Source organism: Podarcis vaucheri (assembly GCF_965113315.1).
Source record: "Podarcis vaucheri genome assembly, chromosome: 4".
NCBI classification, from domain to species: domain Eukaryota; kingdom Metazoa; phylum Chordata; class Lepidosauria; order Squamata; family Lacertidae; genus Podarcis; species Podarcis vaucheri.
In genome coordinates, this window is record NC_138762.1 from 112,905,600 (window position 1) to 113,049,778 (window position 144,179).

Sequence of the window (144,179 nt, forward strand, 5' to 3'; positions counted from 1 at the left end):
CTAAACATCAGGAAGAACTTTCTGAGGGCAAGAGCTGTTTGACAGTGGAATGGTCTCCCTCAGGACTTTGTGGACTCCTTTCTTGGAGGTTTTTAAGCAGAGGTGGGATGGTCATCTGTTGGATTCTTTAGCTGAGATTCCTGCATGGCAGAGGGTTAGACTAGATGACCCTTGGGGTCCCTCCCAACTCTATGGTTCTATAGTTCTCTGATTCTGTTTTTTCTCTGCCTCAAAGCATGATCTGGGGACCCATCCAGCTGTGTTCACTTCCTCTTTCTCCATTTGCTCTAGACCAAAGATGAGACAGTGCTGTTGAATTAATTGTTTGAGAGGCTTAAACCCATTTGGTTTTGGCTTATGGAGAAACCTGATATGAATAATGAGTCTCTATTTATGTATGTCTGCACAGTGTGTTTTTGTGTTTCATTTATCACCTTAAGCGTGTGCCATTTAATCCCACAACCTATTCCAGAAGCAGAGACACCAACTCCTTTCACCTACAGTGAATTGGAAAAAATGAATTTCTGTGCTATTGTGACCCTGAATGGTTTATTATGGTTGTGCCATAATTGAAACTAATGTTCACTTAGAGCAAGGTTTCACAGCAGAACAGTGATAACAGATCTCTAAAAGTCAGGAACAAGTTATTTGTCAAGTATGAATTTATAAAAGAAATAGCTTGCTCTGCTATGCAGAGGAGGACAAATATATAGCAGTTACTTTGTATAATAGTTGTGGCTTAATAATATCTTCATTTCAAATTAGGAATTTGAATCCACATTGCAACCACACTATGCAAAGGGTATATTGACATATAGAGGCACTGCAAAGTAAGACATATTGTAATAATTAGCAGAATTATTTCTGGCATGCCATGAGCAATTACAGGATTAATAACTACCCAAGCACCGCATCCTGCTATGTTGGAATAAATTGACCGACAAGGTTTTTCAGTTCGGAAATGAAGCTTAGATGGGTCATCAATAAAAAAGACTGTGGAGAGGAGATTTTTGAGCGCATATATTTTACATTTACAAAATATGGATGTGATAATTCTGCTTAATGACTGGAAGGATGTATTTTAAAATTCATTTAAAATATTTTGCCCTTTTTTAATTGCCTAGCTCAAGCTAGCATCTTAGATAGTCACACTAATGTACCATGTAACCTGTATTTAATTTTGTGTTCTGATCAAAAAGAATGCTCATAATGACTTCCTAATTAGCCGTCTGCACATGGCTAAAGCTTTCTCCTCTGTGTTCAACTTAACTATCTTAGATGTTACACTGATGTGCATGTATAGAGTGTAGTGGGCTGCTTAGCATGAAATTACGCAACAGCCTATGAAGTTGGACGTCGGTGATGGGAAGAATGGCTTCCCTCCCTCCACTGCCAGCTGGAAAGCGCAGTTAGGTGTCCCTGCCCTGGCAGTATGAGCCAGTGTGGTGTAGTGGTTAAGAGCGGTAGACTCGTAATCTGGTGAACCGGGTTCAATTCCCCGCTCCTCCACATGCAGCTGCTAGGTGACCTTGGGCTGGTCACACTTCTCTGAAGTCTCTCAGCCTCACTCACCTCATAGAGTGTTTGTTGTGGGGGAGGAAGGGAAAGGAGATTGTTAGCCGCTTTGAGACTCCTTAGGGTAGTGATAAAGCTTGATATCAAGTCCAAACTCTTCAACTCTCCTTCTGGCAGCTTTTCTGTGCCAGCAAGGATAGAAAAGAAGCAGCTTTCTCTGCAGTCAGCACAGAAACTGAATGAGCTGCTGGAGAAGGGATGGGATGGTCTGTTTCTCCTTAAGCCACTGCATGTTTGTGCTTGGGTGCATACGCTGGAAAAGGGATACAACGAGAAATGGGAAAACCAGAAAAAGTAGAGATTCAACCAGCCTGCTGCTGACAAAGAATCATAGAATGGTACAGTTGGAAGGGACCACAAGGGTAATCTAGCCCAACCCCTGGCAAAGCAGGAATCTCAACTAAATCATCCAAGACAGGTGGCCATCCAACCTCTGCTTTAAAAACATTCCCCAATGAACGAGAGTCCACCACCTTCTAAGGAGTTAGTTTCATTGTCAAACAACTCCTACCATCAGAAGGTTCTTCCTGGTGTTCAGTCAGAATCTCCTTTCCTTGCAACTTGAAACTACTGGTATAGATCCAGTAGTTTCAAGATTCAACATCTTTATCAACTACTTGATAAAGGACTTAATCAACTACTTGATAAAGGACTCATGGGCATCCTGATCAAATTTGGATATAGCCTACCTTGATTTCAGCAAGGCATTTGACAAGGTGCCCTATGATATTCTTGTAAAGAAGCTGGTAAAATGCGGTCTTGACTATGCTACCACTCAGTGGATTTGTAACTGGCTGACTGACCGAACCCAAAGGGTGCTCATCAATGGTTCCTCTTCATCCTGGAGAAGAGTGACTAGTGGGGTGCCACAGGGTTCTGTCTTGGGCCCGGTCTTATTCAACATCTTTATCAACGACTTGGATGATGGACTCAAGGGCATTCTGATCAAATTTGCAGATGACAAAAAACTGGGAGGGGTGGCTAACACCCCAGAGGACAGGATCACACTTCAAAACGACCTTGACAGATTAGAGAACTGGGCCAAAACAAACAAGATGAATTTTAACAGGGAGAAATGTAAAGTATTGCACTTGGGCAAAAAAAATGAGAGGCACAAATACAAGATGGGTGACACCTGGCTTGAGAGCAGTACATGTGAAAAGGATCTAGGAGTCTTGGTTGACCACAAACTTGACATGAGCCAACAGTGTGACGCGGCAGCTAAAAAAGCCAATGCAATTCTGGGCTGCATCAATAGGAGTATAGCAACTAGATCAAGGGAAGTAATAGTGCCACTGTTTTCTGCTCTGGTCAGACCTCACCTGGAGTACTGTGTCCAGTTCTGGGCACCACAGTTCAAGAAGGACACTGACAAACTGGAACGTGTCCAGAGGAGGGCAACCAAAATGGTCAAAGGCCTGGAAACGATGTCTTATGAGGAACGGCTAAGGGAGCTGGGCATGTTTAGCCTGGAGAAGAGGAGGTTAAGGGGTGATATGATAGCCATGTTCCAATATATAAAAGGATGTCACATAGAGGAGGGAGAAAGGTTGTTTTCTGCTGCTCTGGAGAAGCGGACACGGAGCAATGGATCCAAACTACAAGAAAGAAGATTCCACCTAAACATTAGGAAGAACTTCCTGACAGTAAGAGCTGTTCGACAGTGGAATTTGCTGCCAAGGCGTGTGGTGGAGTCTCCTTCTTTGGAGGTTTTTAAGCAGAGGCTTGACAACCATATGTCAGGAGTGCTCTGATGGTGTTTCCTGCTTGGCAGGGGGTTGGACTCGATGGTGCCTCCCGCCCTGACTGGGAAGAAGGGGTGAATGAAGATATACATCAGGAACAAGTGGAAGTAAATATTTGTATTGGTTTCTGCTGCCCCTGTGGATCCTGCTGCCTGAGGCAGCACTTGAGGCAATTGCCACACCTTGCCTCATGGATGTGCTGGCTGTGCTCTGGACTTAGTGATGGGCAGTTTTCTCTCTTTCTGTATATCTCAGTTCCTCACCTTTCCAGTTGGGTTCTTTGCATTCCACTTTGGTTTGGTTTGTTGCTGCATCTAAGGTCCTTGTGAAGATCTACCAGCATTTTAGTGCAAAATTATTCTAATACACATTTTCATGCAGCTTTGCCTTTAAATATATTTTTCGCTCATAGCTTTTAGAGGAACACATAGCTTTTAGAGGAGGAAAACAAGAAAAAAAATATTCTGAACAAAACAGTGGATGTATGATATTTGTGGTTCATGCTGTGACCACAGACATGTCATTTGATGGTGAGTTTGGGGTAGCTGAATGCAAAAATCCTGAGAATCCATGTGGATCAGTGCTTTGTAACCACGTTTTAAGTGGTGAGGGAAGGAAAAACACTGAAGGGACAAGGAGCATGCGTGGGGTGTGTGGAGAAGGAGCTTTTTGGGGAGGAGGGAGGGAGAGAGCACGGTTGCTTTAAAGGAGCCAACTGGACAGGAGCCGCTTACACCCATGTAAGCAGCTCCTCTCCTCTCCCCCTTTGCTCTTTTAAAGCGAGCCAGCTCTCCTTCTCTCCCTCCTCCCCGACTCAGCTCGCTGAAAAGCTTTGCTGCTTTGAGTGGGGAGGAGGGAGGAAAAGAGCACGCTCGCTTTAAAGCATCCAACCGGACAGGAGCCACTTACACCCATGTAAGCGACTGCTCTCCCACTTTGCTGCTTCAAAGCAAGCCGTGGAGGAGGAAAGGAAGGGGAACCATGGATCCTCTGCTCGTGACTGCAGCAGGATCCCCCGCTATCCATAGGCATTCACTCCATAAGACACACAGAAACCTCCCTTTACTTTTTAGGAGGAAAAAAGTGCGTCTTATGGAGAGAAAAATACGGTGCCACTTTTCACAAAGCATTTCCTCAAATATAATGCATTTTTATGCTATTTTCACAAATATATGCAACTTACCCTAGTATTTGCAGTTTTGTCCACAAAATGTGCTCAAACGGCATTGAAAAATTCAAAGAAGTGCAAATTTCAAAGCATGTTTTGTTTTTTGTAATGTGTGAATTACAAAGATCTGCCTTTAAATGTGATTTAAATTAAATTTGTCTCTCATCTGCATTCTAGACTAGTGCCAGATTTGATATAGCTTCAAAACACAGGTCCAGTCAATGTATTTAATTTATGATTATGAAGATCCCTTCAATGACTTTGACCCATAGGAGAAAAAACGGCAGCACTTCTGCTATTTGTACATCTCCACTTTTTTCTTTCTCTGTACCATTTTGTGAATTAGAAGATAATGCAGTTAGCTTCATATTTTGCGGTTTGCATTTCTTACAGATTAAGTAATTAAAAATCATGAAAAATTAATTGAAATTAGCTGATTGTTAATGAGCTTTGTGACAGTAATATTAATGCAATTATTTTACGAGTGAAGAGCTGCAATAGCTTATTAATATTAATATGTTGAAGGGAGCACAAAAAGATATTTGCCTTTAATAAAAGGAATATTCTGAGATAAGCTTTTTAAATGCAAAGTGTTGTATCAAGGGCAATTTTGGCTTATGAATGTCAACAGAAATAGCCCAAACAATGTCTGAGCCAAAATGGAGGCTATTTGCTGAAGTACTGTTCTGCTTTTCACATTCAGCAAATATTTAGTGGCGTTTCCCAGTGTTATTAGCACAGATTCAAGCCACACGCACACTCCCCTACTCATCCAGGCAGACCACACTCCTCACTCATTCCTGGCATTCAAGTGCTGGTTCCCCTGTGAAACCCTCTGCATCCCAGATTGGCTCCAGCTTCTGCAGCTTGTCTTCCTCAAATCCTCATTTGTCCTCCAACTAACAGTGATGTCACCATATAGTAGAGTTGACAGCATGGCGGACTTCAATGAGAGCAAATGAAGCTGATTCTGAGTTGAAGGCAATGCTTGCTCAAAAGGCACTCTACTCTGGCTTCATTTGCCCTTGGTGAGGTTGGCATGCAGAGCTTTCTAATTGGCTAAATGATGGGAAAGAAGGATGCTGATTTAAGCAAGGAAGCTAAAACTGATAGGTGCAATATCAGAACCACCAGCTTTGGGTGGTCTTTTTAGAAACTTTTCAGACCTTCTCCTGAAGTTTGTTTTACCACCAAAAATGTTCCCTGAAGAACATATGCCCCTCTCCCATTTGTGTGGTTGAAATACAATGTTCACTTGGAAACAAGTGACATGTGGAGTTACATGTGCAGTGAAATACTTCTTCAGGGAAATAAATTCTCAGATTAATCAAAAGCGAAATGAACAAAGGAGATTATTTGAAATGTCACAGCTTTCAATATTCACTAGAATTATAGCACTGCTATAATTGTGGCAGGCATAGCGTAGCCTTCCTGAACAAAAGAAGCCCAAACTATGAAATAGAAAACAGTACACAGATGTAAATCAGTGTAAGGAACCAACATTGACGCAAGAAAAGCATAGATTTGGCCATCATTAAGGGCTGTATCCAATGATACCTTTGCTTGTCAGAAAGTGCTTCTGCTCTCACAGGTCAGGAAGTTTTTTTGCCAGTCCTGCAGTCCCTTGAAAAGTTTGACTTTGCAGAACTAAAATAGATTGGGATTACTATAAATTATTACAAGAAATTATCCTATCTTGAAAAAATCATGAATAATATAATGGAAGGAAGGAAAACTCCAGATTCATGGAGGGGTGCATTAATAACAATAATTCCAAAACAAGGCGCAGATCTCAAAATGGCAAAAAAATATATATAAACCAATCTCATTATTGAATTCAGATTATAAAATCTTTGCCATAATATTAGCAAACAGATTGAAAAACTTCCTGAACAGAATAATAAATAGAGAGCAAGCAGGCTTCCTGCCGGGAAGGCAGATAAATAACACAAGAATAATAATCGATTTATTGGAATACATTGAAATGAAACCTAGCAAAAAAAAGCAGCAATCCTGCTAGTAGATGCTGAAAAAGCCTTTGATAGTGTTTCATGGGACTTCCTACTGAAAACTATCAAAGTGATGTGAATAGGGAACAAAATAATAAATGGAATTAAAGCTATTTATACTAGCTATTTATACTAGCCAAAAGGCAAGGTTAATTATAAATAATGAAATCACGGAAGAGTTTAATATTGAAAAGGGAACAAGAGAAGGGTGCCCACTGTCACCACTCCTATTTATCACAAAAAATTCACTGCATGCTATCAAATTATAGAAAATTGGATGAAAATGCCGTATAGGTGGTATCTAACTCCCACAAAATTGGCCAAAATCAATAAAAACCATAATAATAAATGCTGGAAATGTAAAATACAAGTGGGAACCTTCTTCCATATGTGGTGGTTGTGCCCAGAAATAAAATATTCTGGGACACAATCTATGAGGAAATGAAAAATTACTAAAAATTACATTCCACACAAAAACAGAATCATTCCTTCTTGGAATTCTAGCTGATAATATTCCAAAAGAAAGATTAAAATAATTTTTCTATGCAGTGATGGTGGCTAGAGTATTAATAGCCAAGTATTGGAAGGGAGACCATATACCAAATAAAGAAGAATGGCTACAAAAAGTGAGCAAGTACTTGGAACTCACTAAGTTGACTGAAGCCTTAAGGAACAAGTCAAATAAAATAGTCCAGAAGGAATGGGATTGTCTAAATACCTACCTATTGAGTCAAGGTTCAACAACCAATTTTTGGTTGTGTTTAGAATAAACCCATAAGTAGGAAAATGTCTCCTTATACCAAGATAAGGAATATATTGAAACACAGATAAAAGGTATTAGTTATAGGAAATGAACCACCGTGAGGTCGATGGAAGTCAAAATCAAAAACCAAAAACCAAAAGTATAATAGAAAGAGATTCACCTGAGAAGGGTCAGTATTCAGGTAAAGAAATGACATTCTGGGATGACTATCTGTCCTTCCAGTGAGCATTCAGGGCTGATTTCCTTAAGAATAGATAGGTTTGATCTTCTTGCAGTCCATGGGACTCTCAAGAGTCTCCTCCAGCACCATAATTCAAAAGCATCCATTCTTCGGAGATCAGCCTTCTTTATGGTCCAGCTCTCACTTCCATACATCACTACTGGGAAAACCATTGCTTTAACTATACGGACTTTTGTTGCCAAGGTGATGCCCCTGCTTTTTAAGATGCTGTCTAGGTTTTTCATTGCTTTTCTCCCAAGAAGCAGGTGTCTTTTAATTTTGTGACTGCTGTCACCATCTGCAGTGATCATGGAGCCCAAGAAAGTAAAATCTCTCACTGCCTCCATTTCTTCCCCTTCTATTTGCCAGGAGGTGATGGGACCAGTGGCCATGATCTTCGTTTTTTTGACGTTGAGCTGCAGACCATATTTTGCGCTCTCCTCTTTCACCCTCGTTAAAAGGTTATTTAATTCCTCCTCACTTTCTGCCATCAAGGTTGTGTCATCTGCATATCTGAGGTTGTTGATATTTATTCCAGCAATCTTAATTCTGGCTTGGGATTCATCCAGTCCAGCCTTTCGCATGATGAATTCTGCATATAAGTTAAATAAGCAGGGAGACAATATACAGCCTTGTCGTACTCCTTTCCCAATTCTGAACCAATCAGTTGTTCCATATCCAGTTCTAACTGTAGCTTCTTGTCTCACATAAGGATTTCTTTTTTTATATAAGATATTTATTAAAGGTTTAGACAATAAAACAAACTTCACATTCACAACCGAAAAAGAAAAACACCATCACAATCAATCAAAGAAGCCAAAAAAGACAAAAGAAACAAAAAAGACATAAAAAGGACATAAAAAATGATTCAATTTCTTAAATATTATTTCCATAACCCTCTTTCCAGACTCCCTCACATCTCCCTTTTCTGTGTTCCCTTTTACCAAATCTTATTCAGCAATAAGGACGCGGGTGGCGCTGTGGGCTAAAGCCTCAGCGCCTAGGGCTTGCCGATCGAAAGGTCGGCGGTTCGAATCCCCGCGGCGGGGTGCGCTCCCGCTGCTCGGTCCCAGCGCCTGCCCACCTAGCAGTTCGAAAGCACCCCCGGGGGCAAGTAGATAAATAGGTACCGCTTACCAGCGGGAAGGTAAACGGCGTTCCGTGTGCGGCTCTGGCTCGCCAGAGCAGCGTTGTCACGCTGGCCACGTGACCCGGAAGTGTCTCCAGACAGCGCTGGCCCCCGGCCAATAGATGTGAGATGGGCGCACAAACCCCAGAGTCTGTCAAGACTGGCCCGTTCGGGCAGGGGTACCTTTACCTTTACCTTTATTCAGCAATACTTCACCTTCTTTCAAATCTTATTTTATATTATACATTTCAACTATTATGTCTCCAGTTTTTCCCTTTGTTATCAGTTATTTAAGCTTGACGTAATATTATTCAAATTTCACCTTTGTTCTTATAAACCAGTTTTTGCATACTCCTTTCAACTATGTCACTAATGCCGTATTATCTTTATATCCTGCAACATTCTAACATTCATACAATTTACAATACTTTTGCAAATAATCCTTAAATTTCTTCCAGTCCTCTTCCACTATCTCTTCTCCCAGGTCTCGGATTCTGCCAATTCCATATAGTCTATCAGTTGCGTCTGCCATTCTTCCAAAGTGGGCAAATCTTGTGTCTTCCAATATTTTGCGATGAGTATTCTTGCTGCTGTTACTGCGTACATAAAGAAAGTTCTATCCTTTTTTAACACCATTTGGCCAACAATGCCCAAAAGGAAGGCCTCTGGTTTCTTAGGGAAGGTATATTTAAATACCTTTTTCAATTCATTATAGATCATTTCCCAGAAAGCCTTAACCTTTGGGCACGTCCACCAGAGGTGAAAGAATGTTCCCTCAGTTTCTTTACATTTCCAACACTTATTGTCTGGCAAATGGTATATTTTTGCAAGCTTGACTGGGGTCATGTACCACCTATATATCATTTTCATTATATTTTCTTTCAGGGCATTACATGCCGTGAATTTTACACCAGTGGTCCATAACCGTTCCCAGTCAGCAAACATAATATTGTAGCCAATGTCTTGCGCCCATTTTATCATAGCTGATTTAACCGTTTCATCCTGAGTGTTCCATTTTAACAGCAAGTTATACATTCTTGAAAGTACCTTAATTTTTGGTTCTAACAGTTCTGTTTCTAGTTTCGGTTTTTCCACCTGGAAGCCTGTTTTTTTATCCATATTAAAGGCCTCCCTAATCTGACAATAATGTAACCAATCTCGCACTTTATCCTTCAATTTCTCAAAACTCTGCAGTCTCCATGTGTCTCCATCTTTTTCTACTATCTACCAATATTTTGGCCAGTTAGCCTCCATATTGAGTCTTTTCTGTGCCTTAGCTTCCATTGGTGACAACCACCTTGGGGTCTTACTTTCTAATAAATCTTTGTATCTTGTCCAGACGTTAAACACTGCCTTCCTGACTATATGGTTCTTGAAAGCTTTATGAGCTTTAACCTTGTCGTACCACAAATATGCATGCCACCCAAACACATTATTGAACGCTTCCAAATCCAAAATATCAGTGTTCTCTAGAAGTAGCCAGTCTTTCAACCAGCAGAAAGCTGCTGATTCATAATACAGTTTCATGTCTGGCTGGGCAAACCCCCCTCTTTCTTTAGCATCAGTTAATATTTTAAATTTTATTCTGGGCTTTTTGCCCTGCCAGACAAACCTAGAGATAGCTCTCTGCCACCTCTTAAAACAATCCATCTTGTCCACAATCTGCAAAGTCTGAAACAAAAACAACATTTTTGGCAGTACATTCATCTTTATAACAGCAATTCGACCCAACAAGGAAAGCTTCAATTTTGACCAAGTTTCTAGATCCTTTTTTATTTCTGACCAACATTTTTCATAGTTGTCTTTGAATAAATTCAAGTTTTTAGCCATCATATTAACCCCTAGATATTTCACCTTTTTGACCACATTTAACTCTGTCTCCTTCTGAAACCTTTCTTTTTCCAAAGTTGTCAAGTTTTTTTCCAGCACCTTAGTTTTCTGCTTATTTAATTTAAATCCTGCCACCCGACCAAATTCTTGAATCAGTTCTAACACCCTTTTCGTACTAGATTCTGGCTCCTGTAATGTCAAAACCAGGTCATCTGCAAAAGCCTTAAGTTTATATTGTTTGGCTTCGACCTGAATTCCTTCAATTAACCGGTCCCCTCTGATCATGTTCAAGAGCATCTCCAGGACCGAAATAAATAACAATGGGGAAATAGGGCAACCCTGTCGTGTTCCTTTCTCAATTTTAAACTCTTCTGACACCACATTATTGACTATCAATTTTGCCTTTTGTTCTGAGTAAATTGTGTCTATGCCATTTTCAAACCCCCGTCCCACTCCCATCCCTTTAAGATTTTTCTTCATAAAATTCCATGAAATATTGTCAAAGGCCTTCTCCGCATCAATAAAGATCAGCACTGCTTTTGTATTAGTATTCATTTGCAATAATTCCAAAATGTCAATGATGTTCCTTGTATTATCAGACAAATGTCTACCTGGGAGAAAGCCTGCCTGGTCTTTATGAATCACTTCATTTAACACTTGTTTTAATCTATTAGCTAAAATATCTGCAAAAATTTTGTAATCCACATTTAAAAGGGAAATGGGACGGTAGTTCTTTAGTTGTGTCTTTTCAGTTTCAGATTTAGGTATGAGTGTGATGAAAGCTTCTTTCCACGATTCCGGTGCCTTCTTCCCCTCCATAATCTCATTACAAACCTCCTTCAATGGTTGAATCAGATAGTCTTTCAAAGTCTTATAGTACTTGGAGGTTAGCCCATCCGGCCCTGGAGATTTGCCCAATTGCATGTTCTGAATGGCACCTTCAATCTCTTGTTCTGTTACTTTATGGTTCAATATTATCTTATTTTCTTGAGATAGTTTTGGTAATCCGTTGTTTCTTAAAAATTGGTCTATCTCAGTCTCTTTTTGCGGCCCTTGGGTATAAAGTTCTTTAAAGTATCTCTGGAAACATTTTCTGATCTCCACAGGGTTCTGAATGATTCTCCCTTCAATCTCTAAGTTAGTAACCGTGTTCAATTTTTGTCTTTTTTTCAACTGCCATGCTAGCAGTTTTCCGCATTTATTTGCCAATTCAAAAGTCCTTTGTCTCATTTGTTTAATTTTCCATTCAACTTCCTGGTTTATCAATTTTGTGTTTGTTTTTTTGTTTGTTTTTTAAAATTTATTGGTTTTACAACATTTTTTAAACAATACAAACAAATAAAAAGACAAACAAACATGTATAATTTCATAACCTTTTTTTCATAACCCTCATTTCTCGGACTCCCCCATACCTCCCCTTTCTGCATCCCAATTTCCAAAATTATTTCAGCAGCTTCTAAATAATTTTATCAAATATGTGTCCTCTTAGTCTTTTCTTCAACCTAATCTTATGTCACTGTAATCCCTTTTTCTTTCTCAACACCTCGACATTTTAGCATTCATCAATTTTATAATAGTTCTTAAGATAAACTTTGAATTTCTTCCAATCCTCTTCTGCCATCTCTTTCCTCTGATCACGGATTCTGCCAGTCATCTCAGCTAGTGTCATATAGTCTATCACTTTCATCTGCCATTCTTCTAAGGTGGGTAGGTCTTGTGTCTTCCAATACTTTGCGAAAAGTATTCTTGCTGCTGTCGTAGCATACATAAAGAAAGTTCTATCCTTCTTTAGCACCAATTGGCTGACAATGCCCAAGAGAAAGGCCTCTGGTTTCTTAGGGAAAGTACATTTAAGTACTTTTTTCATTTCATTATATATCATCTCCCAGAAGGCCTTAATCTTTGGGCACGTCCACCAAAGGTGGTAGAAAGTACCTTCAGATTCTTTACATTTCCAGCACTTATTATCAGGCAAATGGTAAATCTTTGCTAGCTTGACTGGGGTCATGTACCACCTATAAATCATTTTCATAATATTTTCCTTTAAAGCATTACATGCCGTGAATTTTATCCCGGTGTTCCACAACCATTCCCAGTCAGCAAACATAATGTTATGACCAATGTCCTGTGCCCACTTAATCATAGCTGATTTAACTGTTTAGTCTTGTGTATTCCATTTCAGCAGCAAATTATACATTCTTGACAAGTTCTTAGTACTGGGTTCTAACAGTTCAGTTTCTAAATTTGATTTCTCCACCTGGAAGCCAATTTTCCTGTCCTGTTTGTAAACCTCCATTATTTGATAATAATGGAGCCAATCTCGTACTTTGGGTTTCAGTTTCTCATGACTCTGTAACTTCAATTTATCTCCGTCTTGTTCCAAAATTTCCCAATACTTTGGCCATCTGGCCTCCATATTGAGTTTTTTCAATGCTTTAGCCTCCAAGGGTGACAACCATCTAGGGGTTTTGTTTTCCAACAAGTCTTTGTATCTTATCCAAACATTATATAATGCTTTTCTAACAATATGGTTTTTGAAAGCCCTATGCACTTTAATTTTATCATACCATAAATATGCATGCCAACCAAATGTATTATTAAAGGTAAAGGTAAAGGTACCCCTGCCCGTACGGGCCAGTCTTGACAGACTCTGGGGTTGTGCGCCCATCTCACTCAAGAGGCTGGGGGCCAGCGCTGTCCGGAGACACTTCCGGGTCATGTGGCCAGCGTGACATCGCTGCTCTGGTGAGCCAGAGCCGCACACGGAAACGCCGTTTACCTTCCCGCTAGTAAGCGGTCCCTATTTATCTACTTGCACCCGAGGGTGCTTTCGAACTGCTAGGTTGGCAGGCGCTGGGACCGAACAACGGGAGCGCACCCCGCCGCGGGGATTCGAACCGCCGACCTTTCGATCGGCAAGCCCTAGGCGCTGAGGCTTTTACCCACAGCGCCACCCGCGTCCCTAAATGTATTATTAAAACCTTCTGTCAGGGTTACTTCCAGATCCTAGCTCACAGAGGATCACGCTAGCCAGCGATCGTTAAATAAAAGTCTTTATTGAGTTACAGTCTCCATTCTCGAGCTGCTGCGTGCAACCCTACGTCTTATGCTTAGATCGGCGAAGCTCCGTCTGAGTCTCCGCCCCTTGCGCACCAACTTAATATCCTAGCCCTGCTCCACCTTTTCCGCCTGACAGTTCTCCTCTGGGTCCCTCTGCCCCCCTGGGTCTCTTCCTTCCGGGATTCTTCTGACGCTGACCCCCCTGACTCTCCTGTCTCCTTGCGCCGGGCTTTAGGACCTGGCTCCCTTTCCGGGCTGCCTACTGCGCCACCTTCCTGTGCATTTGAACTTGGCGCGCGCGCCCAACCTTCCACTTTCCGTCTAACCGTCACTTCGCTCCCCGATGAAGGTGTGGCCACTCCTGACTCGTGCCCTCCCTCCTGTTGCGAGCTGCCAGCGCTTGATCCCTGGCGCTCTTCCTCTTTCCTACTCTCTGGCAGTGACGCTGGTCCCGATTTCCAACTGCTCCCCTCTGAGTCCCCTCTGGCTCTATCTTCCTGGGGTGTCCCCCTAGTCTCCCCCCTTGCCCTGGCCACTGGTGCTCCTTTTTGTGAATCTTCTGATTCACTGGAAAGACTCGGAGATCTCGGGTCGTCGTCATCACTCATCCTTTCTTCTGCCTCCTCCCCCTCACTCTCTGTTTCCTCCCTTGCCCTCGCCTCTGCTCCTGAACCCCTGACATCCATCCCCCCTCGAAGCCCCCTCTTCCCCCCTCCCCTCCTTCCGGTGCGGGAGCTGGGTGCTGCAGTGTCAAGGGGACGAATGTCGGGTACAGTTCGCTTCCCGTGGCGGGCCTCCATCCGAAGTCTTCCGGTTCTTCCTCCCTGCTCTCGTCGACGACGGTCACCTCTGCTTCCATCTCTGTGCCGCCGTGCTCGAAACCCTGGTCATCCCCGAAAACGTCCATGTCCGTCTCTCCCTCGCTTCCTTCTGGAGGCGTTGCTCGTCCTGGACCCTCCAGCCACTTTCTGCGCCACTGCTCCTCTGGTCGATCATCCCACCAATACGAGGGTTCTGAAGCAGATCCCGAGGGTGACCCCTCCGGGGAACGGGCGTCTCGTGTCGGTTCCTCATCCGAGTCGAACCCCCGGAACGTGCTGGCTGAAAGCGTGGGCGTGAAAAGGCAGTCGTCGAAAAAGTCCGCTGGCATTGGCCTATGGGGGAAGAGGGCATGAAACTCTTCCTTGAGCAGAGGTTCATCTAAAGCGTAGCCCGGCACCCAGCTGTTGGCACTGGCCGGGGTGCCCTCCTTGGCGAGAAGGTATTCTACCCCCTCTTCCCCCCATCTGGAGTCCAAAATCTCTGTGACTTCGTTGAGGCGCACCTCCTGTGCCACTCCCCGTTGCCTGGTTCCCTCTCGGAGCGGACTCGGCGCCGTTCCGGGTTCCTGAAACCTGTGCGGTGCCTTGTAGGGAGTGAGCACCGATCTGTGGAACACCGGATGCATTCTGGAACCCTCCGGAAGCGCCAACCTGAAAGCCACCGGGTTGACCTGCTCTTCGACTTGGTAGGGCCCCAGTTGCTTATGCCCTAGTTTCTTCTTGGCCAACGACCTGGCCGGCACTGCGTGGGCTGCTAACCAGACCCAGTCTCCCACATGGATCTCTTCGCCAACCCTTCTATGTTTGTCTGCCTGCACCTTGTATGCGTGTTTGGCCAGCTCCAGGTGCTGCCGCAGCTGATCGTGGACCTCCTGCAACTCCGACGCGAACGCATCTGCTGTCTGCGGCTCCCCCTCCACCAGTCTTTCCAGTCCCGGGAAGGTTCTGGGGTGCCTCCCGTTGTTGGCGAAGAACGGCGTGACCCCCGTGGACACGTGCTTCGTGTTGTTGTAGGCGAACTCGGCGAGCGGCAGGTAATCCACCCACGTCGCCGGCTGTTGATTCGCATAGCATCTCAGGTATTGCTGCATGATGGCATTGACCCGCTCCGCTTGCCCGTTGGTCTGCGGGTGTCTCGCCGACGCCATGTTGATCTTGACGTTTAGGAAGCCCATCAGCTTCTGCCAGAAATTCGAGATGAACTGCCGCCCGCGGTCGGACAGAATAGACCGTGGCAGACCGTGAACCTTGAACACGTGGTCTATGAACAGTTTGGCGGTTTGTTCCGCCGTGGCCACCTTCGCACACGGGATGAAATGTGCCATCTTGGAGAACAAGTCCACCACCACCAGCACGGCCGTCTTGCCCCTCGAGCTGGGCAGATCCGTGACAAAGTCCAGGGCGACTCTCTCCCATGGCTCGACCGGAGTTTGCAGCGGTTCCAACAGTCCGGCCGGCGGTCTGTGCACTGGTTTGGCCCTCTGGCAGGTGTCGCACCTCGCCACGTAGTCCGCGACCTCCCCTCTCATTCCGGGCCACCAGAAATCCCTGGCGACTAATTCCACCGTCTTCTCCTTGCCAAAGTGCCCGGCAGTGGGCGCGTCGTGCAGCTGATGCAGTACCTTGGCGCGAAGTTCGTCTCCCGGCACGTAGATGGCCCCTTTGCGGATGAGCAATCCATCTCTCAGCTGGAACCCGTCGGTCGCTGCCGTGCCCCTTTGCATCTCTGCCATCTTTGCTTGCGCGAAGGAGTCATCCTGCAACGCTCGTCGCACCGCCTCCAGGTCCACTGTCGCCGCAGCGCACGCCCACACTGTTGGTGCGAAGATGTGCATGGCGGCCGCTGGCGTGGCGTCCTCCAGATACTGTGGCTTACGGGAGAGCGCGTCCGCCATGATGTTGGTGTCCCCCGGGACATACTCTATTCGGAAGTCGAAGTTCGCAAAGAACTCAGCCCAACGTATCTGCCTCTGGTTCAGGAACTGTGCCGTGCGCCAGTGCTCCAGATTCTTGTGGTCCGTGCAGACCTGCACCGTGTGCTTGGCTCCAATCAGGAAGTGCCTCCATGCTTTGAACGCTGCATGAATAGCCAGCAACTCCCTGTCCCAGATGGTGTAGTTCTGTTCGGACTTGCTGAGCTTCCTGGAGTAAAACGCTCCCGGCCTCCAAACCCCCTGCGGGTCCTTCTGCAGCAGGACTGCTCCGACGGCCCTGTCCGAGGCGTCTGTTTCAACTCTCATCGGCCTGCTGGGGTCGACATGAAGCAGCTGTTCCTCCGACGCGAAAAGACGCTTGAGTGCCTGAAAGGACTGCTCCGCCTGCGCTGTCCAGATGAACTTCTTTTTCTTGAAACTGAGCGTGTCCATGATGGCCGCTGTCTGCATAGCGAAGCCTTTGATGAACTTGCGATAGAAGTTCGCGAAGCCGACAAACCGTTGGACCTCCTTCCGGTTGCGTGGGCTTTTCCAATCCAACACCGCTCGAACCTTGGCACTGTCCATGGCGAGCCCCTTGTCAGACAACCTGTATCCCAGGAAATCCACCTCCGTCACGTCGAATTGGCACTTCTCCAGCTTGGCGTAGAGCCTATGTTGCTGTAGCCTGCTCAGCACTTCCCTGACGTGTCTGTCATGCTCCTGCTGCGATTCCGAAAAGATCAGGATGTCATCCAAGAAACAGACGCACGTTTTGTAGAGGAGCCCCGCCAACACGTGATGCATGAAAGCTTGAAAAACGTGGGAGCCATTTTGCAATCCAAAAGGCATAACCCTATATTCGTATCCTTCCCGCATGCGAATGAGGTTGTACGCCCCTCGCAGGTCCAACTTGGTGAACATGCTGCCCTTGCGTACCTTTGCGAGGAGGTCGTCGATTCGGGGCATGGGGAAGTCCGATGGCTTGGTCACACTGTTCAAAATGCGGTAGTCCACTACGAGTCTTTTTTGGGGCGTGTCTCGCTTCTTCACAAAGAATACAGGACTGCCCCCCGCTGCCTGGGACTCTCAGATGAAACCGCGCTGCAAATTATGATCTATGAACTCTTTGACTTCCTGCAGTTCGTCTTCAGACATGGAATACAGCTTCCCTTTGGGCAGCGCCGCCCCCGGCAGCAGGTCAATTTTGCAGTCATATGGTCTGTGGGGGGGTAGCTTGTCTGCCTCCTTCTCGCAGAAAACCTCCAAAAATTCTGCGTACTTGTGGGGAATCGCTTGCAGCGTGCCTAGCAGCAGCTGTGACTCCTCTTGCTCCTCTTCCTGCTGGGGCATGATGCAGTGTTCAGCACAAAAGGAAGAGCCGAAGGTCAGCTGCCTCTGGTACCAAGCCAGCGTCGGGCTGTGCTTGTCCAGCCAACTCATGCCCAATACAATAGGCGTGTCCGACAGTTGAGTGACGTTGAAGCTGATGATTTCCCTGTGATTTCCAAGCCGCAGCACCATGGGTGGCGTCTGCTTCACCACTTGCCCCCCTAGCAGCTCCCTGCCATCCACCGTGACAACCTGCAGGGGCAACGTGGCAGGCAGCAACTGTATAGCGTGCCGGTCGACAAAGTCCTGCCCTATGAAGTCTGCATTGCTTCCCGAGTCGACGGTGATTGGCACGTCCATGGTGATTCCATTGGGTAGCTGGAGCGATGCAGTGAGCCTCACTACTGGCTTGGGCGGGAGGGGGTCCATGGGCGGTAAAATCTCTGGGGACTGCTTCACTGACACGTCTGGCTGGGCCCCAGTGCCTCTTCCTCCAGCCAGACATCGTCGTTTCCCTGCTGTGGTTCTCCGTGCTGCATTGCTGCAGTCACCATTGCTGAGGCTGCAGTGTGCTTGTGGAGCCTCCGGGGACACTCTTTCGCCATATGCCCTGGATCTTCGCAGATATAACACTTCCTGTTCCCTCTAGGAGGCTTCGCTTTCACTGCTGCCGGTGCTAGGGCTCTGGCTGCTGACTGAGCCCTTGCACTCCCAACCTCCATCGGTTCCACCCCTCCCCCTGTTGGAGGCATGGATTGCGCACGCGCTGCTTCTCTGGGAAGGAAGGAGGAGCCCCTGGCTGGTTCGCACCCGCTGCGCCCTTCGTCCCTGCTCCACGGACGTTCTTCCAGCCGCACCCCCACCGCCAGCGCCCTCTGAACGATCTCCTGCGTGGTCCGGGGTCTCTCCCCCCTCGCAATCTCATCTTTAACCGAGTTGTGCAAGCCCTCCCAAAAAAGGTCTCTGACAGGAGCCGAATCTCTGTCCCATTCCAGGGCACTGACCAAAGCGAAAAGGCAGGCATGATACTGCCTTACGCTGGCCCTCCCTTGCCTTAGTCCATGCACCTCCTTTCGGGCAATATCCACGTCAATGCTTGATAAAAAACAGCCATCCATCGCTTTAATAAAGGCGTCCGCATTTTGGAGCGCAGGATCCTTATCTCTCCACAAATTGCGCAGCCATGCTTTAGCGTCTCCATGCAAATGGGACATGACGAACCCCACTTTCTCTTGTTCATCTCTAAAGTCTTTGTGCAGCAGTTGCAGTGCACACATTACGTCTGCTCTAAAGTTGGGGTACTGTTGCAAATTCCCATCGAAGTGAGAGACCAGACCGCCTGCGCGTCTCCCCAACCCAATCCCCTCTGGTTTGGGTGTCTGTTGCCCTTGCTTCGTAAGCACGTCCAACCTGACCTGGAGATCCCTGTAGGCGGCAGCTGCTTCCTCCTCTCTCTTCCTGGACGCCAGCGCCTCGGCATTCAGTCGTGAAACTGCTTCTCTGAGTTCCGTTATTTGCTGTTCGGCCGTCATATTGTCTGCCGTTCGTGAGCTCTCTTGTAGGCACCCGCTTTCTCTCCTCTCCGCGAGGCCGTGGATGCCCACAATTTGATGAGACGGAGCTTACTGTCAGGGTTACTTCCAGATCCTAGCTCACAGAGGATCACGCTAGCCAGCGATCGTTAAATAAAAGTCTTTATTGAGTTACAGTCTCCATTCTCGAGCTGCTGCGTGCAACCCTACGTCTTATGCTTAGATCGGCAAAGCTCCGTCTGAGTCTCCGCCCCTTGCGCACCAACTTAATATCCTAGCCCTGCTCCACCTTTTCCGCCTGACAGTTCTCCTCTGGGTCCCTCTGCCCCCCTGGGTCTCTTCCTTCCGGGATTCTTCTGACGCTGACCCCCCTGACTCTCCTGTCTCCTTGCGCCGGGCTTTAGGACCTGGCTCCCTTTCCGGGCTGCCTACTGCGCCACCTTCCTGTGCATTTGAACTTGGCGCGCGCGCCCAACCTTCCACTTTCCGTCTAACCGTCACTTCGCTCCCCGATGAAGGTGTGGCCACTCCTGACTCGTGCCCTCCCTCCTGTTGCGAGCTGCCAGCGCTTGATCTCTGGCGCTCTTCCTCTTTCCTACTCTCTGGCGGTGACGCTGGTCCCGATTTCCAACTGCTCCCCTCTGAGTCCCCTCTGGCTCTATCTTCCTGGGGTGTCCCCCTAGTCTCCCCCCTTGCCCTGGCCACTGGTGCTCCTTTTTGTGAATCTTCTGATTCACTGGAAAGACTCGGAGATCTCGGGTCGTCGTCATCACTCATCCTTTCTTCTGCCTCCTCCCCCTCACTCTCTGTTTCCTCCCTTGCCCTCGCCTCTGCTCCTGAACCCCTGACACCTTCTAAATCCAAGATATCTGTATTCTCGAGGAGCATCCACTCTTTCAGCCAGCAGAACGCTGCTGCTTCATAGTACAATTTTAAGTCCGGCAGGGCAAATCCCCCTCTTTCTTTTACATCTGTCAATATTTTAAATTTTTATTCTGGGCTTTTTGCCCTGCCAGACAAATTTCGAAATGTCTTTCTGCCACCTCTTGAAACAGTCCATCTTGTCAAGAATCTGCAAAGTTTGAAACAAAAATAACATTCTAGGCAATACATTCAATCTTAATAACTGCAATTCGGCCTAACATTGACAATTTCAAATTTGACCATATTTCTAGATCTTTTTTGATTTCTGACCAACATTTTTCATAATTGTCTTTATACAAGTTCAAGTTTTTAGATGTCAGATGAACCCCTAGGTATTTCACCTTCTTAACCACTGTCAAACCCGTTTCATTCTGGAATTTCTCCCTCTCCATACCTGTCAATTTTTCCCCCCAAAACTTTAGTCTTTTGTTTATTCAATTTAAATCCGGCCACCTGACCAAATTCTTGAATTATCTCTAGCACCCTTTTTGTACTAGTATCTGGCTCTTGTAAAGTAAGTACCAAATCATCTGCAAAAGCTCTTAACTTGTAATGTTTTGCTCCGACCTGTACACCTTTAACCTGCTGGTCATCTCTAATCATATTTAGCAACACCTCCAGAACCGAGATAAAAAGTTTATCAATTTTGTATATTGTGCTTGATAAAGTTTAATTTCTCTCAGAATTTCCTGTGACTTTGGTTTCGATCTTAATTTTTTCTCTCCTTCTTTTATTTTCTCCAAGATCTTATCTTTTTTCTCATTCTGAACTCTTTTCTTTATCACATTCTGTTGTATCAGAAACCCCCTCATGACCGCTTTACTTGCGTCCCAGATTACTCTTTTTTCAACTGTAGTTTTCAAATTTATTTCAAAATAATCACTCAAGGTCTTTTGGGCCTTCTTAACAGTCTCCTGATCCCTTAGTAAGGTGTCATTCATCTTCCATCTGAAGGAACCAGTTGAGGTTAGTTTCATTTCCATCTTTACTGCATTATGGTCGGAGCAGGTTTTTGGGCAGATTTCCACCTTTCTAGTCTTAGGTGCCAGTCCTCTAGTTATCCATATTTGGTCGATTCTTGTCCATGTCATTTTAGCTTCAGAGAAGAATGTCCCCTCTCTTCCTAAGGGGTTCTTTGTCCTCCAGATGTCAACCAAGTCCATATTGTCAGTTAATTCAAAAAAAGTTTTTGGCAGTCTGCCCTCTTTTGTCATACTTTGACTTTGCGCTTTGTCCATATTCGTAGATACCACCCCATTCATATCGCCCATCATAATGATGTTTTTATGGTCCATATAGTCCAACATTGTCTCATGCAGCTTCTTGTAGAATTCCGATTTCCCCTCATTTGGTGCATAGATCCCCAAAATCAGGAATTTTCCCCCTTGTATTTGAATTTCAATTGCCAAGATTCTTCCTTGCTCATCTTTAAAAAGAAATTTTGGTGACAGGCTCTCTTTTGCATATATCACAACTCCTCTCTTCACTCTGTCAGATGAAATAAATTCTTGGCCTAATCTCTTATTAATTAGCACTTTCCTATGGAGCCTAATCACATGTGTTTCCTGTAAGCAAATGATATCTAATTGTTCCTTTTTTAATAAATGGAAGATCTTCCTCCTTTTCTCTGGAGAGTTAAAGCCATGAATATTCCAACTTAGTAATTGCAGAGACATCTTGGACAGTTCTATTCTCCCTTTGGTAGTGGTGGTATCTCTCTCTCCTGCTCTTTGGACCCCAGAGGTGTAGGTGTAGATCTTAATAGTCCAGATCCTGAGGCTCCTGGTTCTTCTACAATCCCTTTCTGGAGGTCTCCGTGATCACTCAAAAACTTTTCCTTGTCTTCAGCTGTTTTGATTTTCACTTTCTTCCCTCTAAAAGTGAAAGATAGTCCCTGGGGGAACTCCCACCTAAAGGCAATTCTGTTACTTCTCAGCAGTTTCACCAGATCTCCGTAGCAAGATCTAAGTTCCAGTAAGTGTTTCGGAATATCTTTGTAGATTTCCACTCTCAAATCCTGAATTTCAAGGGTCTTTTGAAAATGTGCACTCAGTATCTTGTCTCTTTCTTCCTTCATTCTCAGAGAGATCAGGCAGTCTCTAAACTTGCCCTTCCTCCCTCCTTTTCCAAGTCTGAATGCACTTACAATTTTAAAGTCTTTATCTTCTTCCAAAAGCCAAAATTCTGTAAATTCTTTTGTAAAATATTCAACTAAATCCCCCTTTTCAAGTTCTGGAACTGACCTCAATCTCAAGTTATTTTCCTTACTTCTTAATTCTATCATAGACAGGTATGCCTGGTGTTCGCCAATCTGCTTGCGCATACGTTTTACTTCCTCTTGCACAGCCTCTGCTTTCTGTTTGGCCTCCTCGGCTAGTTTACGATTTTCTGTAGTAACTTCCAGTAATTTCCCAATTGATTGTGCATTTAAAGCAACTTGTTGAGTCAATTTGTTAACACTAGCTGTATTTTGGTCAATTTTAGATGATTGTTCAGCCACTTGCTTACTCAGGCCTTCCAATTTTTCAAAAATTTTATCTAGTACTGAAGGAGAATCCCCTCCTATAGCCATTCCTTCTGGCCTAACTTGCTCTAATTCTTCCTCTTGTGCCACAGAGACAATAGGGACAGATGATCTGCACAGCTGTTAGATTATAGTAGTTGGTTGTGATTTAGCTTTGGCTGATCTTGTTCTCCCAGTCCCACTCATCCCACTTCTGTCTACGTATCAAGGTCAGTCAGTATGCAATTCCCATGGCAATCCACAAGTCCACAGATAATAATAATAATAATAATAATAATAATAATAATAATAATAATAAATTTTATTTATATCCCGCCCTCCCCAGCAGAGCCGGGCTCAGGGCGGCTAACAACAATCGAATAAACAATCAAATAATAAGAAGAGAAGAAGAAAAAACCCCAGTAGTTGTAATCCAAAGTTCCTCTAGAGGGAGTTTAAATATATCTTAAGGGAGGAAGCAAAGTTGTTGTTCATGCAGAATTTTTTCAAGTTACTCCAAATCCCTTAAACGTTAATAAAAATATCAAACAGCCTCAAAGTCCCAACAGTCCTCCAGGTCCTTTAACCTTCGCAGAGTTAGTCTTTAAGGTACTTACAATGTCTCTAGAGAGTGCCAGATTCAATGTAACAATGTATCAGTTCAAATCACAATTCAATGTAACAGTCCAATGTAACAGAGTCCACAGTCTGACAGTTGTAATAGTCTGGCAGCCCGGCTACCAGGGTTTCTTGGTAAATTTGTAAATCCACTGAGGAAGAGGTAAAAAGGCATCCACAAATAAGAAGATAAAATCCACTGGTATCAAGGCAAAATCAGTTCAATTGATGCACGGGTTAGTTCCTTTTAAGAATCACAGCTTCAAAGGCGTTAGAGAGTTTAAAGTCTTTGCTTTGAATCTTTAAACAGTACCGGGAGACGGACCTCCTGGTTGCGTCTCCCGCTTCAGCCAAATCTCAAATAAATTTAGTCCCAAATTCAATCGGTCTCCCTACTCACGGGATGTTGTTTTATAGCCGAATGTTCCCAGGAAGAGGGTCAGCGCTCACCGACAGCAGCTTTGCGGCTTCACTCCACAGAAAGAGCGATCGACTCACAGCACCGCGCCAGCCCTTTCGCGCTCCGGAGCCCCTTACGGGGTTCATTCAACGTTTCAGGGGGCGCTGATGGTGCCCGCCGAGTCCCACGGCCACAGGCTATCGCTGCCTGTGGTTTTCCAGCAAGGGTCTCCGCTTCGCCGTAGCGGACGACCCGTTTCTGCGGAGCTTCCCCTTTACAAGGCAAAGAGGACTGCCAATGCCAATCGTGCCGCCCCCAGAAGTCCTCACATAGGGAATTCCCAGGAGACAGATGAGGTGATCAGGCACTCCCATTTCTTTAAGAACTTGCCATAGTTTGCTGTGGTCGACACAGTCAAAGGCTTTTGCATAGTCAATGAAGAAGTAGATGCCTTTCTGGAACTTTCTAGTTTTCTCCATAATCCAGCGCATGTTTGCAATTTGGTCTCTGGTTCCTCTGCCCCTTCAAAATCCAGCTTGCACGTCTTGGAGTTCTCGGTCCACATACTGCTTGAGCATTCCTTGTAGAATTTTAAGCATAACCTTGCTAGCGTGTGAGATGAGTGCAATTGTGCGGTAGTTGGAGCATACTTTGGCACTGCCCTTCTTTGGGATTGGGGTGTAGACTGATCTTCTCCAATCCTCTGGCCACTGCTGAATTTTCCAAATTTGCTGGCATATTGAGTGTAGCACCTTAACAGCATCATCTTTGAAAATTTTAAATTGTTCAGCTGGAATACCATCACTTCCACTGGCCTTGTTATTAGCAGTGCTTTCTAAAGCCCATTTGACTTCACTCTCCAGGATGTCTGGCTCAAGGTCAGCAACCACACTACCTGAGGTATACGAGCAATCCATATCTTTCTGGTATAATTCCTCTGTGTATTCTTGCCACCTCTTCTTAATATCTTCTGCTTCTATTAGGTCCTTACCACTTTTGTCCCTTATTATGGTAATCTTTGTATGAAATGTTCCTTTCATATCTCCAATTTTCTTGAACAGATCTCTGGTTCTTCCCATTCTCTTGTTTTCCTCTATTTCTTTGCATTGCTCGTTTAAGAAGGCTTTCTTGTCTCTCCTTGCTATTTTTTGGAAAACTGCATTCAATTTCCTGTATCTTTCACTATCTCACATTTTGCTTGCCTTCTCTCTCCCCCCCCCCCGCTATTTGTAAGGCCTCATTGGACAGCTACTTTGCTTTCTTGCATTTCCTTTTCATTGGGATGGTTTTCGTTGCTGCCTCCTGTATAATGTTGCGAGCCGCCATCCACATACTTCTTCATACTGTTTGAGTTTGTTCTGTTCTGCTTAGTTTTTTGTTTTTTCTTTCTTTGTGTATTCAGTAGAAATGTTTGTATTCTTTGTTTCCTTTGTATTTGCATATTAATTCAATAAAAAAGATTTGTAAACACATTTTCCTTCATTCACTAATGATTTCCCTTAGATGGACCACTCACTTCTCTCTCCAGCAGTGCCCAGGTGTCCTTAAGGTTACAATCCTATGCACAGTTAGCTGGAACCTATTGAGACCACACAGGATTATGCTACAAAACCCCACAAATTGTAACTTCATACAAAAAGAGCATTGAACTAAGTAAAAGTGAAATCATGTTGTCAAATCTAGGATACGTGTTTCAGCAGTTTATTTTAGATGGTTTATCAGCCACCCACTAACATTTCATTTTTATTTTGTTTCTAGTATTTTCATTTTTAACTATTTTTATTTCTCCATTAATCTTCCAATGTTTGAATTTATATGCTATGTGATATCATAGAGTGAAGTCATTTTTTCCTGCAGGGAAAAACCCAACTCTGAAAAAACACCAGCGAGTTCTCTCTCCATTTCCTCTATGTTTTTAATACTAGAATCAATGAGGCACAGATCAATAAAGGTAGATGTTTGCTTTATTTATTTATTTATTTATTTATTTATTTGTCTGTCACATTTATATGCTGTGTTCACTGTCACTGTGTTGCAAATTTTTGGCAGTGGTACCCACTTATATGGAGGCAAGGATTGACAGACACAGCAATTGGAGAAAAAGAAGGTGAAGTTTTATTGCTGAGCAATAATGGACCCAGTTGGAATCCTTTCCAAAAGACTGGGACCCAAAGAATTCAAGTTCTGGAGTTATATACCTGAGTGCAGCATCACAGATTATGAGACAATCACAAACGCCAGCGAAAAATAACCAATAAGCGCGCATTCTGCCATGCTCCTGACCGTGCTCAGAGTACAACTCCCAACTTCTGCTTTCTTTGTCTGTACAGTCAAAGTACAGTCTGACCTTTTCCCCAGTTGATGGTAAAGGAGAATAGAAACTTCAGCTAGGAGGGGGAGAGATGTACCAGCATCTTAGAATCATAGAATCATAGAGTTGGAAGAGACCACAAGGGCCATCGAGTCTAACCCCCTGCCAAGCAGGAAACACCATCAGAGCACTCCTGACATATGGTTGTCAAGCCTCTGCTTAAAGACCTCCAAAGTAGGAGACTCCACCACACTCCTTGGCAGCAAATTCCACTGTCGAACAGCTCTTACTGTCAAGAAGTTCTTCTTGATGTTTAGGTGGAATCTTCTTTCTTGTAGTTTGGATCCATTGCTTCGTGTCCGCTTCTCTGGAGCAGCAGAAAACAACCTTTCTCCCTCCTCTATGTGACATCCTTTTATATATTTGAACATGGCTATCATATCACCCCTTAACCTCCTCTTCTCCAGGCTAAACATGCCCAGCTCCCTTAGCCGTTCCTCATAAGGCATCGTTTCCAGGCCTTTGACCATTTTGGTTGCCCTCCTCTGGACACGTTCCAGTTTGTCAGTGTCCTTCTTGAACTGTGGTGCCCAGAACTGGACACAGTACTCCAGGTGAGGTCTGACCAGAGCAGAATACAGTGGCACTATTACTTCCCTTGATCTAGATGCTATACTCCTATTGATGCAGCCCAGAATTGCATTGGCTTTTTTAGCTGCCGCATCACACTGTTGACTCATGTCAAGTTTGTGGTCAACCAAGACTCCTAGATCCTTTTCACATGTACTGCTCTCAAGCCAGGTGTCACCCATCTTGTATTTGTGCCTCTCATTTTTTTTGCCCAAGTGCAATACTTTACATTTCTCCCTGTTAAAATTCATCTTGTTTGTTTTGGCCCAGTTCTCTAATCTGTCAAGGTCGTTTTGAAGTGTGATCCTGTCCTCTGGGGTGTTAGCCACCCCTCCCAGTTTGGTGTCATCTGCAAATTTGATCAGGATGCCCTTGAGTCCATCATCCAAGTCGTTGATAAAGATGTTGAATAAGACCGGGCCCAAGACAGAACCCTGTGGCACCCCACTAGTCACTCTTCTCCAGGATGAAGAGGAACCATTGATGAGCACCCTTTGGTCTTCTGATTTATAGCTTCCCCTTTCTCTAGGGTGTAAGAAAGCACTGGGGGAAAGGTCGAGCAGCTTGCTGTTAGACTAGGCAAAAGCTTTTATGATTCAAATGGATTATAAAAATCACTGTAAAACTCTAGTTATATGTGAGCATATGTGAATATATTGATAAATGATAACTGATTATATGAATAGCATAAGGGTAAACCTCCTCCTCTTGTTTTACTGCAGCAGCAAAAGGTACTGGCAATCAAACATATAAGCAAAAGGAAACAATAATGAAAATCAGTGATTACATGTGTCAGCACATACTTGTTCTGCAAATTGTTCCACTTGCTTGTCATTTTTTGTAGAATAAAGCAAATCATCAACATAAGACAAACACAATTCTTGTTTATCACCCTTTCCCTTAGTGTATCCTTGCAGGTATTGCAGTCCAGAAAAACTGAACATTTTTTCATTTTAATTCCCTTACTTAATTCTGGCATTTTTGCAATACTGCAGAAATTGGCATGCCCCAAACAATGATGCCACAGATGCTGGCACTCATCATGCAAGGCTCTATTACAGGCTTTAACACATGCCCCAGACTCACTTATTTGCTGGTCTTTTAAAACAAATAAACCATTTTTAGTGATGCTGTAACCACTTTTCCAGCTTTCTCTATTTTACAACCTGAACCAGAGAAGGTTACCTTAAACCCCTGCTTAACAAGACTGAAAGCAAATTATTTTCTAAACTTGGTACATATAATGGCTTGGCTCTCCCACAGAAACGAGACACCAGCAGTAATTATCTCAGGTTTATTGCTCAAACACACAAATCACTCCGGAGCTCCTTCACTCCATGTCTGACTCCAAGTTTGCAGTTGCCGAGTCTAAACTCTGCCCCTTCCTCTTCTTCCAACGGGGAAAAAATCCTTTCACTTCCACTCTTTCCCCCTCCTCTCACTGACCTTTTCGCGCCTTCGAGTTTTTGGGCTAGCTATTCTTGGCCTCTCCCCTTCTGTTTCTGAGCTAAGATTGGTATTTTGTGGATCTTTGGTATCTGCTGCCTGCTCTCTGTTCTCTGAAGCTCTGCCACTCGGCTGCCCCTCCTCCTTCTTACATTCCAGCTCACATCCCAGTGTCTTTATCTCTCTTTGCCTGCTTTCATTCCCAGCCTCTGTCAGCTCCGGAACGAAGCTGACAGTACACATAGAACATTGGTAAATTTGGTGCTTAAACAGTTAATATTCGCACTACCCTTTCCAGCTGACTCATGCACTGTTCCATCAGCTGGTACTACATTTACAGATTTACAAGGTTGCTTTTCTACAAGGGCTTGTGCAGACTTAACAAAAATGTCGCTGCTGAGTCTAAAATCCAGTCCTGTCCAACATTGTGACTGGTGCCTCGAACTGCTGCAGAAACATACTGGATTAGACTCTTCCCGTCTCCTTGCTTCCCAGCAACCACAGGCCGCCCTTTTCTAACCCTCACAGACACAATGCACCGACGTGCTTTGTTTACCCACAACGATAGCCTCTTCTGAGTGTGAAAGCTGCTTCCTCTGCATAGTCAACAACCTCTTTAGGTTGCCGCTCCTCAGTTGCATATCTTTTCCTGGACCACCTCCCATTTCCAGAGTTATGGTGAGGGGTTTTCGCTTTCCTCTCATGGCGTCTTTCCTCCTCATCAAGCAAATGCCCAGTTAAGAAATGCATTGTTAATTGGCTATCTGGAATTGCCTTCAGCGTCATCAGGACATGAAGACAGCACAATAGAAACCTTTCTCTGCTCAGAAAAATGTTCCCCAAGTTCATTTAACTGTGAAAATAAATCACACATTCTTTGAAGGTGTTTTGAAACACATTCACCCTCACTTAGTCTAGCTCGGTACAGAGCTCTCATTAGAGTAATTTTGCTGCCAGCAGTATCTTTAATGTGTATCACTCTCAGTGCTTTCCAAATCTCACTTGCTGTTTCAAGATCTTGCACATGAGATAACTGAGACTTCTCTAAACTCAAAATTAAATTGGCATATGCTTTGTCCTCCAGTCTTTGGTCTGCTTCATCTACTTCTTCATCCTCATCTTTTACAGGAGGGTTAACAATAATAGTCCAACATTGTTCTTTCTTTAAAAATGCCTGCATCTGGAAACTCCATGACATATAATTGGATTCTCCCAGTTTCTCTACTGGAAAATATGAAGCTCCCCCTTGAGCTCCAGCTCCAAGTCCAGCCATGGCTCCACCCAGCTTTCAGCTTTCCACTCAGCCTTTACTCACAGGTGGCATGAATAAATTGTTTGGCTCCTGGTCTCAAACAGACACTCTCGGCTGACGCCTTCACACAGCCAGCTACTTGAGAAACGCTGAGTTGCTTCCAGTCTCTGGTTCTTTTCACACAATCTGTCTCTGCCCACTCAGGACTGGTGCCCATAACCTGTTAGAGGTGTTTTTTATTCTGGTGGCAGAGGACAGAAACTACGACACTGGTGTAAAAACAAATCAAATAAAGGTTTTATTACAAAACAACAAACAACAAAGCTTGTGGGTGTTTTCTCCCTGCAGGCAAATTCAAACTGCAACTTTTCCTTCTTTTGTAGTTATGATCAGCTGTATCTAATCTGCCCAGAGCTCACACCCAGAACTTACATAAACAGTTCTTAAAGTTACAAGCATCTTTACTGTTTCTTTGCAGGAAGACTCCCAACATTTTCACCTTCCCAGGTGTTCACCCTTGGCTGACCTATGCTGGTGCCCTGGGTCAGCGCTGCCTACAAGGATGCAGGGAGTTAATGGAACCAGAGCCTATGCAACCACTCACCTTCTATAATCAATAAAGTTGTGGCTTAAATTCTGCCAAAAACCAAAACTAAAATTTGAGTCATGTGTCAATTTCTTTAGGGGGGACGTCTCTGGGTCTGAACACACAAATGCTGTTTACCTTTCCACCTCAGCAGTAGCTATTTATCTTCTTACACTGGCATGTTTTCAAACTGCTAGGTGGGCAGGAGCTGGGACAAAGCAACAGGAGCTCACGCTGTCACACAGATTTGAACTGCTGACCTTCCGAAAATCAAGCCCAGGAGGCTCAGTGGTTTAGACCCCAGCACCACCCGAATCCCACATGTAGCATAACTGTGGCCTAGATTGTGTAAACTGGATCTGTGGGATGGTATTGGAGCAGGTGGTCTTCCCTTACAGCTAAGGGCTTTTGTCCTATAATCCTATGTTCTGATCCTCAAACCATTCAGATCCACTCACACAGGAGCCATTCACTTGTATGGAACTTCTACCATCATAGAACTAGATAAATTCAAAGCAGGACATGAGGCAGTGGAACAGACTCCCATGAGAGGTGGTGGACTCTCCTTCCTTGGAGGTTTTTAAGCAGAGGTTAGATGGGCTATCTGTCATGTATGATCCAGGGGAGATTCCTGCATTGCAGGGGGGTTGGACTAGATGACCCTTGTCGTCCCTTCTAACTCTGCAATTCTATGACTTTATGACTAGGAAGTAGAGCAAGCATTAGGCAATTGGAGGCTGGAAAATAGCTGGGCAGAGATTCCTGAAGAATTGGACAGAGTCCAACAAAGAACCTGTGACCTGGAACCATTTAAAGTCTGGCTGGGGGGTTGGGCAAGGTGAATCAATGAACTGGGGAACTGAAGCCATACAAAGACTTGGGGGCATAATGCTGCCCCATTTCCACTTTAGGCTGGTTTGCCACAGCCCCTAGTTTCTGACACTCCTTGTTTGCTAACATGGCAATTAGTGCAGATCTTAACACACAAGAATTTTAGTTTTTGCTTTTTTAAAGCACATTTTCAACCTTGAAACCTATATGAGTAAGCTTGAAGACATTGTGAAATACTTGAAGTTGACAATAACTTAAATGTTAAAGCTGAAAATCAATGGGATTTTAAATGCTACACTGTGGCTTGGTCAGACCTTTAGTCAGAATCATAGAATTGTAGTTGGAAGGGACCACAAGGGTAATCTAGTCCAACCTTTTGCAATGCAGGAATTTTTTTCCTGGATTTAATCACAGTGATCTGATTAAGTGGTCCATCCAAAAACACCAAGAATTGCTGTCAATGACAATTTACCTGATCTTGAAATATAAAAAGGCTGCAAAGCAGATTCTGCAAATAGTGCAACAAATTAAGCAGACCCCCAAATTATATGCTTGTTTTGAATGTTTATTTCAGCTTTGGAGATTCCTTCAGTATCAATTAATGGAATAAATCATCAGTTGTACATCATTCCTCTCTGTGGTTGTAAGTGGTGCCAGACTAGTTTATATTAGGTGGGGCTTATATCAAGTGCCAAACTTTTTCCAACAACAATAAAGAGATTGGGAGGGGGGCAGAAGCTGCACTCTTTCCATTATTTTTAGGTTTATTTATTTAATATATTATTGAGGTCGTCCCTTCTTTTTATAAAGCATGGTAAATTTCAAGGATTGACCTGGGTTTTTTTTTTAAAAAAAATCAGCTGTTCTCCATTAACTGAGTCACTTAATTTTAAGCCACAGAACATCAATAGACATTTAGAAGTATATTTGTCCTGGGTGTAAGCAAGTCCCTGTGGGCATTCTTAGCTGTTCCTGTCCACAAATTGCAGTTTCTGGCCTTTAACTCTACACAAAGCAATTGGAATCCTAACAGAAATCATTGCTTTAATTATCTCCTTTTCTCCTAAGCAGATAACATCAACTTGGGCAATATAAAATTTCTTGTTTGTTCTGACTGAAAAATAATACCCTGAACCAAAATCACCACAAGCCAATTTTTTCCTCTTAAAGTAAATCATCCTTATACTGTTCACACACATTCTCTAAATATAACATTGTGTGTTTCCAGCATTACTTTCATTAGCAAAAGTGAAAACAGTGTTGCTGCTACTGAACAACCACGGAGGGCCGCAGACTCCATGGGGCCCACTGCTGACAAACAAGATCAAATAAGGAGGCTGAAATGAACCTGAAGTTTATCATTTGTGGTTACCATTACTAAATTGAATGGTAATATCCCACGATCTGGTCTGAAAGCACATGAGGCCACCAGGTCTTGGTCTGTGCAGAGCCTTTGTGACAATTGCATCCACCTTGGGTTCCATGATGAAGTTAAATAAATGAAGTTTTGTATTTGACTAAGTCCAAATAGACCAACTGGAACCATTTGCCTTACATCTGCATCTCCTGTGAGCATGATATAGTTGCATGCCACCCTAACATATAAATGGAGTGCTGCATTTTTTTTACTTGCATACTTTTAGAATGTTCATTTTTAGATGGAGCAGGCAGACATTCCATTCTCAGATTGTCGGAATATTTTAGAACATTTCGAAGGTGTAGAAGTCACACTCTAAACTGATGTAGCAGGGGAAGAGAAGAGCCATGACACCTTCACAACCCACCATCCTGAAAGCACTGGGGTGAGCAAGGAGGCTTTGTGCACAACTCTCAGTCTCTACTCTGCATGCCCCCCCAGCTCTCCAGTCCTGCCAGAGGGCTATGATGATGCTCTACCACCACCCGCTGGCCATATCAGGGCCTCTCCTCACATGCCTGGGATCCTCTGATTTGATGAGAGGGCACATCTTGGATCCACATAGGAAATACTCCTGCCCTGATTTGGAACTCTGATTTCCAGTGGGATTTGGGGCAACTTTATTCTAATTCTTTGGAATGCCCTTGCAGTTCTTCATATGTTTTGCCTGCGAATAAATCCACAAAATTTGCTACAGATTTCATTTTCCATGAAGTTTTGATGGCCATTCACAGAAAAACAGGATGAGTGGGGAAAGTGCTTTTGTGTCTGAACAGAAATGTAAGGGGGGGGGGAGGACCCAGGTGTTTCTTACCATTTATTCTTAGCTAGCCAGGTCTGGTGGCATTTGCTTAGTGCTCTTCACATCCAGTTGAATATGTATTTTAATTTTAAGATGTTTTCATCAAATATTTTGTTTAAAAGCTGTTTTCTGCTATACCTTTCATCTTGTTCTTTCGCTCCTTTTTAATTAAATCAATGCTTTTTCATCAGTGACTCAATCAGCATGTACTTGAAAGTCTACTCTGTGTGTCACAGAGTGACTTGCACCTACTATGAACTATTTAGTACAAAGCTCAAGATGCTTATTTTTCTTTGATCTCCAGTTTTCATAAGAAACTAGCAAAGTGCCTTATTATAGCAAGCAGTAGTTCCAGTGTTGAGAATGGCTGCTTTAGAAAGGTGTTTCTTTTAGCATACCTTAGGGAATGCTCTATGTTCCCATGGGCTGCCTGTTTCTAGAAGGGTCACCCCTGCAATGTTTCCTCTTCTCACTACATTGTGGCTGTGGGGTGTGTGTGTGTGTGTTTCTAGTGATGAAGAAATGCAGGTGGTCAATATCAGTCAACTGCTCTTGTTGTCATTTGTTCTTGTTGGGTTTTTTTTTTTAAAAAAATCATTTAAACTTTAAGTATAGCACTGTATGAAGATTTTAAACCACAATATAAACATACACCAGACAATTTTAAAAGCCAAAAGCAACTAACAGAGCCAAAGACTCAGGAGTAAGCTTCATGGGGTGGGAGAAGATCAGGACCAACACTTGACCAAGGGGTGCTCAGCATGGTCCAGCCAGTGGGTCTACCACCACAGATCTTCCTCCTGCCGCACCTGGTCCATCTCCAGGTGGGGGGAAAAAAACCCTTCACTATTGCAATACCACTAATGCAAAGCCAAATGGTAGCTTCTCTAGCCCCTCTGTCAGTGCCTGGGCTCTGGGGATGGGCCTGGGTGGTCCTTCTCAGAGCCAAGCATTCTGGGCAAGGGGACCAAGAGAATTACTGTGCCACCGCAATGGTTTGCTACGAAGGTGGGGGGGAAGAGGAATTAAACTTATACATTTCTTAAAGTTTATCCAAGTCTATCTAAGTTTTCAAAGCCTTTTTAACCTCTTTGGCAAATCATGACTGTGGCACATGCAATGCTTGGCCAGCTTGGCATGGAGAAAATGGGTGGAAATAAGATCATTTCCCCTCTACCATAATGCTAGAATTCAGGGACATCCAATGCAGCTGTTTGTTGCGAAATTTAGAATAGACAAAAGGAAGTACTTCTTCGCACAGTGTGTTGCTAAACTCTGGAATTCTTCACCATGAAATGTAGCAATACAATAGCCACTCACTTGGATGGCTTTAAAGGGGGGTTAGATAAATTCATGGGGGGGGTAAAGTTATCAATGGCTACCAGCCATGATGGCTCTGTGCAATCTGCAGTATTGAAGGTGATAGACCTCTGTAGACCACTTGCTAGAAATCACAAGTGGGGAGGCTGCTGTTGTCAGGACTGGAACAGATTGATCTAGGGATTAAGTTATCAGACAGGAAGAAGAAGGTGGTCCTCAGAGGTATCCTCTCTCCCGGTTATTATTATTCTAACCCTAGAAATTCTCAATCGAGAGATAAGGGAGGAGAAAGAAAGAAAAGGCCATAAATCTTTTAAGTTGCGAGCATTCGCAAATGATGTAGTCTTAATGGTGAAAGACTCAGAAATGAGTGTTAAAAAAGTTCTAGAAAAAATGGAATGTTATGGAAGAGTTTCTGGTTTCAAACTCAATATGTCCAAAACATAATTAATGATGAAAAATATGAATGAACAACAGAAAAAGTATCTACAAGAAGAATCAGGTTTAGAAATTGTCAATAAAATAAGGTATCTAGGAATACAAACCACAATGAAGAATATCAATCTATTCGAAGATAATTATAATAAATTATGGAAACAGATTAAAAAGGATTTGGAAATTTGGCATAGATTAAAATTATCGTTCTGGGGGAAAATTTCAGCAATAAAAATGAACATCGTCCCAAAAATATTATTTTTGTTTCAAATGATTCCTGTAATTGCAGAGATGGAATGCTTTGAAAAATGGAGAAAAAAATTATTAAAATTTATATGGGAGGGTGTGTGTGTGTGTGTATTACAGTCATACCTTGGGTAAAAGACACTTCAGGTTGAGTGTTTCCAGGTTGCGTCCCACAGTGACCCAGAAGTACTGGAAAGGGTTACTTCCAGGTTTTGCCGCTCTTGCATGCGGCAACACTCAAAATGACATCACGTACATGTGCAGAAGTGGCGAATCGCGGGTTGCGGCGAATAGCGGGTTGCGTTTTGCTCAGGTTGCAAACAGGGCTCCGGAATGGATCCCGTTCACAACCAGAGGAACCACTGTACTGACAAATGAGAAAGGGGAGGATTTAGTCTCCCGAATTTAAAATTATATTATGAGGCCTGTTGTCTCTGTTGGACTAAATATTGGATACTATTAGAAAATACTGATTTATTGGATTTAGAGCAGAGGTAGGCAACCTAAGGCCCAGAGGCCAGATGCGGCCCAATCGCCTTCTCAATCCAGCCCGCAGACGGTCCGAGAATCAGCGTGTACATTAGTAGAATGTGTCCTTTTATTTAAAATGCATCTTCTGGGTTATTTGTGGAGCATAGGAATTCATTTTTTTTCCCCAAAATATAGTTCGGCCCGCCACATAGTCTGAGGGACGGGGGACCAGCCCACGGTTGAAAAAGGTTGCTGACCCCTGATTTAGAGGGACAGAATAATGGATATGGTTGGCATGCATAGCTCCTAGACAATAAGACAAAGGTCCATCAAGGATTCATGAACCATATAATAAGAAACTCTCTTATTAAAGTATGGAGGAAATATCATAGGTTACTAGAACCAAAGACCAGGGGGGCAGCCCCACTTGAAATGATATCAATAAAAAAGAAAAATATGGAAAAACTAGGGGTAACGTACAAACAACTATTAAAGGAAGAGCAAGGACAATTAAAACTGAAACCTTATGAAGATCTTAAATAGGTTTGTACCACTTGGCTACAACATCATCAATTATATGACAAATTTAACTCTGATAATAAAATTGGTTTCTGTTATTTACTGAAGTTCTCACCCTGGGCCAGCAGGGGGATACTGTAGATAGTTATGCAAATGAAGGATGGAAAGTGATGTTCAGTGATTGGATAGTTTGTATGCAAATGAAGGATCGAAAGTGACGTTCAGTGATTGGATAGTTTTAGAAAATTGCAACAGTTACATTTTTCTGGAGATCTATATAAGCAGGCTGACTGAGCTCCTCAGTTAGTTCTGTTCTAGCTTACAAATGAACAGCTGCTTTGGAAGAATCGCTGTGTCGTCTGCTATGTCTACCCACAACTTAACACTGGCGACAAAGGTGGGATCGATGGACATCAGAGCACAGCCAGATGCGGCCATCCTCTGAACTGAGCTGAATCACTGAGCTGAATCACTGAGCGAAATCACTGAGCGAAATCACTGAACAGAACCAAATCAGAGCTGACTGTTCTGGCTAGAGCACTGTGTTCCATCCATCGCCCTTCACGCCGGCATCGGAATCATGGCTTCACTTGTACCTCTACCGCCGTTTGCGCCAGCCTCTGAATCATGGGACTCCTACCTTGCTCAGTTCAACTGCTACCTCCAAGCCAACGAGCTGACAGAAGTATCACAGGAGCGTAAGCGGGGCCTATTCCTCAGCCTCTGTGGGCCTGAGGTGTTTGAGACGGCCTGAGCATTGGTTGCACCTGAAGCAGTCCAGGCAACACCATGGGACACGATCCAAGAGAAGCTCCGCAACCACTATGCGCCAAAGCCGTCCAAGATTGCTGCCCACCATGCGTTCTACCACCGGAACCAGGCAGAGGGGGAGTCAATCAACAACTACACCACCGCCCTGCGACAGGCTGCAATGCACTGTGAGTTCTGAGACTTAGACGATACCCTGATGGATCGAATCGTCTGCTGGGTCCGGGACATCCATCTGCAACGGCGTCTCCTCGCCAGGCCAGACCTCACGCTACAGAAAGCCATTGAGGAGGCTGTGGCCTCAGAAGCTGCTGAAGGAGATTCACAAGTCCAGCAGCCCGCGTCTTGCTAGGAAGCCAGTTCCAGTGCATCACGAAGACGATGACGTGCACCAGACAAAGCGGGAGCGCAGTAAGTTCCAACAGAAGTCCAAGGGCCAACCGGAATGTGCTGGCTGCGGAGACAACCATTCCCGTGCCAAGTGTTGATTCAGAGACGCCATCTGTCGGATGTGTTCCAGAAGGGGCCACATCGCTAAGGTCTGCCGATCGGCTCCATCTGATACCCCCCCTTCACCGACTCGCAAGTCCAAGTCTTCACTCCAGTCTGCCAAGGAAAGCTGTTTCTCTCTCACCCACTGCTGCTGCCCGTCTGGAACCACGATTGGCCAAATCGACTCACCTACGCGATGCAAGCTGAACGTCACGGTGCTCATTGAAGGAGCTCCATGTGACATGGAGATCGACACCGGGTCTGCCCTGTCCATCGTGTCTTGGAGCACCATCAAAAGACTGGTACCCAGAGTGTCCAAAATTCGACTCTCACCGTGTACACCTGAGAGACTACCAGGGAAACAACATTCCCGTGGTAGGCGTTGGCCGGTTCCGGATCGCCTTCAAGGATTTCAATGATTTTTCGGGCCTGCTCCGACTGGTGGTGGTCGAAGGTCAGCGGCCAAGCCTCCTAGGGCTAGACTGGTTTGATTCCCTCGGCCTGGAAGTCACCGGCATCAACTGCATCTCTAACGCAGAGACTGAGAGTCTGGTCAAAGACTTTGCCGAGGTTTTTGATGGCACTTTGGGGCAATATACAGGTACGCCCATCTCCTTTAGCCTTGATCCACAAGTCGCCCCCATCAAGCTAAAGCCACGCCGGGTTCCCTTTGCTCTCAAAGCTAAGGTGGACGAACAACTGGACAAGCTGATCACCCAAGGAGTTTTGGAGCCAGTTGACCACGCCAAGTGGGAAACCCCCATCGTCACGTCTGTCAAGCCAGATGGGTCGGTGAGAATCTGCACTGACTACAAGTGCACGATCAACAAGGCACTTCAGCAGCACGCTTATCTGGTTCCTGTTATCCAACACCTGCTGCATTCCCTGGGTGAGGGTAAGGTCTTCGCTAAGCTGGACCTTGCCCAAGCCTATCAACAACTGCCCGTCGATGATGCCACTGCGGAAGCCCAGATGATCGTCACCCACCGAGGGGCATTCTGTTGCCGCCGTTTGCAGTTCAGGGTGTGTGTGGCTCCTGGCATTTTCCAAAGCCTTGTGGAGCGTCTCCTGCAAGGGCTTCCAGATGTGGTATTGTATTTTGACGATGTCTTGGTGTCCGCAGACTCATACCAGCAGCTGTTTGAGCGCCTCCGTGCCGTGCTGACCAGGTTCCAGGAAACCGGACTCAAGATAAAGAGGGAGAAGTGCCAGATCGCCGTTCCACAGGTGGAGTTCCTGGGCTATCTTATCGACGCCTCCGGCCTTCACCCGACCACATCCAAGATCCGCGCTATTCAGCAGGCCCCCACCCCAAAGAACAAGATGGAGTTGCAGACGTTCCTGGGGCTGCTGAACTTTTATAACATGTTCCTGTCCCACAAAGCCACGGTGGCTGAGTCTCTTCACCAACTCCTCAGCACAAAGACGCCTTGGTCCTGGGGTCATCGGGAGACGGCGGCCTTCAACGAGGTCAAGGCTCTCCTTTCATCAGACAGCGTGCTGGTACAGTACAGTGAAGCCAGGCCGCTGGTCCTTGCCTGCGACGCCTCACCTTTTGGCATCGGCGCTGTCCTTAGTCACCATTTTCCAGACGGAAGAGAAGCACCGCTCGCCTACTTTTCCAGGACGCTATCTCTGACTGAACGGAATTACAGCCAGCTCGACAAGGAGGCACTGGCACTTGTGGCTGGAGTGAAGAGGTTCCATGAATACCTCTACGGCAGGACTTTTGACCTCATCACTGACCACAAGCCGCTCCTGGGCCTCCTCACCGGTGATCGTCCAACTCCACTGGTCCTCTCGCCACGCATGCTGCGATGGACTGTTTTCCTGGCTGCCTACCACTACCGGCTCATCCATCGCCCAGGGAAATCGATGGGCCATGCCGACGCCCTCAGCCGTTGCCCTCTTCCAGCGTTTTTGGAAGACCTGGCTCCTGCTTCATCGCTCCTCCTGATTGAGGATCTTCCAGCAGTGTCTGTATCGGCTGCCACTGTGGCCTCCGCATCTGCCAGGATCGCACCATCAGCCGTGTGCTCAACTGGGTGTGGAGGGGGTGGCCACAAGGGCCTTTTGCATTGGAATTCCAACTGTTCGCAACCAGACAACATGAACTCTCGGCTCATCGCGGCTGTCTGCTGTGGGGAGACCGTGTCGTGATTCCCGAAAGACTCCGTCAATGTGTCCTGGAGGCTCTGCACGTTGGCCACCTGGGAATCGTCAAAATGAAGGCGTTAGCTCGGTGTTACGTTTGGTGGCCTAACATGGACGATGCCATCACTGCCTGGGTGTCCGCCTGTCAAGCGTGCCAAGAATCAAGGCCTGCACCACTGGCAGCTAAGGAACACACCTGGGAGACGCCCAAGACACCCTGGTTGAGGTTGCACATCGATCTGGCCGGCCCCTTTCATGGCCGGACCTTTATGGTAGTGGTGGATGCCTATTCCAAATGGCTGGAGGTGCCCCTGATGCCCTCCACCACTACTGAGGCCATCATCCGGGTGCTGCGAGGCCTCTTTGCGACGCATGGGTGTCCTGATGTCCTTGTCTCCAACAATGGACCGCAGTTCACATCAGGCACTTTTGAGCGGTATCTTTTGGGACTGGGCATCCGCCATGCCCTAATGGCACCATTTCATCCATCCAGCAACGGGCAAGCGGAGAGAATGGTGTGCTTGGCAAAAGAGGCACTGGCGTGCCTGGACCGGGGAGATTGGCACGAGCGGGTCGCCGAATACTTGTTCGTGCAACACATCACCCCTCATGCAGCCACAGAGCGGAGTCCTGCTGAACTGCTTATGGGCCGGCGCCTCAGGTCCCCGCTCAACCGGCTGCACCCGGACTTTGCCGTGGCCGAACCCCCAGGCTGTGCCAATGCGCCACAGTCATTTGTTCCAGGAAACCAGGTCTTTGCCCGGAACTATGTGGGGGACATTCCTTGGGTGCCAGCCACAGTAGTGGGAGTCACTGGACCTTGCTCATACCAGTGGCACTTGAAGACGGACGTTTGTGGCGTTGGCACATAGACCAGCTTAGGCACAGGGTTGGGGACTTGGACACTACCATGGTGCCCTCAACTGCGCTCGTGGCTCTGGAAGAGACACTTACAGATGGTGAGGCTCCACCTCTCTCACAAACTGCCAGTGTTGAGCCGAACCAAGTCAGTTCAGAGGGTCTGCCAGACTTACCACAGGCCCAGACCACTCCACTTGCGGAGGCTCCACCCACAGCAGCGGATCCAGGGGACTTGGTTTCAACGCCACCTAGGGTCGCACCACAGCCTCAGCAAGAATTGTGTGGCCCCCCGGACTTGGCTACCAGTCCCCGGTGGTCTGGCAGAGTTTCCAAGCGCCCAACTTATTTAAAGGACTATGTTGTTGGACATGTATCACTGTTGGTCTAAGTATGTGAAATGTAATCGATATGCTTTTGTGCCTAATTGAACCATTACGTGTATTGCTGTATATAAGGAAACCATTACGATTGTAACTAACGCCTTATCTCGGTGTGGAGGGGTGTTAGTGGTGTAGTGGTTAAGAGCGGTAGTCTCGTAATCTGGGGAACCGGGTTTGAGTCTCTGCTCCTCCACATGCAGCTGCTGGGTGACCTTGGGCCAGTCATACTTCTTTGAAGTCTCTCAGCCCCACTCACCTCACAGAGTGTTTGTTGTGGGGGAGGAAGGGAAAGGAGAATGTTAGCCGCTTTGAGACTCCTTAAAGGGAGTGAAAGGCGGGATATCAAATCCAAACTCTTCTTCTTCTTCTTATGTACTGAAGTTCTCACCCTGGGCCAGCAGGGGGATACTGTAGATATTTATGAAATGAAGGATGGAAAGTGACATTCAGTGATTGGATAGTTTATATGCAAATGAAGGATCGAAAGTGACGTTCAGTGATTGGATAGTTTTAGAAAATGGCAACAGGTACATTGTTCTGGAGCTCTATATAAGCAGGCTGACTGAGCTCCTCAGTCAGTTCTGTTCCAGCTTCCAAATAAAGAGCTGCTTTGGAAGAATCGCTGTGTCGTCTGATATGTCTACCCACAACTTAACAGTTTCCAAAAAGAAGAATCAAAATTCCAGCTAGAACTCTTGAATAATTCCAAAAGGAATCTGTCAAAAATGTATAATTTATTACTCGAATGGGAACTCAAAGATGAACAAATTAAAGAAGTAATGATCGAGTGGGGACAGGACTTTGGATACGCGATTCCATTAGACCTATGGGAAAAACTATGGAAATCAGATACTAATTTCACTGCATGTAACTCTATCAAAGAAAATATTATGAAGATGTTTTATAGGTGGTATTTAACCCCTCTAAAACTAGCCAAAATTTATAAATTACCATCGAATTTATGTTGAAGGTGTAAGGTATCAGGGGGATCTTTGTATCACATCTGGTGGGGATGTGAGTAAATAAATAAATAAATAAATGGGAAAATATGCAGTGGTGCCCCGCAAGACGAATGCCTCGTAAGACGAAAAACTCGCTAGACGAAAGTTTTTAGTTTTTTGATGTGCTTCGCAAGACGAATTTCCCTATGGGCTTGCTTTGCAAGACGAAAACGTCTTGCAAGTTTGTTTCCTTTTTCGTAAAACCGTTAATACCCAGGGTTCATTGCTTGAAGAGGTGCACTTGCGACTTGACTTCGAGGAGCAACTCATAGCACGTGGTGTGGTAGCCTTTTTTGAGGTTTTTGAAGACTTTGGTGATTTTTGAAGCTTTTCCAAAACTTCTTTAGCAGCCATTTGGTAAGTTAAACTTTTAAAACTTTTTTTTGGGGGGTTGGATTTTGGGTTGGGTGTTTGGAATTCAAGGACTTGGTTCTGGGTTTGAATTTCTGTGTGGTGGGTGGCTGGTTGCTTTTGAATTTTTTGGATGTGAAGCACTGATTTTTTTAATATTTTTTTTTTGAGTTTGCAAAGGTAGGAGCTGTGCTGCCATGGGACCCAAGAAGACTGCTGCTGCAGAGGCCAGCGAGAGGAAGAAGGAGAAGGTGACGCTGGAAATGAAGAAGGAGATCATCCGGAAGCACGACGGTGGAATGCGTGTGACAGACCTCGCCAGGGAGTACGGGAGGAATCCATCGACCATCGGGACCATCCTGAAGATGAGGGAGAAGATCCTTGCGACGGATGCAGCCAAGGGAGTCACCAGGATCGTGAAGAACCGCCCAGCTGTTCTGGAGGAGGTCGAGAAGTTGCTGCTCATCTGGTTAGAAGAGAAGCAGCGTGCAGGGGACACAATGACTGAGGCCGTCATGTGTGAGAAGGCCAAGGCCTTGCACGCAGACCTTGTCCGGGAACAGCCAGGAACCTCAGGCGAGCCAGAAGTCTTCAAGGCAAGCAGAGGTTGGTTTGACCGGTTCAAGGCAAGATCTGGAATCCACAGCATGGTCAGGCATGGAGAGGCTGCCAGTTCTGATGTTCCTGCGGCTGAAGACTTTGCAGCGGATTTCCTGGAGGCTGTGAAGACGGAGGGCTACGTTCCACAGCAGGTCTTCAACTGCGACGAGACCGGGCTGTTTTGGAAGAGGATGCCCAAAAGGACTTTCATCACACAGGAGGAGGCCAAGTTGCCTGGCCACAAGCCCATGAAGGACTGTCTGACCCTGCTCTTCTGTGCCAATGCAAGCGGCGACCTGAAGATCAAGCCCCTGCTGGTGTACCACTCGGAGAACCCACGGGCCTTCAAGAAACACAAGGTCAACAAGGAGCGGCTGAGTGTCATGTGGTGATCCAACAGTAAGGCTTGGGTCACATTTGTGCTGTTTGTGGACTGGGTCAATCTTGCTTTTGGCCCTGCTGTCAAACAGTACCTGCTGGACAACGACCTGCCGCTGAAGGCTTTGCTTCTGATGGACAATGCTCCTGCTCATCCTAAAGGCCTTGAGGTGGACTTGTTGGAGGAGTTCAGCTTCATCAGAATCATGTTCCTGCCGCCTAACACCACGCCACTGCTCCAGCCGATGGATCAGCAGGTCATCGCCAATTTCAAAAAACTCTACACCAATGAGCTTTTCAGGCGATGCTTCAAGGTGACTGATTGCACCACCATCACCCTGCGGGAATTCTGGAAGGACCACTTCGACATCGTCACCTGCTTGAAGATGATCACCACAGCCTGGAACGGGATCAGCCAGAGAAATTTGAATTGCGCTTGGCGCAGCCTGTGGCCGGACTGTGTGGCACCAAGTGACTCTGATGCACCAGAGTCAACAGTGGTGCAGGACATTGTTGCCTTGGGGAGGACCATGGGCCTGGAGGTCACAGAGGAGGACGTCTGCGAGCTGGTGGAGGAGCACAACCACGAGCTGACCACCCAGGAGCTGGTCGAACTGCAGGCAGAGGCTGCGCAGGAGCAGGCCTCGCTGGAAGAGGAGGAAGCAACTGAGGAACGGCTGTCCTCCAAAGAACTGAGGGACATTTGCCAGAAGTGGAAAGATGTGCAGGCTTTTGCACAGCGGCACCACCCTGACAAGGACCTGACACGTGACCTTGCGAACACTTTTGATACAAGGGTCATGTCGTCTTTCAGGGAGGTGCTGAAAAGGCGGATGAAGCAGCAGACCATGGACAAGTTCTTCAGCAAGAAGCAAAGAGTGGAAGAGGAACCTTCTTCGAGTTGTCCCCCAGAGTCTTAGAAAATGTACAGTACACTTTGTTGATTTTTAAATGTTTTTCTGTCATGTTTAGAAACTTAATTTATTGTTCCTTCAATTTTTGAAATGCTCTTTACAGTATGTGTGACTTTAAAGAGCAGTTAATAAACTCTTGTTGTACCAAATTTGGCTTTGTTTGGACTTTTTTTGACCATAGGAACGCATTAATTGATTTTCAATGCATTCCTATGGGATTTTGTGCTTCGCAAGACGAAAAATTAACTAGATGAAAAAACTCGCAGAACGAATTAATTTCGTCTTGCGAGGCACCACTGTACATGAGGAATTGAGAAGAATGTTTAGAATAACAATTGGTAAAAAGCCAAACGCATTCCTTCTAGGAATCATATCAAATGACATCCCCAAAGACGTGAAGAGAATTTTTCTATCTGCAACAGCTGCCACTAGGTTACTGGTTGCCAAAAATTGGAAATCTGAAGAGTACCATCAGTGGCAGATTGGCAATGTATTTTTTTTTTTTTAAATTGATTGAATTAGCAAAATTGACGACAACAATTAGAATGCAATCTAACCAAAATCTCAAACAGGAATGGAAGTGTGTAGACGAATACATGGTTAAAAGATGCTCCAACAAAAAATTATTGATATGTATAGATTGATCTCACAGTTTATATAAACAGAAATACAAGAATGTATGTTTAAATTATTAAGATATAAGAGTACAATCACAATAATAAAGTTATAATATAAAAATTAGGAAGTCATGCACGGGTGGAGGGAAGACACAGGGTTATGATATAGGGGAAAGATAAAATGCAAGTAAGAAATGACTAAATGTTTATAAATAATGAAATGAAAAATGTGAATTTACAAGTATAATGTACATGTAATATGATGTAAACATTTTGTATATGTATTATTTGTAATTAAAAGACAACAACAACAACAAGAAGGTGGTCTTGTGCAGGATCTGGCCAGTCTGCAGGAAAGATGGACCAGGTTCAATCTGGTTCCAAATTTAAGTAAGCAACTCAGTGGCAAAGCAGGCCTTTGGAGTACTCGCCTCCTGGACCTTCACAGAGAGTTTAAAGGACAGTGAGGGACCTTGACTGGTTAGTAAAGGGGTTCCTCACTTTAAAAGTATTGCAGCCCTGTGCAAGTGAAGCCCCTGTACAGGGCCTGAAAAAAATGTGTTTATTTGACCCCAGTGAAAATCATAGGAAAAGGGGAATTGGTGGTTCTGAGGAGATGGTGAAAGTATGTGGGGCAATCTACTGAGGAGATGGAGGTGAGACAAGAGATTCAAAGAGTCAGCTTTGGAAGAGTTCATGAGGGAGGAAGAGGTGGTTGTTTATGGGATAAAGTTGAAAGAGGTCAAACCTGAATCTCATCCTGAATATTGTTGTTAATCCTCCCTCCCACTCAGTGCTTCCAAGAGTGACCTTTTACTGTATCTAACATAACTGAAGAGCTCCCATTTCCCCCCCCCCCCCCGAATGATGCAGACCTCAACCACCTTGTGACAGGCCAACCCCTCCCTGCGCCATCTCTGGCTTGGCTTCCAAGAGGGATCCCATAGAGGGAGTGCAATTTGCTTCTGTGTCCTATCTGTCACAATGATGGACATTTTTCTAATACAGATGGAAATGAATCTAGGAAGGCAAAATGACTGGGTGCAACAATATCATATGGCAATAACTGAATTAATGATATTACATGTTCAGCATAAAAGACTGAGTACAAACATCAAGAAATGCAGTGCACAGCAGATGTCACTAACCAAAGTATATATGCCTGGGATGTACAAGATAAGAGGCAACAGTGAGCTGGGGAAGGGCAGACTGTCTGTATCTTACAGAGACCTCTTTTGAGCAAGAGGACTTTCCAGCCTCATAGGTACCCTTCAGTGCTCTGATCCAGGGCCTGGCAATGCCTTTTAGCATGTCCATGACACACATTAATAAAGAAGAACATTATGTTTGCCTTCAGGGGTGACAAGCTGTGATGCTGTCAATCTCCTGTTCCTCTTGATATAGTCTCTGCTCTGTTTTTTTTAAATATGACATCCTGTTTCACATTGCCATAATATCAAGACAGGGAGCGTTGTATGATTTTATGAAGAAATTCAAAATGTGGTAGGAGCACAGAATAGATAAACTGGTTCCTGCTGAGTAAGAAATAGAAATGGAAGACTCAGTCATGCTGCATTTCAATAATAATAATAATAATAATAATAATAATAATAATAATAATAATAATAATAATAAATACCTCTGAATTTTTGTCAAGGGCTCTTTGCAGGAACAGAAATATAATTTCATAAGCAATAAAATTATTGCACAAAGTAGCTGTGAATCCATTCAGAATTACTGTATTTTTCACCCTATAGGACGCACCGGCCCATAGGACGCACCTAGATTTTTTTTGGGGGGGGAATAAAGGAAAAAAAATTTTCCCCAGGCGTGGGGCTGGGGAAGCTCGGGCGTTGGCAGCTTTGGCATCGCTCTGGGAGCTTGGGGGGCTGGAGGAGGGGAAAGCGGAGCTTCCCTCTCCCACAGCCCCCAGAACGGGACCCAGAGCCATGTGGAAGCTGTGTGCAGCTTTGGCATCGCTCTGGGAGCTTGCGGGGCTGGAGAAGGGGAAAGCCCTCCACCAGCCTTCTCCCGCTGTCCCCCGAGTTTGCGGGGCTGGCGACGGGGAGGAGCAGGCTTCTCCCCCCACCAGCCTTCTAGCCAAGTTGGGGGACAGCGGGAAAGGCGCGCTGCGCCTCTCCCGCTGTCCCCCGAGTTTGCGGGGCTGGTGACGGGGCTCTCCTGAAGCCTGGAGAGCAAGAGGGGTCGGTGCGGACCGACCTCTCTCGCTCTCCAGGCTTCAGTGAAAGCCTGCATTTGCCCCATAGGACGCACCCACATTTCCCCTTCATTTTTGGAGGGGAAAAAGTGCGTCCCATAGGGCGAAAAATACGGCATTAATAATGATAATAATCAACCCTTACTAAGTGGCAATGAAGGCAGTCAGAGGTGAGAATGATTTTGTAGTTACATGAGCAGCCAGTAGTAGCTTTGGGGTTATTGTGACTCGAGCTGCATCTACACAGGTTTAAAAAACACTCTGAAATGCTCTGAAAACCGTTTTAAAGCTCATAATGATTTCAGCTCTACAATGCCATCTGGTGTCACAGTGTTATACAGTGGTACCTTGGTTCTCAAACTTAATCTGTTCTGGAAGTTCTTTTCAAAACCAAAGCATTCCAAAACCAAGGCACACTTTCCCATAGAAAGTAATGCAAAATGGATTAATCCTTTCCAGACTTTTAAAAACAACCCCTAAAGCAGCGATTTAATATAAATTTTACTATCTAACAATACCATTGATCCATAAAATGAAAGCTATAAGGTATGTCCAACTTCAACTACCCATTGCCATTGGAGAGATGAAGAGCACGGGGGGGGGAGGGTTCGTGTGTGGAAGGAGGTGGCTAACTGGATGCGGGAGGGGAAGTTTACATGGCGGGGAAGGAAAGGGAGGCACTGCTGGGGCCGAGCCACTTGGCGTTGCTCTGGTGCCTGAAGCTGCAGTCACAGGCGTCACCCGGCACCAGAGGATGTGGCGGTGGCGGTGGCAGACCCAGTGACATCCCTTGCCTGCTTGCTTGCTGCCCAGCTTGGCTTTCCCTCACTCAGAAAAGGGAAGTGTAACACTCAGAATGGAGCAAGTTCGACTTCCGAAAAAAGTTCACAAACTGGAACACTGACTTCTGGGTTTGCAGTGTGTGGATTCCAAGTTGTTCGGGAACTAAGCTGTTCAAAAACTGAGGTACCACTGTAATGCATTGATAATGTTTTATTTCTACTAATGTAGCTGAGTCCTTGGAGGGATTAAATAATGTATTTCTAATCTTTGTTGGAAGCCGCCCAGAGTGGCTGGGGAAACCCACCCAGATGGGCAGGGTACAAATAATAAATGATTATGATTATGATTATGATTATGATTATGATTATGATTATGATTATGATTATCATCATTCAGGAGATAAGGAGGATCCACAGCATTTCTTCTCTGTACCCCTCTCTACTACATGGATCCACCTGCTGTACATGCAGTTCTTGGGATTTGGGTTTTTTTGTACTTTTACGAATGTGGACAATCAACCATCTAATCCAAAAATTGTCATATTTTTTTCACCTTTTTTCCTTAGAAAAATCGGCAAAAATTGTGAGTCATCTTATACATGGATAGCAGTGGTGGGATGGGCGATTGGTGGCAGCAGCCAGCAGGCAATTGATAGCAGTAATTAGGTGGGAGATTTACAGCAGTGGCAAGTCATGTGTGCAATTTGCTGTGTTTGCATCGAGTGGGCAAGTGGGCTTTTGGCAGTGAGTGTGCAGATGACTGGTGACCACAGCAATCTCCCCCCCCCCAAAAAAAAAAAACTCGCTCAACAACTCTGGGCAATCTCCCCAAATTTTTTTGCTGCAGGCCAAAAAAATAGGGGTCATCTTATACATGGGGGACGTGTTATACATGGAAAAATAGGGTAATTGTCAGGGGTTCAGGGACAGAGGCACAGGGGAGGCAGGAGATGGAGAGCGATTGGGAAGAATCCCAGGACAGCAAGGAGGAGGTGCGGAAGGGGAGGATCTTCACCAAGTTGGATCTGCGCTGCGCATACAATCTCATACGCATGCGGGAGGGCGATGAGTGGAAGACAGCCATGTTTACGCCGTTAGGCACCTATGAATACAAAGTTATGCCATTTGGTCTCCAAAATGGCTCCCACTGCTTCCAAGCGTTTATGCACCACGTGTTGGCGGGACTACTCTACAAGAAGTGCGTGTGCTTCCTCGACGACATCCTGATCTTCTCGGAACCGCAGGAGGCTCACGAGAGGGACGTAAAGGAGGTCCTGCAGAGACTCCGGGAGCACAGACTTTACGCCAAACTGGAGAAGTGCCAGTTCGACGTGACGGAGGTGGACTTTCTGGGCTACTGGCTGTCCGACAAGGGTCTCGCCATGGACAGTGCCAAGGTCCGAGCGGTGTTGGACTGGAAAAGCCCGCGCAATCGGAAGGAGGTCCAGAGGTTCGTCGGCTTCGCCAACTTTTACCGCAAGTTCATCAGGGGTTTCGCGAAGGAGACGGCGGCTATCACAGACACCCTCAGTTCCAAAAAGAAAAAGTTCTCCTGGACGGACCAGGCTGAACAGTCTTTTCGGAGACTCAAGACCCTCTTCGCGTCCGAAGAACAGCTGCTACACGTGAACCCCAGCAAACCAATGTGGGTTGAGACTGACGCCTCAGACAGAGCGGTGGGGGCGGTCCTGTTGCAGGAAGATCCGCAAGGGAACTGGAGGCCCTGCGCTTTCTACTCCAGGAAGCTCAGCAAGTCGGAACAGAACTACACCATCTGGGACAGGGAGTTGCTGGCCATTCATGCGGCTTTCAAGGCGTGGCGGCACTTCCTCATCGGAGCCAGACACACCGTGCAGGTGCACACAGACCACAAGAACCTGGAGTATTGGCGCACGGCGAAGCTCCTGAGCCAGAGGCACATACGCTGGGCAGAGTTCTTTGCGGATTTCGACTTCAGGATAGAATACATCCCGGGAGACAACAATGTCATTGCAGATGCGCTCTCCAGGAAGCCGCAGTACCTCGAGGAAGCGGCACCGGTGGCGGCCAAACACATTTTCGCACCGCAGGCGTGGGCATGCGCCTCAACCACCGTGGACCTGGACGCGGTGCGTCGCGCGCTGCAGGCGGATCCGTTCGCACAATCCAAGATGGAGGAGGTGCGAAAGGGCACAGCGAAGGGCGACGAGTTCCAGATACGCGACGGACTACTAACCTGCAAAGGTGCTCTCTACGTGCCGGGGGACGACCTGCGCGCGAAAGTCGTACAGCAGTTGCACGACGCGCCCAGCGCGGGTCACTTCTGCAAGGAAAAGACGGCGGAATTAGTAGCCAGAGACTTTTGGTGGCCCCAGATGCGAGGCGAAGTCGCGGATTACGTCGCTAGGCGTCACACTTGCCAGAGAGCCAAACCAGTGCACAGGAAGCCGGCGGGACTGCTGGAACCGCTGCAGATGCCCCTAGAGCCTGAGTTTGCAGGGCATCAGTTGAAGAAGGAGCAAAAAGGGTTTTCTTGTGTCTGTGTGTTTCTTTGTGGCTGATTAGCTGTTTTCCCTGTGTAAAGGTCAGAGGGGGCAGGGTTTCTGTTGAGGCAGGGGATTAGCTGTGGGAGGAGCTTATCAGAGTTTGCAGGGCATCAGTTGAAGAAGGAGCAAAAAGGGTTTTCTTGTGTCTGTGTGTTTCCTTGTGGCTGATTAGCTGTTTTCCCTGTGTAAAGGTCAGAGGGGGCAGGGTTTCTGTTGAGGCAGGGGATTAGCTGTGGGAGGAGCTTATCAGAGTTTGCAGGGCAGCGGCGCGCGCCTAGCGGCGTGCGCAGTTAGATCCATCTTTTAGATTTAGGGGAGCTAGTCTCAAACGTTTGTTGGGGGAGATCTAGGTTTTTTTTGTGTGGGGGAAGTTATTTGTCCTGTCTTCAAGCTTTTTATGATGGAGGACCTCTGTAGCCAACCCCAACGACACGATCTCAAGATGGAAGGGGAGGGAACAGCTGCAGTCGCCTGCGATTCCTGCGCAATGTTTGCCATCTTGCCAAAGGTTGCAGGCAGCTTTACCTGCAGCAATTGCATGTTGATTGCCCTCTTAAAAGACAAAGTCCAGCAACTGGAGGAACGTGTAGCTACGCTCCAAAGAATTAGAGAGCTGGAGCTCTTCTTGGAAGCAACAGAGCACACCGTCTCCACCAAGGAGGAGACAGGGGTCTCCCCTGAGAAGGAGTCTAGTTCACCAACACAGGAGCCAGATATATGGAGAAACGTGACTCAAAGAAGTAGGAGGCCCAGGGTTCACTCTGATTGCTTAGAAATACACAATCGCTTTGAGGTCCTCTCCCCTAGCATGGAAGACGAAGAGCAGACTCCATTTGAGGATCTCTCCCTCATTACAGTCGACCAGGTATATGAAGACGAGCAGCAAAGTCAGTCCTCAGGGAATGTGCAGGCGACCTTGGAACGGACAGCTCACGGAAGAACCCCGACCAAACCCAAGAGGAGGCGTGTAGTGGTGATAGGGGATTCCCTACTGAGGGGAACAGAAGCAGTGATCTGTGGGCCTGACAAGATGTCTCGGGAAGTGTGCTGTCTCCCCGGGGCTAAGATCCAAGATGTAACTGAACGACTGCAAGGAATCATAAAACCCACTGACAAATACCCCTTCCTCTTGGTTCATGTGGGAACCAATGACACTGCAAGCAATAGCCTCCAGCAGATCAAAAAAGACTACGAGGCTCTCTGCAGGAAATTGAAGCAACTAAATGCACAAATTGTCATCTCATCTGTCCTCCCAGTTGAACGACGTGGCCCAGGGAGAGAGGGGAAAATAGTGGAAGTGAACAGCTGGCTTCGCAAATGGTGTAAACAGGAACGGTTTGGATTCTTAGATCACGGACTGCAGTTTCTTGAAGATGGACTTCTGGCAAGTGATGGGCTGCACCTCACAACGGTTGGGAGAAATGTTTTTGCCAAAAATCTCAGAAACCTCATCAGGAGGGCTTTAAACTGACTAATGTGGGGGAGGGAGACAGTGCTCCTGAAGGTAGGAGTCTATCAATTAATGAAGATGATCATCCAAATGTCATAGACCAAATGGAGCAAACAGCACGCGGACCTAGTGGTGGGAGGAAAAAATCCTTAAATAAGAGACACGGGGGAATGATTAATGGACTTCAATGTCTGTACACTAATGCGCAAAGCATGGGAAATAAACAAGATGAGCTTGAGCTCTTGGTACAGCAAACTAAATATGACATAATAGGCATCACTGAAACCTGGTGGGATAAGTCCCACAATTGGAATGTAATAATGGGGGGATACAATCTATTTCAGAGAAACAGACCAGACAAGAAAGGAGGAGGAGTGGCGTTATATGTCAGGGATGTGTATACCTGTGAAGAGATCCAAGATTTAGATCCTCAAAGACAAAGTGAGAGCATTTGGGTCAAAATTAAGGGAGAGAAGAATAACAGAGACCTCATTGTGGGAGTTTACTATAGATCCCCAAGCCAAACGGAAGACATAGATGATGCCTTCCTGGAACAGATGGCCAAGCATGCAAAAGGAAGGGAGATAGTAGTAATGGGGGACTTCAATTACCCGGATATTTGTTGGACGTCAAACTCAGCCAAGAGCATAAGGTCAAACAGATTCCTCACTGGCCTTGCAGACAACTTCATTGTCCAGAAAGTGGGAGAAGCAACAAGAGGCACAGCCATTTTAGATCTGGTCCTAACCAATGTTGATGACCTGGTTAGTGGGGTAGAAGTGGAAGGATCATTAGGCGCGAGTGATCATGCTCTTCTGAAGTTTACTATACAGCGGAAAGGAGCAGCCAAGCATACTAGGACTCAATTTCTTGACTTTAAGAAAGCCGACTTCATAAAACTTAGAGAAGTGCTGGGTGAGATCCCATGGACAACAATACTAAAAGGAAAGGGAGTTCATGATGGCTGGGAGTTTGTTAAGAGGGAGATACTAAAAGCACAACGTCAGGCAATACCAATGAGACGGAAACATGGAAGGTGCCTAAAGAAGCCAGGGTGGCTATCTAAAGAACTTTTAACTGAATTAAGATTAAAAAAGGATGTGTACAAAAAATGGAAAAGGGGGGAAACCACCAAAGAGGAATTCAAACAAATAGCCAGCACGTGTAGACACAAAGTCAGAAAAGCTAAAGCACAGAATGAACTCAGGCTTGCTAGAGAGGTTAAAAGCAACAAAAAAGGCTTTTATGGGTATGTTCGTAGCAAAAGGAAGAACAAAGAAACAATGGGGTCACTCAGAGGAGAAGATGGTGAAATGCAAACAGGGGACACAGAAAGGGCTGAACTACTCAATGCCTTCTTTGCCTCAGTCTTCTCCGATAAAGAAAACAATGCCCGACCTGAAGAATTTGGAGCAAATGATTCAGCAAAGGAAACACAGCCCAGAATAACTAAGGAGATAGTACAAGAATATTTGGCTAGTTATATGTATTCAAGTCTCCAGCGCCAGATGAACTGCATCCAAGAGTATTAAAAGAACTGGCAGATGTGATCTCAGAACCACTGGCAGTCATCTTTGAGAATTCCTGGAGAACAGGCGAAGTCCCGGCAGACTGGAGGAGGGCAAATGTTGTCCCTATTTTCAAAAAGGGGAAAAGAGAGGACCCAAATAATTACCGCCCAGTCAGTCTGACATCAATAGCAGGGAATATTCTGGAGCAGATCATTAAGCAAACAGTCTGTGAGCACCTAGAAAGGAATGCTGTGATCACCAATAGTCAGCATGGATTTCTGAAAAATAAGTCATGTCAGACTAACCTGATCTCGTTTTTTGACAGAATTACAAGCCTGGTAGATGAAGGGAACGCAGTGGATATAGCCTACCTTGATTTCAGCAAGGCATTTGACAAGGTGCCCCATGATATTCTTGTAAAGAAGCTGGTAAAATGCGGTCTTGACTATGCTACCACTCAGTGGATTTGTAACTGGCTGACTGACCGAACCCAAAGGGTGCTCATCAATGGTTCCTCTTCATCCTGGAGAAGAGTGACTAGTGGGGTGCCACAGGGTTCTGTCTTGGGCCCGGTCTTATTCAACATCTTTATCAACGACTTGGATGATGGACTCAAGGGCATCCTGATCAAATTTGCAGATGACACCAAACTGGGAGGGGTGGCTAACACCCCAGAGGACAGGATCACACTTCAAAACGACCTTGACAGATTAGAGAACTGGGCCAAAATAAACAAGATGAATTTTAACAGGGAGAAATGTAAAGTATTGCACTTGGGCAAAAAAAATGAGAGGCACAAATACAAGATGGGTGACACCTGGCTTGAGAGCAGTACATGTGAAAAGGATCTAGGAGTCTTGGTTGACCACAAACTTGACATGAGCCAACAGTGTGACGCGGCAGCTAAAAAAGCCAATGCAATTCTGGGCTGCATCAATAGGAGTATAGCATCTAGATCAAGGGAAGTAATAGTGCCACTGTATTCTGCTCTGGTCAGACCACACCTGGAGTACTGTGTCCAGTTCTGGGCACCACAATTCAAGAAGGACACTGACAAACTGGAACGTGTCCAGAGGAGGGCAACCAAAATGGTCAAGGGCCTGGAAACGTTGCCTTATGAGGAACGGCTAAGGGAACTGGGCATGTTTAGCCTGGAGAAGAGGAGGTTAAGGGGTGATATGATAGCCATGTTCAAATATATAAAAGGATGTCACATAGAGGAGGGAGAAAGGTTGTTTTCTGCTGCTCCGGAGAAGCGGACACGGAGCAATGGATCCAAACTACAAGAAAGAAGATTCCACCTAAACATTAGGAAGAACTTCCTGACAGTAAGAGCTGTTCGACAGTGGAATTTGCTGCCAAGGAGTGTGGTGGAGTCTCCTACTTTGGAGGTCTTTAAGCAGAGGCTTGACAACCATATGTCAGGAGTGCTCTGATGGTGTTTCCTGCTTGGCAGGGGGTTGGACTCGATGGCCCTTGTGGTCTCTTCCAACTCTATGATTCTATGATTCTATGATTCTATGATTCTATGATTCTATGATTCTATGAGCCGTGGGAGAAGGTGGCGCTGGACTTTGTTACTGATCTACCCAGTTCGCGAGGCAAGACGGCGGTGCTAGTGGTTGTAGACCTGTTCACCAAGATGGCACACTTCATTCCTTGCACGAAGGTGGCCACAGCGGAGCAGACCGCCAAGTTGTTCATAGACCACGTGTTCAGGGTTCACGGTTTGCCACGGTCCATCCTGTCCGACCGGGGTCGCCAATTCATCTCCAGTTTCTGGCAGAAGCTGCTGGGTATCCTGAACGTCAAGATGAACTTAGCGTCGGCGAGACATCCGCAGACCAACGGACAAGCGGAGAGGGTCAACGCCATCATGCAGCAGTACCTGCAATGCTACGCGAATCAACAGCCTGCGACTTGGGTGGACTACCTACCGCTGGCCGAGTTTGCCTACAACAACACGAAGCACGCGTCCACGGGGGTGACACCGTTCTTCGCCAACAATGGGCGGCATCCCAGAACCTTCCCGGGGTTAGAGACGATGGGGGAGGGGGAGCCGCAGGGAGCAGCGCACTTAGCAGCAGAGTTACAGGAGGTTCACGAGCAACTCCGAAGGCACTTAGAACTAGCTAAACATGCCTACAAAGTGCAGGCAGACAGGCACAGGAGAGTAGGGGAAGACATCCAGGTGGGGGACTGGGTATGGTTAGCGGCCCAGGCGGTGCCGGCCAAGTCGTTAGCTAAGAAGAAGCTAGGGCACAAGCAGCTAGGGCCGTACCAAGTCGAAGCACAAATCAATCCAGTAGCCTTCCGGTTGACTCTCCCAGAAGGCTCCAGAATGCACCCGGTCTTTCATAGGTCGGTGCTCTCACACCCTACAAGGCACCACACAGGTTTCAGGAGCCGGGAACAGTAACAGAACCACGCAGAAAGTCATCAGAGGGGGGGGAGTCACCGAGGGCGGCGACACTCAACGAGGTCACGGAAATTTTGGACTCGAGATGGGGGGAGGAGGGAGTAGAATATCTCCTCGCCAGGGAAGGTACCCCGGCCAGCGCCAACAGTTGGGTGCCGGGCTATGCCGTGGATGAGCCTTTGCTCAAAGACGAGTTCCATGCACTCTTCCCGCACAGACCCATGCCAGCGAATTATTTCGACGACTGGCTTTTTACGCCCACACTGTCAGCCAGCACGTTCCAGGGGTTCTCCTCCGCGGAGGAGACGATGCCGGAATCGAGCCCGCCAAGGGGATCATGCTCGGGGGTGGACACAGACCACTCCTACTGGTGGGACGATCAACCAGAAGTGGGGTGGAGCAGAGGGTTGCTAAGGGGGCCTTGGCACGCAGCATCGCCCGAGGTTACGGGGGGAGAGACGGACATGGACGTGTTGGGGGAGGATCCTGGGTTCGAGCACGAATACACAGAGATGGAAGCAGAGGAGATCGACGTCGGCGAACTTGTTACGGACTGGCCGGATCCAGATGACAGGCGGCAGACCGGGGGGAACGAACTGTTTCCAGCGTCTACCCCCGCAACAATGGAGCACCCGGAACCTGCACCCGAGCAGCGGGAGGGGGGAAGGGGGGGCTTCGAGGGGGGATGGATGTCAGGGGTTCAGGGACAGAGGCACAGGGGAGGCAGGAGATGGAGAGCGATTGGGAAGAATCCCAGGACAGCAAGGAGGAGGATGGCAGTGGCCCGAGGGATTCCATGAGCCTCTCCAGCGAATCAGAGGATTCCCAGGAGGGGGCGCCTGTGGTCAGAAGAAAGGGGGGTCCCGGGGGGACGCATCAGGGACAAGGGGCCAGCAGGGAATCCCAAAGCGGCAGCTGGAAATCAGGGCCAGCTTCCCCACCAGAGCGTGGCGAGGGGGGGGGAGTTCCAGTGTGTCAGGGGAAGCAGCTCCGTCAGCAGGAGTGGAGGGAAGGTCAGAACAGGGCATCCTCCCGGAAGGGGAGGGGAGCAGTGAAGGGAGTAATGTAACGATCAGAAGAAAGGTTGGGAGTTGGGCGCGCGCGCCAAGTTCAAATGTACAGGCGCGCGGGAAAACAGGGAGCCCGGATGGGGAGCCAGGTCCTAAAGCCCGCAGGAGGGAGGGGGAGCAATCCGGGGATTCGGCGTCAGAGGAATCCAGGAGGAGCGAAACCTCAGCGGGCAGGAAGACCCTGCGGAAGAGGGAGGAGAGAAGGAGGTGGAGCAGAGCAAGGCTCTTAAACTGGTGCAGGGGAGGGTCTGACTCAGAGGGGACTTCAATGGTCTAGCGTTACAGACGTAGAGCTGCGCGCCGCGACTGTGAAACGGACAATGAACTTCAATACACATTCCTGTATATAAAGAGCAACCGGCGTTGGTCCTTTGTGAGCTGGGACCTGAGGCAGCTCTGACAGTAATATATTTCTAGTTGAATGTAAACAGTCACAATAGATTTTCAATATCAACACATCAACAACTGATGCACCTCAAATGCAGCATTGCACTTCACCAAAATAAAAGATTAGGGAATCCATGCACTAAATAAGAACTGCAATCTGGTTTACATTTTTGTATAACAGAAGGCAGAGGGGAAAGTACAAATTAGGAAGCTGATACCAACAACTCACAAATAAACACTCCTCCCCCCAAAAGAGCCCCCCCATCTATTTTCTTTATTTCTCATACCAGTTTGCTATTTGATTACTTCTTTCTCTTGCGATAGGCTTTTTTAAAAAAATAATCTTCGGTAAGAAATTAAAAGCAATCTAATTTTGAATTCTAAAGAGAACGATGCTTTAAAGCCAAATTATCTCTATTTTGTTTTTATTTTGAGATGACATTTTGCATGCAACTTCTGCATTTCTTTAAAAAAGGTATTCATTCTTTTTATTTATTTTTCTTTGATCTGTTGGCAACATCTACAAATTTTAATTATATGGAAATTAATAGAGCAAGGCATTTTCAATATTTGAAGGCTCCAGCTCATCCTCACCAGGAAAGCTTCACATTAGTTGACGATGAGGCCGGCAATTTCTAGTCCATGTTATTTAAAGAGGATTTAGCGGTTATTTTTTTTGCCATTTTCTGATGTGCTACAGACCATGCAAACAAAGTCTTTAAAGTTCAAACATCCAAATTTGGCAACAACTACAAATAACAAATGGATGACTCTTAGCAATGAAATGTTAATTGGTGTCTCAGCAGTTTCACTTACAGTACACAAGTTGCCAACGTTCAATCCTTGCCAAATAAAAAATTTAAACAGAGACTTACATGAAAAGAAGGAGGAGAATGGAATCACAGTGCCAGCAGTCATTTGGTGTACTCTTGAACAGACCTGTACGCTCCTGTCGCAGCCGAGGCATGACAGTTTACCAAAGTTACGAGACCAGATGTCAGTTCTGGCAGGAGCAGATTCAATCATATAGAGAATGCCCAACAGAACAGCTGTGGCACAAACCAAAGGGTCAAAACCAGGAATGTCCAGCCAAGCGGAAGGTCAGTGCCAAAGGGCTGAGGCAGAAGAGCAACACAATTTCAAGAAGGACAGCCATTGCCAGGGAAACCATCTGTGAGGGGATGTGGCAGGCTGATATGCTGGGAGATTTAGCACCAACGGGAATAGGAAGGGAAGAATCAAGGGTCACAGGACAGTTGCCACCAAATGTCATAGGTGCTTAGAAAGTTGAGGTAATTTTATCTGTTTTAGCATTTTAACTTTTCTATGTTTTAAAGCAGCGTTGTAAATTTTTTGTGATTTTGTTGTTTTATCTTTTTGTAAACCGCTTTGAGGCTTTTAAAAAAATAATTAAGCATAATAAATATTATGAGATAAACAAACAAATAAATAAATAAATAATGCCATTTTGAAAAAAAGACGTTTCAGCTCATACAAAATGCAGCAGCTAGGCTGATGAGCAAAGCCAGGTTTCAGGAGCAGGTTGTTCCACCGCTGAAACATCTGCACTGGCTTCCTATTTGTTTCTGAGAACAATTAAAGCGTTGTTTTGCACACTAGAGCAGCGTTGCATCTGGGTTCTGAAGTCAGTGCATAAGGCAAAAATCATGCATAGGCCAAATTACCTTAAATTGTCTATAAAGTATGCTCCCCTTCCCAATGGAAGGTGGCCCTTGTGGTCTCTTCCAACTCTATGATTCTAAGACTGGGCCCAAGACAGAACCCTGTGGCACCCCACTAGTCACTCTTCTCCAGGATGAAGAGGAACCATTGATGAGCACCCTTTGGGTTTGGTCAGTCAGCCAGTTACAAATCCACTGAGTGGTAGCATAGTCAAGACCGCATTTTACCAGCTTCTTTACAAGAATATCATGGGGCACCTTGTCGTATGCCTTGCTGAAATCAAGGTAGGCTACATCCACTGCGTTCCCTTCATCTACACGGGTTCAACTCTATCCATAATCTCGGCAAGGACCTTAAGGAAACTGTGCCTTAGTGGGGGTCCCAGACTCAGGCCAGCCTTCCTCCCCCATAAGGAAGGTAGCGGAGCCCCTACACAGACTCCTGGACAAGCGGGCCCCTTTGCTCATCTCAAACTCAGTCTTGGCACACTTCTTTTTTAAAAAAAAATAATATTTATTCAAAGTTTAAGAATTAAAAAAAAGCAGTAAAAAAGAAAGAGAAAAAATAAACAATACAAATCAATACATTACAATACATATAAAAAAGCAAAAGACACAATACATCAAAACAAAAACAAAAGCAAAAACAGTTAAAAACACATATCTTTATCTTTCATTAACTTGTTTCATCGACCTCCTCACACCTCCCTTTTTGTGTTCTAGTTATTAATTATTTCAGCAAATCCTTTCCATCTTTCACTGTTTTCTGTCATTTAATTGTCTTAATTTTTTTTAACCTTATCTTACCATTAAAACCCTAAAACTTATTTATACTTAACTCCTTATAACATTTCTACTAAAGCCATATACCGTATTTTTTGCTCTATAAGACTCACTTTTTCCCTCCTAAAAAGTAAGGGGAAATGTGTGTGCGTCTTATGGAGCGAATGCAGGCTGCGCAACTATCACAGAAGCCAGAATAGCAAGAGGGATTGCTGCTTTCATTGCACAGCGATCCCTCTTGTTGTTCTGGCTTCTGAGATTCAGAAAATTTTTTGTTTGTTTTCCTGCTCCAAAAACTAGGTGCGTCTTGTGGTCTGGTGCGTCTTATAGAGCGAAAAATACGGTAATTTCATTCCAACATTTTTCTTTTTTTAATAGATATTTATTGAGAATTTTCCATTTTAATACATTAAAAAACAAAAAGCAAAAAACAAAAAAGAAAACATATGTATTTTACAATCCTTATTTTTCTATAACATGTTTCCCTGACTTCCCCACACCTCCCCTTCTTATATTCCAATTCAAATTGTTAATTCAACAAGTTCTTATCCCCAATTTTTAACCTTTTTATATTTAGTTCAATTTAAAAAACCAGTTTTACAACATCAAAATTTATACATCAGTGCTCATTCTTAAATCCTTTTTCTAAAGTCGACCCAAATTCCCTTCCACGAATTCCCCACTTTTCATACTAATAACAAAACAGAATAAAAAGAAAAAGACGGATTATAATTATGCACCCTTTGGATCCCCAAACCCCACCCCGTCCCCTTTCCCGGTTTCAATCCCCAACAAATGTCTTAATCTGCTATCAGCCTGGAGATCTCACGTCCGAGGCTCTTCATTCTCTCTCAGTTCCTCTCTGCTGGTTTTTTTTGATAGTCCTTAGTATTAAACACCAGATCTCGGAGACGCTCTGGCCCGATAGGGACAATGTTTCTCCCAGCCAGACCTCCATACTTAAAAGTGGATCCCAAATCTTGTTTCTTACTCCTTTCAAGTCCAAATGTCCCCAAAGCTCCAACTTTCACCTTAATCAAATTTGTAATCCTTGGGTCTTCAGATCTCCACATGAGGAGATCTCTCCATTCTTCAATCTCCAGCTCGGACCAGATTTTCATCATCAAGTTCTTATTTTCCTTTATAACCAACATGTCAGGCCTCTGGCTCTCCTTTGTCATCTGCAACATTACATCTCCTTCCTTTCCCTCAGAAACAACATGTATCTCTTTCTCCACACTCTCAAAGTTATCAAATTTCTCCTCTTGTCCAGCTGCATGAACTTCCTGGATCGAGTCCTTATCAAATTCAATGTATTTGTTTACTGTTGCAACGTTGGTAGCCAAAACATCAATTTGGCCTTGTAACTTCCCCAAGAGGAAAAAAAACTCTGTCCAATTTAGCTTGAATTTTCCCTCCTTCAGCCATTCTTGTAATGTCCCAAAACCCCCTCTAGAGGGATTTTGGTTACTTAGTATTCCTTCCAGTTCAAATCCAAAAATCAAGTTAGTTTGTATCAGTTTTTCCTTGTTTTCAACAAAATATAGCCAAATTGTAACGAATATAACCAGCAGAGACAATAGAAAACAAAGTTCTCTTTTCCCGCCTTGACAGCTAATTTGACAGCTGTCAAACTCTTCAATATCTCTTCAACAGGCTCTCTCGCGGATCACTCCCGGGTCCGGGGGGGTGGCACTTCAGCTCCAAAATTAGCTCTTATCCTCCAGTAAGATTACTTAAACTGCCAAATTGTGATATTAATGTCTTTACCCAATAAAAAAGAAAAAATCCTCTCGACCTTAGTTAGCTGGTCCTTGCTTTAGATTATATACAAGATGGGGAGACGGACTTCCTGTTTGCGCCTTCCCCGATCGTGCCTAATTAAAAAAAAAATAATTCTTTACAAATCCAATTTCCGTACTACTCACGGGTTGCTACTTTAAAATCCAATTGTTCACAAGAAGAAGTCAGTGCTCTCCGACCATGGCATGCGGCTTCACTCTGCAGGAGAAGCAGACGACTCTCAGCACCGCGCCACTCACCCCGTCCCCCATTCCGAAGCCTTTAAAAAGGCTCCTTTGCGGGTCGGGGGGGGCGCAAATGGTGCCCGCCGAGTCACCAGGTTCACAGGCTGCACCGCCTGTGATTTTTAAGGGTCCCCGCATCGCCGCAGCGGCTAGACCCAAATCCTGCGCAGCCGATTCCCTCCGGAGCTCGGAGGGAATCCGCCATTAGCCGATGGCGCTAACCCGGAAGTCATTCCAACATTTTTCTAACACATTAATTTTGCAACATTTCTCTAAATATATATTTTTAAAAAAACTCCCCCCCCCCAATCTTCTTCCACCGTCTCTTCTCCCTGGTCTCAGATTCTGTCAGTCCTTTCTATCAATACCATATAGTCCATCAACCTGGTGACCTTCTGTCCGAGGCTCTTAACTCTCTTCCATGTCCCTTCTGCTGATCTTCTTCATATTTATACATGCACTTTACTTTATCTTCTGCTGATCTTGTTCTTAATTTCCTTCCTTTGGCATTGAGTAGAAGATCTCGGGGAAACTCCAACCTAACAATGTCTTTATTCCGTCTCGACAGGTCAGCCCATTCTCCATAGTCAGAACTAAAGTCCAAAAAATATTTCAGAGCGCCAATCTCCCCCTGACCCAAATCCAGATCCCAAAGGCCAGAGCATCCCTGCATAAGAGGATCTATCCAACTTTCCTTCTCCAATCCAAGCAGGGCTCCATCCCAGAAAATCTGGCTTTCTCTACATTCGATCATAAAGGGCAACAGCTTATGTTCATCAAATTGCCTCTGAGAGGCCGGGGCTCTCTCCACTTGAATTACTTGAGGTTCAACAACAACTTTCTCCTTCGACTTCTCCACAGCTTGCCATGTCAAAACAGATTCCTGAGTCAATTCCTGAGTAATTTCTGTATAGGTATTCACTTTTTGTCCCAAATCAGTCATTTTTTGTCCCAAATTGTCAATTTTAATAATCATCACATCCGTCTTCTCGTGAAGCTGTTCCAATAAAGCACTTGTCTTGCAAAATGCAATCACTGTCCAAGGTCAGTCTCTGATCTTTAATCTCTGCAGCTGGAAAATTCCCCAGCTCCACTCCTGCAGCAGTTTCAAAAGCTTCCTCTAGGGGAAACAATTTCTATTTGTATCCATCCTTTTGAACACAGATCCAGCAACAGAGTTAGTTTCGATTTTCAGTTACATTTTTGCTCCTTTTTAAGTGCAAAAGGAAACAATGGAAACAATATATTTCTCTTATTTAACTATCTGTCAACATACGTTTTATTCACAGTCAATGAACTTTCCCAAAACGTCAATCTTACTGGCAGCCCATTCCCAGGTTCGAAACGGTGGTGATTTATCTTTCTTCACTCTCTCTCCTGCAGGATTAAACTATCTAAAATTTCCCCCCTCTTCTCCTGCTTCCAAGGGGGGTTTAGTAGTTTTGGCCGATGGAGATTTAATCCTTTACAAAAGACTTACAAGGCTTTAGCTTGCAACGTCTTTGCTTCAATCTATTTACAAAAGAGGAAGGCGGACTTCCTGTTTGAAACCTTCCCGTTTCGATGCCAAATTAAGAAGTTTAGAAATCCAATTTTCCATTCTACTCACGGGTAGTTGTTTAGAGTCCAATTGTCCACAGGAAAAAGTCAGTGCTCTCCAGCAACAGCAATGTGGCTTCACTCCGTGAAAGAAGCAGTCGATTCAAAGCACCGTGCCGCTCACCCCACGTCGCTCTGGATCCCCGAAACCGGGTTTCCCCGTGAGTAGGGGAGGCGCAAAAGGTGCCAGCCGAATCCCACGTCCACAGGCTTCTCCCGCCTGTGGTTTTTAGTGGGTCTCCGCCTCGCCGTGGCGGTCCAGACCCTGATTTCCACGGAGCGGATTCCTCCCAATCAGAGGAAATCCGCCATTGCCGGAGGCGCTAACCCGGAAGTCCCTCAGTCTTGGCACACTTCAACGAGAGGCTGCCGGTGGTGCTAGCATGCGATGCCTCACCCTACGGAATCAGTACTGTCCTGGGACACCAACTCCCGGATGGAAGAGAGGTGCCGGTAGCATACTTTTCCCAGACACTCGCCACAGCCGAGCAGAACTACTCACAAATTGACAAGGAGGGTCTGGCAATCGTGAAGGGAGTAAGAAAAAATCCATGGTTTCTTGTACGGGTAGCCCTTTATCTTGGTGACTGACCACAACCGTTGCTTGGTTTGTTTGCCCCTGAAAAGCAGACGTCCCAAGTGCTGTCTCCTCACGTCCTCAGGTGGTCAATTTTCCTTGCCGGCTACCAGTATGCACGGATTCACCACCCTGGGAAGGCCACGTGGATGCCCTCAGTAGGCTAGCACTACCAGAAACAGGCCCTGACCCAGTGCCCACGCAAGAGGTTATGAGCCTGGAGCTGCTTCCCAACTGCCCCATTCAGGCTCAAGAAGTTACGCACCATTCCACGAAAGATAAGGTCATCTTCCGGGTCCTGGACTGGGTGTGGAGGGGATGGCCCAGCAGCAGCCCTGGACCAGAAATCGCAGGCTACCACAACCCGTAAACATGAACTGTCGGCCCACAAGGGGTGCCTGTTGTGGGAAAGCAGGGTCATCGTTCCACATCCCCTCCGCAAAAGGGTCCTCACAGCCCTACACGAGACACACCCAGGGGTAGTGAGAATGAAGGCCCTCTCCAGGAGTTATGTGTGGTGGCCGGGGATTGACAGAGATAGAGGCATGGGTCAAACACTGCCAGGCCTGCCAAGAATCCACCCAGATCCCCCAAGGGCACCAGGAGAAAACCAGGAGGAGGACAGGTCAGAGGAGTCCCAAGGGAACAGTGGGGCAGTGAGGCCCATAGAGCAGGAGGGGCCAGCAGGGGAGGCAGAATCAGTAAATACAGAGAGGACCCTCGAGGCTGAAAGGACACCGGAACCAGAGCCATGACTGAGAAAGCTGGTTGCGCCAGACCAAACAGCCCCATCGCAGCCAGCATCTTTGGAACCCAAGCCAGAACCCAAACCCCCGACCAGGGAACACCCCAGGCTGCAACGCACACGTAGGTGGCTGGCATACCTTGAGGACTATGAATGCAACCTCCCGGGCAGGACTGGAATTTAGAGGGGAGGGATGTTATGTACTGAGTTGAATAGGATCCAAAATGCAGCAGTCTGATTGGTCCACAGGAGCCACCCAATCCAGCTCCGGGTGGAAGTAAATCCGCAACCTGCTTGGCCTACAGGAGAATCCCGGAATTAACCAAACACATGGGGCCCATTGTGTAAATAATGTATATAAAGCGGACATTCTGGGGGAACTTCCATTCCTCCTCACCACTATGAGCTGAATAAAGAGCATTAAATCCACTCTCGATTCCGAGTATATTTCAAACATGAACTTCCCATTTGTCTTTTGAAAGAAAGCAGCAAAGAACTAAAGAGAGACATGAGCAGAACCAGAGATAGTGATGGATGGCTCAGATTTTTCCTGGTCTGTATCATCATTAAGAAGTCTGTTCAGTCCTGTTTCTGCTTTGAATGTTTGGTTTTGACTCAATCTGCACAAAATAGATATTTAAATACTTATTTTGAACGCTTTCCTACAAAGTATGCATTTTTAAATGTGTTGTAAAAACATAAATTTTGGCATGGTTTCTGAGAGGAGAAAACTACACCGCAAAATTTGGAGACATGTGACATTCAAAAGATAATTATGTTCAGATCCAGACATTAGACTAAGAGAAGTACATATGGTTCTGGTAGGTTCACATCAGAATTTCCTAAGATCACATTTCTCAAACATTCCTAGCCAGAGATAAGGAGATGGAGCACACATTAAGAGCCATACTAGACAAGATTATGGATTTAAAGGCAAGGGACATCAGCACAAGGGAAGAACATTCACACACACAAACCATTTTCCTAAAGAAAACCAGCTCCTCTAGTAGAGCTGTGTGCCCCATTAGCAAAAATCTATACATATACAACTTACCCTAGTTTGGCCCTCAAAACCCATGTAAACTAATTCACAACTAAGTACATTGGATGAAGAAGTGGATGAAACTAATGGGAACACTTTTATCATCAGTTTCATTTTTTCATTCCATGGAATAATTATTATTATTATTATTATTATTATTATTATTATTATTATTATTACCCCACCCATCTGGGCAGCTAATAGCATATATAAAAAATTGAAAGACATCAGACATCTTGACAACTGAAGGGAGAGTACTCCACATTCTGTATTAGTTGTAGCTTCCAAGTCACCTTCAAAGGTAGCCCCCTGTAGGGCGCATTGCAGTAGTCCAAGAGGAATTAATTTCTGTAGGAAAACTATACATTATCTCAAATGTGCTCCCTCATATTCTTGTCTCTTTTATTATTTACTGCTTCTCCATCATGTGGTTTGATTATTGTTGCATAAACATGTTGACCTGCAAGTCACACTAGACAAAGAACTTGGAAGTGCAAGAACATCTGCTTTCCTAGAGGCCTCTGTTCCACCCAAGGGCAGAAGTGCTTTGGGGATTCTGACAGGGCAACAAAGCACACCTGGTCTGTTATTTGATAAACAGCTTTTATTAACATGATGGAGTAACAAAGAGCAAAGCCAAGCAAAGGCAGACAGGTTATGTCCCTTTCTTGGGTGCTGGGGACCCCTCTGAACAACAATGGACATGACTCCTAGCACCTGGCTGGCTAACAGATGTTCTTGGGACTTCTGTATTATTACAGTTACATAAATCACACATCAGCGGTCTTGACAATGTTGATGTATCCTTGCAAGGTTGAAGGAGCAATTTGTATATGTGAAGCAGCCAGCACAGATAACTCTGAGACTAGTGGGTACTCCCAGCAGGTGTCAATAGAGGACCCTGCTAAGGCTTATCTGAAGATTAGAATTGCCATACATCCTCTCCCACATGCTCTGCTACAAAACTTCCGTCTGTCAGTTTTCCTCTCACAGCCTCGGCCAGAACAGAGCTCAACTGCACAACTTCCAATGACTCTTAGAAAACCAACATAAAGTCAGATTTGAATTCAAACACAGCACACAGATCTCCCCTTCCAGTCACCCTCACCCTGATTAAATCCCTAACCTTATGGCACTCTTCATTTCCTGAATCTTGTTTGAGAGCAAACTATGAAGTCCCTCCACATGAAACAGGAGTCTAAGAGGAGAGGTAGCTGTGATGGAGAGATTATCTTCCAAGATAAATGAGAAAGAAGAGAAGCAAAAGTGTTCGCCTTCATCACACTGTAAGACTCGGCCTTAAGATTCTGTGCTGCGTGAAGCGAAGGGATTTATTATTCTCCCCATTCTTCATTTGAAATAGGGCAATAATTATTGGGATCATTGAAGTCTTTTACATGCATTTGGTTGCTTATAATCATGTTCATTTGGCATGGAGAAAGAGGGGGCAGGAAGAGGTCAGCTGTCTCCCCAGATGGTGTTCCTGCTGTGTTAAGTGGATTTCTTTTGAGTTGAACTTGAGGCACCATTGGCTGCTCAACTGTGTCTACTAGATCCACAAGCGCATGACAAGTGTGCTTCCCATGGTGAACAGTGAGAAGAGGAGGTTCCCAGTTACTGTCTGCACCATTCTGCGGGGTAGGTATCTTTCCCTTTGCCCTGCTCAGATTTATGGCCATGCAGGTTAGAGTCCCTTTCCTAAGTGAGACCCTTATTCTGAGTATGATCTCATGCCTCGGTCCAGTATACCTGAAGGAGCGTCTCCACCCCCATCGTTCTGCCCGTACACTGAGGTCCAGCTCTGAGGGCCTTCTGGCAGTTCCCTCCCTGTGAGAAGCCAAGTTACAGGGAACCAGGCAGAGGGCCTTCTCAGTAGTGGCACCTGCCCTGTGGAACACCCTCCCACCAGATGTCAAAGAGAAGAACAACTACCAGACTTTTAGTGTAGCCTTATTGGAGTTCACTGATTGGGTCTGCGTTGCTCCGTGACAGGAGGAAGGAAGTCAAAATGACACCGAGTTGGTTCAAAGAAAGAGTTTATTCTGCTCTCTGGATAGCAGAAGGCACTTGTGTGATCAAGTCCACAGCAAGTCCAAAGAAATGACAGGTTTCATGCAGTTTATATATCCTCCAGGCACCCTCTCACTCCTCCCCTAGGAGCCCAACCACGTCGGCCTACGTACACAGGTTAACATCACATATGTTCCTGCTCTGGTACTCTCAACCATAAAAGGATCTTCCTTCCTGTACTACTGACCATAAAAGGATCTTCCTCTTCCTACTCTTATCTGGGAAGACGTCATAATCTCCGGGAACACGCTTTTGGCGTTTTCCCCGAACATTGGTCTTGCGCGTATTTTGTGGTCAGCACATAAGATAAAGTTCTGACGTGTTTTCGTGGTTCCCCTGGGGAGCCAAGGCCATCCCCTGCCTGTCCTGATAAAGGACAGAACTGTTTATGCAGTTGTGTCCTTCTTATGGTTTTGCTCAACAGTTCAAGTTTTACGCATTTAAAAGTGCTCTCTTTTGAAAGAACAAAAGGGGTGGTTGAATTAGTTTTTAAACTTACTACACAGAAACCCATTCCTTCATTAGAAGACTTCTGAAGGCAGCCTTGCTTAGGGAAGCTTTTAATGTTTAACAGACCACTGTATTTTAATACTTTGTTGGAAGCCACCCAGAGTAGCTGGGTAAACCCAGCCAGATGGGTGAGGTATAAATAAATTATTATTATTATTATTATTATTATTATTATTATTATTATTATTATTATTATGTCATACCAATTTACCATCCCAATTTATTTAACATGTTAAATCACACTTAATTGTGTGAATGTGTGTACTTTCCCCAGCAAGATACAAAGGATGATCAAGAAGTCCTCATTCCCTGAGGTGAGGGCTGCCAACCTTTCTGGGCCAGTGGGCACACTGGGAATTTGTGGAAGTGTCAGAGTGCCAGTCACAAAATGGCTTTGTGTGTGTGTGGCATAACACAAATAGCTGCCATGGAATGTGGCATAAAACAAAAGGACCGCCAGATCCAGTGGCGTAGCGTGGGGGGTGCAGGGGGGGCTGGCCGCACCGGGCGCAACATCTGGGGGTTAGGGTTAGGGGGCGCAAATCCACGGGTTAGGGGGCGCAAATTACTTGCCTTGCCCCGGGTACTGACAACCCACGCTACGCCAGTGGCCACATCTAAAGGAGCAGAAAAAGAGAGAGAAACACAAAATGGTGAGGACGTAGCTCCTTATCTTATATATTATGGATATTTGAGGAGACATTTTACTGGGACCTTTTGTGGGAACCATAGGAATTACCAGTGGGCACATTCAGCTAAGTTTTTGCACAGGACCTAGATTTTTAGGCCTTACAAATTTGTGGCATTTGGGATATATTTAAATTGCTTTATTAATAAATCCAGCTTTGCCTTTGCCCCTTACTAAGAGCTGGAGTGTGTATGACCAAAAAGATGAGGAATTTGAAGGGCACCCCATTGACATTTAATGTGGCAAGAGTGCTGTTTGATCCTAGGACAGTAAGAACTGTATACAGATGAAGGGGAAGGACAGTTTGGACCCCGTGTGAGAGGTGGTCAGGAGAGATCTCACAGGTGAGAGGCTGTGAGAAGAGAGGGGTGAGCCAGGGTGGGAGCCTTTCTCTGTAGGCGATGAAAGTTAAGATATAGTGGCAAGGGAAAAAGTTTAAAATAAGATCAGTGGAAGATAAAGAAAAATTTCTGAAAGAACACGGAGAAGACCTGCAAAAAGAAGCTGAAGAAGAGCCAAGAGCCTTAAAACCAGGAATACAAGACATAGTACCACTACCTTTGGGTTTGACAAGTTAGAGAAGGTGATACCACCGACAGAACAAGAACAATTACTTGGCGCAGTTGGAGGAAAAGCAAAATAAATACACCATGTCCCTGCAACTATTAAGTTGTAATATTCATGGATTTAACTCCCCGGAGAAAAGGAAAAAAGTATTTCATCTATTGAAAAAGGAACAATTGGACTTGATTTGCTTGCAGGAAACACATGTGATAAGGCTTCATAGGAAAGTATTGATTAATAAAAGATTGGGTCAAGAGTTTATTTCATCGGACAAGGTTAAAAAGAGAGGAGTAGTAATTTATGCGAAAGAGAGCCTATCACCGAAATTTATTTTTAAAGATGACCAAGGAAGATATGTGGCAATTGAAATCCAAACACAAGGAGAAAAATTTTTGATAGTAGGAGTATATGCACCAAATGAGGGGAAATCTGAATTTTTTAAGAAGTTGCATGAGACATTGTTAGACTATATGGATTACAACATTATCATGATGGGAGATATGAATGGAGTGGTATCTACAAACATGGACAAGTCGCAGAGACAGGTAGTTACTAAAAATGGCAGACTGCCAAAAACCTTTTTTGAGATGACTGACAATATGGACTTGATTGACATTTGGAGAATAAAGAATCCCTTGGGCAGAGAGGGAACCTTCTTCTCTGAAGCCAAAATGACATGGACAAGAATTGACCAAATCTGGATAACTAGAGGACTGGCACCTAAGACTCGAAAAGTGGAAATTTGCCCTAAAACTTGCTCTGACCATAATGCTGTGAAAATGGAGATGAAATTAACACCTACCAGTTCCTTCAGATGGAGGATGAATGATACCTTGTTTAGAGATCAAGAAGTTACCAAGAAGGCCCAAAAAACCTTGAGAGACTATTTTGAGATAAATATGAACACTACCATCGAAAAAAGAGTAATCTGGGACGCAAGCAAAGCAGTTATGAGGGGGTTTCTAATTCAGCAGAATGTAATAAAGAAGAGAACTCAAAATGAGAAAAAAGATAAAATTTTGGAAAAAATAAAAGAGGGTGAGAAGAAACTGAGAGCGAAACCAAAGTCACAAGAGAGTCTGAGAGAAATAAAGTTATACCAAGTTCAATATATGAAGATGATGAATCAGGAAATAGAATGGAAAATTAATCAGATGAGACAAAGGACATTTGAATCGGCCAATAAATGTGGAAAACTGTTAGCTTGGCAAATGAAAAAAAGACAAAAACTTAACACCATTACCAACTTGGAAGTGGAAGGAAAGAACATCCAGAATCCAGTGGAAATTAGAAAATGCTTCCAGAGGTACTTTAAACAGTTATATACACAAGGGCCACAGAAAGAGTTTGATTTAGACCAATTCTTAAAAACAAATGGACTTCAAAAAATCTCTCAGGAAAATAAGTTAATGTTGAACTACAAAATAACAGAACACGAGGTGGAAGGTGCCATCCAGAACATGCAGTTGGGCAAATCTCCAGGGCCAGATGGCTTAACCTCAAAATATTATAGATCCTTGAAGGACTGGATAATTCAACCACTAAAGGAGGTTTGGAATGAAATTTTGGAGGGGGGAAAAGCACGAGAGTCGTGGAAGGAAGCTTATATTACACTAATACCGAAAAATGAGTCTGAAAAGACACAACTTAAGAACTACCGCCCCATATCCCTGCTTAATGTGGATTATAAATTTTTTGCAGATATTTTGCCTAAAAGGTTAAAAAAAGTATTAGTGGAGGAGATACATAAAGACCAAGCTGGCTTTCTCCTGGGTAGACACTTGTCTGACAACACGAGGAATACATTTTGGAGATGTTGCAAGTGAATATTAATACTAAAGCTGTTTTAATTTTTGTAGATGCGGAGAAAGCCTTTGACAATATTTCTTGGAGTTTCATGAAGAAAAATCTTCAGGGGATGGGGGTTGGTCAAGGGTTTGAAAATGGTATAAGTGCAATTTATTCAGAACAAAAGGCTAAACTAATAGTTAACAATGTGGTGACAGAGGAATTTAAGATAGAGAAAGGGACACGACAAGGCTGCCCAATTTCCCCATTGCTTTTTATTTCGGTCCTGGAGGTTCTGCTAAATATGATCAGAAGGGACCCTCTGATCAAAGGTATACAGGTCAGAGCCAAACAGTACAAATTGAAAGCTTTTGCAGATGGTTTAGTATTGACGTTACAGGAGCCAGAATCTAGTACTAAAAGAGTATTAGAATTGATTCAGGAATTTGGTCATGTGGCAGGATTTAAGGTGAACAAATTAAAAACTAAGGTGCTTGAGAAAAATTTAACACCGATTGAGAAAGAGAGGTTTCAGAAGGAGACAGGTTTAACATTGGTTAAGAAAGTAAAATACCTGGGGGTTAATATGACCGCTAAGAACTTAAACCTATTTAAAGACAATTATGGTAAAATGCGGTCTTGACTATGCTACAACTCAGTGGATTTGTAACTGGCTGACTGACCGAACCGAAAGGGTGCTCATCAATGGTTCCTCTTCATCCTGGAGAAGAGTGACTAGTGGGGTGCCACAGGGTTCTGTCTTGGGCCCAGTCTTATTCAACATTTTTATCAACGACTTGGATGATGGACTCAAGGGCATCCTGATCAAATTTGCAGATGACACCAAACTGGGAGGGGTGGCTAACACCCCAAAGGACAGGATCACACTTCAAAACGACCTTGACAGATTAGAGAACTGGGTAAAAACAAACAAGACGAATTTTAACAGGGAGAAATGTAAAGTATTGCACTTGGGCATGTTTAGCCTGGAGAAGAGGAGGTTAAGGGGTGATATGATAGCCATGTTCAAATATATAAAAGGATGTCACATAGAGGACGGAGAAAGGTTGTTTTCTGCTGCTCCAGAGAAGCGGACACGGAGCAACGGATCCAAACTACAAGAAAGAAGATTCCACCTAAACATTAGGAAGAACTTCCTGACAGTAAGAGCTGTTATTATGAATCAGCAGCATTCTGCTGGCTGAAAGAATAGCTGCTTCTTGAGAACACAGACATTTTGGATTTAGAAGGTTTCAATAATGTTTTTGGGTGGCATGCATATTTGTGGTATGACAAGGTTAAAGCACATAAAGCATTTAAAAACCGTATTGTTAGGAAAGCATTGTTAAATGTCTAGATAAGATATAAGGACTTACTTGAAAATAAAACCCCAAGGTGGTTGTCACCGATGGAAGCAAAGGCTCAGAAAAAGCTCAATATGGAGGCCAAATGGCCGAAATATTGAGAAATTTGGGAACAAGAAGGAGACAAATTGAAACTGCAGAGTTTTGAGAAATTAAAAGATAAAGTGCGAGACTGGCGTCATTATTATCAGATAATGGAGGCATACAATTTGGACAAGAAAATTGGCTTCCAGGTGGAAAAATCAAAATTAGAAACAGAACTGTTAGAACCTAAAACTAAGATTTTGTCAAAGATGTATAACTTGCTCTTGAAATGGAATACTCAGGATGAAACGGTGAAATCTGCTATGATTAAATGGGCACAAGATGTTGGACATAACATTATGTTTGCTGACTGGGAACAGTTGTGGACTACAGGTATGAAATTTACGGCATGTAATGCCCTAAGAGAGAATAATAATAATAATAATAATAATAATAATAATATTTTTTTTTTATTTATACCCCGCTCTCCCCAGCCAAGGCCGGGCTCAGAGCGGCTTACAAGCAATAATAAAAACAAGATGAGTGATTACAACTTAAAAACAAAAATAAAATACAACATTAAAATAATGGAACATTAAAATATTAAAATGAAGCCTCATTGCAGGAGAAGGAAAGGAAAAAAGGGGGGGAGGGAATCAAATTGGCTCCAATCCAAAGGCCAGGCGGAACAACTCTGTCTTACAGGCCCTGCGGAAAGAAATCAGATTCTGCAGGGCCCTGGTCTCATGAGACAGAGCGTTCCACCAAGTTGGGGCCAGTGCTGAAAAGGCCCTGGCTCTGGTTGAAGCCAATCTAGCTTCCTTAGGGCCTGGGACCACTAGGGTGTTGTTATTTATGGACCTTGAGGCTCTCCGTGGGGCATACCAGGTGAGGCGGTCCCGTAGGTACGAGGGTCCTAGGCCGTGAAGGGCTTTAAAGGTCAAAAGCAGCACCTTAAATCTGACCCTGTACTCCACCGGGAGCCAGTGCAGCTTGAAAAGCACTGGATGAATATGTTCCCATGGCAGAGACCCCGTGAGGAGCCTCGCTGCAGCATTCTGTACCCGCTGGAGTTTCTGGGACAGTTTCAAGGGCAGCCCCGCGTAGAGCGAATTACAGTAGTCAAGCCTGGAGATGACTGTCGCATGGATCACTGTGGCCAGGTCGGGGCGGGAAAGGTAAGGGACCAACTGCTTGATGCGGCGAAGGTGGAAAAATGTCGCCTTGGCTGTTGCTGTGACTTGCGCCTCCATGGAAAGGGAGGCGTCAAGGATTACACCCAAACTCTTAACGGAAGGCAATGGCACTAATTGGGCCCCCGCAAGAGAAGGGAGTTGGTCCCTCATCCCCATGCTATCCCGACCTAGCCATAGGACCTCTGTCTTCGAAGGATTTAGTTTCAATCGGCTCCCACGAAACCATCCAGCCACAGCTTCCAAGCATCTGGTCAGTGTGTAAGGGGCCGAGTTGGTGTGGCCATCCATCAGCAGATAGAGCTGAGTGTCATCAGCATATTGATGACAGCCCAGCCCAAAGCTCCGGATAATCTGGGCAAGGGGGTGCATAAAGATGTTAAAAAGCATTGGGGAGAGAATTGCGCCCTGCGGCACTCCACACACCAAGGAGTGGCGTGACGACATTTCCCTCCCTAGTGCCACCCTCTGTCCCCGACCAGAGATAAAAGAGCACAACCAGTTACGGGCTATGCCCTGTATCCCCACGTCTGCAAGGCGATGGTCCAGAAGATCATGATCGACCATGTCAAAGGCTGCTGACAAATCTAAAAGGATCAGCAGTCCTGACCCGCCTCGATCCAGTTGTCTACGGATATCATCTGTTAGGGCAACCAGAGCCGTCTCCGTCCCAAAACCAGGACGGAAACCGGACTGAAATGGATCTAATGCCGATGTTTCCTCCAGAAACCTACCAAGCTGTTCAGCAACCGCTCTCTCAATTACCTTACCCAGGTATGGAAGATTTGAAACTGGGCGGTAATTGGATAGGTCTAAGGGATCTAATGAAGTTTTCTTTAAGAGTGGACGCACCACTGCTTCCTTCAGTTCCCCTGGGAATGTCCCCGTGTCAAGGGACAAATTGATAATTTCAACCAGGGGGGTCCGCGCAACATCTGGACACTCCCTAATCAGCCAAGACGGGCATGGATCAAGGAGGCAGGTGGTGGGCCTACCAACTTGGAGGAATCTATCCACATCAGTAGGGAGTATCTGATCGAAATGGTCCAACACTGGACCTGAAGTCAGTCGAGGGGCCTCCAGTTCAGTCACTGTATCTAAATTGGCAGGGAGGTCACGGCGGAGCAACAGGACTTTCTCCGCAAAAAAGCTCGTGAATGCCTCACAGCTGTGGGTCGAATTTGTGCTTAAATTTGGTTGTCCTCCTAAGGACGTTATTGACCTAATTATTCTAAAAAGTTGTGCCGGGCGAGAGCTAGCGGATGCAATGGAAGCTGCAAAGTAAGATTTCTTAGCAGCTTTCATAGCCATCTCATAGGCTTTCATAAGCGTCCTATAAGATGTTCTTGAGGCTCCGTCACGAGTCCGTCGCCATACTCGCTCTAGCCGTCTGAGATCCCGCTTCATTTTCCGGAGCTCCTCAGTAAACCAAGGGGCCCGGTTTCGACGGGGTCGCAGAGGGCGCTTAGGCGCGATCTCATCAATGGCTGCCAAGAGCCGGTTATTCCAGTCCTCAACAAGGTCATCTAATGAGTCGCCAGGAGGAGCAGGGTTCCGCAAGGCTTGTCGGAATCTATCAGGATCCATCAGTTTTCGCGGACGAGCCCAAATAGGTTCGCCACCCAAGCCGGGGAGTAGCGGGAAGTCAATCTTGGCTTTTAAAGCGTAGTGATCAGACCATGGCACTTTCACAGCGGGCAGCATGATCACATCTATGCCAGCCCCAAAGATCAGATCCAGCGTGTGGCCTGCTTGATGAGTGGGGCCCAAAACAAACTGGGAGAGCCCTAGTGTTGCCATGGAAGTCACTAGGTCCAGAGCCTGTGAGGAGGGAGCGGCATCGGCATGGACGTTGAAGTCTCCCAAAACCAGTAGGTTTGGGAACTCCAAGGCCCAGCCCGCCACCACCTCCAGCAGATCTGACAGGGTGGCTGCAGATGTGTTGGGTGGTCGGTACACCAGCCAGACAGCCAAGCTCTCCTTGGTGCCCCACACGAGACCAACACATTCAATGCCGGAGATCGCCGGTGATGGCAGAGCTCTGAAAGAGCAATCCTCCCGGAATAACAACGCTACTCCTCCCCCCCGACCCACAGTCCGCGATTGATGAAGGACAGAGAAACCTGGGGGTGTTATCTCATGTAGGGAGACTACTTCGCCTTCCCGTACCCAGGTCTCCGTCACGCAAGCCAGGTCAATCCCCTGCGAGACAAAAAAGTCACACATGGTGGCAGTTTTGTTGCCTATGGACCTGGCATTGCACAGCACCAATGATGGAGGTGTGTAATCCTTGCTCTCCCTACCTTCATCCCTTGGGATGGGGCGTAGATTGGAAGGGGTTCGAGGATCACTGCATCTCGAAACCCTTCGCCGATAGAGATATCTAGCCCTACCACCATTCCTCCCTAGCCCTTCAATTGTGGAAATCCCAGATCCCATACTAGCCTCCCCAATAGATGGGTAACATCTCCTCAATAACAAGTCATCCTTGGGCCAGGACTCCTGGGTCAAAATGGTATGGGAAAGAGGTGGAGGTCTGATAGGGTAAGTATCCCTAGAAGATAAAACCCAACCAACCGCACCCCAAGTGGGGGGGGGACAGTCCCATGGTGTTTCATTAATTGTCTATCCCCCTCTCCCTCCTGGGTTAATTGGAGGATTGTTGGTTCTATCTGTGGCTGTGGAAGTATTAATGAGGTATGTGTTATAAAATGTGGATCACTGGCCAACAAAGAGCCAGATTCGAATTCGGAAGATCTGTCCATCCTGTCTCGCAGTACAGTAGAGAAGGCTGATCATTCTGATAAGTTTTTGGAACATTAGGCAAAGGTCCAGATGTAGAGTTGGTGCTGGATATCTCCAGATTGTCAGCAACATAGAATTCTTTAGGTGTTGTTGCCATAGAAATGTCAGAGGTGCCAAATTCCTCATCTAATTTGGTGTCGTTTGAAAAGGGAACAGGGAGTTGCACTGATGTCTTTCTATGGGATAAAGAGCTATTGGACGTCTTTAAATATTGTGCTCTAGGCTCTACTGTCCTTATATTTTGGGTAGAAATCTCAGTCTTTATACTCATTAGCCTCTTCTTCAGGTCTTGTAATTCTAGGCTTACAGAGTTCTTTTCTTCCTTCGGGCAATTAGTATTTCTAGTGTTGAGCTTGGTTTCCTTTATCCGCAGAACAATCTGAGTGAGAGACTGCTGGTGTCCTTCTACCGAGGCTCCATAGAGAGCATTCTTACATACTGTATTTGTGCTTGGTTCTCCAGTTGTACAGCTAGGGAGAGGAAGGTGCTCCAGAAGGTCATAACCACAGCCCAAAGGATTATTGGTCATCCTCTCCCATCTTTGGAAGAACTGTACGGTTCCCGTTGTCTTAGGAAAGCAAATAACATCCTGCAGGATTCATCTCACCCGGGACACTGTCTGTTTGCACTACTGCCTTCTGGCAGAAGATATAGAAACATCAAGTCAAAGACAAATAGACTGAAAAACAGTTTCTATCCAAGAGCTGTGGCCCTTTTGAATGCTGTAACTCGTTAGTGTGACCTGGGAGTTTGATGGGTGTGGTGTGGGTGTGGCTGGAATGTGGTTTGTTTGGTTGTTGTTGTTGTCTTGCTTTTGTTGTTTTAAGGGATGGCATCCAATTTCGTTGCACTTTGTGCAATGTTGCACTTGTGTAATGACAATAAAGAATCTATCTATCTATCTATCTATCTATCTATCTATCTATCTATCATCTATCTATCTATATCTATCTATCTATCTATCTATCTATCTATCTATCTATCTATTAGCTTTGACTCTATGCAAGGGACCAATTGCCTCCTTGTTTCGTCTTTAAATACCCTCACTGGGCGGAGAGAGTGGAACCACCATAGAGTATCCTTTCTCTCCATGAGTCGAGATGGGAGGGTTGATGACCTAAAGGTCATAAATAGGTGCATGGTGTTTCTCAAGGTAGGCAGGAAGTGGAAATTTTCTAGATCTACATTTCGGTAATGGTAATTCAAGAGCTGAGACAAGGACATAGTAATTTGTCTGCGGTTCATCCACCTATGAGTGTATCGGTGAATCTCAAGCATTATCTGGTTCGTTTGCAAGACTTGACAGGACCTCACTTCATCCATAGTTTGAGTTGGTGAGTTGTTAACAGAGTCATTTCTTATCATCCCTTTAAGCCCTTGGGCATTTAAAGGGGAGGAACTAGTATCCAATTGTTTCTCAATGTTAACTATTCTGGTGAGGATTTCATCCAGTCTTTGGAGAACCAGAACCATAGTATCTGCAGACAACATGCAAATCTCTTGGTAGGGGTGCGTATCCCGAATTGGTTGAAAGCAGGCTCCTCTGCCTTCTAGAGGCATGGGTGGGTCAGCGTTAGGAGTGGGAGGAATCCCTCCTGCTCCTGCTCTTGCCCTCTTGGACGGATTAGCTTTCTCTGGGAGGAGGGGGGTCGGGTCATTGACATCCTCCTTAAGGGGGGGTGAGGTTCCCCCAACGTTGTTACTCACTGTTTGTTCTATTTGCTCCGATTTCTCGGTTTCCTCAACCCGCTCTGTTTCTGAGCCAGTATCGGCTCTCTGCCGATTCTTTGTTTTAGAGGAACTGTGAGTCTCAATAATGGTCTTCTGGCTCTTTGCACCTCGTTTTCTCCTTCCGGCAGGCATTCTCAATAAGGAAGTGAAAATGATATACAGGTGGTACATGACACCAGTCAAGCTTGCAAAAATCTATTATTTGCCCGATAATAAATGTTGGAAATTTAAGGAAAACGAAGGTACATTCTTTCACCTTTGGTGGACCTGCCCAAAGATTAAGGCTTTCTGGGAGATGATCTATAATGAAATGAAAAAGGTATTTAAATATACCTTTCTAAAGAAACCAGAAGCCTTCCTGCAGGGCATAGTCGGCCAATTGGTGCCAAAGAAGGATAGAACTTTCTTTATGTATGCCACAACAGCAGCAAGAATACTTATTGCAAAGCATTGGAAGACACAAGATCTACCCACCTTGGAAGAATGGCAGATGAAGGTGATGGACTATATGGAACTGGCAGAAATGACTGGCAGAATCCGAGACCAGGGAGAAGAGTCGGTGGAAGAAGATTGGAAAAAGTTTAAAGACTATTTACAGAAATATTGTAAAATTAATGAATGTTAGAATGATGTTGGATAGAAACTAAGTGGTTTCTAGCTGTAATGTTATAAGGGAATATGAAAGAATGAACTATTAATAGGTAAAAATCTAATGTTACAATACTTTAAGATTGAAGATTAGGATAAATAATGAGGGGAGGGATTTGCTGAATTAACAAACCGAATTGGAATACAGAAAAGGGAGGCATGAGGAGGTCCGGGAAATAAGCAAATGAAAGATAAGTGATTGAAAGACTGAATTGTTTTTAACTATTTTTATTTTGTATTTTTATTTTTTATTTTTTTCTTTTGTAATATTTAGAAAATCTTAATAAATATCTTTTTTTAAAAAAAGAAAGTTAAGATATAGTGGTGAGGGAGGATCTTGTCGTTTCTTCTTTTTTCTAAATTTTTATTAATTTTCTTTTCTGTCATTACAAATATGCTTATAACATACAGTTTATATAAACATCTCTCCCTCCCCCCTTTTGGACTTCCCTCAACTTCCATTTCTGATTTATTAACCTCATTCATATATTATGTTATTTTCTACAAATACATAATTTTCCTTTTATTACATTACCTATTCCCTATCCATAAAGTTGTGAATGTTTATTTAAATCCTACCATCAGATCAATATTCTGTCTTTCTTTCTGCAAATATAATATAAAAAGTTCCCACTCTTTTTCAAAATCCCTATTGTCCTTTTCTCGAAGTCTGTGTGTCAGCTTCGCCATCTCCACATAGCTCATCAGTTTTTTCTTGCCATTGTCCTTTTGTTGGAATTTCTCCAGTCTTCCAATTTTGTGCTAGCAGTATTCTCGCTGCCGTCTTCGCATACGTAAATAGTGTCCTTTTCTCTTTTGGCAGGTCTAGCCCTAAAATACCCAACAGGAAGGCTTCTGGTTGTTTAACAAATATTATTTTAAACATTTTTTTTAATTCATTGTAGATCATTTCCCAATATACCTTAACACTTTTACAATCCCACCACATATGATAAAAAGTTCCTTCAATCTCTTTACACCTCCAACATTCCTTCTGTTCATTTTATATATATATATATTGGCCAGTTTCAGCGGTGAGATATGCCATCTATACATCATCTTCATGTAATTTTCCTTTAGTAATATACAGTCCGTAAATTTCAGATTTACTTTCCAAAGTTTTATCCAAACTTGTATATCATGGCCTATGTCTTGTGCTCATTTATCATTACTGATTTCACTTCCTCATCTTTCATTTCTCATTCCGAAAGGATGTTGTACATTTTCTTTAATAATTTTAAGTTCTCTTCTATTCCTTTTGGAATTTTGAAACCATGTATGAAAAGCCTTTCTTAAACTCCATCTTCACTAAATTGTTCCTCTGGGTCCAAATCTTAATTTAAAGCAAGTCTATTATCAGTTGGCTATAAATACCTTGTTCGGAAAGTCTGCTGCTTCAGGTGGTGATCGTGGCTTCAGCTATCAGACTGCGATTTAGCCGTGAGCGAACTCCAGCCGCTCTCTCACACACACCCCACTCGCTGCCGATTCAACGGCAGGGTTCCAGGAGAGTTGCGAGTTTCATAGCGTTCAGCTGGTCCCCTCGAGACCCCACACGTCCATGGGGCTTTTTCAGGGGGGTGCTTAGCCCTAGCACACACCCCTAAGGTCCCGATAGCTTGGAAACAGTCGTCCCTTAAGTGGAAGATCCGTTCCGCGCCGCCATTTCCCTTTGCAGGCAAACCGGAAGCTTGTCGTTTCTTCTTCTGTTCCTTCTTTCTTTAGTTTATTTCCTTTCTTTCCTATAGGTGAGTGTACAGAAAGGTACAGAACTTTCTTGTATGTTTGAATGTTGAATGTGTAAGTGTATGTCTAGAGACAATGAATAAAATAAACACCACTAGATGTATTGCTGGATGCGTGTTTAATGGTTATTGTTATTGTTATTGTATTTGTATTTGTTTAAAAACCAATAAAAAATGTTAAAAAGAGAGAATAGGATTGGCAGTCATAGAATCCTAGAACTGTGGAGTTGCAAGGGACCACAAGGGTCAACTAGTCCAACCCCTTGCAATGCAAGAATCTTTTGCCCAACTTGGGATTCGAGCCCATGACCCTGAGATTAATAAGCATCTCATGCTCTAACAACTGAGCTATCCTGACTGTTGAAGCCTATGAATGTGTCACCCTGTATCTGACAGTGACTGCACACTGAGTCCCATATTGCAGGGATGTCCAACAGATCGGTTGGGATTGACTGGTCAGTTCCCAGGAGGAGCAGTCGATCGCTGTCAATCATGGACTCATTTTCCTTTGCTTTTGCCTAAGAGCACCCGGCCCCGGCCCCGGCCCCTCTCCCCTGCCTTGATTTTCTCCTGATATCTGTAACATAAGATGGAGTTTTTGCTATGAGGCAAAATGCTTTCACAGCACTGTTTTGGTGAGTGACTAATCCCATTCCCCCTTAAAAGTCCCCCCCCAAAAAAAAAACCCGGAACCCTAACAAAATGGGCATAATACGGGGTATTTCATACCTCTAAAAAAGGTCAGATTTTAATTCTGAAAGTAGATCGCAGTCCCTCAGGAGTTGGCCACCCCTGCCATATAGGAACAGGGATAGCTAAAGAAACTCATGGAGGATAAGACAAGTGGCTACTAATCCTGATGCCTACATTGCCTCCAGCATCGAGGCAGCTGCTCCTCCAGGCCTTGGATCTGATCTGACAGAGCTCTTCTTATTAAGCAGTATATAAATTGAAATAATAATAATAATAGAGTTGGAAGGGGCTGTAAAGCAGGAATGTGAAGAAGAAGAAGAAGAAGAAGAAGAAGAAGAAGAAGAAGAAGAAGAAGAATGTGAATAGTGCTGGGCTTCTGAGTGTGATAGAAGTTTACAATCATGTCCTGTGGCTTGACAACAAAGGAGGCCTCAGTCTGCAGCAAGAGGGACACCCACACACAATATTGCACCACCTTGTCTGCCTGTATATAGTCCAAATATAGTTTTGTTTATTTGATTTATATTTTTTTATATTGGTTTGTTTGGCAGGGTTTTTTTTAAAGGATTTTGTTTGGTCACAACAGAGTGGAACACAAGTGTGACAGACAGCTTTGGGCACCAGGCTATGCCTCTCTCCCAAACAGAAACTGAAACAGCTCTGCCTTACAACACTTTCTCTCTTGTCTCTAGCTCATTCTCCCACATGTCCCCGAGCAAGGATTAATGCTCAATAAATTTAGTAAGCTTATTCACTTTGATTGTTATTGATACAACTGCTACAATGAATGATGAACTGGGTTAGTCCTCTGGTGCTACAAACCATTTTCATGTGAATTCCATCAGCAATTCCTCCATGCAGAATAATTTCTGCCACATCAAGCACCTTTTCATTTATATAAATAAAGTCTCATCGTAGGTCATTGTTTTTCTGGGAATAAATGTTGGTTGGCAATGAAAAGATAGCCACAAAAAGAGAATTTCTGGATGCCAAGATCCAAGTTTGGGGCAAGTACTCTTTGGTGAAGGAACCCCAGCAGAGGTTTAAAATCACAAAATATGCAGCAAAGTAAGACATGGAAATATGGGACCTTCTGTATGTCTCTACTATTGAGCTATACCTCCTCCCCTATAACAATGCAGTTTGCTAACAATGTAAGCGAAACACACCATTATCCATTTTTATTGAATGGCATAAAACACCACTCAGGCTGTTACAAATTGAAACAATCGCTTCTCACATTTGCTTCGTGATCAAGGCCAATTATTTACTGTTATACGTTGAAGAGTTTCAGAGCCAAGAAACTTCCTTTGTGTTTTATTTTCAATAAGAGGGTGGAAAAGAAGATGAAATGTTAGTGGCTTCAAAACCATTCCCCACTTTTCTTTTCTCAAAGAATTGGTTTCCATGCACTGTAGTCTTCTCAGTGGTTTAATAAAATTATCTATGAGTGGTTGCAATTTTGGAAGACCCTGTAGCGTTAGACATTTATATAACAGAATGTATTGATTGTAAAATACTTCTAGCTATTAGGACTGGGGAGAATGGTAACCACCTTTTGTGTGAATTTTTGTCTGTCTATTGTTGCAATGTGAGACCAGACAGGAGAGTTAGGATGGGTATATTTTCTCCAGAAAATCAATGAATATGACAGGTTCACAGATGACACCTGGCTAGTGTCAAAGAGAAAGAGAGTTGCAATAGCAACCAAGGACGACAACTTATGTATCTTGTTATGAGTTAACAAGTGCCCTAAATTCTTGGTTCCAGTAGGTATTAGAATTTAATTAAGGCTTGGGTTGCTAAATTGTGCTAGAATCTGCAATTAAACCAGGCTAGTTTCCTTTGGAGCTGGGAGCCTGGATGATGGATCAAAAGGGAATCCATGTCAGATGGCAAAGTGATGGGGCCCCTTTCCCTCCACAGATAAAGCCAGAGCTTAGAGAGGTTAGAGTAAGGAGTTATTTGGCAGAAAAACAAAGCAGCAGGCAGAGCACAAGGTTGGATGTCTGTTTGGATCCAAGGCTGTGGCCAAGGCAGAAGCACTTCTTGGGGGTGTTAATGCTGTGAACCCCTCCATTGTAGGCTCAGGTAGTATACAGGTGTGAATAAATCATATATCATAAAGATACCACTGTCTCTGCTGTGCCTTATTCCTCAAAGGAAACACAATCCCTGGGGAAGTGCCTGGAACCCCTGGAATCTCTTACCACTGGGAGATTAGGGTGGCAAGCAGCAATATATTTCAAAATAGAAAGCAAATATTATTTCTTTTCCATAGGCCATTAGAATGACTTTAAAAACAACAACCCTGCCCTTTTATACTCCAAGACCAAACCTCTTCACAGCGGGGTGGACTTCAGTCTTTCAAATTTCCACAGCACCCTGTGCAAGCCCACCATCTCCCTGCCTTCCATCTGCTCAAATCACTACATCATAGTTGGGACACCCCATGCAGAGGAGCTGGTTGTGCTGCCCTAAATCTAAATCTGTTCACGGGAGCAGGTGCCAACTAAGCTAAGCCAAAGAGAAGTGGTACAGCACTCAGTGGGCCTAGCAGTCTAGTCCTACATTGGGCAAAGTGGGTGTCAACACATGGCATAGCAGCAGAATGAAATAGTTAGAATATTCAGGACACTCCCTTATGAGAAAGCAAACATCAGGTCTCAGTGAGCACATAGGCCTTCGGTGGTCAAGAGGTGGCCCTTCCATAGCCCACCCTGATTCTGCATGCCCTCCGCCCCTTTCTTCTCCAAGTCTCCAGTGGTGGTCATCATGATCATAGTGCCTGGCACGTGCTTTTTTTCTCCACAGTGCCCCAAGCTGAGGACAGAAAGCATGGTCATCACCCACATAGAACCCACATAGCATTATTGTGAAGTGAAACATGGCACAGACCAGCAATGGGCTTTCCAATTCAAATTACATGTCCCCATAGAATGCGCACAATTGTGTGGGTCTTGCACTTGAAATTGACATACATGCACACACAAGCTGGAAATCTGCCCATATGTTGTTCATGGGCAAGCAGCATTTGTATGGTTCTATCTCAAGGATTATAATACAGTGGTACCTGCGTTTAGGAATAGCCCTGTTTACGAACTATTTGTTTTACAAACTCTGCAAAACCAGAAGTTGTGTCTTAGTTTGCGAACCTTACCTCGGTCTAAGAACAGAATCTGAACAGTGGAAGGGCACCAGTGGTGGGAGGCCTCATTAGGAAAAAGCGCACCTCGGTTTAAGAACAGTTTCGGTTTAATAATGGACTTCCGGAACGGATTAAGTTTGCAAACCAAGGTACTACTGTAATGATAAGAGCTGGGCATGAAAAGACCAGATGTGCGCCCCCTCACCCAGCTTGTCCGGAGTTTTGGGCTGGGCTGCCATCAGTATGCTGATGACACCCAACTCTAACTGTTGATGGATGGCCATCCTGACTCGGCCCCAGACACACTGATCAGATGTTTGGAAGCTGTGGCTGGATGGTTACGTGGGAGCCGGTTGAAGTTAAATCCTTCGAAGAGAGGTCCTTTGGCTGGGAAGGGACGATGTGGGATTGGGGGGGGGCAACTCCCATCTCTTGTGGGGGTGCAATTAATGCCAGCACCGTCCATTAAGAGTTTGGGTGTAATCTTCCACACCTCCCTTTCCATGGAGGCGCAGATTGCAGCTACAACAAAGGCGGCATTTTTTCATCTCCGCCAAGCTAAGCAGTTGGCTCCTTACCTCTCTTGCCCTGACCTAGCTACTGTGATCCACACGACGGTCACCTCCAGACTGGATTATTGTAACTCGCTCTACGTGGGGCTGCCCTTGAGACTGACCCAGAAACGCCAGCGGGTGCAGAATGCCGCGGCGAGACTCCTTACATTCACCCGGTGCTATACCAGCTGCACTGGCTCCCGGTGGGTACAGGATCAGGTTTAAGGTGATGGTTTTAACCTTTAAAGCCCTATACGGCCTAGGACCCTCATACCTATGGGACCACCTCTCCTGGTATATGTCCCACAGAGGAACTTATGGTCTTCAAATATAAACATCCTGAAGGTCCCAGGCCACAGAGAGGTTAGGCTGGCCTCAACTAGAGCCAGGGCTTTTTCGGCTGGTTGCTCCAATCTGGTGGAACGCTCTGTCACAAGAGACCATGGCCCTGCGGGACTTGACATCTTTCCGCAGGGCCTGCAAGACAGAGCTGTTCTGCCAGGCCTTTGGTCGGGGTTCAGTCTGACTCCCTCTCCCCTTTCATAAGAACTTGCATGAAAGTGGCCTCCCAATTTTTCTCACAGGCCCATATAAGTTCATCACAAACAGTTGGGCCTGGTGAGCATTTAAGGTCCCCAACCCTAATCTGCGGGTTGCCATCCGATTGGATTTTATTCTGATCCTGATCTGATTTGAGGATGTATTTTAATTGATTAATTGATTGATTTTATGTTAATGTGTTATACATTTGATGTTAGCCGCTCTGAGCCCGGCTTCAACTGGGGAGGGCGGGATATAAATTATTATTATTGTTGTTGTTGTTGTTGTTGTTGTTGTTGTTGTTGTTGTTGTTGTTGTTGTTATATATGGTACAGTGAGCCTGTTTGGTCTCCACATCTCCAACAATTACTTTTTGCTCCTTTGTACATTTTGGCTAATTTCCATGCAGTTTAAATACCACTGGTGTTGCATTTTAAACAAGTTTTCCTTTATGGCATAGCACGTAGTAAATTTCCAGCTATTCTTCCACAGGTTCTCCCATTGGGACATTGTTATAACATACTCAAAGTTATAACATGACCACTTTATCATGGCTGATGTAACTTCCTTCTCCTCGACTTCCCAGTCGAGGAGGAGATGATAAGCGATAAGCATTAGAGAGGGTTTTACTTTTGGAATTGATTACATCAGAAATGCAGCGGCGGCAGTCTCAGCAGTCTGGAGCAGTTGGCTCTGGCTGGCTTCAGGAGCTGCTCGGAAGTGGTGGTGCAGGGGCTCTAAGATGCAGCTTCCGGGCTTCCCTGACCCCAGCAAGTAAGCCCTGAAGGGAGGCTTCACGCTGCCTATTGGAGCTTGCGTGCAAGAAGGAGGGGGCAGGGATCTCTCAGTTAGGCAAGGGGAAGCCTCCCTTCCCAGCTGAGGGATCCCCACCCCCTCCTGCTTGCATGCAAGTAGGAATGGGATTGGGGCTGCTCTGATGGGAAGGGAGGCATCATGCTGCCAGAGCCTCGCCACCGTCACTCTCGGCCCTCCTTCTCCACCTTCCATGCCTGACCCACCACCTCCACCGAAGAACCAACAACTCAGGGGCTGCCTAGGCTCATGGAGAAAGGAGATAGAAGCCTCAGAGGAAGGGGGAAGATGGCGGTTGAGGTCAAGGCAGTAGCCGCCCCTCTGCCACCGCCATCACTGCAGCATCAGTGTTCTGAACGTGTAGTAAAGGTAAAGGGACCCCTGACAATTAGGTCCAGTTGTGACCGACTCTGGGCTTGCGGCGCTCATCTCGCTTTATTGGCTGAGGGAGCCGGCGTACAGCTTCCGGGCTATGTGGCCAGCATGACTAAGCTACTTCTGGCGAACCAGAGCAGTGCATGGAAACACCATTTACCTTCCTGCCAGAGTCGTACCTATTTATTTACTTGCACTTTGACGTGCTTTCGAACTGCTAGGTGGGCAGGAGCTGGGTCTGAGCAATGGGAGCTCACCCCGCCATGGGTATTCGAACCGCCGACCTTCTGATCGGCAAGTCCTAGGCTCTGTGATTTAACCCACAGCACCACCCGTGTCCCGAATGTGTAGTATTTTTTTATTTAAAGTGTCCCCGGATACATTGTGGGAAAAGAAAGAAAGAAAGAAAGAAAGAAAGAAAGAAAGAAAGAAAGAAATCTGGTAACCTTACACTAAACCAGAATTCTGTCCTCCAAAGCCAAGGAAAAACAGCTAATAAAAGCCTTGCAAAATACCAAAGTTGGGAAAACACATAACACTGTGAATTTAAAACTCCCTAAACCTGGTTTAATCACAATTACAACTAATTTATTATCTCAGAAGAGACAGTTTGAAATGTGAAGTTAATGTGGGTTCAAAAATGTGAGAGATGACCCCTTGAATGTTGAAAAAGAAGAGAAAGAATCTTCAGCCCTGATGAAGCCCCTGTGTTTGGATATTGATGTTTCATTTTATATTACATGAGCAGTAGCAGCCAAAAAAAAAAAAAAAAAAAAAAACTGGTGAAAAGTATATTAGGTGGGCACCACAAAAGGAAATTTCTTTTTTTAAAAAAAAATCCTTAGAGTTCTTTGAGCAAGGAGGGATGAGTACGATAGGAAAAGGTACATTTAAAAATAAAGCTAGCTTTCTATCTAATGAGAAAGGACGACATACACAGAAATGTAAAGAAGACTCCTTATAAATTCTGGTAGACCTTGGCATATAAATCAAGCTCCAAGTGCATCTTTTATAATGCACAAATAGAAACCGAACAGGGAAAATTTTTTAAAACAAGTTCACCAGCAATAGATGCAACATGTAGGTGGGAGAATCTCTCTTACCTAGAATGTAAAATAGAAGTGTCATTTTATCTGCCATGCAAAACTATATGTTAGAAAATATTCCATCTGGGTTTTGTTGTTGTTGTTTTTTGGAGCAGGGCTGAGAAACACCTTATGAATAACCAAATAAAAGATACAATATTTGAACCATATATGCTGCAGAAATCTAGAGGTATGAATCGAGAACTGCCCTGCTTTATGATTTTTGCTAAAATTTATTTTATTAAGCTAAAACATTTGCTTACTGGAATGAAAGGATGGCCTTGCTGCATCATTTCAAGAGCTGCTGAATCCAGCACTCTCTTTCCGGCAGCATCCAGCCACAACCCTAACTAACCTTCCTTCCTTCCTTCCTTCCTTCCTTCCTTCCTTCCTTCCTTCCTTCCTTCCTTCCTTCTTCATAGCTTATTCAGCCAAAAAGACTTCCACAGTGATTTACTTGCAAAGATAGTTCCTGCCCAATATAAAAGATGTAACACATAAGGAAAGCAGGTCAGGGAAGGTAAGGGAAACGCAGGCACAAATTCCAAAATAATAGTTCTTATAATGACCAGCTGGAAATTGTTCAGGTGGTAAGAGATCCCTGATGCAGAACACACCTGTGGGGGTGGCCTTAACACCTCTAATTTTCCTGCATTTTGGAGTTTTAGTGGACAGAGAAAGCCCTTAACACAGCACATTAAACCAAATGATTCTTTACTTGGATAATAGTTGAGATTACAGAAATTGAATTTTGAATTATGTTTTTCCAACGTTTCTTTTTTCTGAGCTCAGTGTTTGTTTGTTTTTTTCTCACTTCTGGTGTGTGTCAAATGGGTAAGAATCTTCTGAGTCAATCTCCAGGAACAAAGACAAGTAATATAAACCTCCAATTTAAGTTATCAGCCCATCATTTGATCCGAAGTGCTGGGGAAGGATGCTGTGGACCAGAGGCCTTTTTGGCTTTGGGAAAGAGGTCTTTGGAAAGCTTGTTCAATGCCCTGAGGAATTTTTGATTGGCATTCTGTAATGTATGAGAAGAGTCTTCTAACGCAAAGCAGGAAATATAATATTTAAGAAACAGCTCAGGAGAGAGACAGCAATTGAAATTCATCCCAAGCAGCTAGTCTTTGTGCTTGAATAAAAAACCCTGAAAAGCTGGATGAACTACATAATAATAGCCAAAATGAGATCTACAGTCCTTGATAAGGATGGTTATAAAAAGCTAATGGAAAGGTCAGCCTTGCAGGTCTTATTCTAGATACCCTCAGATATTAAACATTTTCCCCCAACAGTGCAGTTTTTCTTATGAGAAAGAGCAGTGAACATAGGAGCAGCACCAGTAAATGAAAAATTCTCAGTAAATTATTTTTGTTATTTATTTATTACATTGCATGTTAAGATCCCAAGACCTCCCCCAATAAATAAAGACACAATTGACACATTGGCATAATTTTGGCCACAACTTTATTGATTACAGATTGTGAGTGGTTTGGTTAGGCATTGGTTCCCGACTAGCAGCACCTGAACTTGGCAGGGCAGCACTGACAACTGGACTCCAGCAGAGGTCAGTAAGGGAAAACATTGTGGGGGAGCATTGGACCTGGCTCAGACTCAAGCTCACCCCAAATGCTCCCAGGGACTCTAACGTGGCGCTAACCCCTGGAAGGGGATCAGACAAAAACAAAGGTAAGCTGCTGGATTCCTTTAACGGAATACCCTTCCACGCATTGGAGGGGCAGGTGTGACAACCTCCCCTCCCCTCCCCTCCACATTGAACCAATGCCTAACTGCCACACGAGCACCAGTGCTCGCCACCAAACCACTCACACCTGCAACCAGCCCTTTGTGGCGTTCGTACGGAGCCCCCGGTCGTCTCACGAACTATTGACCCGTACACCACTAATCCGCTGCCACCAGCCAGATCCTCCCTGGTAAAATCACTTCAGTCTCAGTCAGCTTTTCAATTCATAAAGAAGAGTGTATTTTATTTCAGACTTAAAACAAAACTATTACAGCATTCCAAACAGTGTTCCTTTTTACTTCCTTAGTCTTATGTTCCTCTCTCTATCTCTGCTACCACCCCACACTCAAGGACCAACTGCCCTAACTGTCTCTCTATTACCAACTGCCTTTCCCAACCAGCCAACCCACTCAAACCAACCAAATACCCACCCACAACTCCCAACGAACAAACTCCCAGACTCCTCCCAGAACTCCTTTATAGACCCACTGACTCCACCCCCCTGGGTCCTGTCTGTGCAACCTATTTAACTATTTCCCCTCCAGCACTCTCTCATATATGGTAATGTCACATACCTCCCCCCTTAAGAAGTTTCGATTCAGGTGGGTTAACTTCTTAAAGTTGCACTCCTGATCAAACAGTTTTGTATGTGTGTTTTATACATATATATATATATATATATATATATATATATATATATATATATGCAGGTTTTGGTGTCTTCGGGTGTCTTCCCGTGTAAGAGTCGGGGTGTCTGTGCGACGTTTCGACGAGGTCTCACTCGTCATCTTCAGGCTGGTGCTTTCGGCTTCTTGTTACTGGAACAGAGCAGAATCTGGTGTTTGAGTTCCTATAAATACTGTTGAGGGGTGTGGTGTATAGCCTCCAACGTTCTGGGCAGAGAGGAAGTTCCTAGATTAGTGTGCCTCTTCTTCTTTTAAAAGAAGAAGAGGCACACTAATCTAGGAACTTCCTCTCTGCCCAGAACGTTGGAGGCTATACACCACACCCCTCAACAGTATTTATAGGAACTCAAACACCAGATTCTGCTCTGTTCCAGTAACAAGAAGCCGAAAGCACCAGCCTGAAGATGACGAGTGAGACCTCGTCGAAACGTCGCACAGACACCCCGACTCTTACACGGGAAGACACCCGAAGACACCAAAACCTGCATTCCTGTACCCGTGAAATTCTACGAAAGCATATATATATATATATATACACATACACACACACACACGCATAAACAAGCAAATGATTGATTGTCTTTGTTCATCCTTCACTCTCTGGTTTTCAGGATAAGGCATCCGCCACAATGTCCAATGATTCTTTCTCAACCATCGAGAGGTGCTTTTCTCTAGGCAGTAACTTCTTGCTGATGTAGGTGATTGGATGTAGGTTGGAGAGAGATGTAGGTTCCATCTACATAAAAAGAAGCGGATAAAGCTCTGATTGGTCTTATTTCAAATTGGTGTTTTGGGGGTTAGAATGAACATTCACCTAAAAATCACAGAGTGAAATGTTTGTTATCAGCCAAAATCAAGCATAGGTGTTTTGGTTCCTTCTCAATAGGAAGAGGACGAATAAGCTTGGATTGTTCTTTCGGTGTTCATTCACCCACAAATAGCAAAGCGTAGTGTAATAAGCCTAAATAAAGCCAAACAGGTTGTTTTGGGTTCCAGCTACATAGAAAGAAGAATCTGGGATTTCGCTTATTTCAAGTCGTGTTCTTTGGTGTTAATGCACATTGACCCAGAAATCGCAAAGTGTGTGTAATGAGACCAAAATAACACAACACCGTCTTTTCGCCTCCATATGCGTAGAAAGACGACGAATAAGCTTTGATTGGGCTTATTTCAATACGCATGATGTTTCTTGGGTGTGCACCAGAATCACCCCGAACCAAAGCAAAAAGGTTTTTTGGGGTTCCATCTACATAAAAAGAAGATGATAAACCTCTGATTGGGCTCATTTCAAAGTGGTGTTTTTGGGCTTAGAATGCACATTCACCCCAATCTTATTACACTACGCTTTGCTATTTGTGGGTAAATTAACAATCCCTCTCTCTGTTGAGAGGTGGCAAGAGTCCCCAGGGTTTCAGGCACTCACCCAAGGTATGTGTCCCTTTGAAGGACTGAGACAAGGCAGAGACTGTCGTAGCTTTAAGAAATATGGTTTATTCAGCTATTTACACTTCGGTCTTATCACACGGTCATTTCAAGAGGGGCTTGTTCCCCACAGCAGCGCAGCCCTGGAGTCCCAGGCAACCCTCTCAGCCAGCCTGCCCAAGATGGATCCCAGTCTTTTCTTCTTCTTCCCAGCACTCCTTGCTCAAAAACTCTCTTTTCCTGTCACCTCAAACACATACCCCATCACCTTGGCACCCTGTCTCCCCTGGCCAAAGGATTCCTCTTTGATGGCCCATTAACCCATCTTGTCATGTTAACATATTTGCTCTTTGCTAAGCCAGTCAAGCTGGTTTGCATAAGCCAGCCCAGGAATTCTCTGTCTGGCACAGCTCTGCAACTTGTACTTTCACCCACACCCCAATTAATCAATATACTACCATTTATCAATTTCCAGGGTTTAGGGCGTCGTTGTTCCCCGCCCTGCAAATCTAAAACAGAAAGATGTCTGCATGAAATTTCAATTCAGAGCTGATATTTCAAGATTTCCAGACTGTAGTTTACCACTGTGTATCTCACTAGCCAGCAGCTGCTGGGCTTCTCACTGGTGACAATTACATTTCTGTCATGAAGGTGAAAAAACCATAGCTCAGAAATCCCCAGACACGAGAGTTTCATGCAACAAAGAAATATTATCACTCTTCACAGGTGAGATAAAAATTATTTTTGGTGATGGAAAGAAGGCTTAGATCATTGTCCTAAAATACGTACTGAAGCCCTCAACCTCCAAGAACATAGGAGCCAACTCCTGGGGCTGAGGTCCCTTCGGTCCCTCAATAAAATATTTGAAGGAGTCATTCAAATGGTGTGCACACTCTGCATTATGTGATTGATTATATGGGGCAGGGCTTAGCTGCTCCCCATATTTTATTCAAGTTGGTACCCCATCTATGAATGCCTATGTAATTAATTAGAATGACAACCTGATTTAAATATGATTTAATGTTTCCACCTAAACATTAGGAAGAACTTCCTGACAGTAAGAGCTGTTCGACAGTGGAATTTGCTGCCAAGGAGTGTGGTGGAGTCTCCTACTTTGGAGGTCTTTAAGCAGAGGCTTGACAACCATATGTCGGGAGTGCTCTGATGGTGTTTCCTGCTTGGCAGGGGGTTGGACTCAATGGCCTTTGTGGTCTCTTCCAACTCTATGATTCTATGATTCTATGAAATAAGTTACAAATTAATACAAACTGTCACCCCAAAAAACCAAACTGGAATTAAACTTCTTTATGCAGAGCAAATATAATAAAATTTGAATAAAATGCATTTCTTATATATAAATATATTACTAAGATTTATGGATGAAACAGCTGCGGCGCAGGAGATCCAGGACCTGTTTCAAATATCTAGGGGCTGTCTTTCAAGCTTCAAGAAAGAAAACTGCCCATATTAATTGCATCTCCGCTACGGCCCCAAAAACTACTGCAGCAATTTTAAGATTCTACTGAGCAAAGAGACTGTGCAATGATAGCCATGCATATATATATATATATATATATATATATGCAGGTTTTGGTGTCTTCGGGTGTCTTCCCGTGTAAGAGTCGGGGTGTCTGTGCGACGTTTCGACGAGGTCTCACTCGTCATCTTCAGGCTGGTGCTTTCGGCTTCTTGTTACTGGAGCAGAGCAGAATCTGGTGTTTGAGTTCCTATAAATACTGTTGAGGGGTGTGGTGTATAGCCTCCAACGTTCTGGGCAGAGAGGAAGTTCCTAGATTAGTGTGTCTCTTCTTCTTTTGTTCCTTAATTACTTGAGGGATATCTTGAGTGATTTCATGAGTGATATTCTGAATACCACTGGGTGGGTCATTAAGTGTAGATTAGTTGCTAAAGCTTTTGTGTCTTGACCTCTTGAGCTTGTGAAGAGTTTTTCTGAGGAGATGGCTGTGCTGCATTTAGTTGTGCTCTGGCTTGGCTTCGTGTATAGGGGCGAGCTGTGGTTTTGTGCCTTGTGCCAGCCAGATCTGTGTAGGGATTGCAGGGGGGTGCAGCATCCGGAGGTGCCACTATAGTTTGGCTACTGGATGGAGTCTGTAATATATATATGCTTTCGTAGATTTTCACGGGTACAGGAATGCAGGTTTTGGTGTCTTCGGGTGTCTTCCCGTGTAAGAGTCGGGGTGTCTGTGCGACGTTTCGACGAGGTCTCACTCGTCATCTTCAGGCTGGTGCTTTCGGCTTCTTGTTACTTGCAAACCTTGTCCGGGCTTCAGGGAAGCCCGGACAAGGTTTGCAAGTAACAAGAAGCCGAAAGCACCAGCCTGAAGATGACGAGTGAGACCTCGTCGAAACGTCGCACAGACACCCCGACTCTTACACGGGAAGACACCCGAAGACACCAAAACCTGCATATATATATATATATATATGAAGATATACTGAATTGCAGACAACCCTGTGGGTCCCTTCCAACTCTACAAGTCTACAATTGGCTCTCCTTAATCTCCTGTTCCAATCACAATCTTCTTCAGGATTACATTTCACTCAAGGCCTCAAAGTTTCACTTTACTGAAGGTAAGTCACTCCTTTCCAGTGTTCTACCTTCTTTCCCTTTTGATTATAAAGAAGTGTAAAGGTTCTTTGATGCAACAGTGATGGTCATTCAATATTTTACTCATTTATTTCTGTTTTCCAAAGAACCTTCATATTTCCTGTCTCCAAAAGCCATTTCTTTCTTCTAAGTGATCTGCCTCTGGTGGGCCAAAGCTGTGTCAGCTGAGATGCCAAAAGAAACACATTTGCTTTCCTTTAATCATGCCAGTTGGATGTGTTGCTCTGTGTCTGATGCTCTTCCTGCCTAGACAAGTCACCACACAACTCTCATCAATGGTCTCTCATAGATTATTTTCAAAAGAGCAAATTTATCTTGTCTAGCATTCATTGTCACCTATTTGCATATTAATTATTATTTTCATTCCAGAAGGAGATTAAGTATGGTCCACACATAAACAGCCCAGGGATTATTAGTTTTGTGATGCCAGAGGCCCTACAAGACAAACGATTTTGCTTGCATAAAAGGCTAATCTGAACTCCATCAGAACATTGTTTGAATGTCTGTTGATCTCCACAACGGGCCTTAAGCACAATATGAAAGGGATGGCTTCAGTGGTGGCTGAGATGGAAGATATATGTGGTGTCTAAACTCTCTTTAGTTATCTTGAGGTCAGAACAGTGTATATTAAGGACTGTACTTTTCTGATGACTTCTCAGGTTCTTCTTTATGAAAGGCCTTTCATTATTGCCATTCTTTCTGACAATAAATTGTTATGTGAACTTGTACACTGAGCTGGAAACCCCAAGGACTCAGCTATATAGCTGCAAATATAAATTTTAAAGTGCATTTTAAGTGCATTATACAAATGTGACACTAGATGGCAATGGTAAGCTTATGGAAAATTCAATATACTTTTCAAACCACTTTTTTAAAGCATTTTTGCAGTGTTTTTTATATGTGTCTAGATTCCACCCAAATCTCTGAAGCCCTATTTAGGAATTCCAACATGAAGCTATAGGAAAGAAAGGGGCTGCCATCAAACATTGGCTGAAGACCTGAGCCCCATCTATACACATATGCTGCCCCCCACCCCCAAGATTCAGACTGGTTCTATATTGCGAAAGGAGCCTACATGTGCATAGCTGACTTTACACTTTATGCCTTTCCCCAATGGAGGGCTGGTGATTATGTGATGGTGAGGGGCTGCGGGAGTAATCACCACTATTTGCTTTATGCAATTAACATGTGAGGTTTGAACATCTGAACAGGAGGTTAGAGACCTGCTACTCAGTTCTTCAGTGATAGCACTTTGAAGGGGTATACAGGGGAGTGGGATTTTGTTACAGAAACTTTCAGAGCCCTGCTTTGGGACACCCATCCCCATTCCTTGGGGCGGGAGAGTTCTCACTTAGGGCTCGTCCACACTTTACCTAGAAAAGACGTTTTTGCCCTGCTGCTTTCCCTGGGAAAACCCACTCTTTAGCACTGAGCCAGAGCAAACATCAATACCAAATGACACCCAAATGACATTTGCTTAGACTCAGCTTTAGAGAGTGGGGTCCCCAGGTGCAAGAGCAAGTGTGGGCGAGCCCAATGCACTCCCCAGTAAGAAAGTGCACCCCAAGGTTTCATTACTAACCATTTGAGGCAATTTTGAAATCTCTGCTCTTAAGAAAAGTGCGAGAAAGCAGTAGTTCTGATAGTCAAACAATGTATTGTTCAGTAAACCCCATTCTCTAGCTAGTAAGTATCAAACCATTTAGCTATCAACTTAATATGAATAATCAAATCAATCTTTATTACGGTCCAGAGACCCAACAAATTGTTACAAAGCAATGCACAATTCATACAGTCTACCTCCAGGTTAAAGAAGCATTTTGTTCAAAAGATAGGGATCATTGGTTCTTGCAACCACCGATAGAAACTTTGCCACTGCTAATGTTCTAGTGTTTGTCCAGTCTTCCAGTAGGAACCTGACATAGGTGTTGGACAATAGGAACCAGATAAGCATGCTGCTGAAGTGCCTTGTTGATCATGCACTTGTAGTCAGTGCAGATTCTCACTGACCCGTCTGGCTAGACAGGCGTGACGATGGGGGTTTCCCACTTGGCGTGGTCAACCGGCTCCAAAATTCCTTGGACGATCAGCTTGTCCAGTTGTTCGTCCACCTTAGCCTTGAGAGCAAAGGGAACCAGGTGTGGCTTTAGCTTGATGGGGGCGACTTGTGGATCAAGGCTAAAGGAGATGGGCGAACCTGTATATTGTCCCAAAGTGCCGTCAAAAACCTCGGCAAAGTCTTTGACCAGACCCTCAGTCTCTGCGTTAGAGATGCAGGTGATGCCGGTGACTTCCAGGCCAAGGGCATCAAACCAGTCTAGCCCTGGGAGGCTTGGCCGCTGACCTTCGACCACCACAAGTCGGAGCAGGCCCGAAAAATCCTTGAAGGTGATCCGGAACCGGCCAACGCCTACCACGGGAATGCCGTTTCCCTGGTAGTCTCTCAGGTGTACACAGTGAGAGTTGAGTTGCCTTTTGGATACTCTGGGTACCAGTCTTTTGATGGTGCTCCAAGACACGATGGACAGGGCAGACCCGGTGTCAATCTCCATGTCACATGGAGCTCCTTCAATGAGCACCGTGACGTTCAGCTTGTGTAGCATAGGCGAGTCGGTATGGCCAATCATGGTTCCAGACGAGCAGCGGCAGTTGGTGAGAGTGAAACAGCTTTCCTTGGCAGATTGAAGACTTGGACTTGCAAGTCGGTGAAGGGGGGGTGTCAGACGCAGCCGACCGGCAGACCTTAGCGATGTGGCCTCTTCTGGAACACTTCTGACAGATGGCATCTCTGAATCGACACTTGGCACGGGAATGGTTGCCTCCGCAGCCTGCACATTCCGATTGGCCCTTGTACTTCTTTTGGAACTTCCTGCACTCCCGCTTTGTCTGGTGCACGTCATCGTCTTCACTGGAGGATGCCTTATCACTGTTGGCCTCTTCATGATGCACTGGAACTGGCTTCCTAGCAAGACGTGGGCTACTGGCCTTGCGGATCTCCTGGGTAGCTTCCGAGGCCACGGCCTCCTGCAGCGTGAGGTCTGGCTTGGCGAGGAGACACTGTTGCAGACGGATGTCCCAGACCCCGCAGACGATTCGATCCATCAGGGCATCGTCTAAGCCTCAGAACTTGCAGTGCATTGCAGCCTGTCGGAGGGCGGCGGTGTAGTTGTTAATTGACTCCCCCTCTGCCTGGTTCCAGTGGTAGAATGCCTTGCGGGCAGCAATCTTGGACGGCTTTGGCGCGCAGTGTTTGCAGAGCTTCTCTTGAATCGTGTCCCACGGTGCTGCCTGGACTGCTTCAGGTGCAAGCAATGCTTGGGCCGTCTCAACACCTCAGGCCCACAGAGGCTGAGGAAGAGGCCCCGCTTCCGCTCCTTTGATACTGCTGTCAGCTCATTGGCTTGGAGGTAGCAGTCGAACAGAGTGAGGCAGGAGTCCCATGATTCAGAGGCTGGTTCAAACGGCGATAGAGGCACAAGTGAAGCCATGGTTCTGATGCTGGCGTGGAGTTCGATGGATGGAACACAGTGCTCTAGCCAGAACGGTCAGCTCTGAATTGGTACTGTTCAGTGATTTCGCTCAGTGATTCAGCTCAGTGGATTAGCTCAGTTCAGAGGGTGGCCACATGTGGCTGTGCTCTGATGTCCATCGATCACACCTTCGTTGCCAGTGTTAAGTTGTGGGTGAACATATCAGACGACACAGCGATTCTTCAAACAGCTCTTGTTTATTCAGAGGCCAGAACAGAACTGAGCTGAAGGGCTCAGTCAGCCTGCTTATATAGAGCTCCAGTACAACGTTACTGTAGCAACTTTCTAAAACTAGCCAATCGCTGAACGTCACTTTCGATCCTTCATTTGCATAACTATCTATGGTATCCCCCTGCTGGCCCAGGGTGAGAACTTCAGTACATAACACCGGTGAGAATCTGCACTGACTACAAGTGCACGATCAACAAGGCACTTCAGCAGCACACTTATCCGGTTCTTGTTGTCCAACACCTGCTGCATTCCCTGGGTGAGGGTAAGGTCTTCGCTAAGCTGGACCTTGCGCAAGCCTATCAACAACTGCCCATCGATTATGCCACTGCTGAAGCCCAGACGATCGTCACCCACCGAGGGGCATTCCGTTGCCGCTGGTTGCAGTTCAGGGTGAGTGTGGCTCCTGGCATCTTCCAAAGCCTTATGGAGCGTCTCCTGCAAGGACTTCCGGGCGTGGTACCATATTTTGATGACGTCTTGGTGTCCGCAGACTCACACCAGCAGCTGTTCGAGCGCCTTCACGCCGTGCTGACCAGGTTCCAGGAGGCCGGGCTCAAGGTAAAGAGGGAGAAGTGCCAGATCACCGTTCCACAGGTGGAGTTCCTAGGCTATCTTATCGACGCCTCCGGCCTTCACCCGACCACATCCAAGATCCGCACTATCCAGCAGGCCCCCATCCCAAAGAACAAGACGGAGTTGCAGGCGTTCCTGGGACTGCTGAACTTTTATAACATGTTCCTGCCCCACAATACGTTCCTGGGGGGGGGGATGTGAGGGCGAACGCACTTTCCAGGAAACCTGAGTACATAGAAGGGGAAGGACCTCCTGTGGCCAAGCACATGTTCCCAGAAGACTGATTGTTGTGTGGGGGAGCACTGGTAAGGGAGCAAGAACTAGTTGGGCTCACCAGACACGATGAGTTTGCTCAGACTAAAATCAGGGAGCTCAGAGATGGAAAAGGGGGAAATGGGGAGTTTGAGGAAAAAGGAGGGCTCTTGTACTACAAAGGGGCACTGTATGCACTGGGAGAGGCATTGAGGGCCAAAATACTTAGGCAGCTCCATGATAACCCCACAACCAGGCATTTTGGGCAGCATAAGAACTACTCTGCTGGGGAAGGCTTAAGGACCGCCCACTCTCAGATTATGCCAGTGAATGAGCAAGCCACAGAATAGAAGTGCTCTGCATGGTGAAGGTGTTTTTTTTTTTTTTTGCACCAATAACAAACTTTACAACAGACCAGGGAGGCATTTGCCTGATTGCTCTCGAACAACCTCCTGATACCCTTAACACCAGATTTAGAAGGCGATTGGACCAGATCTGGCCCCTGGGCCCTAGTTTGCCTACCCATGTGCTTAACTGTCAAGCTACATTTCATTCTGCAATGCCTCATGAAAGCTCCATTCAGTGAAAACTTTATCTTGAATGAGCCCTGAAGTACTGCATTCAAATGTGCTGAGAATAGACTTCCGGAGGCGGCGCAAAACAGCAATGGCGGTCCTCTTCGCGCTGTGAAGAGGAGCTCTGCAGAAAAGGGTTGTCCGCTGCGGCAAAGTGGAGACCCATCAAGAAAAACCACAGGCAGAGTGAGCCTGTGGCCGTGGGACTCGGCGGGCACCAGAAGCCCCCCCCCCCCCGAAATGAAGAAGGAACCCCGTAAGGGGCTCCGGAACGTGGAAGGGGGAGCGGTGCTGTGAGTTCATCGCTCTTTCTGCGGAAGCGAAGCCGCGTGGCTGCTGCTGATGAGCGCTGACCTTTCTTCCTGGAACATCAGACTCTAAACTACAAACCCGTGAGTAGGGAATTTAAAATTTTCGGGACTAAAGTGATTAAATTCGGCTGAAAACGGGAGATGCAACCAGGAAGTCCGTCTCCCGATCGTGCTTAAGAGATCAAAGCAAAGATTTTGACAAGCGGGAAGCGCTTTAAAAAGGACAGTAAAAAGTTTGGATTATCGTGCAATAACTGAACTTGTTTCTAAGAAACCAAAAGAGACAATTCTGTTTTACTTTTATTGGATTTTGATCGGACTTTCCCTCTCCTTTGTGGATTTATAAATGATTAAGAAACCCAAAGCCTCGGACTGCCAGGCTAAAAAAGAACTGTCAAATTGCTGAAACTGTATTTAATATTGAAAGTGCTACATGAGAGCGTTACAGTTTGGATACAAACAGGGAAACTGTTTCTTGCACCTCTTTTGAGACTTTGCTTTAACTTGGGGAAAGCTCTACATGCCAAAAGGAAGTTGAAGGTTCCTTTTTAACCTGTTTTTGACTGCGGGGACTTTAATGGCGGAAAAATCCCTTTCTTTCTTCTGAAGTACAGTCGTACTCCCCCTAGAGGACTTTGGATTTATAATTGTCTGGGAACTGCACTTTGTTTTGATTCTTTGCTGCCTTGCTGTTTACACTCTGGAACTGCCTTTCCCATGGGACTGCATATAGTCTGACCTTGGCACGTAGACAGGATTGGAATGAGTGGCACAGGGAAAGCAAGATTGGCTAAAACTAAGGCTAAACAACTGGTACAAACAACTTTGACTTCTCAGTCACGCAGATCATCTATCCCAGCTGTTTTAGGGATACAAGAAGGGGAAGTTGAGCAGATATCACCAGAGGATATGGCTGCAGGAGGATCTGAAACAGCCTTAAATCAAATTTTGGAACAACTGGCAATTTTAAACAAAAAGGCGGATGAGCATTCGTCTAAAATTGACCAAGCTACAGCCACTATTAGCAAACTGACTGATCAAGTTGCTCAACATACACAAGCAATTGGGAATCTACAGGAAGCAACTGCAGAAAACCGTAAATTGGCTGAGGAAGCCAATCAAAAAGCAGTGGAAGCCAATCTGAAGGCCGAGGCAATAAAGGTGGAGGTAAAGCCGTTGCATAAACAGATTAGTGAACAGCAGGCTTACCTGTCTATGATTGAACTGAGAAATAGGGAAAATAATCTTAGATTGAGAGCTATCCCAGAACTTGAACAGGGAGATTTGATTGGCTTTTTGACATCAGAATTTTCAAAGTTCTGGGGTATAGAAGAAGATAAGGACTTTAAAATCGTAAGTGCTTTTAGATTAGGAAGAGTGGTGAGGAAGGACAGATCCAGAGACTGTTTGATCATTTTGAGATCCAAGCTAGAGAGAGATAAAATATTAGGCCTTCATTTTGGAAAATCACTTGATATTCAAGGCAACAGAGCAGAAATTTACAGAGACATTCCGAAACAACTTTTGGACCTTAGAGCTACATATACAGAACTAGCAAGACTACTGAGAGGCAACTCAATTCCTTATAGGTGGGAGTTTCCTCAAGGATTATCCTTCAACTTCAAAGGAAAGAAAGTTAAAATTAGAACAGCAGAAGAACAACAAAAGTTTTTGAACGACCACGAAGAGGACCTTCAGAAGGGAGCAGTAGGATCTTGGCCACCACCTCTGCCTGTACCTGCACCGACACCTGTACCCTTGGGACCAGAGGATCAAAAGAAAGAGACGCCACCACAGGACTAAGAGATTGATCCAGGATGTCTCTGCAGCTTCTTAGTTGGAACATTAATGGCGGGAATTCCCCAGAAAAAAGAAGAAGAATCTTTCATATATTGAAAAAAGAACAATAGGACATTATTTGCTTGCAGGAAACACATGTGACTAGGCTCCACAGGAAAGTGTTAATTAATAAAAGATTAGGCCAAGAATTTATCTCATCGGACAGAGTCAAGAAAAGAGGAGTGGTGATCTATGCAAAGGAGAGCCTGTCACCAAAATTTTTATTTAAAGATGAGCAAGGAAGAATTTTGGCAATTGAAATACAGACGCAAGGAGCAAAATTTTTAATATTAGGAATCTATGCACCGAATGAGGGGAAATCAGAATTTTATAGGAAGCTGTACGAGACAATGCTGGACTATCTAGACTATACCAACATCATTATGATGGGAGATATGAATGGGGTGGTCTCTACAAATATGGATAAGTCACAAAATCAAAACTTAACAAAAGACGGCAGACTACCTAAAACCTTCTTCGAACTAACTGACAATATGGACTTGATTGATATATGGAGGACAAAGAACCCCTTAGGTAAAGAAGGAACTTTCTTTTCTGAAGCCCATCTGTCATGGACAAGAATCGACCAAATATGGATAACTAGAGGGCTGGCACCTAAGACTAGAAAAGTGGAAATCTGCCCAAAAACCTGCTCCGACCATAACGCTATGAAAGTGGAAATGAGACTTACTCCAATCGGCTCCTTCAGATGGAAAATGAATGACACCCTATTAAGAGATCAGATGATTGTGAAGAAGGCCCAAAAAACTTTAAAAGATTATTTTGAAATAAATTTGAACACTACGGTGGAAAAAAGAACAATCTGGGACGCAAGTAAAGCAGTCATGAGAGGATTTTTGATACAACAGAACACGATAAAGAAAAGACTTTGGAATGAAAAAAAGGATAAGATCTTAGAGAAGATAAAAGATGGTGAGAAAAAACTGAGATCAAAACCAAAATCACAGGAGGTTCTGAGAGAAATTAAATTCCATCAAGCACAATATGTTAAATTGATAAATCAAGAAGTTGAGTGGGAAATTAAACAGATGAAACAAAGATCATTTGAATCAGCGAATAAGTGTGGGAAACTGCTAGCATGGCAGTTGAAAAAGAGACAAAAATTGAATACGGTTACTAACCTAGAGATTGAAGGGAGAAATATCCAGAAACCCGAGGAAATTAGAAAGTGTTTCCAGAGATACTTTAAAAAGCTTTATACGCAAGGGCCGCAGGAAGAGACTGAGATAGACCAATTATAAAAAATTAATGGACTACCAAAACTATCCCAGGAAAAGAGAACAATCCTGAATTATAAAATAACACAACAAGAAATTGAGGGTGCCATTCAGAATATGCAACTAGGCAAATCTCCAGGACCAGATGGACTTACCTCCAAGTATTATAAGATATTGAAAGAATTTTTGATACAACCATTATTGGAGGTCTGTAATCAGATTATGGAGGGGAAGAAGGCGCCGGAATCGTGGAAAGAAGCCTTCATCACATTGATACCCAAATTGGAATCTGAAAAGACCCAACTTAAGAACTACTGTCCCATCTCACTCCTAAATGTGGATTACAAAATTTTTGCAGATATTTTGGCAAGTAGACTTAAAAAAGTGCTAAATGAAGTAATTCATAAAGACCAGGCAGGCTTTCTCCCAGGTAGACATTTGTTTGATAACACTAGGAATATTATTGACATTTTGGAACTTTTGCAAACTAATATCAATACAAAAGCAGTGTTAATTTTTATTGATGCGGAGAAGGCCTTTGATAACATTTCTTGGAAGTTTATGAAGAAAAATTTGGAAGGGATGGGAGTGGGACGGGGGTTTGAAAATGGAATAGAGGCAATTTACTCAGAGCAAAAAGCTAAATTGATAGTTAATAATGTGGTGACAGAAGAGTTTAAAATTGAAAAAGGAACACGACAAGGGTGCCCCCTATCCCCTCTGTTATTTATTTCAGTCCTGGAGGTGCTTTTGAACATGATTAGGGAGGACCGGTTGGTGCAAGGAATACAGGTCGGAGAGAAACAATATAAATTGAAAGCTTTCGCAGATGACTTGGTATTAACATTACAGGAGCCAGAATCTAGTACGAAAAGAGTTTTAGAATTGATTTATGAGTTTGGTCAGGTGGCGGGATTTAAGCTGAATAAGCAAAAAACTAAGGTTTTGGGGAAAAAATGACACCTTTAGAAGCAGAGGGGTTTCAGAAAGAGACAGAGTTAAATGTGGTTAAAAAAGTGAAATACCTAGGTGTTAATTTGTCTGCTAAAAATTTGAACTTATTTAAAGACAATTATGAAAAATGTTGGTCAGAAATCAAAAAGGATCTAGAAACTTGGTCAAGATTGAAACTTTCCTTGTTGGGTCGAATTGCAGCTATAAAAATGAATGTATTGCCTAAGATGTTGTTTTTGTTTCAAACCCTACAGATTGTGGACAGAGTGGAATGTTTGGGAAAGTGGCAGAAAGATATCTCTAAGTTTGTCTGGCAGGGCAAAAAGCCCAGAATAAAATTTAAAATTCTAAGTGATGCAAAGGAAAGAGGGGGATTTGCCCTGCCGGACTTAAGGTTATATTACGAAGCTGCAGCTTTCTGCTGGATGAAGGACTGGCTACTCTTAGAGAACACTGATGTCCTAGATCTGGAAGGGTTTAATAATGCTTTTGGATGGCATGCATATTTGTGGTACGACAAGGTAAAGGTTCACAAAATGTTCAAAAACCATATTGTCAGAAAAGCAATATTTATTGTCTGGACAAAATACAAAGACTTATTAGAAAACAAGACCCCGAGATGGTTATCACCAATGGAGGCTAAGGCCCGAAAAAGACTCAATATGGAGGCCAGTTGGCCGAAATATTGGGAAATAATAGAAAAAAATGGAGACAATTGGAGGTTGCAGAGTTTAGAAAAATTAAAGAATAAGGTGCGAGATTGGTTACATTACGCTCAAATTCAAGAGGTTTTTAAACTGGATAAAAAAATAGGATTCCAGGTGGAAAAATCGAAACTAGAGACAGAATTGCTTGAACCAAAGACTAAGGTACTTTCGAGAATGTATAACTTGCTGCTTAAATGGAACACTCAGGATGAGACAGTCAAATCAGCCATGATAAAATGGGCTCAGGATATTGGGTATAACATCATGTTTGAGGACTGGGAAAGGTTATGGACCACCGGAATGAAATTCACGGCATGTAATGTCCTGAAGGAAACTATTATGAAAATGATATATAGGTGGTACATGACCCCAGTCAAGCTGGCAAAAATATATCACCTGTCTGATAATAAATGTTGGAAATGTAAGGAGGCTGAAGGGACATTCTTTCACCTCTGGTGGACTTAGAATCATAGAATCATAGAATCATAGAGTTGGAAGAGACCACAAGGGCCATCGAGTCCAACCCCCTGCCAAGCAGGAAACACCATCAGAGCACTCCTGACATATGGTTGTCAAGCCTCTGCTTAAAGACCTCCAAAGTAGGAGACTCCACCACACTCCTTGGCAGCAAATTCCACTGTTGAACAGCTCTTACTGTCAGGAAGTTCTTCCTAATGTTTAGGTGGAATCTTCTTTCTTGTAGTTTGGATCCATTGCTCCGTGTCCGCTTCTCTGGAGCAGCAGAAAACAACCTTTCTCCCTCCTCTATGTGACATCCTTTTATATATTTGAACATGGCTATCATATCACCCCTTAACCTCCTCTTCTCCAGACTAAACATGCCCAGCTCCCTTAGCCGTTCCTCATAAGGCATCGTTTCCAGTCCTTTGACCATTTTGGTTGCCCTCCTCTGGACACGTTCCAGTTTGTCAGTGTCCTGCTTGAATTCTGGTGCCCAGAACTGGACACAGTACTCCAGGTGTGGTCTGACCAGAGCAGAATACAGTGGCACTATTACTTCCCTTGATCTAGATGCTATACTCCTATTGATGCAGCCCAGAATTGCAATGGCTTTTTTAGCTGCCGCGTCACACTGTTGGCTCATGTCAAGTTTGTGGTCAACCAAGACTCCTAGATCCTTTTCACATGTACTGCTCTCAAGCCAGGTGTCACCCATCTTGTATTTGTACCTCTCATTTTTTTTGCCCAAGTGCAATACTTTACATTTCTCCCTGTTAAAATTCATCTTGTTTGTTTTTGCCCAGTTTTCTAATCTGTCAAGGTCATTTTGAAGTGTGATCCTGTCCTCTGGGGTGTTAGCCACCCCTCCCAGTTTGGTGTCATCTGCAAATTTGATCAGGATGCCCTTGAGTCCATCATCCAAGTCGTTGATAAAGATGTTGAATAAGACCGGGCCCAAGACAGAACCCTGTGGCACCCCACTAGTCCCTCTTCTCCAGGATGAAGAGGACCCATTGATGAGCACCCTTTGGGTTCGGTCAGTCAGCCAGTTACAAATCCACTGAGTGGTAGCATAGTCAAGACCGCATTTTACCAGCTTCTTTACAAGAATATCATGGGGCACCTTGTCAAATGCCTTGCTGAAATCAAGGTAGGCTACATCCACTGCGTTCCCTTCATCTACCGGGCTTGGACTTGTCCAGGAGTGAAGGCCTTCTGGGAAATGATCTATAACGAGTTAAAAAAGGTATTTAAATATACCTTTGTTAAGAAACCAGAGGCCTTCCTCTTGGGCATTGTCGACCAGAAAGTGTTAAAGAAGGACAGAACCTTTTTTATGTATGCGACTACAGCAGCAAGAATACTCATCACAAAATACTGGAAGACGCAAGATTTGCCCACACTGGAAGAGTGGCAGACGCAATTGATGGACTACATGGAAGTGGCTGAAATGACTGGCAGAATCCAAGATTTGGGAGAAGAAACAATGGAAGAGGACTGGAAAAAATTTAAGGACTATTTACAAAAACAATATAAGTTGTATGAATGTTAAGAATTTGCATGATCCGGAAACTTTAGCTCCAGCAATTAGATTTTGTGAAATAGGAAACTAAGCTATAAGTAAGAAAAGGTCGAAATTTAAAGCAATACTATGTTTAATTTAAGGTATAAGTAATTGATAAAAAGTACTTTAAATCAGAAGTACAACATCTGAAAAGTACAAAATAAGGTACGAAACAAGGTAATAATTTGCTGATATTTTTATTATTATTTATTATTATTTTATTATAAAGAACGCAGGGTAAGGGAGATGTGAGGAAGTCCAGTTAGTTATATAAAAAATGTTTTGAATGGTTGGGGTTTTTTTTCTTTTCTTTTTTTATCTCTTTTTATACTTCCTTTTTTCTGTGTATATTTCTAACTTTGTATTTGAAAATTCAATAAAATATTTAAAAAAACAACAACAAATGTGCTGAGAATAGCACTGGAAGTGAAGAATTCAACCCTGATGGAGAATGTGTACCAGATGCAGGGCTGCCTCTGAAAGCGGCAAGGCTGTTTCTCCTCCTCTCTCTCAGTCCCTTGGCAGCACCTGGTAACACATGACACCATTGGCGTGTAAAGCAGGGAAGCACAGAGCAACTCTGTTACTCCTTAGTAAGCTGAATGAGTCAATTACTCTTGGATGCTCAGCCGTGTTTTTCCCTAAATGGAAAACAAAGAAATATTGTTTTAAATCATCAAATCTAACATGCATGGCCAATGGCCAGGGTGGATGGGGGTTGTGCTTCAGCAACATCCAAAGGACCTAAGGTCAGTGGCATAGGAAGGGGGGGTGCGGTGGGGTGATCCGCCCCAGGTGTCATCCTGAGGAGGGGTGACATTTAGCTGGAGGAGGTAGCGGTGCTGGCAAAGCCTCACAGCTTGTCCTCTCCCCTGCCTGCCAGTGCCTGCCTGCCTGCCTACTCCAGATGAGAGCGGGGGCAACAGCGCCATGGCATACCCCCCCGTGACTCCCAAGTACCCCGAGTCGACGCTCCCGGCTGAAGGAGGCAGGCAGGCACTGGCTGGCAGGGGAGAGGACAAGCTGCACAGCTGCGCTGCTTTGCATAAAACATGGTGCAGGAGGAGGGAGAGGTGGTGGGCAACCACACTGAGCCCAGCAGAGCTGCCTGTCCCCCTTCGCTGGCTTCTCCAGAGCTGCTGGTGGTGGTGGGCCTCAAGCCCCACCAGCCAGAGAGGAAACTGGGTGGCCTCGCTTCCCTCTGGGCCCGCGCCCCTTCGGCACGTGGATTTACACAGCAGTTTGTGTGCTGCTTCGGCCACCACCACTATTGCTTTGAGCCACGGCCTCTCATGACCATGGAGCTCCCTCTGCACCTGAATTGCTGCTGCCTGCTGAGGAACCAGACTTGGAAGCGCAAGACCAAGCGCAGGCCTTTCAGGAGTAAGTGCGCCTGCGAGGTGGGCACTTTTGGCTTGGCCTGCGAGGCCCCCAAAAAAGAGTGCATGCCCAATTTCTCTTTCCTCTTCTGCTGCTTTCCCTCCCTTTGCCTCCCTCTCGACCAGAGACCTGTTCCAAGTTTGTTTGTGGGCGAACATGCCTATAAGGGGACTCCCATCTTTCTCACCAGTGTTGGAAGTCTTAGAGGAAAGTTGGCGTGCACGCTTTAATGGCACCTACAAACTCCACTCTAATTTTAATCATATCAACTCCAGTGATGGACCTACATTTTGGAGGGCCCTGAAGCTTGAACTCATATGGGGCACCCTTCACAACCAGGTCTTGGCAACCACTGTTATCATCTTCAGTGGGTTTGCTCCCACTGAAGATCATCAATATATCTATCATCTATCTATCATCTATCTAACATAGCTACTACATATTAGATTTGCTTAAAATGGTTGTACTGGATTATCTCACTTGTCAAAGTCACTGGTGTGAATGAAAATTTCCAGTGCCTTATAGTTTTCGAGTTATAGCTCTATTGGTAGAGCATGAGAGTCTTAATCTCAGGATTATGGGTTCGAGCCCCATGTGGGGTGAAATATTTGGACTAGATCAGTGGTTCCCAACCTTTTTTTGGCATCTCTAAAATCCTGATGCCCACCACCAGGGACATATAATTTTTATTATTCAAAAAGTGAATTCCTATTCACGTGGAGGAAGCTAAAAGGCCATTAACTTGGTCTAGCTCATTCTCGAATTGCCCCCGCTTAAAAATCATATTGCCCCCCTGTGAGCCGTGGGCCCCACGTTGGGAACCACAGGACTAGATGATCCTTGTGGTCCCTTCAAACTATTCTGTGATTCTGTGAAAGGGAGATGAAAATTTGGGAAATGCTATATACATGCATGAAGCACTTTTTAAAGCAAAATTGTTAAGCAATGTGGATTAAAGTTGCTTCTGACTGGGCCCCTTCCGGGAGTAGGGACCCTGAAGCTTAAACTTCATTAGTTTCATAGTAGATCTGCCTCAAACAACCCCCATTATTAGCTGCCTTTTTCTCTGCACAATGGAATTTAATTCCATTAGCGAACTTAATAAAGTGGCTCAGCTTCTTTATGGCATGAAAGAACATGCTGAGTAGTCACACAATTAATTGAATATCTATTAATTAAATGCCCATTCCCTGCCCCTCACTAACTTTACAAGGAAGACAATCGAATCAGGGAAACATTTTCAGACAACTGTCCATAAACACACTTTCTGGGTCATGTGGCCAGCAGGACAAAACCACTTCTGGTGCAACGGAACACAGTGACAGAAACCAGAGCACATGAAAATGCCGTTTACCTTCCCACCACAACGGTACCTATTTACGGTATCTACTTGCACTGGCATGTTTTCGGACTGCTAGGTTGGCAAGAGCTGGGACAGAGCAACGGAAGCTCACCCCATTTTGCAGATTCAAACTGCCAACCTTCTGATTGGCAAGCCCAAGAGGCTCAGTGGTTTCGACCAAAGTGGCACCTGCATTCCTATAAATAAAATAAAACAAGCCAAAACACAATCCATCCTGTAGATTTAGGTATCTGCCCACAGTCGCCTGCTTGTTATCAGAGGCCCAGAATCCACATACCTTTGTAAGAAATTATGAAATAAAGTCAAACCAATTTTGCAGGCAAAACAACAACAACAACAACAATGGGGGGTGACAAGAAATTTTCTGCACTGGGTACCACCTGACCTTGCCACGCAAGGACCTTGCCTAAGGTTCACCACATCTGTTTTACATCATGCAGAAATCCCATGTTTTCCTGAAAGGAAGCAGGTAACCTTTTCCAGGAACAGGACTGCTCCCTCCAAGGCTTGTGCTGCAGCTGTTGCTGCCACTGCAGCAGAGGCAGCAACAGTCATAGAATCATAGAATCATAGAATTGGAAGAGACCACAAGGGCCATCGAGTCCAACCCCCTGCCAAGCAGGAAACAGTGGGCAATGCCTTCCTTGCAGGCTGCCCCTGTGGATCCTGTCACTTGATTGTTCACACAAGCCAGCAGGTATACCCCAGTATGAATGGTTCAATTTATTTTATGTACAATAATAGTTTCGTAATACACAGATTTGCCCTCCATATGTGGCTCTCCTGTGGGATACAGGAGGATTCCCACTTCCATGGGGTTCCGTTCTGGGCCGCTGTGTGCATGACCAGGATGAACATAAGTGGAATGTCCCCATTCTGCCCCTTTTAAGCACTATTTTTTAAAAAAAAAATATTTTTTTTTTTATTTTTATGCATGTGTAAGCAGAACTGCACATGTGTGGATTCCCCTGTACCTTGTAAAAACTTGTGTTGTTTCATCATTTAGCAGTTTTGCCTATCATTTCTAAAGCATAAAATTTAAGCGGTAGAGCCTGGAAAAACTTGTGAGTCATTCCCTGCCCTGCTAAATACAGGGGGGTGGGGGTAAGTTGGGAAAAAATGAAAACAAATTTAAATAATAAACAAATTAATCAGATAATCTGAAAATGATTATTGCCCACTCCAATTCTGCCCCCCCTCCTGCAACTTTGCCTTTTGTGTCCTGCTTGTGTCCTCCATTGTGTCCTACTATCTGTCAGCCCATGGCAGGGCTCCAACCCATTTGCATCAAGAAGTCTTTGCCTTATTGATGGCTTCCTTGATGGATCATCTCCCAACAAGAAGATAGGCAGACTCTCTGTGGTCCATGCTGCATGTTTTGCAGGGAGAAACCCTGTCTTGTGAAGATCCAAATTTGTCCAGCCTTCTCAGATACCTAGGGAAGCCCATTGTTCCAAATCCCACCCTTTCCAACGCCTTCTACTAACTCCAGATCCCTCCCTGCATTTTCCTCTTCCCCTATCTCCTCATTAATCCCTGCTGGCACTTTTAGGGTCTGTCCATAAAGGGAATGCAGGCTTAAAATAAATGTTGTCGCAAAATTGTGTCAGCACTGGCTGCATGACTGACCTGCTAATTTTTGTGTGCTGAGGGTTTTTGTTTTGTTTTGTGTGGAGATAATCTGACTGTTATTTCCAGTCTCCTGTGGTTCAATATACACACTTAGCTATTTCCTACATCCCTGTAAAGAGCAGGAGTGAGGATTGTTGAAAATAATTAAATGACATAGGTTCTGTGCAGATGTACCAAAGTCAGAAATCCCTTTCCTTTCCCTTTTTAAAAAATATAACTTTCATATGTTGCTATAGTTATTAAGTGGTATAAAATGAAATACATGGCTTCTTTTGTAGTTTAACTTTGAATGTACCTGAAAAAAATAAAATAGGGGAAAAAATAGAATCATAGAGTTGGAAGAGACCACAAGGGCCATCGAGTCTAACCCCCTGCCAAGCAGGAAACACCATCAGAGCACTCCTGACATATGGTTGTCAAACCTCTGCTTAAAGACCTCCAAAGGAGGAGACTCCACCACACTCCCTGGCAGCAAATTCCACTGTTGAACAGCTCTTACTGTCAGGAAGTTCTTCCTAATGTTTAGGTGGAATCTTCTTTCTTGTAGTTTGGATCCATTGCTCCGTGTCCGCTTCTCTGGAGCAGCAGAAAACAACCTTTCTCCCTCCTCTATGTGACATCCTTTTATATATTTGAACATGGCTATCATATCACCCCTTAACCTCCTCTTCTCCAGGCTAAACATGCCCAGCTCCCTTAGCCGTTCCTCATAAGGCATCGTTTCCAGGCCTTTGACCATTTTGGTTGCCCTCCTCTGGACACGTTCCAGTTTGTCAGTGTCCTTCTTGAAGACGAGGCTCTCTCACTACTCTCCTCCCCCAATTTCTTTCCAGCTCAAATGCCCCAGCAGGCAGATGCATAGATTAGACAGATAGATAGAGAGGCAAAATATATTTGGAGCAGCCGTTCAATTACCAATATTTCCCAGAGCAAGCGTTAAGTGTCAGAACAACAGGGCTAACAAAGAATGTGCTTTAGAGTCTCTTAGGGAGAAAAAATGGAGTTTGTAACAAAAAAGAATGATTAAAAATAAATTTGGAAATCACTTCTATCTAGCTGGTGCTACTTAAATAGACTATAACTTTATCAATCAAAATGAAGGTTGAGCAAAAATATTTCATGACAAAATATATTAACCAATTTTCACTGTTTGGAACCTTCATAAATCAATAATAGATACTATTTACTCACTCCTGCTGGCGTGGTTTTTTATGCTTTCAGTAGAATACCCTGAATGTGGGTTGTCATAGTTACAGCAGAATTTCAGACTGAGTTTTGTTTTATCATAATTGCTGCATATTAGTTTATAAACAGCTGAGCTGTATCTTCCACTTGTAGCACTAATTTGTGCCTAGAGACAATTTTCTCCCCTCAGGAAACTCAGAAACAATATCCAATACACTGCAAGTTTTGTTGCTCTCCCCAGAGAAAGGAAAAGGTTTTGCAACTTAAGCTGTTTCTCCTCTTTATCCCCCTCCTTTTTAAAGAAGTATTATGGCAGCAGGGGTTGGGGAGGAGAAGCATTTAGGATAAGAAACAAAAACTGCAATAGGAGCAACACAGAAGGAAAAATAAATCATGTTTATAATGAAACACATCCGACTGCCTAAGGCCTTCTCACATGTGCATTTGGGTGAAAGTGTGTGGGGTGCAATGGGGCATTCATACAAGTCCCACTCCACCCCTGTGCACACTGGCTCCACACCACTTCTGACCTTTGTGTGTTGAGAGCCAAAGTTGATGTGCAATTGCTAGAGTTGTATTGGTTTTCCTGATCATGGGGGGCAGACGAGGTACTTCTAAGCAATTAATGAGCTGGGCTGTCTTTATCCTGGATTCACATCTTGGCTAGAGACAAATCAGAAATGGCTTAAAGACTCTGACTGATGTTAAGCTGGTTTCAGAAGCAACACACCCAGCAATACTATTATACAACAAAATGTGTTTTGGGTAATGTCACCCATCTGTCATGGAAGCTTTGGCTGAGATTCCTGCATCGCAGAGGGTTGTACTAGATGAAAAAGCAAGTCATTAAAAAAAGTCACCACAGTGAAGGTGCAGCTATACAAACCCTTTATAACTGTAACTTAAGATGACTCTGATGAACCATTGCTAAATGAAAAATAAAAGACATGGGATAAGACAGCAAAATCTGCAGACAGGCTTAAACAAGAGTACTTTGCTCCTTATCTTCTCCAACAAATATCCCTCAAATTTCTACTCTGCAAATGGTGTTTTCCAATGCTCTCTTGAAGTGTCTGTATTTAGTGAAGTGTCAATATTTGCTATTCAGCATTTGAAAGCTATCACTTGGGCTGGCAGCTGGCATGCAGTAGCAGTTAATATATAATAATTTATTATTTGTAGTCTGCCCATCTGACTGGGTTGCCCCAGCCACTCTGACACATTTATAAAATATTTGTTTATAAATTACTTTAAGTCGAATTTTGCCATTTGTTTGAATTGATCTGTTTATAATCAGAAAACGTATCCTTAAATAGATAGAATCATAGAATCATAGAATCATAGAGTTGGAAGAGACCACAAGGGCCATCGAGTCCAACCCCCTGCCAAGCAGGAAACACCATCAGAGCACTCCTGACATATGGTTGTCAAGCCTCTGCTTAAAGACCTCCAAAGTAGGAGACTCCACCACACTCCTTGGCAGCAAATTCCACTGTCGAACAGCTCTTACTGTCAGGAAGTTCTTCCTAATGTTTAGGTGGAATCTTCTTTCTTGTAGTTTGGATCCATTGCTCCGTGTCCGCTTCTCCGGAGCAGCAGAAAACAACCTTTCTCCCTCCTCTATGTGACATCCTTTTATATATTTGAACATGGCTATCATATCACCCCTTAACCTCCTCTTCTCCAGGCTAAACATGCCCAGCTCCCTTAGCCGTTCCTCATAAGGCATCGTTTCCAGGCCTTTGACCATTTTGGTTGCCCTCCTCTGGACACGTTCCAGTTTGTCAGTGTCCTTCTTGAATTGTGGTGCCCAGAACTGGACACAGTACTCCAGGTGAGGTCTGACCAGAGCAGAATACAGTGGCACTATTACTTCCCTTGATCTAGATGCTATACTCCTATTGATGCAGCCCAGAATAGCATTGGCTTTTTTAGCTGCCGCGTCACACTGTTGGCTCATGTCAAGTTTGTGGTCAACCAAGACTCCTAGATCCTTTTCACATGTACTGCTCTCAAGCCAGGTGTCACCCATCTTGTATTTGTGCCTCTCATTTTTTTTGCCCAAGTGCAATACTTTACATTTCTCCCTGTTAAAATTCATCTTGTTTATTTTTGCCCAGTTCTCTAATCTGTCAAGGTCGTTTTGAAGTGTGATCCTGTCCTCTGGGGTGTTAGCCACCCCTCCCAGTTTGGTGTCATCTGCAAATTTGATCAGGATGCCCTTGAGTCCATCATCCAAGTCGTTGATAAAGATGTTGAATAAGACCGGGCCCAAGACAGAACCCTGTGGCACCCCACTAGTCACTCTTCTCCAGGATGAAGAGGAACCATTGATGAGCACCCTTTGGGTTCGGTCAGTCAGCCAGTTACAAATCCACTGAGTGGTAGCATAGTCAAGACCGCATTTTACCAGCTTCTTTACAAGAATATCATGGGGCACCTTGTCAAATGCCTTGCTGAAATCAAGGTAGGCTACATCCACTGCGTTCCCTTCATCTACCAGGCTTGTAATTCTGTCAAAAAACGAGATCAGGTTAGTCTGACATGACTTATTTTTCAGAAATCCATGCTGACTGTTGGTAATCACAGCATTCCTTTCTAGGTGCTCACAGACTGTTTGCTTAATGATCTGCTCCAGAATCTTCCCTGGTATTGATGTCAGACTGACTGGGCGTTAATTATTTGGGTCCTCTCTTTTCCCCTTTTTGTTTTTTTTTTATAATAATTTTTTATTACATTTTTTCCAATTACAGAAAAGACAGAAAAAAGGAAGAACATAGAAAATAGAAAAAGAAGAAAAAAAACAGAAAATCAAAACCATTTCAACAACTTATATCAAATTTCTATCGGACTTCCTCGCATCTCCCGCATAGTGCATTCTTAACAATAAAATTATCAGCAAGTTATACCCTTGTTTCATGTATTTCTTGTACTTTCAATTGCAATTTTAAGTTTAAATCCCTTATTTTCCATTTACTCTAAAAATATAGCATATTATCGTTTTTGCCCATTTAAACTTTAATTCTTTCATAAATATTATCCAATTTCATATATAATCCACTCTCGTTGCTGGGGCTAACCTTCCAAATCATACGGTATCTTAAAGTTCATATAACTTATAATACTTTTGCAAATAGTCCTTAAATTTTTTCCAGTCCTCCTCCATTGCTTTTTCTCCCATATCTCGGATCCTGGCAGTCATCTCGGCTAGTTCCATGTAGTTCATCAGTTGCGTCTGCCAGTCCTCCAGTGTGGGCAAATCTTGAGTCTTCCAATGCTTAGCAATAAGGATTCTTGCTGCTGTGGTAGCATACATGAAAAAAGTTCGATCCTTCTTTAACACCTTCTGGCCGACAATGCCCAGAAGGAAGGCCTCCGGTTTCTTAGGGAAGGTGTACTTAAACACCTTTTTTAACTCGTTATAAATCATTTCCCAGAAGGCCTTCACTTTTGGACAAGTCCACCAAAGATGAAAGAATGTCCCCTCAGCCTCCTTACACTTCCAACATTTATTGTCGGACAAATGGTATATCTTAGCCAGCTTGACCGGGGTCATGTACCACCTGTATACCATTTTCATGATATTTTCTTTCAAAGCATTACATGCAGTAAACTTCATACCGGTGGTCCATAACCTCTCCCAGTCTCCAGCCATTTTATTATAACCAATGTCCTGAGCCCATTTTATCATGGCTGATTTAACTGTCTCATCCTGAGTATTCCATTTAAGCAGCAAGTTATACATTCTAGATAATAGCTTGGTCTTTGGTTCTAACAACTCTGTCTCAAGTTTCGATTTTTCCACCTGGAATCCTGTTTTTTTGTCTAACTTGAAAACTTCATTAATTTGGGCATAATGAAGCCAATCTTGCACCTTACCCTTTAGTTTTCAAAGCTCTGCAACCTCCAATTGTCTCCGATGTTTTCTATTATTTCCCAATATTTCGGCCAGCCGGCCTCCATATTGGGTTTTTTCCGAGCCTTGGCCTCTATTGGTGATACCCACCTCGGAGTTTTGCTTTCCAATAAGTCTTTGTATTTTTTCCAGACCATAAATATTGCTTTTCTGACAATATGGTTTTTAAACATTCCATATGTTTTTCCCTTGTCGTACCACAAATACGCATGCCAACCTAGCGAATTATTAAAGCCTTCCAGATCCAGGACATCAGTGTTTTCTAACAGAATCCAATCTTTCATCCAGCAGAAGGCCGCAGCTTCATAATATAACCTTAAGTCTGGCAGGGCAAACCCCCCTCTCTCCTTTGCATCAGTTAGTATTTTAAACTTTATTCGGGGCTTTTTGCCCTGCCAGACAAATTTAGAGATATCCTTCTGCCACTTTCCAAAACATTCCACTCTGTCCACAATCTGCAAGGCTTGAAACAAAAACAACATTTTTGGCAAAACGTTCATTTTTATAGCTGCAATTCGGCCTAACAAGGATAGTTTCAGTCTTGACCAAATTTCTAGATCTTTTTTAACTTCTGACCAACATTTCTCATAATTATCTTTAAATAAGTTCAAGTTCTTGGAAGACAAATTGACCCCCAGGTATTTCACTTTTTTAACAATATTTAGTTCTGTTTCCTTCTGAAACCCCTCTGTTTCAGTAACTGTCAAGTTTTTCCCTAACACCTTGGTTTTTTGTTTGTTCAGCTTAAAACCCGCCACCCGACCAAATTTCTGAATCAATTCCAAAACTCTTTTTGTGCTAGATTCTGGCTCCTGTAGTGTTAAAACCAAGTCATCTGCAAATGCTTTCAGTTTATATTGTTTCGCTCCGACCCGTATTCCTTGTACCTGCCGATCCTTCCTTATCATGTTCAGCAACACCTCCAGGACTGAAATAAACAATAAAGGGGAAAGGGGGCACCCCTGACGTGTTCCTTTTTCAATATGAAGTTCTTCTGTCACTACATTGTTCACTATCAACTTAGCTTTTTGTTCTGAATAGATTGCTTCTATTCCATTCTCAAACCCCCTTCCCACTCCCATCCCTTCCAAGTTTTTCTTCATAAATTTCCAAGAAATGTTGTCAAAGGCCTTCTCCGCATCAATAAAAATTAACACTGCCTTAGTGTTAATATTTGTTTGTAAAAGTTCCAGAATATCGATAATATTCCTAGTGTTATCAAACAAATGTCTACCTGGGAGAAAGCCTGCTTGGTCCTTATGAATTACTTCATTTAGTACTTTTTAAAATCTATTTGCCAAAATATCTGCAAATATTTTGTAATCCACATTTAGGAGTGAGATGGGACGGTAGTTCTTAAGTTGAGTCTTTTCAGTTTCCACTTTAGGTATCAGTGTGATGAATGCTTCTTTCCACGTTTCTGGTGCCCTCCCTCCCCCCATAATCTGGTTGCAAACCTCCATTAATGGTTGTATCAAGTAGTCTTTTAACGTCCTATAATACTTGGAGGTAAGTCCATCAGGGCCTGGAGATTTGCCTAGCTGCATATTCTGAATGGCATCCTCGATTTCCTGTTGTGTTATTTTACAATTCAAGATTGATCTCTTCTCTTGAGATAGTTCTGGTAGGCCATTGTCTTTCAAGAATTGTTCTATCTCAGTCACTTCCTCGGACCCTTGTGTGTACAGTTTTTTAAAATATTTCTGGAAACACTTTCTAATTTCTCCCGGTTTCTGAATATTTTTCCCTTCAACTTCTAGGTTGGTAACATAATTTAGTTTTTGTCTCTTTTTCAACTGCCAAGCTAGCAGTTTCCCACATTTATTCGCAGATTCAAAAGATCTTTGTTTCATTTGTTTGATTTTCCATTCCACTTCTTGGTTGATCAATTTCGTATATTGTGACTGGTGGAATTTAATTTCTCTTAAAGTCTCTTTTGATTTTGGATTCAATCTTAATTTTTTCTCTCCATCTCTTATCTTCTCTAGTATCTTATCCTTTTTCCCATTCCAAAATTTTTTCTTAATCGTAATCTGTTGTATCAGAAACCCTCTCATAACAGCTTTACTTGCGTCCCAGATTATTCTTTTTTCCACCGAGGTGTTCAAGTTAATTTCAAAATAGTCCTTTAAAGCTTTTTGGGCCTTCTTTACAATCTCTTGATCTCTTAGCAGATTGTCATTCATTTTCCATCTGAAGGAATCGGCAGTAGTAAATCTCATTTCCATTTTCAGAGCGTTGTGGTCGGAGCAGGTCTTTGGGCAGATTTCTACTCTTGTAGTCTTAGGTGCCAGCCCTCTAGTTGTCCAAATTTGGTCGATTCTTGTCCATGACAGGTGGGCCTCAGAAAAGAAAGTTCCTTCTTTACCTAGGGGGTTTCTCGTCCTCCATAAATCAATCAAATCCATATTGTCAGTTAGTTCGAAAAAAGTTTTTGGTAGTCTTCCATCCTTGGTCAAGTTCTGGTTCTGTGACTTATCCATATAGGTAGAGACGACCCCATTCATGTCTCCCATCATAATGATGTTAGAATAGTCCAGATAGTCCAGTAATGTCTCATGTAGCTTCTTGTAAAATTCTGATTTCCCCTCATTTGGTGCGTAGATTCCTAGTATCAAAACTTTTTCTCCTTGGGTTTGTATTTCAATTGCCAGGATTCTTCCTTGTTCGTCTTTAAACAAAAATTTTGGTGATAAATTCTCCTTTGCGTAGATCACCACGCCTCTCTTTTTAACTCTGTCTGATGAAATAAATTCTTGGCCTAATCTTTTGTTTATTAACACTTTCCTATGGAGCCTGGTCACATGAGTTTCTTGCAGACAGATTATATCCAAATGTTCTTTCTTCAAAATATGGAAAATCCTTTTGCGTTTTTCCGGGGAATTTGCGCCATTAATGTTCCAACTATACAGCTGTAGAGACATCCTGTATCAATCTGTTGTTGCTCTTTATGGGGCGTCTTCTTTTTTGTCCAAATCCGAGGGTACTGGCTCTTTTCCAGACTCTGGTGGAGGCCAAAGGGCTGCTACTCCCTTCTGCAGGTCTTCTCCGTGATCGTGTAGAAACTTCTGGCTATCCTCTTTCGTTTTGATTTTAATCTTCTTTCCTTTGTAGGTGAATGATAGGCCTTGTGGAAACTCCCACCTGTAAGGTATTCCGCTGCTTCTCAGAAGTCCAGCTAGATCAGTGTAGTTAGATCTGAGATCCAGTAATTGTTTAGGGATATCCTTGTAAATTTCTGCTCTTCTGTCCTGAATCTCAAGTGCTTTATTGAAGTGTAGGTCAAGTAATTTGTCTCTCTCCTGCTTGGTCCTTAAGATGATCAAGCAATCTCTGGGCCTGTCCTTCCTGGCAATTCTTCCCAGTCTGAATGCAGTTGTTATTTTAAAGTCTGTGTCTTCCTTTATACCCCAGAATTTAGAGAATTCTGTTGTCAAAAAGCCGGTCAAATCCTCTTTCTCAATCTCTGGGATAGAGCGTAATCTTAAATTATTTTCCCTGTTTCTCAGTTCCACCATAGACAGATAGGCCTGCTGGTCACTGATATGTTTATGTAGTGGCCTTACCTCTCCTTTCAATTCATCCACTTTCTGGATTGCCTGATCAGCTTTTTCGTTTGCAGCCTCAGCCAATTTCCGACTCTCAGATGTGGCGTCTTTTAAATTCCCAATTTCTTGTGAATGCTTAGCCACTTGTTCAGATAGTTTAGTGATTGAAGATGTGGCTAAGTCAATTTTTGCTATTTGGTCATCAACCTTCTTATTCAAAATTGCAAATTGTTGTAGCATTTCCTCTAGAAGAGTGCCAGATCCCCCTGCTGCCATATCCTCAGTTGTTGGCTGTTCAGCTTCCTTAGATGGAGCTGTTGTTGAGGGTACAGCTCCCTGTAAAACAGCAGGGACTGAAGATCTGCGAGCCTGAGAAATCAGAGTTGTTTGTACAAGTTGGCCTTTCCCTGCTTTCGACGCAGCTCTTGTTTTTGGAGGGCCACTCATTCCACACCTGTCTTTGGATTCAAGGTCAAACTGTCAAATGTTCCATGGGAAAGACAGGCCTCAAAGTAGATAACCAAACCACAGAGAGTCAAAACAAAGTTAGTTCTCAGGAATTTGTAAATCCCAAACTCCACTAGAGGGAGTATTGTTGCAGTTCAGGAAAGAAGGAATAAAGTTTTAGTCGCCATTAAAGTTCCTGCAGCTGAATAAGTTAACAATAGTCCTTAAAAACTTTTTTCCACTGGCAGAGCCCTTTCAATGTTACCACAATAGTCCTATCTGAAGGTGCAAGATACAGTTGTTTAATTGTATCTTCCAATAATGCCTCTATGTATCCATTTCAACTTTATAGATGTATCCGCAAAGCAACCCTTTTTCCCCTGCCAGCCCGGGACTGGGTTTTTTAAAGTTTTTAAAATCCACAAGGGGAGAAGGTCTCCAAGTTAAATCAGCACAGTAACAGAAAGAAAAAAGAGAGCTTGCCTTTCCCTTCAATTGCTAGTTCCACCAGACGCATGGTGCTTCCCGTTTTAAAATCTTTTTCTATTGCTTCCAGCTTGTCTGTTCCTTTGCCTTTGATCTCTAAGCACTACCGGGAGACGGACTTCCTTTTTCTCGTCTCCCGCTTTCAGCCAAATTTACAATTTACAATTCCGAATTAATACTCTTCTTACTCACGAGTAGATGATTTAGAGTCCAATGCTTAAGGAAGAAAGGTCGGCGCTCATCAGCAACAGCCGCGCGGCTTCGCTCCCGCAGAAAGAGCGATGTACTCTCAGCACCGCTTCCCCTCCGCGCTTCCGGAGCCCCTTACGGGGTCCCTTCTTCGTTTTGGGGGTCGCTCCAGGTGCCCGCCGAGTCCCACGGCCACGAGCTCACTCTGCTCGTGGTTTTTCTTGATGGATCGTCGCTGTGCCGTAGCGAACGATCCTTTCCTGCGGAGCCCCTCTTCAGAGACTGAAGAGGACCGCCATTGCCCGTTTCGCGCCGCCTCTCTTTTCCCCTTTTTGAAAATAGGGACAACATTTGCCCTCCTCCAGTCTGCCGGGACTTCGCCTGTTCTCCAGGAATTCTCAAAGATGACTGCCAGTGGTTCTGAGATCACATCTGCCAGTTCTTTTAATACTCTTGGATGCAGTTCATCTGGCCCTGGAGACTTTTTGTTGCTTTTAACCTCTCTAGCAAGCCTGAGTTCATTCTGTGCTTTAGCTTTTCTGACTTTGTGTCTACACGTGCTGGCTATTTGTTTGAATTCCTCTTTGGTGGTTTCCCCCCTTTTCCATTTTTTGTACACATCCTTTTTAAATCTTAATTCAGTTAAAAGTTCTTTAGATAGCCACCCTGGCTTCTTTAGGCACCTTCCATGTTTCCGTCTCATTGGTATTGCCTGACGTTGTGCTTTTAGTATCTCCCTCTTAACAAACTCCCAGCCGTCATGAACTCCCTTTCCTTTTAGTATTGTTGTCCATGGGATCTCACCCAGCACTTCCCTAAGTTTTATGAAGTCGGCTTTCTTAAAGTCAAGAAATTGAGTCCTAGTATGCTTGGCTGCTCCTTTCCGCTGTATAGTAAACTTCAGAAGAGCATGATCACTCGTGCCTAATGATCCTTCCACTTCTACCCCACTAACCAGGTCATCAACATTGGTTAGGACCAGATCTAAAATGGCTGTTCCTCTTGTTGCTTCTCCCACTTTCTGGACAATGAAGTTGTCTGCAAGGCCAGTGAGGAATCTGTTTGACCTTATGCTCTTGGCTGAGTTTGACGTCCAACAAATATCCGGGTAATTGAAGTCCCCCATTACTACTATCTCCCTTCCTTTTGCATGCTTGGCCATCTGTTCCAGGAAGGCATCATCTATGTCCTCCGTTTGGCTTGGGGATCTATAGTAAACTCCCACAATGAGGTCTCTGTTATTCTTCTCTCCCTTAATTTTGACCCAAATGCTCTCACTTTGGCTTTGAGGATCTAAATCTTGGATCTCTTCACAGGTATACACATCCCTGACATATAACGCCACTCCTCCTCCTTTCTTGTCTGGTCTGTTTCTCTGAAATAGATTGTATCCCCCCATTATTACATTCCAATCGTGGGACTTATCCCACCAGGTTTCAGTGATGCCTATTATGTCATATTTAGTTTGCTGTACCAAGAGCTCAAGCTCATCTTGTTTATTTCCCATGCTTTGCGCATTAGTGTACAGACATTGAAGTCCATTAATCATTCCCCCGTGTCTCTTATTTAAGGATTTTTTCCTCCCACCATTAGGTCCGCGTGCTGTTTGCTCCATTTGGTCTATGACATTTGGATGATCATCTTCATTAATTGATAGACTCCTACCTTCAGGAGCACTGTCTCCCTCCCCCACATTAGTCAGTTTAAAGCCCTCCTGATGAGGTTTCTGAGATTTTTGGCAAAAACATTTCTCCCAACCGTTGTGAGGTGCAGCCCATCACTTGCCAGAAGTCCATCTTCAAGAAACTGCAGTCCGTGATCTAAGAATCCAAACCGTTCCTGTTTACACCATTTGCGAAGCCAGCTGTTCACTTCCACTATTTTCCCCTCTCTCCCTGGGCCACGTCGTTCAACTGGGAGGACAGATGAGATGACAATTTGTGCATTTAGTTGCTTCAATTTCCTGCCGAGAGCCTCGTAGTCTCTTTTGATCTTCTGGAGGCTATTGCTTGCAGTGTCATTGGTTCCCACATGAACCAAGAGGAAGGGGTATTTGTCAGTGGGTTTTATGATTCCTTGCAGTCGTTCAGTTACATCTTGGATCTTAGCCCCGGGGAGACAGCACACTTCCCGAGACATCTTGTCAGGCCCACAGATCACTGCTTCTGTTCCCCTCAGTAGGGAATCCCCTATCACCACTACACGCCTCCTCTTGGGTTTGGTCGGGGTTCTTCCGTGAGCTGTCCGTTCCAAGGTCGCCTGCACATTCCCTGAGGACTGACTTTGCTGCTTCATATACCTGACTTTGCTACTTCATATACCTGATCGACTGTAATGAGGGAGAGTTCCTCAAATGGAGTCTGCTCTTCGTCTTCCATGCTAGGGGAGAGGACCTCAAAGCGATTGTGTATTTCTAAGCAATCAGAGTGAACCCTGGGCCTCCTACTTCTTTGAGTCACGTTTCTCCATATATCTGGCTCCTGTGTTGGTGAACTAGACTCCTTCTCAGGGGAGTCCCCTGTCTCCTCCTTGGTGGAGACGGTGTGCTCTGTTGCTTCCAAGAAGAGCTCCAGCTCTCTAATTCTTTGGAGCGTAGCTACACGTTCCTCCAGTTGCTGGACTTTGTCTTTTAAGAGGGCAATCAACATGCAATTGCTGCAGGTAAAGCTGCCTGCAGCAGCTGAACAGGTAAAGCTGCCTGCAGCAGATGAACAGCTATAAACAGCCAGATTTGACAGTTTAGTCCTAAAACTTGCCTGTTATATTTTGAGGTCAAATTTCAACATCCAAATCTTAATTTCAGTTTCAAATTTCTTCCTTTCTTCTTTCCCAAAATTTCATTTCCACTCATATGTTTGTTGGCAGTTCTAGAGTATTCAGTCTGCTTTTACATATATTATATCAGCATGAAAACCCCCAAGGCTCTAAAAGTCTCTCCACCCTGCCCTGCCCCACCCAGAGAAGTCTCCTAAACACAACAGGATAGCTGTTCATTCCACGAGAAATTCCCTTCTAAGGGAATGTTTTCCTCTTCCTCCAAGCAAAGCTCTTTTCCCAAGACTCTCCAGTCTCCCAACGGTAGTTGGGAGCTGTCATTGTGGAGGTGAGACACAACTAGGTGGTCACCAAAGGGATCTTTCACCAATATCTCTGCCTGTCTTACCTTTTCCTGGGCTGCCATCTTGGCCTCGAGGGAACAAGCTTGTTCTCAGAGAGTCAGGAGCAAATTGCACCTAGGACGCCCACAACTTCTGAGCAACAGGCAGATAGTTACACCTGTGGCAGACAGAGCCCCCAAACCCACCCTTTCTTTGTTACTTCATTGAGCATTTGGGATTTCATTGGGCAGAGTTGTGTATCCTGCTGCCAAACTCACATGTCTGCTTATTTGATGAAGTCTTAGGTCGGGTATGTGAAGAAGCATTTTGTCATAAAACCTTTCTGGAAATTTCTAATTTTATTTGTCTTGGTTGCAAAGTGGAAAGTGTTCTAACTTGCTCCATATTTAACATGCTCAAACTGCTTTGTTACTCACTCATGTTCACAACCCACCTATTTGCTTGGCCACACACATACATAAATGAATTTTTTGCTCTTGTTTACAAGACTGTCTCAGAAATTGTTATTCTCCTCATGAATGCTTCTGTGGTAAGCTGCATGCTAACAAAGGCATTGTTGCTGTTGCTTTATATGTCTGGATGCTCCTCTCCCCTCCTGCTTCTTCAACCAACTATTCTCCTCTTTGAAGATGAACATCCCATGATGCCAAGGGCAGCAAAAAGAGGCAAAAGAGAGGCCAGCCCTTGTAATGGCCATCCTGCCCTCAGGTCCCATTGTGCTGCTTTTAAATTAGTGGCCACGGCTAAATTTGTAATTTCAGTGGCTCTACTCTGAGTAAAAGTTAGTTGAATACAACCCAGAGTATCACTTATAGCTCTTGGATTGCATTAAGGTAATAATAATGCTGGTCTACCTTACAGGTAAATAACCTTTTAATGAGGATGAAAGAGAGTGCAAAATATGATCTGAAGCTCAACATAAAAAACCCCAAGATCATGGCCACTGGTCCCATCACCTCCTGGCAAATAGAAGGGGAAGAAATGGAGGCAGTGAGAGATTTTACTTTCTTGGGCTCCATGATTACTGCAGATGGTGACAGCAGCCACAAAAATAAAGACGCCTGCTCCTTGGGAGAAAGGTGATGGCAAACCTAGACAGCATCTTAAAAAGCAGAGACATAACCTTGCCAACAAAGGTCCATATAGTTAAAGCTATGGTTTTCCCAGTAGTGATGTATGGAATTGAGAGCTGGACCATAAAGAAGGCTGATCGCCGAAGAATTGATGCTTTTGAATTATGGTGCTGGAGGAGACTCTTGAGAGTCGCATGGACTGCAAGAAGACCAAACCTCTCCATTCTTAAGGAAATCAGCCTTGAGTGCTCACTGGAAGGACAGATTGTGAAGCTGAGGCTCCAATACTTTGGCCACCTCATGAGAAGAGAAGACTCCCTGGAAAAGACCCTGATGTTGGGAAAGAGAAGGGGACGACAGATGACGAGATGGTTGGACAGTGTTTTCGAAGCTACAAACATGAGTCTGACCAAACTGCGGGAGGCAGTGGAAGACAGGAGTGCTTGGCGTGCTCTGGTCCATGGGGTCACGAAGAGTCTGACATGACTAAACAATAACACCTTACAAGTGCATTGTATGGTTTCCTGAGAAAGGGCTGAACTACTCAATGCCTTCTTTGCCTCAGTCTTCTCCAATAAAGAAAACAATGCCCGACCTGAAGAATTTGGAGCAAATGATTCAGCAAAGGAAACACAGCCCAGAATAACTAAGGAGATAGTACAAGAATATTTGGCTAGTTTAGATGTATTCAAGTCTCCAGGGCCAGATGAACTGCATCCAAGAGTATTAAAAGAACTGGCAGATGTGATCTCAGAACCACTGGCAGTCATCTTTGAGAATTCCTGGAGAACAGGCGAAGTCCCGGCAGACTGGAGGAGGGCAAATGTTGTCCCTATTTTCAAAAAGGGGAAAAGAGAAGACCCAAATAATTACCGCCCAGTCAGCCTGACATCAATACCAGGGAAGATTCTGGAACAGATCATTAAGCAAACAGTCTGTGAGCACCTAGAAAGGAATGCTGTGATCACCAATAGTCAGCATGGATTTCTGAAAAATAAGTCATGTCAGACTAACCTGATCTCGTTTTTTGACAGAATTACAAGCCTGGTAGATGAAGGGAACGCAGTGGATGTAGCCTACCTTGATTTCAGCAAGGCATTTGACAAGGTGCCCCATGATATTCTTGTAAAGAAGCTGGTAAAATGCGGTCTTGACTATGCTACCACTCAGTGGATTTGTAACTGGCTGACTGACCGAACCCGAAGGGTGCTCATCAATGGTTCCTCTTCATCCTGTAGATAAGTGACTAGTGGGGTGCCACAGGGTTCAACATCTTTATCAACGACTTGGATGATGGACTCAAGGGCATCCTGATCAAATTTGCAGATGACACCAAACTGGGAGGGGTGGCTAACACCCCAGAGGACAGGATCACACTTCAAAACGACCTTGACAGATTAGAGAACTGGGCAAAAATAAACAAGATGAATTTTAACAGGGAGAAATGTAAAGTATTGCACTTGGGCAAAAAAAATGAGAGGCACAAATACAAGATGGGGGACACCTGGCTTGAGAGCAGTACATGTGAAAAGGATCTAGGAGTCTTGGTTGACCACAAACTTGACATGAGCCAACAGTGTGACGCGGCAGCTAAAAAAGCCAATGCAATTCTGGGCTGCATCAATAGGAGTATAGCATCTAGATCAAGGGAAGTAATAGTGCCACTGTATTCTGCTCTGGTCAGACCACACCTGGAGTACTGTGTCCAGTTCTGGGCACCACAATTCAAGAAGGACACTGACAAACTGGAACGTGTCCAGAGGAGGGCAACCAAAATGGTCAAAGGCCTGGAAACGATGCCTTATGAGGAACGGCTAAGGGAGCTGGGCATGTTTAGCCTGGAGAAGAGGAGGTTAAGGGGTGATATGATAGCCATTGTCAGAGCTGCCACCCAGTCCCAGCTCACATAGGACCAAGTCCGCCAGCGTTCACTTTATAAGAGTCTTTATTAAGTTACAGGTTTCATTTCCGAACTGCAGCGTGCAGCTCTACACCTTCTGCCCTAGGTCGGCGGGCTTTGGGACCTGGCTCACTCTCCGGGCTGCTTACTGCTCCAGCTTCCGCTGCATTTGAACTTGGCGCGCGCGCCCAACTCTCTACTTTCCTCTTAACCGTTGCCTCGCTCTCTGAGGAGGGCGTGACCACCCCTGACTCGTGCCCTCCCTCCTGCTGACAGCCTCCGGAACCCGATGCCTGGCTACCTTCCTCCCTGCTGCTCTCAGTCTTGAGCGTGGGTCCCGACTTCCAGCTGCTGCCGCCCTCAGTTATGAGCGTGGGTCCCGACTTCCAGCTGCTACTCTCTGAATCTCCTCTGTTCCCTTCCTCCTGGGGTGTCCCCCCGGATCCCCCCCTTGCTCTGCTCACTGGGGCTCCCTTTTGGGAGTCCTCTGACTCACTGCTTAGGCTTGGAGATCTCGGGTCGTCATCATCACTCATTTTCCCTTCGGATTCCTCCCCCTCGCTCTCTGCTTCCTCCCTTCTCTGCGTCTCTGCTCCTGAACCCCTGACATCCATCCCCCCCTCGAAGCCCCCCCTTCCCCCCTCCCCGCTTTCAGGTGTGGGTGCTGGGTGCTCCATCATCACGGGAGGGAATGCCGGATACAGTTCGCTCCCCGTGGTTGGCCGCCAACTGAAGACCTCCGAGTCTTCCTCCTCGCGGTCGCCGACGTTGACCTGTTCCGCTTCCATCTCTGTACCGCCGTGCTCGAACCCAAGGTCCTCCCCGAACACGTCCATGTCAGTCTCTGCGTCGGTCGCTCGACCTGGCATCTCCAGCCACTTCCGGCGCCATTGCTCCTCCGGTCGATCGTCCCACCAATACGAGGTGTCTGACGCCGAACCCGCCGGCGATCCTTCTGGGGAACGGGTGCTCAGTGCGGGTTCCCCGTCCGAGTCGAATCCATGGAACGTGCTGGAAGAAAGTGTGGGCGTGAACAGCCAGTCGTCGAAGAAGCTCGCTGGCATGGGTCTGTGTGGGAAAAGGGCATGAAACTCGTCCTTGAGCAGGGGTTCCTCCAAAGCGTAGTCTGGCACCCAGCTATTGGCGCTGGCCCGGGTGCCCTCTCTGGCTAGGAGGTATTCGACTCCCTCTTCCCCCCATCTGGAGTCCAAAATCTCCGTGACCTCGTTGATGGGGTCTTGCTGCGTCACCCCTCGCGTCTCCGTCCGCCCCCGGAACGGACTCGGTGCCGTCCCTGGCTCCTGGAATCTGTGAGGTGCCTTGTAGGGAGTGAGCACCGACCTGTGGAACACCGGATGCATTCTGGAACCCTCCGGCAGCACCAGTCGGAAGGCTACCGGGTTGATCTGTGCTTCGACTTGGTACGGACCAATTTGCTTGTGCCCCAACTTCTTCTTGGCTAGTGACCTGGTCGGCACTGCGTGGGCTGCCAACCAGACCCAGTCTCCCACTTGGATCTCTTCGCCAACCCGCCTGTGCTTGTCAGCTTGCACCTTGTAGGCGTGCTTAGCTAGCTCCAGCTGCCGTCTGAGTTGATCGTGTACCGCCTGCAACTCTGACGCGAACGCGTCCGCCGTCTGTGGTTCTCCGTCCCCCACTCTCTCCCGTCCCGGGAAGGTTCTGGGATTCCTCCCATTGTTGGCGAAGAACGGCGTCACCCCTGTGGACACGTGCTTCGTGTTGTTGTAAGCGAACTCGGCGAGCGGCAGGTAATCCACCCAGGTCGCAGGTTGTTGATTGGCATAGCATCTCAGGTACTGCTGCATGATGGCATTGACCCTCTCTGCTTGCCCGTTGGTCTGCGGGTGTCTTGCTGATGCCAGATCGACCTTGACATTTAGAAAACTCATCAGCTTCTGCCAGAAATTCGAGACGAACTGGCGCCCGCGGTCGGACAGGATAGACCGCGGCAGACCATGCACTTTGAACACGTGATCTATGAACAGTTTGGCGGTTTGTTCCGCCGTGGCCACCTTCGCACACGGAATGAAATGTGCCATCTTGGTGAACAAGTCCACCACCACTAGTACAGCTGTCTTGCCTCTCGAGCTGGGTAGATCCGTAACAAAGTCCAGGGCCACCCTCTCCCACGGTTCAAACGGCGTTTGCAGCGGTTCCAGCAGTCCCGCCGGTGGTTTGTGCACCGGTTTGGCCCTCTGGCAGGTGTCGCACCTCGCAACGTAGTCCGCGACTTCCCCTCTCAGTCTGGGCCACCAAAAGTCCCTTGCGACTAATTCCACCGTTTTTTCCGTGCCAAAGTGCCCGGCCGTGGGTGCGTCGTGCAGCTGCTGCAGTACCCTGGCGCGAAGTTCGTCTCCCGGCACGTAGATGGCCCCTTTACGTAAGAGCAAGCCGTCTCGTATCTGGAACTCGTCGCCCTTCGCCGTGCCCTTGTGCACCTCTGCCATCTTCGCCTGTGCGAAGGAGTCGTCCTGCAACGCCCGCCGCACCGCATCCAGGTCTACTGTGGCTGAAGCGCACGCCCACGCTGTTGGCGCGAAGATGTGCATGGCTGCTGCTGGCGTCGCCTCTTCGAGGTATTGCGGTTTGCGGGACAGTGCATCCGCCATGACGTTGGTGTCGCCTGGGACGTACTCTATTCGGAAATTGAAGTCAGCAAAGAACTCCGCCCAACGTATCTGCCTCTGGTTCAGGAACTGAGCCGTGCGCCAGTGCTCCAGATTCTTGTGATCCGTGCAGACCTGCACCGTGTGCTTGGCGCCGATCAGGAAGTGCCTCCACGCCTTGAAAGCTGCATGAATGGCCAGCAACTCCCTGTCCCAGATGGTGTAGTTCTGCTCCGACTTGCTGAGCTTTCTGGAGTAGAACGCTCCCGGCCTCCAGACCCCCTGTGGGTCCCTTTGCAGCAGGACAGCTCCCACTGCTCTATCGGACGCGTCTGTCTCTACCCGCATCGGTCTGCTGGGGTCGATATGCAGCAGTTGCTCTTCCGACGCGAAGAGACGCTTGAGTGCTTGAAAGGACTGCTCCGCCTGCTCCGTCCAGATGAATTTCTTTTTCTTGGAGCGTAGCGTGTCCGTAATGGCCGCCGTCTGCATCGCGAACCCCTTGATAAACTTGCGATAGAAGTTGGCGAAGCCGACAAACCGCTGGACCTCCTTCCGGTTGCGCGGGCTCTTCCAATCCAACACCGCACGAACCTTGGCGCTGTCCATGGCTAGCCCCTTGTCCGACAACTTGTAACCCAAGAAATCCACCTCCGTCGTGTCGAACTGGCACTTCTCCAGTTTGGCGTACAGTCTATGCTGCTGCAGCCTCTTCAGCACCTCCCGAACATCTTGGTCATGGGCTTGCTGCGATTCGGAGAATATCAGGATGTCATCCAAAAAGCAGACGCACTTCTTGTAAAGGAGTCCCGCCAACACATGATGCATGAAAGCTTGGAAACAGTGAGAACCGTTTTGCAATCCAAACGGCATCACTCTGTATTCGTAGGTGCCCAGAGGCGTGAACATGGCTGTCTTCCACTCATCGCCCTCCCTCATGCGGATGAGATTGTACGCACCTCGCAGGTCCAACTTGGTGAACACGCGTCCCTTGCGCACCGTCGCTAGTAGGTCGTCAATCCTGGGCATGGGGAAATCAGAAGGCTTGGTCATCTTGTTTAAGAGGCGAAAATCCACCACCAGTCTTTTTTGGGGCGTGTCTTTCTTCTTCACGAAGAAAACAGGACTGCCCCCTACTGCCCTGGACTCCCGGATGAAACCGCGCTGCAAATTGTGATCTATGAACTGTTTGAGTTCCTGTAATTCGTCCTCAGACATGGAATACAGCTTCCCTTTCGGCAGCGTCGCCCCTGGTAGGAGGTCAATCTTGCAGTCATATTGCCTGTGCGGTGGTAGCTTGTCAGCCTCTTTCTCGCAGAAGACCTCCAGAAAGTCTGCGTATTTGTGGGGGACTGCTTGCAACGTTCCCAACTGCAGTTGTGATTCCTCCTCCTCTCCCTCCTGTCTGGGCAGGATGCAGTGTTCTGCGCAATAAGAGGAGCCGAAGATCAGCTGTCTCTGGTACCAAGCCAGTGTCGGACTGTGCCTGTCCAGCCAACTCATGCCCAACACAATGGGCGTGTCCGACAGTTGGGTGACATTAAAACTGATGACTTCCCTGTGGTTGCCAAGGCGCATCACCATCGGTGGCGTTTGCTTCACCACCTGCCCCCCTAGCAACTCTCTGCCATCCACTGTGACGACTTGCAGGGGCAGAGTGGCAGGCAGTAGCTGTATAGCGTGCTGCTCCACAAAATCCTGCGCTATAAAGTCTGCGTTGCTTCCAGAATCCACAGAAAGCGGCACTTCGATAGTGACGCCATCGGGTAGCTGGAGAGATGCTGTGAGCTGCACTACTGGTTTGGGTGGGAGGGGGTCCGTGGGTTGCAAGATCGCTGGGGACTGCTTCACTGACGCGTCTGGCTGGGCCCCAGTGCCTCTGTCTCCAGCCAGACATCGTCGTTTCCCTGCTGTGGTTCTCCTTGCTGCGTTGCTGCAGTCACCATTGCTGAGGCTGCAGTGTGCTTGTGGAGCCTCCGGGGACACTCTTTCGCCAAATGGCCTGGATCCTCGCAGATGTAACACTTCCTGTTCCCTCTAGGAGGCTTCGCTTTCACTGCTGTCGGTGCTTGGGCTCTGGCTGCTGACTGAGCCCTTGCACCTCCAACCTCCATCGGTTCCCCTCCCCCTCCAGGCGGAGGTGTGGATTGCGCACGCGCTGCTTCTCTTGGAATGAAAGAGAAACTTCTCGCTGCTTCGCGCCCTCCACGTCCTTCATCTCTGCACCATGGACGTTCTTCCAGCCTCACCCCCACAGTCAGCGCCCTTTGGACCACCTCCTGCGTGCTTCGGGGCCTCTCCCCCCTTGCAATCTCATCCTTGACCGCAGAGCTTAGACCCTCCCAGAACAGGTCTCTGACAGGGGGCGAATCCCGGTCCCACTCTAAGGCACTGACCAGCGCAAAAAAGCGGGCGTGGTACTGCCGGACGCTTGCCCTCCCTTGTTTTAGTCCATGAATCTCCCGTCGGGCAAGATCCACATCAATAGTAGACAAAAAACACGCATCCATCGCTTTGATAAAGGCATCTGCATTCTGAAGCGCCGGATCTTTATCCCTCCACAAATTGCGTAGCCACGCTTTAGCATCCCCATGCAAATGGGATAGTATGAACCCCACTTTCTCTTCCTCATCTCTAAAGTCTTTTGCCAGCAGTTGCAGTGCGCACATTACGTCTGCTCGAAAATTGGGGTACTGTTGTAAATTCCCATCGAAGTGAGCCACAAGCCCTCCTGCTCTCCGTGCCAACCCAACCCCCTCCGGTCTGGGTCCTGGCTGCCCGTGTTTAACCCATGCTTCAAACCTGGCGTGGAGATCTCTGTAGGCGGCTGCCGCATCCTCCTCCCTCTTCTTGGATGCCAGTACCTCCGCGTTCAATTGGGTAACTGCCTGTTGCAGCGCTGCAACTGTCTCTGCTTCCGTCATCTCTGCTAACCGTCGTGAGCTTGCTCCCAAACACCGATCCCCTCCTCCAGCTGCCTCTCTCTCCGCTGCGAGATATCAGGTGTCCGAAGCTTTTGTGAGACGGGTCTTACTGTCAGAGCTGCCACCCAGTCCCAGCTCACATAGGACCAAGTCCGCCAGCGTTCACTTTATAAGAGTCTTTATTAAGTTACAGGTTTCATTTCCGAACTGCAGCGTGCAGCTCTACACCTTCTGCCCTAGGTCGGCGGGCTTTGGGACCTGGCTCACTCTCCGGGCTGCTTACTGCTCCAGCTTCCGCTGCATTTGAACTTGGCGCGCGCGCCCAACTCTCTACTTTCCTCTTAACCGTTGCCTCGCTCTCTGAGGAGGGCGTGACCACCCCTGACTCGTGCCCTCCCTCCTGCTGACAGCCTCCGGAACCCGATGCCTGGCTACCTTCCTCCCTGCTGCTCTCAGTCTTGAGCGTGGGTCCCGACTTCCAGCTGCTGCCGCCCTCAGTTATGAGCGTGGGTCCCGACTTCCAGCTGCTACTCTCTGAATCTCCTCTGTTCCCTTCCTCCTGGGGTGTCCCCCCGGATCCCCCCCTTGCTCTGCTCACTGGGGCTCCCTTTTGGGAGTCCTCTGACTCACTGCTTAGGCTTGGAGATCTCGGGTCGTCATCATCACTCATTTTCCCTTCGGATTCCTCCCCCTCGCTCTCTGCTTCCTCCCTTCTCTGCGTCTCTGCTCCTGAACCCCTGACAGCCATGTTCAAATATATAAAAGGATGTCACATAGAGGAGGGAGAAAGGTTGTTTTCTGCTGCTCCGGAGAAGCGGACACGGAGCAATGGATCCAAACTACAAGAAAGAAGATTCCACCTAAACATTAGGAAGAACTTCCTGACAGTAAGAGCTGTTCGACAGTGGAATTTGCTGCCAAGGAGTGTGGTGGAGTCTCCTACTTTGGAGGTCTTTAAGCAGAGGCTTGACAACCATATGTCAGGAGTGCTCTGATGGTGTTTCCTGCTTGGCAGGGGGTTGGACTCGATGGCCCTTGTGGTCTCTTCCAACTCTATGATTCTATGATTCTATGAGATAACTCGTGGGAGGATTTGTGCTATATAAATACTGTTAGTAAAAAAAACACCTAAATATGACAAATATGAAATTTGTCTACGTTGATGTCCAGAGGAGGACTTGGAGACACACACTGCTTCTTTATAAGGTTCAGTACATCTTATGTAGGGATGTTGCCACAGAGCACATTTCTTTGGCATGTAGACATCTGTGTCCCAGCCAGGCTTAATCCCTGGTGTCTCCACTTAATGGTGGCATGGGCAGCAGGCTGAGAAAGAAAGCCACCTGAGACCTTACAGGGATATCACCAGTTGAGTCCATAGTATGAAACCACATGATCTAGTTATCCATCTGAGTACAAGACAGCTTCTGTTCTGAAGGGGAGTGATTTGGATTTAACTGAAGTGCTTGGGGGCCAAGAGTAAGACTGAAATGAAGTTTGTGTTGGGCTTATTAGCAAAAGTGGAAATGAAGCAAGTCATTTAGGGACTAATAACCAAGATATTCCACAGTATTAAAATCATTTCTGCTGTGGTACAAGTGAAGCTGTTTTCTTGTGTGCTTTATTTGAAAACTGAATATACTAATCTGAGGATTTCGTAGGTTTAAGGACCATTGAACACCATAAACTTCCTCAATGCCTCACAATTATGGAGACACCTGTGCTAAGTAACTTTCAGCTGCTTTGCTGTGAGAATTCACAGTGTTCAATAGCCCTCAAAATTTCTCATTTCTTCCCTGTGGTGAAGTAGCTTCATACTTCCACATCGGACTGCAATATAAGTCATTTGAGGTCAGTAGTTCAATACCTCTTCAAGCCCTCCCCTCCTTTAAACAATGCCTGTAAGGCATGTTTTGTGACTCTTTACTTATCAATGTCTGCTTCTTGGTTTCTGTGCTACTCTCTTGGCACAACTGAAAAACAGAGGAAAATAGGCGGTAAAGAGCCTATTGAAGTTCTCTGCTTATAAAAATACACAAGGCATGAAATGTCAGGATAAAACTCCTATGGGGTAATAAAATGAGAGTGAATGTCACAACTGCTCTGAAGTTTCTGAGATGCCAAGTCCCAGTGCAGTTGTTGGAAGCAGTGAGGATCTCCTGTGAACCCTGGTTCTCTTCAGGATTCTGCTCCCTTAGTTCAAGCATCTACTAGTTGTCACAGTCAATAAGTTTCCTGAAATTCTGGCACACTTACCCAAGGGACAGCCATCGTACAATTGAGAGAAAGCCTCACATGCCTTATGGCTCACCAAACTGAACTCTGCCCACCAGGAATGTATGGCAGCTTCACATGGATCCTCCCCTTCTGAGGGTGTCAGGCATGGAGGATCCTCTCCTCCCCCAGTAGCATCAAAGGCAAGAAGAACAAGCAAGTTGTATTTATGGTTTTTATTCAGTCATCTGGGTGCAAGAGAAAAGAATCCATGTCTCCACACAAGTTGACGTTGCCTACTCAGAGTTCCTCTTCCTCCCCAACAACATCCTGAGTACCTACAGAAAGTCCCATGAGTCACACTCCTCTGCAATCTCTGCTCTTGAATGAGGAGTGATTGGCGAGCCCTTGGAGAAGGAAGATCTCCCAGACTATGTAGGGAGGTCTCTGCTGGCTGCTCTTTCACTTCTCCCTCCTCCTCTGTGTTGGCAAGATGGGAAACTGTGCTGGATGACATTGTTAGGTCAATCCACAACTGGCTGAACACAGATACCCAACAAACATGCATTAATGGCCTTGAGTGGAGTGCCATGGGGCTCTGCCCTAGTCCTTTTGCTATTCAACTTTTTTATAAGTGACTTGACTGAAGGAGTTGAGGGGATGCTTATCAAATTGCAGATGACATGAAGCAGGGAGGGATAGCTACCACATAGAGACAAAATCAAAATTCAAAGTTGTATTGACAGTCTTGTACACTGGTCTGAAACCAACAAGATGAAACAACTTCCGGTGGAGCGCGAGCCCATCGCAAGCAAGGGATTTTTCTGCGAGAGGATCCCGGCCATTTCGGACAGAAAAGGGGGGTTACAAGGCGCAGTAACCCCCCTATTAATCCTCTGGAGGGTGTCCAGAGAGTCAGGTTCCCGGCAGTGCCAAAAAGCTACCCACGCGGCCATCAGGTAACCCCGAAAAGGGGCGAAGAGTACGGCGAAACGGGATAGTGGGCTATCGGGAAGCCATTGCTATGTCTGAATAGCGAAGCCCCGAGCTTGCAAGGAACAGCGCTCCGTTCTGAAATATAAGAAATTCGGACCCAATTTATTTATAATTTGGATGATGTGGTACTGAGGAAGGCTCCGTAAATAAAAAGGATAAATATAGAGTTCAGCTGTCATCTGGAATCAGCGCAGACGCAGCATCGCAAGCAGAGCTGGAAAATGAAAGTGAGTTGCCGCTAGCGGCTATTGTTTCCGTTTCTCTCTAAACTTTCAGAAGTAAAGGAAAGAAGTATAAAAGTTACTTTAATAGAGGCTACAAAGAAGTAGGATACTATTAAAGTAAAAAGGGGAAACAGAAAGTTATTATAGTGGCAAACAGAGGTCTTTGATATAGCGGAGGACGCATGAGGAATGAAGTGTTTTCCCACTTTCACTTTTAAAGACAAAGAACTGTGACGGAAGGAGAGCTTCCGACTCCATTGTTAATTGTTAAATAGAGGCAAGCACTGGGAAGGCTGCAGTTGCAGAGAAGAAGGAGCTAATACATTTTCCACTTTCCTTTTTTTTTTTGTTTTGTTGATACCGACTTTTAAGTGTTAAAAAAATTAAATCTGGCACATGGAAATTGGAAAATTCCAAAATAGTTGAGATTGGTAACTATTTGGAACTTTAGATCTACGCCATTTAAACTTAGACTTTGGTCCCCTAGTGGATGGAATGAGATACTGCAATTTGTTTTTTTATGATTTTTTTTCTTGCTAGTGGTGTGTTTTTGAAGTGGAAGGAATTTTTGACTTCCCTTTTCTTCCGCACTGGGTTTCTGTGGAATGCTCCCTCTGGAATTTTATTGGCTTAATCTCTCAGTTACTTAAATACCCTACGGAATATTAAATGGATAATTGAGAACCAATTTTTGAGGAATTTTGAATTTAGAGGATATAAATTGAGGCTATTTTGATTATAATTCGAATCACTTGGAAAATATTTACATTTGGATAATTCACCTGGATTACAATTCGAATTATTTGCATTACAACTTTATCAGGATTTTAAAGGGCACAGGAGGATGTCTAGAAAAAGAGCCTAATTGAGGATTAGCCCAATTGGGGGCAAGAAGATTGGTTTCTACTTGGGCCTTGGTTTCTGATTTGGTTTTTTACTCTTCGAAGCTACCAAGGGAGGAAAACAGACAACTCACCTCTCTGGGCACCCCCTTGTACAAAAGATACCGCCCTCGCTTCTCTTTCTTCTTCATCTTTTCAACACTCTTCAATCTTATCTTACTCTTTTTCCTTTTTGAAAGTGATACATTACAAATTAAAATTGAAAACAGTTTAAATTATACCAACTAAATTGGATATATATTAATTGATCATTTTGTTAAATTGGGATACTTGTTTCTGTATGGTATTTGTATTGTAATGTTTTGAATGATTGGGGAGTGTTGTTACAGAGGTTGGTGTTAGTAGGATTTTATCAGAAATTACACATCAACAGAAGAAAGGGATGGGGGGGACACACCAACAGATAGGAGAGCATCTAAGCAAGAAGCAGATTTCAAAGCAGAAATATTGAAAATGTTTTCAAAAATTAAACAAAGTTAAAAGAATCTGGAAACAAAACTAGAACAAGTGGACAGCAAAATTGGGAAAATGGATAAAAAAAATTGATGAGACAGTTAATGAACTGAAAGGGCAAATAAGAGAGGTATCTAAAAGAACCCAATCACACATGGCAAGAAACACACATGGCAAGAAAACACAGGAAAATTTTGATTAATAAAAGATTAGGGAATGAATTTGTATCTTCGGATAAAGAGGAAAAAAAGAGGGGTAGTTTTATATATAAAAAACAAAATTGAATCTCAACAAATTTTTAAAGATGAAGAAGGAAGAATCATAGCAGTTCGGATCAAATGGCAAGGTGAAAATTTGATAATTGTCGGGATCTACGCACCTAATGGAAACAAGACTGATTTTTACAAAACTTTGGAAGAAAAAATATTTGATTATATGGATCAAAAAAATATAATAATGGGAGATATGAACGGAGTGGTTTCATTGGAAATGGATAGATTAAGAAAAGGAGCAAACAAAGAAGGAAAACTACCTAAGACTTTCTTTACAATGACTAAGAACTGTGGTTTGATCGATATTTGGAGACTTAGACACCCAAAGTAGCTCTACTTTGTGCCCCGCGCTGATAACACAGACTTATCATCGTTTTTTAGTACTTCTAAAGTTTTTTTTAGCATTTCTAAGGTTTCCTCTCCCTTTTTATCGAGCTTAGTAGCATTAAATTATATTTTTTCTTCTTGATTGAATGCCAAAGGCCTATTTTTATCTGGGAGAGGACCGGCAAGCCGCCCTACCTTCACAAAGAATAGCAATTAACAGACGGGGGAGGCCAGCTGCTTCTTTGGAAGGACGCCGAGCTTTTTATCTACAAAAAAGGAAGGAACTGAAGCAGCTATAATTTCAAGAAACACAAGGCAAGTTTAATTCGATAATCACTCTAAGGGGGCTTTTGCTTTTACTATATATTTACATATACCCACATATCCACTATGGTCCTCACTAGGAAAAATTATAAGGACCAAGGGATTCTGCTTAACTCTCCGCAGTCCCCGATGGAGCGCCGAGGGATTCAAAGCAAAATTATTAGCTACTTCCCTCAAAAAAACTCAAGTAAGAGAACTCAGAAGGAGAGTATATTAGATGTAGCCATGCCTTTGCCACCCGCAGTGCTGGATTGGTCATCACAGCTAAAAGACCTGCAAACAAACAACAAGAGGATAAACTATCCAATAAACCTGGCCCAAGAACTTGCCATAGCAGAGAATGCGACAAAGGCGAATACAGCTAACACCCCTGACGCCAACCCTCAGGTGTCACCGCTGGAGAATGGAAGCGACTCCTCAACCTATTGGCTGGAAGCCAACGACAACGGAACAGAAACGCGGGGTGATTATCTTCGGGAGCAGATTCATCAGATTTCTACGGATCTCCTTAACGTCAAAAATTTCTTAGCGATAACAAACGGGCTCCTTTTGACTTTAGTAGACAATTTTAAACAACATGTGAGCGCTTCAGTCCAGATTACAAATCCCCCAGTCAACATGGATCCATTATTGTCCCCCAAACCCCGGAGGAAAAAAGCTGAGTGCAAGACGAAGAAAAGCAAAAACATGAAAAACCTAAGGCGGTCCAAGACAACTCACCGTACTTGCAAAAAATATTGGCAGAAGCTTTTTAACCTTCTCCCATCCCTCTCCACAAGTGGAACAAACAAATCTAACCCGAGTGCCATCAATGAGACACGTAAAATAGATACATCCACAAAAGAATCCAAACCAAGCCCTGAAGAATTAACTCCGAGCTGGGACAAAGAATCTAATCCATCTACAGTCACACTGCCTCGGAGTCTTCCTATGGCCACCATAGAATCCACAGACAGAGGTGAGCTGGCGTTCCAAACCACTGAGGGGAACCATCCCTCCCAAGCTCGACAGATGCTGTGTCCCAAAAGAGAATGGAGGTTAGTCTTAACCCCTCAAAAGCTCGTCTTTGCTAATTACCCCAAACCACCCAGATTGTATGTAGGGGCAGACCGTATAGACCATTTCTTGTCTATTATAAGTGGCATTTTACCGGGGGTAGTAAAAGCAACGGACATAGCCGCTATAGAGTATCTACATCAAGATGATTGCTCGGTACGAGCATTGATTACTTTCTCAGATCATAATTTGGCCAGTTTTATGTTCAGAGCTAAAAACCTATTTAAAAAAGAAAGAATAGTCCTATTAAGAACATTTGAGAACAGAGCACCCTTAACCTCTCTGATGGGGGCCAAGAGCATAGGAATGGAAGGTTACAAAAGGAAAAAAACCAACCATCAAATCCACCAAAATAGAAAGCATAAGCTTCAGCAGGATCAGCTCTATCAAACAGTACAAAACGAAAAAAAGGAAGCCCCACATCCAACTGGTGCCAGGCCTCTCACGTGTGATAGTGAGGACTCCGCTTGGGAGGAAGAACTCCCGCTGATAAAGCGGTTCTGGTCACTGCATTCTCCAGTCCAAACCGAGATCTTGAAAAGACTTGATATACTTCGAAGCAGACTAGCAAAAAAGGATGACCAAGGTGAGACAACGAAGAACCCTTACGTGCAGCCTATATCTCCCAAATGTCTAGTGCATAAGAAGACAGTGGGAGGTACCTTTAAATGTGTAGACGTGGAATTACAATCTGAGCCCCCTGTGATGTATAATAAAGTAAAACCAAATCAATGTGTGAAATCTCAAAACTCCTGGCATAGCTACCTTAAATTGTCGCCGAATGAATTAGCCTCCCCCCCAATCCAAAACCTAGCCCCAAATCACCAAGAAGAGAGGATTACTACACCCTCTCCAAGCAGTCACCCTCGAAAAGAGCCAACGGGTGTGTTTTTTTAGACACCAAAGAACTGCTGGACGTGGTGGTGACATAGATCCAGCTCCTCGAAGGGCCCGGGGCCTAAAAGTGCTGTCATGGAATATCGCAGGTTGGAACGCCAAGAAAAACAACCAGCAATTTTTGTGCTACCTCAAGCAATTTGACATCATTTTCCTTCAGGAGACATGGCAGAATGATCCCATATCTCTCAATGGATATAACTGCCACTACCTGCCTGCCTCTCCATCTCTAAAGGGCGGCAGATCTAGTGGAGGCCTAGCTTGCTTCATTTCCACGGAGCTGGCGCACTCTCTAACAGCCCTACCCAGCTGCAATTCCTTAGCAACAGCTGCTTTACTTAGTCTTAAGAGAACTACTCTTTTGCTGGTCAATGTCTACATCCCCCCAGGCCAAAAAAACCCTGTTGCCAAGGCTTTATGGGCTGATCTAGAGGCGTTTCTAGAACCTCTTGAATCTATTTACCCGTCTGCCCTGACTATCGTGTGTGGAGATTTCAACGCTGGTATAGGAACAGATGACAACAGTCTGTACACTCATTTCAATCTATTTATGGACCCTGAAGAACAGACGGATATTGGTGCGACACGACTGTCCAAAGATAGCAGAAGCAATCTTTCAGGTCTCTGCTTAGTGCAGGCTGCCAGACGAAGGGAACTGCTGATATTAAACGGCAACATAGAGGGGGATCGCCCCGGGGAATATACCCATTTTTCCAAGGCAGGGGGAAGTGTCATAGATTATATTCTAATCTCAAGATTTGCCTACAGCCTTGTGAGGAAGTTCCAAGTAGGTTACAATACACTGAGTGACCACCTACCTCTAACTCTAGAGCTTGTAGGTCGGCCTTTTGACTATTCTATTGCCGAGCCACAATATATACCTTCTGCAAACTTGGGTATACTTGCTCCCAAAAGACTCAAATGGTCCCCAATACTGAATGAAAATCTAACCCACCTCCTTCAGTCAGCAGAGTTAAAGCTTATTCGATCTGCTATTGTGACAGGCAATTCAGCAGACGCGATCATGGAACGCTTTAAATTACTTTTGGAAAGACTGAAATCCCATTTAACAACAGCGATACATAGGTCCGCCACAAAGAGGGCAAAGGACGGAGCTAGCTGGTTCGACCTGGAGTGCAGGCAAACAAGGAGACAAACGAGAACAGCCTATCAGAAATATAGGAAATTAGGGACTGCTACCTCACTTAATGCTTATATCTATGTGAGACGGTTTTACAAACAATTATTAAGGAGAAAGAAATTGGAAGCTGAACGAGCCGCATGGCAAAGCTTGGTTAAGGCATCGCACGAGAAAGATACCACTTGCTTTTGGCGAACCATATCTGGTCTACTGGACCAGGAGCGCACCAATTCCATCTGCACAGTGGAACCAATGGAATGGTTATGTCATTTTCAATCCTTGTTTCATGACCAGGAAGTCCAACATTATAAACTACGCATCCAATTGGAGGATCTACCTCATTGGCCACCAGTAATTGTAAAGGAAGTTGAGAACCTAATCGCACAATTAAAGAACAATAAGGCCCCAGGGAACGACTATATCCCTGCCGAACTTCTGAAGTCTAACATTGGCTGGTGGGCCCCCCTGTTGGCATCTCTATTTTCCTGGATTGATTCAACGGGTTTACTTCCAGATGGCTGGACAGAGGCAATAGTTATTCCAATCTACAAAAAAGGCCCTAGGTCAGACCCGGCGAGCTATAGACCAATCAGCCTTCTGCCCATACCCAGCAAACTATATACCAAACATCTTTATATTAAGCTAACCAGCTGGCTGGAAACTGAAGCTATTTTAGCGGAAGAGCAGGCGGGCTTTAGGCAAGGCAGATCCACCATAGACCATTGCTTCACCCTAGCCTACCTAATTGACAAATATGCCAAAAAACCCCGCGGGGTGCTATACGCAGCCTTTATCGATCTAAAGGCTGCCTTCGATTCAATTCCACGTGCAAGACTCTGGGATAAATTGAGCGCATCAAGTATGGATAAAAGACTACTATTTCTGATTAGCTGCTTATATAAAGACACGGTGCTGTATGTAAGAACCTCGCTAAATGGCCATCTTATAGGACCAGTTCCTGTCAGCAAGGGGGTCAAGCAAGGTTGCATTCTGGCCCCAGTTTTATTCAACTTCTACATCAATGATATGGTTAACTGCTTGTCATCTCCGGACTTCCATGCCCCTAAATTGGCTGACAAATCAATATCCGTGCTTTTGTATGCTGACGATGCGATACTTCTATCTCGAACAAGAATAGGCTTAAATAGGCTCATAGGTGAATTTTCAGCATACTGTAGGAGAGAGCAATTGGTAATAAACTATCAGAAAACCAAAATCATGGTTTTTGGAAGGAATTGCAGACAGTATAGCTGGAGGATGGACAACCAGACAATCGAACAGGTTAAAGCCTTTAAATATCTGGGTATCGTCTTCCAGTCGACCGGGTCCTGGGATGTCCATCAAAAACATGCCAAAGAAAAAGCAGCTCAAAGCATTAAGTTGCTGTCGCGCTTCTTTTACACGAAGGGGGGCAGATATATCCCAGCAGCCCTTGAAGTCTTTCAGGCAAAACCTCTGGCGCAGTTACTGTATGGGGCACAACTTTGGACGGGGAACCACTGCTCAAGTCTTGAAATTGCTCAGTCTAAATTTCTAAGGCAGATATTCGGTGTCCCCTCCTGTGTCCCAAACGCAGCTTTACGACTCGAGGCCTGCCTCCCATCTGTAGAAACTCAGAGCTGGCAAAGAACATTCAATTATTGGCTTCGCCTTAACTTAAATCCACCCGGTCTACTGTCTCTAGTAATGCAAGACCCTCATAAAAGCATGTGGTTCAAAACTGTGCATCAAAAACTCCTTAGATATGGTCTGCATTCGCAATCCTTACTACCAATGGGCCTCAGTAAAGCAAAGAGCCTAATAGGCCAGCGCCTGAAAGACATTGAATGGCAAAACAACCTGACCATCCTAAAGAAAATGTGTCCATGGTATACTTAATCTCCCCCCGCTCACTTTGATTTTCCAGCTTCATATTTGTCTAAATTAACCATCCCAAAATATAGACGCGCCTTTACATTGGCTAGATGGGATGTCCTTCCTTCTGCCGTACTCGAAGGCCGTTACCAAAAGACTCCGTTTGAAAAACGACTCTGCCCATGCAGAGATGGCAACACGGAAACAGTGTCCCACGTCCTTTTATCCTGCCCCCTTTATAGAGACCTAAGGAATGAGATTATTACTCCACTCATCCTCTCCAACCCTGGCCGTCCACAAGACATTATATTGTTCTTTCTCTTATCTGATATGGACAGTCAGACAACTGAGAAGGTCGCAAGGTTCATCGAGAGAGCTGTGAAATTAAGGGCCACCATCTGAGTGACAGACGTGTTCACCTGACGGACCTCTTTTTGTTTGTTTTTATTTCCTTTTTATGTTTATTTTATTCTATCTCTAATTCTTGTATAGCTGTGGCCTGTTGGCTTTGCTAATAAAGTTTTGTTGTTGTTGTTGTTGTTGTAGATGGAAATTACATAATCATCTTTAAAGATATACCAATAAGACTGTTGAAACGAAGAGACCCATATAAGCCACTGGTGCAGATTCTTAAGAAAAACAAAATTGATTTCAAATGGGAATTTCCAGAGGGAATTTCGTTCTTTTATAAAAGTAAGAAACACAGATTGACAAGCCCAGAAGAAACAGGGAAGTTCACGAGAAGGTACAAGGAATTAAAAGTGGAAGAAGAAGTCAAAGGTGCAGAAGGAGGATTAGGATCCAAAGAAGAGTTAGAATCGGGGGAAGAAGAAGAAGAGAACGGAAAGAAGTCTGAAGAAGAAGAAGGGGAAGAGGTAGACAGGTTATAAGGAGTTAAACTAAACTTATTTAATTGGAATCTACCATGGCGTTAAAATTATGGAATTGGAATATTAATGGGATGAATGATAAGAAACAACGAAATAAAATTGAACAATTTTTGAAAAAGAAAAATTTGGACATTATATGTTTACAAGAAACACACATGGCAAGAAAACACAGGAAAATTTTGATTAATAAAAGATTAGGGAATGAATTTGTATCTTCGGATAAAGAGGAAAAAAAGAGGGGTAGTTTTATATATAAAAAACAAAATTGAATCTCAACAAATTTTTAAAGATGAAGAAGGAAGAATCATAGCAGTTCGGATCAAATGGCAAGGTGAAAATTTGATAATTGTCGGGATCTACGCACCTAATGGAAACAAGACTGATTTTTACAAAACTTTGGAAGAAAAAATATTTGATTATATGGATCAAAAAAATATAATAATGGGAGATATGAACGGAGTGGTTTCATTGGAAATGGATAGATTAAGAAAAGGAGCAAACAAAGAAGGAAAACTACCTAAGACTTTCTTTACAATGACTAAGAACTGTGGTTTGATCGATATTTGGAGACTTAGACACCCATTGGAGAAGCAATTCACTTATTATTCAGAACTGAATTGGTCAATGTCAAGAATAGATCAAATATG